At 42.7% G+C, this 144179-nt stretch overlaps 9 protein-coding genes across 11 annotated transcripts in view; 3 read left to right on the plus strand and 6 right to left on the minus strand.

Annotated features, from left to right (window-relative positions):
- Nucleotides 1-6404, minus strand: part of LOC306792909 (uridine-cytidine kinase-like 1) — a 6758-nt gene extending 354 nt beyond the window's left edge. The window contains exons 1-5 of the mRNA XM_079290278.1: nucleotides 6303-6404; nucleotides 3583-3784; nucleotides 2484-2673; nucleotides 2222-2303; nucleotides 1-146 (exon numbers count right to left, since the gene is read on the minus strand). The exon at nucleotides 1-146 is cut by the window's left edge and continues 354 nt beyond it. Coding sequence (XP_079146404.1) covers nucleotides 14-146; nucleotides 2222-2303; nucleotides 2484-2673; nucleotides 3583-3784; nucleotides 6303-6403 — 708 coding nt within the window. The 5' untranslated portion in view covers nucleotide 6404 and the 3' untranslated portion in view covers nucleotides 1-13. The remainder of the gene's footprint in view (nucleotides 147-2221; nucleotides 2304-2483; nucleotides 2674-3582; nucleotides 3785-6302) is intronic.
- Nucleotides 6405-7595: 1191 nt separating this feature from the next.
- On the plus strand, nucleotides 7596-18442 carry slc30a2 (solute carrier family 30 member 2; the record flags this gene model as incomplete). Its single annotated transcript, XM_079290512.1, has 8 exons — nucleotides 7596-7678; nucleotides 13234-13445; nucleotides 15137-15283; nucleotides 15530-15683; nucleotides 16197-16416; nucleotides 16854-16959; nucleotides 17292-17426; nucleotides 18297-18442. The coding sequence occupies 8 exons, from the start codon at nucleotides 7596-7598 to the stop codon at nucleotides 18440-18442; spliced, it is 1203 nt and encodes a 400-aa protein (XP_079146638.1).
- A 3604-nt stretch (nucleotides 18443-22046) lies between these two features.
- gtf3c2 (general transcription factor IIIC, polypeptide 2, beta) lies at nucleotides 22047-37763 on the minus strand. Its single transcript, XM_079290661.1, has 20 exons — nucleotides 37613-37763; nucleotides 36868-36958; nucleotides 35708-36314; nucleotides 35426-35565; nucleotides 34977-35155; nucleotides 34743-34828; nucleotides 34466-34543; nucleotides 34047-34148; nucleotides 33644-33871; nucleotides 33440-33551; nucleotides 33229-33340; nucleotides 28373-28404; nucleotides 28127-28256; nucleotides 27767-27908; nucleotides 27121-27282; nucleotides 26650-26728; nucleotides 26166-26294; nucleotides 25778-26050; nucleotides 25407-25514; nucleotides 22047-24256 (listed from the first exon to the last, which is right to left on the minus strand). The coding sequence occupies exons 2-20, from the start codon at nucleotides 36890-36892 to the stop codon at nucleotides 24080-24082; spliced, it is 2901 nt and encodes a 966-aa protein (XP_079146787.1). The 5' UTR covers nucleotides 36893-36958; nucleotides 37613-37763; the 3' UTR covers nucleotides 22047-24079.
- Nucleotides 37764-42271: 4508 nt separating this feature from the next.
- znf512 (zinc finger protein 512) lies at nucleotides 42272-50248 on the minus strand (the record flags this gene model as incomplete). Its single annotated transcript, XM_079290281.1, has 16 exons — nucleotides 50124-50248; nucleotides 48790-48927; nucleotides 48630-48685; nucleotides 48390-48448; nucleotides 47469-48043; nucleotides 47099-47188; nucleotides 46741-46845; nucleotides 46364-46488; nucleotides 45879-45965; nucleotides 45451-45549; nucleotides 45200-45367; nucleotides 44919-45116; nucleotides 44447-44548; nucleotides 43944-44006; nucleotides 43535-43633; nucleotides 42272-42883 (listed from the first exon to the last, which is right to left on the minus strand). Exons 2-16 carry the CDS (start codon nucleotides 48887-48889, stop codon nucleotides 42272-42274), a joined length of 2538 nt encoding a protein of 845 aa, XP_079146407.1. The 5' UTR covers nucleotides 48890-48927; nucleotides 50124-50248.
- Nucleotides 50249-51982: 1734 nt separating this feature from the next.
- On the plus strand, nucleotides 51983-54790 carry LOC306793666 (uncharacterized protein). Of its 3 annotated transcripts, none has more exons than XM_079291370.1 (6): nucleotides 51983-52095; nucleotides 52338-52363; nucleotides 53331-53522; nucleotides 53672-53874; nucleotides 54030-54048; nucleotides 54549-54790. In XM_079291370.1, exons 2-6 carry the CDS (start codon nucleotides 52342-52344, stop codon nucleotides 54629-54631), a joined length of 519 nt encoding a protein of 172 aa, XP_079147496.1. In that variant the 5' UTR covers nucleotides 51983-52095; nucleotides 52338-52341; the 3' UTR covers nucleotides 54632-54790. The 3 variants fall into 3 exon arrangements, with proteins under 3 accessions (XP_079147496.1, XP_079147495.1, XP_079147494.1); XM_079291369.1 differs by having other exon boundaries at nucleotides 51995-52210; XM_079291368.1 differs by having other exon boundaries at nucleotides 52017-52081.
- Nucleotides 54791-55509: 719 nt separating this feature from the next.
- LOC306792912 (uncharacterized protein) lies at nucleotides 55510-78519 on the plus strand. Its single transcript, XM_079290282.1, has 34 exons — nucleotides 55510-55863; nucleotides 58967-59164; nucleotides 60425-60475; nucleotides 61485-61610; nucleotides 61738-61764; nucleotides 62963-62989; nucleotides 63641-63915; nucleotides 64009-65464; nucleotides 65939-66067; nucleotides 66560-66763; nucleotides 66844-66906; nucleotides 67224-67262; nucleotides 67750-67791; nucleotides 67896-67961; nucleotides 68392-68433; nucleotides 68547-68597; nucleotides 69258-69305; nucleotides 69457-69510; nucleotides 69593-69640; nucleotides 69775-70098; nucleotides 70596-70661; nucleotides 70742-70777; nucleotides 70942-70974; nucleotides 71142-71189; nucleotides 71343-71393; nucleotides 71509-71556; nucleotides 71694-71741; nucleotides 71892-71939; nucleotides 72044-72091; nucleotides 72193-72315; nucleotides 72426-72461; nucleotides 72781-72846; nucleotides 74941-74985; nucleotides 75247-78519. Exons 1-34 carry the CDS (start codon nucleotides 55845-55847, stop codon nucleotides 75399-75401), a joined length of 4140 nt encoding a protein of 1379 aa, XP_079146408.1. The 5' UTR covers nucleotides 55510-55844; the 3' UTR covers nucleotides 75402-78519.
- Nucleotides 78520-84663: 6144 nt separating this feature from the next.
- Nucleotides 84664-100531, minus strand: clvs2 (clavesin 2; the record flags this gene model as incomplete). Its single annotated transcript, XM_079290861.1, has 5 exons — nucleotides 99897-100531; nucleotides 98182-98356; nucleotides 85591-85701; nucleotides 84966-85198; nucleotides 84664-84757 (listed from the first exon to the last, which is right to left on the minus strand). Exons 1-5 carry the CDS (start codon nucleotides 100283-100285, stop codon nucleotides 84664-84666), a joined length of 1002 nt encoding a protein of 333 aa, XP_079146987.1. The 5' UTR covers nucleotides 100286-100531.
- A 12009-nt stretch (nucleotides 100532-112540) lies between these two features.
- On the minus strand, nucleotides 112541-117456 carry smpdl3a (sphingomyelin phosphodiesterase acid like 3A). Its single transcript, XM_079290490.1, has 8 exons — nucleotides 117300-117456; nucleotides 116558-116771; nucleotides 115797-115941; nucleotides 115154-115250; nucleotides 114189-114352; nucleotides 113845-114025; nucleotides 113577-113701; nucleotides 112541-113305 (listed from the first exon to the last, which is right to left on the minus strand). The coding sequence occupies exons 1-8, from the start codon at nucleotides 117391-117393 to the stop codon at nucleotides 112997-112999; spliced, it is 1329 nt and encodes a 442-aa protein (XP_079146616.1). The 5' UTR covers nucleotides 117394-117456; the 3' UTR covers nucleotides 112541-112996.
- A 1390-nt stretch (nucleotides 117457-118846) lies between these two features.
- On the minus strand, nucleotides 118847-120614 carry LOC306793160 (fatty acid-binding protein, brain). The gene is made up of 4 exons (XM_079290640.1): nucleotides 120477-120614; nucleotides 120194-120366; nucleotides 119717-119818; nucleotides 118847-119122 (listed from the first exon to the last, which is right to left on the minus strand). Exons 1-4 carry the CDS (start codon nucleotides 120547-120549, stop codon nucleotides 119072-119074), a joined length of 399 nt encoding a protein of 132 aa, XP_079146766.1. The 5' UTR covers nucleotides 120550-120614; the 3' UTR covers nucleotides 118847-119071.
- Nucleotides 120615-144179: the final 23565 nt, after the last annotated feature.

A 144179-nucleotide genomic window follows, 5' to 3' on the forward strand; every position in this document is an offset into this window, starting at 1 on the left:
CGGTGTCATCTGGTCAAAGAAGCAACAAACTCATTAGCAGCTGAAGAGCGACATTGTTTTTTAATGTAACGACCTGCGGTGTGCTCTCCAACACGCTGAGGGTTTTGGGTAACGGCTGACCCTGGTGAGCCGAGGCCAGAGCCGATCTGTGAACATCAAACAGACGCAGCGTGACCGACGTGATCGGGAAAAGGAAAGCAGCAAACATCATCCTGCTGCATCTCGTCAGAGAAAACGACACACGACGAGGAAGAGGTTTTAGCTTCAGCAACTCTTTAAAGACATCGTGTCCAACCACATCTGTTCAACGAGGGACGGCTGTACTGGAGTCGAATGTGGACAGACGACAAGGCAGAGCGATTAAAGCCCAAGAATACGCGAGTTATATGAACTATTTAGACATCTCGTGGCTTTTCAGGAGCATAAACTGTATACACAAAGTAACCGGAGTAATTCAAATTCTACTTCTTATAGGTCGGTTTTAAAAAGATCCGTTTTAGTGAAAAGTACCGGTATACGTTTTAACATGATATATCTGTATACGGGGACTGGTTCAACGTGCCTCACAGTATCTTTGTGAGACTGGCTCCAGATTGTAGTTTCAGAAGAAACTATTTAAAAGCAAAGTTCAGACGGTTGTCGTGAAACCATCAAGGTGTCGGTACTTCACCTGCAAGAATAATCTATTGTTGAATGTGATTCTTTATGAACAAGGCTTGAGCTGTAGTCTGCAGACGTTTCCTGTTACTGAATGAACATTTTTTGGTGTCAAGACTAACACAGTGAGTGCAATCACCTGAAGCCAACAAAATGCAAAACAAGAAATGAGCAACAACACTTTCAAAACACATGCTGACGATGTTGAACCGAGCTGACGAATGTATTTGTTCAGCTGAAATCAGTTCACTGCATGCTCCGTCCCTCCAGTGAAATAAACAAAGCATGCTTCTGCTTCAACAGCCAGGATTGCGAATGAGTTTAATGCTTTCCTGCAAAAAACATCCTCAGTGCTTCGTGAAAGGCGTCGCGAGAGAACAAACACGTCGGCCTTTGGGTTCATTATGCAGAGTCTGTTTGAACGAAACGACACTAAACGAGGATGCACGAGAAAAAACGATGAGACATAAGAAAAAACAACAACATGACATCAATATGTAACATAAACCTCACAAAATAAAGTCAAACATTTCAATTAAATAAATGATAAAATGAATGATTTCTAACACCAAGAGTCTCAGAGGCTGAGTGTGGATCTAGAATCTAGATGCTAATGTTCAGGTCTTAGTTTAGCATGTTAGCATTTGCTCATTAGCTCTAAACACCAAACACAGCGGAGGCTGATGAATCCGTCATTAGTTGTGCAGGTATTTCAAACTGAAGCATTGGAAAAGTTTGACCTGATGTTGGCGCAAGAGTTAAAAGTCTTCACTTTGTGGATGATTTATTAAAAACAGGAGCGTATGTTGCTGACTTTATATCCGTCACATAGTGCAGGTGTTTATAACACGAGAGAGAGAGCGAGCATCAAAAGTGTCCTCTTTAGTAGTTATTTGAAACGTTTGTTTCGTACGAGTATTGATAGAACATCTTGTCATTAGTAGTTTAAATTATGTATTGTGTGTTTAGAGCTGTTAGGAAGTTAAACACGTCCTAATTCATTCTCAAATATCTATTTTATGTTGCTGTGAAAACATCTTCAAACTGTATTTCTCAAGATCACATTTGAACACATGATAACGTTCAACCAACTCATTGTTACTGAGCAGAGCCTGAAGGCATCATAATAGAACCTAGAAATGAGTCCATGGTTCACGTGAACAGGATCCGTCCGTTGCACCACTGATGTGCGTTCTACTAGTGGAGGTGAATGAATGCGTCGACGGTGGAACAGATCACAGCTTTGTGCAGGTCATGACGCCGGCTGACAGGACGGAGAGGAAAGACGGAGGACAGCTCTCTTCACGGGGTCATTAATCTCGGGTTCCTCCGTCTCACCAGGTTCACTGGAGATAAGGAGACAGGGAGCTCTCGAGGACGACTATCGATGAAATCTCATCATTTTGAAGGATATCCTACAGCTCGTTGTGCTCGATTAAAACCCGAATTGTGAGAACATGGTAAGAACCAAATGGTTGACTCCAGTTTTAAAGCTGCAGGACACAGCAGGAAGTGGTCAGAGACGACATCAGTACACCGAACCCTGCCCGGAGGCTCGTCTCACGTGTCTACTGGCATCGTTACCTTCTCCAGCTGACTGTGGACGTGCTGAACAATCAAATCCAGGGCGACAAAGTTTTCTCCACCTGGAAATAAGTTTAAGACACAAAAAGGACAAGAAGTTACAGATCAGTGGAAGCCTCGGATCGCCGGGATTAATCACCGTGTAAAGTGTAGATGTGATTAAAATGTCTTCACAGAGGGATTGTTGGCATAGACGTATTAAAAAGTAGTTCCGTTACATCTCTAGTGAATAAACCACTGACCTCGGGGCACCACGATGTCAGCCGACTGCACCGTGGGTTCGATGTACTGCTCGAACGCCGGCTTCACGAACTTATTGTACTGTTTGATGATGCCGCTGATGTTCCGCCCGCGCTGTGAAATGTCCCTCTTCAGCCTCCGTATCAGGCGGATGTCAGAATCCGTGTCCACGAACACCTTCATGTCCAGCAGCTGGCAGACAGGAAGGGAAAGGAGGGAAATCAGTCTAATTGATGTGTCTCACACACACACACACACACACACACACACACACACACACACACACACACACACACACACACACACACACACACACACACACACACACACACACACACACACACACACACACACACACACACACACACACACACAGCGCCGTTCGTGAATCACATTTGCAGCAATAATTGACTTAAATTACAAGAATTACATTTAAAAGACAATTAATCAGCGCAGACAACGGCTCTAATTAACTGAGTCAGACGGTAATCAACTACAGCGCCTGGTCTCAGGGGAGGCTGAGAGTGTTATCACCACGGTCCAGCTCCCCCCCCATATATGGGGGGGGAGCTGGACCGCATATATGTTGGATATATGCAGCATATATGTTGGATATTCAGACATTGGCCGTAGTCCGAATGAAGAACCATTTTTATATCCCCAAAATGACACCACTGATCATATCCAGGAGCTGTAAAAACAGAAGCTCTGGCTGTGATAAATAGTGTTTTGGCAGCGCTCTGTGCGTCGTTATTATCGTTAACCATTTAAAATGCTTAGCAGGAATATAGTCCTGTTATATATTCGGTGTACGTAGGCGCGTCATGTTTTTCATCAAGGCTCTAATGAGTTCCACAGTCGCACCGTCGGGTCCTTTTATCGACTCCAGTACAGCCGAGCGTGAAATTGTAACCGGCCACCGCGGCTCATTGACAATAACAGATCACCCACTAAAGACAACGTCCACGTCTCCCTCCACGTATCCCCACTCATGCCGACCTGATGTGTTTAACCATGGACCATCAGCTCTGTGAATGTCAAACAAACACACACACAGTAGAGCAGAAGTAGGTGGCAGTCGGCCGGTTGCTCACCGCTAACGAAGGCCTCTGTGAAGGTGGTCCCGGTGACGTTGTACCAGGGCGGTCTGCCGGCCGTGTAGATGGTCCGTTTGTCCGTCCTCAGCAGCGGAGGCTCGGTCTTGGACTGGCTCGTGGTCCGTTTTCTTGGCGATAAAGACAGTGTCAACGGGCAGCGGGGGACGCGGTCTGAGACGCCATCCAGGGAATCATCTCCACTCCCACTGGAGACAGGCGGGAAGACAACAGTGGCCGAGATCAGACACCAGCACCTCGACTGTATTCTTTCAAAATATAGTTTTCTGTATTTGCCATCAGAACTGCCTTTAAGCTCATAGATGGCCCCGTGCTGCTGCTCCGTATACAGGCAATTAAGTCGTCGTGTGGTACCTGCAGGCTCCACAAAGCTGAGTGTAAGACAGGTCATACATTTAAAAGTAGCCGTTCTTTTCTGACCACACATAGCCAAAGCTACGAGGCTATAAATGAGCCGAAAATTGGCTTCATCAAGACGTAACATTCTAAAATAATCAGCCTCAATTTGATAATTTATTCATATTTGTGGAGCTGCAGATACGCTACTGTCCTGCAGAGAGACGAGAGGGAGACGATGCTCTCTGGTGTCTCTCTCTTTCTCTCTCCACAGTAAGGTCTCTGCTGTCGGTGTGGTTGAGGGGGAGGAAGGGGGAACTCTCCGACTCTCCCCAGGAAATCACACCGCCGCCCTGGACGCAGCGAGGCACAAGGCGAGGCCACCGTTCACATGAGTAAGGCTGTCATCACTTGGCGAGGGACAAGAATATCTCACTAACCTCGCTGTGTATCTGGTGAAAGGACATCTTATAATCTGGAGGTTCACTGTTGCCTTGCTTATCCATAAACATCTTAAAAAGGTGCCAATAAACAGACAGATGTTCACCACTGTATTGACACAGCCAAGTTAGCATCCGGACAGACACCTGATCCCCACAGCGCTACGTGTTATGAGTGTTAGCCACAGTAGCATTAGCTTGAGATGAGCTACACTACATCCAGTTTTCGATTAGAACTATGGAGTGGTCTCGTGTGACGTCACAGTTTAGCTGTCGGCCATGTTGGAGTACATGTTGGAGTACACACAGCCACTGGCATGCACGGCTGAGTCGCAGAACCTATCGATCATGGTGAACTTTTGTGCTGTCTTTGGTTGTGGCAGCAGAGCTGATAGAGACAAGAAATCATTCTTTGGTTTGCCAGCGGTCATTACACATCAAGGAAATGACACGAAGGAGCTATCCAAGCGACGTCGCCAGAAATGGCTGTCGCGCATCTCTCGGGATATAAAGGAATCGAATTTGGGGTACACTCGAGTATGTGCGGATCACTTTATAAGTGGTCAGTGATTTTATTTACAAATTCGTTTGTGAACAGTATTTAATAAAGGAAATATAAATTAAACATGGACATGAGAAGGTTACCGAAGCTTCATCGGCCCGTGACAGCAGTCGGTGCCAGAGATGTGTCGAGCGTGTACAACAGGCGAAACACAGCGATGCAGCCTCAGCATTGCTTGATATGAGTTTAACGTCGTATCATGTATATATATATATGTGTATATATATATATATATATATATATATATATATATATATATATGTGTGGGGGGGGGGATGAAGTTAGGAGTTAGTTGAAAGTGAATTCCTACACACACGCACACAATGACATGCACGTACAATGTAAACAAACACACGTGTCTGTTTGCGCTGAGTAAACATAGAATATTGCTAAATATCTGACCAGATCTGTATATATTTACCCTTCCAATGACGAGATGAGAATTCTCGACGACCGTTGCTTTGACGTCTCGGACCCATCCACTGACAAACTGATTATAAGCGTCGAGCCCTTTGTAGCACTCCAACTCGTCTTTTGTGTAAGGACTGGGGGTGTTCACGAGATACGTGTAGATGTTGGCGTAGTTTACCGATGGAAGATAAGTAGGATCGGCACTGAAACGATCTGCACTCATCGTATAAGGATCCAAGTTACCAATAACCTTCAATTTGGCAAGGTAGCGAACCTTTGATGCACTATCCAGTGATTCAAAGTATGGTATTTTCGCCGCACTTCCTTGTTTACTCGCCGCCATGGAGGATCTGTATGTACTCCAACATGGCCGACCGACCTGGTAACTAAGGAGATCGTGACGTCAGTGAGACCACTCCATTCAGATGTTTTGGTTGATAATAATAATCCCTTTTCATTAGAGCTACATGCACACGAAGCACATTGAATTATTTTACTATATATCGTAAAATAATTTTATTTATTTATCTGTTGATTTTATATATATATATATATATATATAAATAAAAGTTTATATGTTGTCTCCTCCATTTGTTGATTTTACTAATATATATTATTTAATATATATTATTTATTTGTTTCTGTTATTATTGTCTTTTGCTGCTTTGTCTGCTATATAAATAAAGTTATTATTATTATTATCATCATTAGTTATGCCGTATTTAACAGGCCACGTTGCAACGCAGTAAAAAATAATGTCACGCCTATTACAGACGTTTGCCAACAACCTAAAATGCAAATTTCGTTTTTTGTACACAGAAGTCTGGCGTGACGTGGTCCACGCTAGAAGCTAGCTCCGTTAGCATGAAGCTAGCATGAAGCCGCTATCACTGCGCTGTTCTGACTCTTGAGCCCGCAGACATTTAAAAAACTTTATTCGTTTATTTATTTTGTAACCTGTCGGATGTTGACACGGACCTGTCCGCCTCCATCACTCCTCCGCCGGTCTGCTGCTGGTCGTCCGGTTTAACGGTACAGTCGCTGCTTGTTGTCTCCATCGTGTCGTTCTCTTGTGCAGTGCGATCGGCGCGTAAAACCAAAACACGGAGAACGTGATGACATCACGAGAGCGTAAACTGATGCTGTGTTTAAGGTCATCGGAAAAATGCCACTCACGCCTAATTAACGATAGATAGATAGAAATGTAGTATTTTTTATATATAATACTTGTTTACTAAGTTACATAATTATTATAAAATTAAAAGTACTTTAAAAACAAAATCTGCATAATATAATTTTGTTTATTTACATTTATATATTTGTATTACTCCTCCTACATGTAAGAGAGGCAGTTTCTGTCCAATTTAATTGATTTAATTGACATGAATTTAAACCCACTATACCATCACTGTATTGCACCTCTGTATTTAAAAAGAGTAGCCTATAGATTTAAAAAAGTAAACATAGCGTAATCCTCAAAGCAACGGAGGATTTCATGATATTAATTTGAAGATTATTTTAGACTGCCATTCATTTTTTAAAGTTTTTAGACTGAGAAATGTTGAACTTTATTTTTGTCATTTTGCGCAGATATAACCAGTATACTCTTTACAGAATGGCATACATCTACATCACAACCACATATCAGGCTGAGTTTATAATAAATGAATGCAGAGCGAAATGAAGAAAGGTTGATGTAAAAAAAACAAAAAACTGAACATCTGCAACACACCCTCACTGTAAAAATGTGCAGGAGAGTCAAAGATTATAATGTTTATTTACATATAATTTTAAAACATTATTTAAATGATTTAGTCTGTGTTTCTGTGAATGAATTGATGATGCTCGTCCATTAGAGGATGCACCAACCGGAGGTCCTGCATGGAGATCAGTCAGGCTTCACTGTAGGTTTCTGTCCTGCACACTCACAGCTGCAGTGCTCACAGCGCGGCGTGTCTTATTATTACTGCTGCTGCAGCTCCGTGTTCGAGGCTATACAAAAAACTAAAATTAAGAAAAACCTCCGCATGTGGTTTCCTCCTCGTGTCCTGTTGGAATGTATCCGTCTGCTCTGAAGTCTCACTGCTCACTGAAATGCGCTCTGGGATGAACCGGACCTGTCGATTCTCACCGGCAACTCCTGCAGGATCCTCTTAAAAAACAAAAAAAACACTTTGACTTCGATTCTTTATTTTCTTTCTTTATTCTTGAAATCTCACACGGGACACCGGCTGACTGCAGGCTGATTAAATGGATAATATCGCTGCCAATTCGGAGAAATCTCAACTGATACACGAGAAGAGTGCGAACATGTATTCTCTCAAGCTACAAAGGTGGGTTTTGTATTTTATGGTTTTTCAGCTGCATGGAGAATAATGCTGCATTAAGTTACATGCATGAGCCCAATATTAGATGTGGCATGCTCTTAAAAATAATGTTTAAAAAAAAAGAGACAAAATAACAACTATTCAATAATGTCAAGTTTAATGAGAAGGTATGTTTCTCTGTGATGTTTGTGCGGAAAATCAAAAGTGAATATCTGTATGATATTTATTATATATATATACATACACTGTGTAAGGCATGGTGGGAGCAGTCGTTACCGTGGTGCATGTTAAGCAGGCTGCCGCTCTTTGTTTTATGTGAATGAACAAATTCATTTCCATGCTCGGCTTGTTTCTGGACAGCCATGTGACAAATGACCCCCGCGGCCAGCTCACTGAGCAGTGCTAAGAACTCATCATCTGTCATTAGAGGAGGCGAGAGGCATGCGCACTGCACGCGCACTGCACGCGCAGTCTGCAGGAGACAGTAAACACATGTATGTTTATACACCTGCACATGAAGGCGCCACGAATTAACACATGAGCAGATATTGACCTTTTAGAAAAATAAACGTATTGGCCTATAATGCCATAAAACAACATTTTAATCAATACCAATGATTATAACAGTCATGTTCTTATATATATATATATATATATATATATATATATATATATATATATATATATATATATATATATATATATATATATATCAGTATATAAGTGTATATATACTATATACACTTTTTTAAAATAAATTAATTTATGATCCTCTATAGGTTTTTCCTCACCATATATCGCAAATACATTTTTGCAATTTCTTCGTTTGTTCAACGTGAAACCAGCTGCAGCAGAAACACACCCGCGTGGTTTTCTACATCAACACTGACTGATAACATTGGAAATATCGGCCTCCATGAGAAAAATGAAACCCAATGGAGGGAAATTATTTCGTTATTACATATCATCAGTTTGGGCCTCGTGGTGTTCTTCCATCTATTTAAAAACGAGATGAGAATAAACTGTTCTCACTTTTTAGAGACAAAAACAAGATGCGAGGAGAGAATAAAAACATAATTTACATTATTGGTTGTTGTCGCAGACAGTTTAGACCCCTAAAAAGTCCCCATCATCAGGAAAACACATTTCTAGAATTTTTTATTTGTGTTTGGAAAAAGGCGATGTGTAAAGTGGTGTTTTTAACGCGTGCATGTTCGTGCGCGCGCGAGTGAGTGAGGTGAAGAGAGAGAGAGAGAGAGAGAGAGAGAAGTGCATATGGCATCACATTTGGGATTTCATGCACCATTTGCACCGTGTGTGTGTGTGTGTGTGTGTGTGTGTGTGTGTGTGTGTGTGTGTGTGTGTGTGTGTGTGTGTGTGTGTGTGTGCCATCTTCAGCATTTTTTCCAGCTGGCAGCAAAGTGGCTTAAAATAAGTGGCATCACATCCTTGCTCACATTTAGGCCCAACATATTTAAGACATATACTAGTTTTTAAGAATTGAATTAATCAATCTGAACCACTTTCTGACGAGGACTTCTTGATAGGATAATAACACGTATCTAATGCCTTTATTAATGGTTTATACATTGATTATTAACGCTTCATAGATCAGTAATGAGCCATTAATGAGAACAAATCGGGTTGTGGCAGACGAGTCAAATAAAAACTTTAATTGCCATTTGTCTCTTTTTTTAAACATGTTTACAGAAAAAAAAATGTATTAAGTAAGAAAATAATTGGTAGATTAATTGATTATGACGACAGTGGCAGCCACATGATGAATAATGTTATTCATAAATGGAAAGGAGTTAATTATTGTCAAGCATCAGCAGAAGTTTGTAAACCCATAAATGTTCTTATTAATCCACTGAACCTGCTCGTGGGATATCTATGAATTACTGCGCATTATTTCTTCGTTGGTATTGAATGCTGCATGAGACCGCCCTGCTGTATTTAGTCGGATCATTTACTCACTGTTAATTCTGATATTTCTGGCAGCACGTGAAGGCAGCATAACTAGCTGAGGGTCAATGGGAGTCTGGCAGGAGACGCTGCTTCTGTCCCTCATATTAAACCAGTGGAGCCAGTCCGGCCTTTTAATGCACTTTGGTCACCAGCCTGGTCTTCTGGTAGCTCATAAGTTATTTAATTCATATCATTTAGGTTTTAACCTAATATAGTTAAGATAAGTGTAACTTAAAGATCATATTCATCAAAACATCTTCTCAGAATACAAAATCATGATTCAAATATTTTCCAGAGACAATATGTATCAATACAGATATAAAATGTTGAATTTGCATTTTAAATATTTTAAAAGTAATGTGAATATTTTGTATTCTAAATGCTAAATGCATGCTAACATGCTAACAATGACAATGCTAATGATGCTACGTATGCACATAGCATGTTTAGCATCTCAGTTGAATGCGTTAGCATTGTAACATTTGCATTCTCAACACAAAGATGATGGGAATGTCGTTAGTTTTGCAGGAATTGTTATAAACAAAAGTAATAGACAACCTGAACTTTTGACCTGATGATGGCGCCAGATCAAAAAGTCAGAGGATCACCGACATCATTATGATTCATCCTCTGGAAACCATTAATGTCTGTACAAAATGTCACGCAAAACCATCTGATAGCTGTTATTTCAGTCTGGACCACAGTGGATCAAGCTGCTAACGTATTGAATAAAAATAGATAGTGTGGAGAATCTTTAAAGACCAACGTAATTATGATCTTGTATCAACTGACAACCACGTAGACGGTTATGTTTTTGACAAGTCAGGGCTACAGTCACAACAGTTATAATTAGTTGTAATTAAAGGACTCTTCTGTTAAAGCCGCTGGACCACACGTTGTCCTGCGCTGCAGCAGTCCTCCTTTCTCCCAGCAGGCACTGTTTTGTCAGATGCATAAAGTGCAGTGAAATAGAGCTCATACAGCAGACTGCAGCTGTAATAAAAGGCTGGATGGTTATTGTTTCAGTGGACATCTCTTCGGAGGGTCTCTTCATGTCACTTCATTTCACAGATCGTTGAATGTTCCCTCAGCTCTCGGCACACCTGCCCTGCGGCGTTATTGACCAACAGATGAACTCCAATATTTCAGACACCATGTGCACAGTGTCGTCATTTTGCCAACCGAGAACTTAATGCAGCAGTTAATACAATCTTAATGGAACAGGGTGCAGGAAACGTCACACCAATTTCTTTGTTAAGACGTTTGAGATTAAATATGCGTCATAAGGCAATAACAATAACCGTAAAAGCTCTTTATTACCTTTGTATTGCTCATCAAAGAGACGTATGCAGCTGTTGTGTTGTATTCAAACATGAGACGATGCATGATGCACCAAAGGTGAGGCAGAAGTGCTTACTTATAGAGTGTACGGTTAAATAAGGGCGTTCACTCGTTTTGTTGAACATTTTAGACTCAATTTATAATTCAGAAAACACACCTGCGCAGGAGGAACCACGACCACACACAACAAAATGATGTCTGCGCTGTTCTTCCTGTCTGAGTTAAATAATGTCGGACTCAAGGACATTGTTCTGTGCACACAAAACCAACAGATGAACAAAATAAATATGTGAAAATTCATGACGCCGAATGTGAAAAACGATAAAGTTTCTCTGTGTTTCCTGAAATCAAGTCCGGACAGAAAGGAACTAACTTAGCAAAATGCTAACAAGCTCACAAAAAACTGGTCTTTCATGAAAATATCTTTTATAATTAAGGGTGATTTTATTTTACTGTGCAGTACTAAAGTAGATATTCATCTTAAAAATGAATATAATGCGGTAAATACATTTGTTGTACAATAGAAAAGCCTCACGGCCACATTAAGTGTTTGTGGTTGTATTTGGATATTTATTTATTTATTATTTACAAATCTATTTTTTATTTGCATAATAAGAACATGCTCACATATGAACATACAGCTTTAAGGCTTCAGAACAGTGTGTATAAAGGGTGTGTGTGTGTGTGTGTGTGTGTGCGCGCTCTCATGTCTCAGTGGTATAATTGAACAGAATCTGTTTTCCACTTGGCTGATTCTTTTCAGTTTGGACCTACGTATATGTGTGTGTGTGTGTGTGTGTGTGTGTGTGTGTGTGTATGTGTGTGTGTGTGTGTGTGTGCGTGTGTGTGTGTGTGTGTGTAAAATGCAGAAGTCAGTGTTTCGTTCTGTTCCCTGATTACAATCCAAATGAATGTAGTTGTCTGTGGTCAGAGCTGACGGGTAATTCTCAGGTTGAACACAATCACTGTGACCAGATGTTAAAAACATCACCAGTCTGATGATTGGCTGTTTGATTGAGAAGAATCAATGAGTCGTAGTAATAATAGCAGTGTTAGTACTCAACGTATCCTCTTACAATAGAAATAGAAGAAAAGTTTCTCCTCATTTCAAGTCCAGCAAAACGTGACAATTTCCTCTTGTTACATGTATACGGCCTTTTCAAAATAAACCTCTGACATTACAGGAAACTACTTGGTGAGGTTCAGTTCAATATTGAGTTTAGTTTACACTAATTCTCTGAGTATCGAGTAGAGAACCTTTCACTCAGGTACCAGTAAATGTACTGAACTCAGGTCTGAGTTGTTAAAGTTCAGCGAGTCTGTTTTCATCCACACAGCCCCGCTCACTGTCGGCATTCATCGATTTCACCCGTTCCTTCTTCACCAGATGACCCCGTCTCGCCATTCTGCCACTGCAGCGAACATTGATTGTAATCCACTTTGTCAGGAGAATATCTGTTTCCACGCAGCAACGTTTACTCCCAAAATCAATTCCACTCAGTGTCTTATACTGTAGTACGTGAGGCGGTTACAAGGTGAACAACCACCCTGAATGCCAACATGTTGGAGCATTATATCACCTTGCATTAACAGCCATGTTGGCCCAACTCTTATTCTGCCAGTTTCACCAGCAGAACAACGAAACAAAGTCACCTCAGACTCGGCAACGGTGGGAGAAGTTTTTAGATCACTCAAGTAAAAGTACTACCACACTGTGAAAAAGTATCAAAGGTAAAAACCTTCTGGATTAATATGACTGTATGTTGCATGTGAACTCCTTTATATCCTGTTGGCCAGTTTAATCTACATCGATGCATCATATTCTATAAGAGCGTCACGTTTGTAGCGTCGCTACCTCTTGTGTTTTTTTAATCAAAATCCAATTATCTTTTCTTCCTGTAAAACAAAATGAAATCTGCTTTCATAAGTTACTACCGACCAATTTATAGCATTACATCCATCAAGCAACTTTTAGGGAGGAGTGTGTGGAGCGTTTTCATTTCCGTTTCACGAGGACTTTAATTCAGAGCATGTGTCTCAACACGTTCTATAGACGACTACCAGACGAGTGTAAATCCAGTTCAATCCAAAATGAGAGGATCTTTTCCTCTGAGCAGCAACCTTGAAGTCACTGGAGGGAATCCCAAACACAGTCATACTTCTGTGCCCCTTCAAGTGGTCTATGTGCTTTTCTTTTCTTTTCACAGTGCCACTATAAGACCCTCTCACATACCTTCTCTTTGTCCCTGCAGCTCCTTTCCAGATTCCAAAGAGCAATATCCCGACTTCCCCTTCAAGAACGGAGGCGTGGCCGGTGCCATCGAGCTGAAGCGGCCCGTCGGCGCCCACTGCCACGGGGCCAAAGCGCCGGCGCGAGAGGAGAGCGGCGACAGGCTGCTGGCCAAGAAGAAGCTCTACATCGCGTCGGCCGTCTGCCTCGTCTTCATGATTGGCGAGGTCATAGGTAAACGTTTAGAAGCTCAAACCTCAGGGACGAAAGAGAGCCAGAAAATCAGACTGAAGATACAGAATACAGCAGTTTTCTGACGTATAGTTTTGTACATTTTGAAATAAAACAGCTTGATACTACTATACTACTACTACAGTACGATTTGTGCAACTGATAAATGAGGTGTGAAACAAATAGAGACACATTGAAATGACAAACATTTGATGTCAATTTGACGATCAAAAGAGAGCCGATAAACGCTTGTTGAGTGTGTCTGGATTTACACCTTCTGCAAAGCTTACATCAGACACCAGAGAAGCACGTTTAACATTGTACGGAAGCTCATTAGTGTCAAAACTATTGAGCGAGCACATGCAATCATTTCAAGCACTCATCTATAAGTCAGAACGGAGACCACAGGGAGTCATTCATTTGAGCAAAACAACTTTTGAACCGTGAGAATAGCAGATGTTTTTAAGGACACAAGAAGGAATTGACCCTTCGCTAAGTCCCGCCCCTCGGACACCGACTGCCCAATCGGCTCTCGTGCAATTCTTTCAGATTTTCTTGATTTTCAGGCTGGTTTTGTGGATTTGGAGTTCGTCGTGGTTAAACGTTGTGTGATAGTGATACTCGTCACCCGAAGAGGTTTGAAGCAGAAATACGTTTCTACCTTAAAACCTGTGGCACGAACATTAGCAGAGCGGTAGCACTTCTATGCTAAGCTAGTGCTGCAGCGGGAGGCGGGGCTTAGCGGGGGGGTCAATTGTGTTCACAAGATTTGAGCAATATCAGTAAAACACCATGTTGACAAGGCTGACATCATTTTGACTTTAACAACCTGGTTTTGGTGCATTTTTGGAAACAGATTTTGAACAAATGCACACAAAGTGAGCACTTTGCACAGAATCTGTCTCTCGAGTCTTGATCTCCAGATTGCTTAATATTTTTTGTCATAAATAAACGTCCATAGAGGTTCATGTCCGGTTTTACAGCAGTGATCTATTTCCTGGACAATCGCTCGTATTTGCATGGCTTAATAATATTACATTTTTATACCGTATGGCAAACAACTACAGTATAAGATCGATATTCAAGCATAGACTGTAAATAAGAAGTGGACGTAGTCATCGTGGCGTCACCCATTGGTTTGTGGTTTCGAGGCCTTGAGTTCGGCATTTTCACATCGTTGTTTTTGTTTTTTTGCAACCATAAGTGACACAAGACGATGGACTTAAGTACAACCGAAAGCTGAATAAGACATTTTTAGGCGACCAAAATGTTACAATTAACTTTCATAAACTGTAAAAAAAACACACAGTGAGAGGGTTGAAGTTCTGAGACGAAAACATGGACAACTCACAGGCCAAACAATGCTAGGGGAGAGACCTGTCAATCACCGTGTAGCCCCGCCCTAAAGCACAAATGGAGCATAATGTACTAAATGAACATCATGCTGTATTGAAGAAGACTTGAAACTAGAGATTGAGACATAAACTCATGTTTACAATGTTTACTGAGGTAATAAATCAAGAGAGAAGTAGAGTCATTTTCTATAGACTTCTATACAACCAGAGGAGTCGCCCCCTGGTGGACACTAGAGAGAATGCAGCTTTAACACGTGAAGCACTGGCTTCACTTTTAAGACCCTTTGGTCGCCGCCTGTTTTGAAAGCGGTAATACTGTTTTTTGCTGGTTTCCTGCAGGAGGCTACCTGGCCCACAGCCTGGCCATCATGACCGATGCGGCCCACCTCCTCACAGATTTTGGCAGCATGATGGTGAGCCTGTTCTCCCTGTGGATCTCCTCCAGACCGCCCACCAAAACCATGAACTTCGGTTGGTACCGATCAGGTCAGAACGAGAGATCAGACGTTTATGTGTGGGAGTTTTGAATTATGAGCGAATCAGAGTTATCTTGAGCGTGTTGTGTGTCTGACACTCGTGTTTCTGTCGAAGCTCTGCCTCTGAGGAATGTCCTCTTGTTATTTCACTTCATGTCCTCGCGGTGCTCAGATAGACGTGTGTGTAGAGAGTGTGATGAACTGCATTACAATATAAAAGTAATTAAGATTGCCGCCTCTCCTCTCCTCTCCTCAGAGATCCTCGGGGCATTCATCTCCGCCATTTCCATCTGGATCGTTACGGGGGCTCTGGTCTATTTAGCCATCGAGAGGATCGTACGCAACGACTACGAGATTGACGGCCGTGTAATGTTGGTCACCTCCGGCTGTGCCGTCATCGTCAATATAATGTGAGTGGTGCTCAGCAATGATGGCGTTGACATTGTACATTATGGCGCTGTAGTGAAGGCGGAGATTAATAAATGTTTTTTGTTTTCTCAAAGGAGAACAAGGGTTCTTAGAGTAGTGCTACTTTTACTTAAAGTAATAATCTTGAAGCTTTTAATTGAAATAAATGTGTGTTAAGTCACGATCTATCGCCGAATAAAGTTACAGGGGAGTGAGATCCAAAAACATGTATTCAGCTCCACCCTCTTGTGTCACTTCTGGTTGCAAAAAAACAAGATGGCGACGGCAAAAATACTTCAAAAAAGTAGTCCACAAACCGACGGGTGACGTCACGATGACGACATGGACTTCTTATATACAGACTGTGGTTGAACCACTTCATGTCTCTGGTTTTATTTTCCTTTCTTCGCGGGGAAATTCGTGTTTGAAGCTCAAACCTTAATCTTCACAAGTGATTCTCTCCTCGGGAAAGAATAAAAACCACAATAATCAAACTACCTCTTTCTGTTCTGCAGCATGGCCTACATCCTCCATCATTCCACCACCTTCCACGCCCACGGCAGCGGCTACCAGCAGATCGACGAGGGCGGCCAGAGCCCCGTCGCTCACGGCCACTCCCACGCGCTCCTCGGTGGCCACAGCAACACCAGCGTCCGCGCCGCCTTCATCCACGTGGTCGGAGACCTGCTGCAGAGCGTCGGCGTCATGGTGGCAGCGATCATCATCTACTTTCGGGTCAGATATAGATCACGTTCATGTTAGGGTGAGACCGAAATGTCAGTTTGCTGATATTGGCGCTTTAAAAAAAACAACCCTTATGAAGCCCTTTAACTTGAATCGTGCAGAATATTGACTAGTTTATGGTCTAGATACTGTTGCAAGAGCTTTTCTATGAAATGAATGGAAAAACAATGAATTCATTTTGTACTTTACCTGAATATTCTCTGTAAAATGCACCGTTTATACCAAAAAAAACTGCACTATAATGTGTTATTTTAAAAAGCATCAAGGCTATCCAAAGGGTTTACAGTGAAAGGGTTTAATATGTTTAAATTCATGCAAGCTGTTCCCTTTTCTGTTTGCCCTGGGCACTTTGATGGCTACTGACTGTGGAAGAACACCATCTGATGCCCGTTTCTTTACTCTTTAAAAAGCTCTTTTCTCTCTTGCAGCCCGAGTACAAAGTTGCAGATCCCATCTGCACGTTCCTGTTCTCCGTCTTCGTCCTCTGCACCACCGTCACCATCCTCAGAGACGTCTTCAGGATACTCATGGAAGGTACTTCACCTGGAACCTTTTCTTCCTCTACCACTTTAAAAATGTTTCGGTTGGGAGAAGAGAATGCTTAAAATGTTATAAGTTAGGATTAAACAAGATAGTAATTGTTAATTGGTGAGCTCTTCAATGTTCAGGTGATGCTAGCTGTTCATGCAGAACAAAGAACACAGATGGTCACATCCTGGGGACGCTTTTTTTAAATTCCCTTTGCATGTCACTATTACAGGTCACCTAAATAGTACTGAAAATGTGAAAACATGATAACCAGGTTTTTATTGTCTTCATTTCATGGGATTTCATTGCGTATTAATTTGTGTCCTGCTGTTCTTCAGGCTCCCCGAAAGGAATCGAGTTTAACTCGGTGAAGGAGGTGCTGCTGTCCGTGACGGCTGTGAAGTCTCTGCACTCTCTGCACCTCTGGGCTCTGACTCTGGGCCAGGCGCTGGTGTCTGTTCACGTGGCCATAGGTAACGTACCGTAAAGCTCCACGACCGACACACAAGGGAGGATTATGAGGCGATGGGCCCCACCTCCTCTCCTACATAAATAAATAAATAAATTATAAATTATAAATTATAAATTATAAATTATAAATGATAAATAATAAATGATAAATGATAAATAATAAATAATAAATAATAAATGATAAATAATAAATAATAAATGATAAATGATAAATGATAAATAATAAATAATAAATGGTCAATAATAAATAATAAATAATAAATAATAAATAATAAATAATAAATAATAAATGATAAATGATGAATAATAAATGATAAATGATAAATGATAAATAACAAATAACAAATAATAAATAATAAATAATAAATGATAAATAATAAATAATAAATGATAAATGATAAATGATAAATAATAAATAATAAATAAACATAGTTGTTAAGCCTCTTTTAGTTGTTGTTTTGTCTCTTTGTGGACATTTCGCGTCTCTGTTGTAAGTCTTTGTGGTTGTTTTGTGGTAGTTTTAATCATCCATGGCCACACCGACAAGTGAGAAGTGAGAAACTAGACTATAGCAGATAAGAGCAACAGATGTAACTTGTGCATTTGAGGATTGTGAAGTTTGTTAAGTTTGTGAAGATTTGGTGCTATAAGGTAACATGAAAGCAAAAATATAATTTACAATTGCAATGCCACACAAAATGTGCCATTACTGTATATATCATCTATATCAGTGTTCATACATGTTCTCCAGTCTGATTTCATATTTCAACTACAATCACTCAGTTCCTCTCATGAAGAACGTAGAAATGAGAGGAACGTTCGAGTAAAAACAGACTCACGCTTTTGTTTTCTACTTCCTCGCTTCACGTCAGAGGAGGGTGCCGACGCTCAGTCGGTGCTGCAGGAGGCCACCGATCTGCTCCACACCAAGTTTGGTTTCCACAGCATCACCATCCAGGTGGAGCTCTACTCCGAAGACATGAGCCACTGCTCCCACTGCCAGGACCCCAGTGACTGATACCGGACCGGACCGGACCGGATACCCAACAGCAACACCAAACGGCTCAGGCATTATTCCTCCATTGTCTCTGGGTGAGCTGGTGCAGTGACAGCTGTGTTCACAATGCAGCTTCCTGTTTCAGGAGTAGAAACTATTGTTAGTAGGGTTTTTTTTTGTGTGTTTGCCATTTAGTCACGAGACAGCGAAATCATCCATGTGCTGGTAGCAGAGTGCTGACGCTGGAGCTCCATGCTAACATGGAGCTAAGCCTGGCAGTCCTCCAATAAAGTCCCTCTTCAGAGAAAGAAAATAGAGTGCATGCTCTGATCTCTAAGCTTGCATGGAGCTTTTACCAAATACCGAGAATAGAAGAATTCAAACTGCATACTGGAGTGATATGGTGCTGGCTTGTAAAGAAAAGTCGAGTCCTGAAGATGTAACAGAGCCAGAAAAACCTCGAATTCTGAACCTAATCAAAAATTGCACAACAGCACTATTGAGATAGAGGGGGAAAATATTCTATCATAACATAATTTGTTTGCAGGAATAGTTTGCTATCTCACAGCTGGTTTACAGTAGTTGCAAATAAGTTACAGACCTTTTTCCAAACTCAATAACTTCTCCGTGTTTGTCCAGTTCTGGGTGATACGCCGTCAAAACGCTTGCATGGATATGAAGGCGACCGATAGAAGCAGCAGGGGTCCATCCTGAGCACCCTTGTGAAGGACGCTTGTTTTTTATTCCACGTTTGATGTCCAGATCAGTGTTTCACAACTTTTTCTATCACTGAGTAGAGTGGCGACCCCTGACTAAGTGACATTTTAAGGATATTTCATGTTATATTCATTGCATAACAATAACAGTAGAACTGATAAACTGTGCCACAGGAAGTTTGTTTAAAACGAGTGATTTGGATTGTGGTTTGGAGTGTTGGGCAGGTTATTTCCTGTGAATATTGCATCAGAGTTTTCCTGTTATTTTTTCGGAACTTTTAATACAAATATCTGTAATTTTTGATCAATCATACCTCTTTTTTGACATTCTTCTATTAGCTCTTTGGTTGTTTTAACTGCGTATTTTTCAAATTTTTTAATTCACATCTTAATTAATAATCTAAACTTTAAAAAACAAACTGTTTCATGAAGTTTTCTTCACAGAGATGAAAAGGTTGTCTTGGACTCCTTAAAATCAAGAAGGCCTCACTTTTTCTGAAACTGTTAGCATGGAGCACCTGATGTCATGTTCTACCAGAGACACATGGATGACTTTTAATGTTTTACCAAAACTTTACCAAAAGGCCCGTCTACCTCCGGACACACTCACTCTCCAGCTCACTGCCATCTTTGTTCCGTTAATCTGCTTTTCCCACACAAAGTCCGACAGGAATCTGCAACACTAGCCGGTCATGGGTTAACGTTTTTATTTGCAAACTCTTAATAATGTCTTGACATTCTAAAATACAGAAGTACGTGAATTGTGACAAAGCAACAGAGTGCTACAGGAATGAGTCACAAAACCCAGAAATGAGTCAGCGTTTTTGCACTTCAGGTTCCCCGTCTCAAAGTCAATATGTTTTTAATAAGATTGAAGTAAGGTCTGTGGTTTGACACAAGCTGAGGAGATTTTAACGGTTTCTTCTACGATATTAAATACGTCAGTGAACGCACCTCTAATGCAGCTTTTAAGCTTTTACGTGTCTGTTGTGTCTAAATGAAACAACTAAACGTCATCGCTATTTCAGCTCTCCTTCAGCTCAGTGGTGGTGACGTGAAGTCACGTGACCGCGGTGTAGTTAGCCCGTTAGCTCTTTGACTTCTGCCGGTTGCAACCACGCTTCAAAAATCATAAAAGTGGTGTTTATTTGTGAGGATTATCTTGTTGAACTAAACGTGTAAGTATCATAAGTATCACACAGATTATTTTCCGCAATAATCCAAAATCCACTGGAAGAATCCCATCGAATTTTAGTCGAGGGAACCGGAGCGATGCTAACTCCTTTAGAACTCTATCGTCCCATTAGAACTAGGACACTTGAATGACACCTCGCCTTCTTTACTGTGCCCTTTCGCTCAAGCCCTTACACTATAAATCTCCTTTCAACACATGTCATGGTTTATACATATCCCGCCCTCTTTCCATCTTATTCCAACTCTCCATACGTCTCCATCAGACAGCAATGCAGCTTAGCTGCCAGACATTTATCAAGCAATTCCATTCAGCCTCCAGCTTCTCAAGCCATCGCTGCAGCTCAGCATTAGCTTTTCAGCAGAAGTCTCTCGTTAGTTAGGTTGTTGGCAACTGGCCAGAAAAGGTTGTGTGAAAAGAGTTCATCCTCTGGGGAGCGAGATTGTGCCCTTTTAGTTTTCGAATTTCTGGGGACCACGAAAACCAGCCGGTCTGTATTGGCTAACACTTTGAGCAAACAGAATAATTGGGATGATTTTTGCAACCATAAGAAAAGCCAACCAGCCCGTCGACATGCCTGTAATGTTCCGCAGCTCCTACGAAAGTCTTGATGTTGTTCGTTGCTCTCAAAGAAAGGACAATTGTACGTCGTAAACTCCTCGTCGACGCCCATTCTGATCCGAACACGTGCATGGTTGTTAGCCGTTCTTCAATGTCACGTACAGTCATGAAGTTTCCTCGTCCAACTGCCAATCAGAACACGTTGACACGCCGTGCGGAGGATTAATCAAAGAAAAGATTTCTTCTTCAAAATTCTATATTTTCACCAATGTTTGAGGAGATCCCGTATATTTAAAATACATTTTCCCTTTTGAAATGATGCAAAATGAGAATATATATGGACCCAACAGCTAAGACGAAACGAAGTGAATGTAACACAGACCAATGCGTTTTACTGTACTGGTTTTGATGTACGTGCGTTCTGAAGTTCTTCATTTACCTTCGTTCTCGTTTGTTCACTCTGGAAGTCTAATGTTTGAGAATGCTTTGTGCCGTTACCGTCCGTGACAATTGTACTCCGTGTGTGACTGTTGTAAATATGTCAAATATTGTGTTTTCTGTGTATGATTTTGTGTATACGTGTGTAAATATCCCTCTTGTACAATCGGTCCTACTTGTCTGTGTGCTCTGCTGATGTTGCATAATTCCACATCTGTGATGTTTGATATTTCATTTTTACGTGTGGCAAAGAGTTTTTTGTAACGTGAAATAAAAGATTGCAGATGATGGAGAGGCTGGATTACTCTGGAGATGTAGCGAAATAGATGTAAACTATTTTATGTTTATCCTAAAACATCAGACACGTAATTTATTGGCAAAACAATCCAATAGTTCCGATAGCAGCTGTTGTTGTGTTTCGATCGTTTTCCATGATCTTCAGCAGCAGATTGACTTCATATGTACAATTTAAAATGGGTTTTTTTCTTCAGTACTTTAGGAAAACAGCAGTTGACAAAACATTTGAATCTAAATATTTCAACACAAGTGGTGAAAGCCCGTCTGCTGATGAAGATCATGCGCTACGATCGAAAGCGCCACCAGCTGCTCTTTCCAAGGACCTCATTTAATATCTGCGCAAACATTCGTTTTAATGCAAAAACACTTTTATTATCTGTAACATTTTAAAAATGGCAACAGAAGAGAAGCCGCTGTACATTTTGATGCTTTTATGAAGTTAATGATGATGTCGTCATTCATGAGCGGTTATCATAACGGACGACGTTATCGTGACGTTTATTGAACAACATTCTGAAACCGTCTGAAAACGTTTTCAAACCTCTAATGAAACTCAGAGGAAAAGTGCTTCAGACGACTTCTAAACAACAAACAGCTGCTTCTGGATACAATAACATGTCACCATACAGCAGCTGCTCTAATTAAAGAACAAACCAAAACCTTTGAAACACCAGAATAACAACAGCAACAACAATTCACCAACTGGAGAAAAGAACCATGAAGAGAAATGCATAAATTTGTGGTTTATAAACACAGATACACTAAAAGAAAGTCAAGTATTTCCTCCCAGTTAAAAGCCTGAGTTCTTCTTAAAATGACAAAAGACAAATATGACCAATTAGAAAAACACAGCAGCAAAGACGGGCTTAAAGGAACAGTTCACGCAGAAACAATATGACAATTGTAAATCGTGCTTCTGAGAAAATCTGTGCAAACAGACTTCAACGGACGTCCAACGAAAGACAATCAAATAAAAAGGTTATAAAACGGCCAAAGGACAGAAGACCCCTGTCCAGCATCATCCAAGACCTTCTTAATCCAGTCGTAGGCTCGTGCAAATCCACACACAACAGGTTTTGCTGAACCATTGCACAACAAATTCCTTCATGAGAGGTTCGTCCAGAAAATGTCTTTATTCAGCAAAAGTTGAGTGAAATTAGGACACAACACTTGGATGATGCTGCACAGGACCGTTCTGAAACGTTTCCAGATATTTTATAAAGTCTGCTCTCCTCAACGTTCAACAGAGAACCTCTCTGGACCGTAGAGAGTCTGTGATGGTGGGAACTTCATACAATTAGTATTGTTTTGGGTGAACTATTCCTTTACAAGATACATTTTTTCTTGCTGCTGATGTTTTTTTAAAAATGCAGCGCAGTTCACAGTTTAAAACATCAACAGTAAAGTGGGAGGAGACTTTGGGGACAGAATCAGGAAAGTGTATCTTTAACGGTAAAATAAACGAGCAAACACAGAGATCGTTGTGCTCCGGACACTCGACCGGCCGAGCTGAACTACGACGCTGCCGTCCTCGTTGCTGCGCGCTCTTACGAGTAAGACCGAAGACACAAATTTAAAAAAAGCCGCGGTGGAATGTTTTACCGATTAAAAAACGTGAATGTTTACCGAGATTCTCGGTCCTTCCGTTGTGAGAACAGAAACAATCTAAGTTTGACGCAGAGAAGAATTATCAGTCGTGTCTGCTTTGCATTACCCTGAGAGAAGTGGGACAAACAGGACGCATGTTGTTGGAAAATCACCTTTTCAATAAATAAGTCTGTTGCACCGTTGACCACACCCCCCCGGTGATGTCACGGCGCACTGACACACCCTGAAGTACACTTCCACATCACCGTCGACAACTTTAACCACTAGATGTCAGCAGAACGACGACGACGTTGTTGTTGTTGTTGTTAATTTCAATTTAAAAAACGCTGCAGGTATTTATTACTTTTCCTGAGAGTGATTCCAGCTGATACTTTAATTTCTGTTTCCTTGGACTGCTGTCAAGAACGGATTCACCGCCACGTTTGCAACTTGCACGCCCAACGAGAGAAACCGGAGCAACCGAAACCCCGACGTGGACTCAATGAGCATCAGGTGAACGTTCAGCAAGGCACTTCACCTGCCAGCTCAGCAAATCTTCTTGGGAGCAAATAAACCGTCGCTTTCGATAAAAGGTTTGGAGCGGAACGAAAGGTGCGTCTGAGAGACATTAGGTTGGGAAGTAGAATGGTTTGTGGAGGTGGAAACTCTTCCCCGAGGCTCTCCATCTTTCAGGCAGAATTATAAGCACTGGTGTCGCTGGTCTTTAGGACACTTGAACCGAGATTGGGCCCAGTTGAAAAACAGCAGATGTATACTGTACGTGCTGTGGGAACATTCTTTTAATAATTCTTAAAAATACTGTGTTTGTGATCCACCTTCTGGTTCTGGAGTGAAGCTGGACTCCTGCTATAGCTCCTCCTGGTCTTTAGGGGAGTACAATGCATTGAACTGCTGGTGGTTCTCACTGATGATCTTCTTGGCCTGGGAGCTGTTCATAGCCCTCGCACAGTTTATTTTGACCAGCCCCGACTGGCCCCCGGACACCAACCAGGTATGGCAGCTCATGTTCGGGTTGAAACGCACCTGAGGAGAGGAGGAAGAACAAATGAAATCATAAATAACCTTTAAAACTTGGAGGACGCGTGCACGAGCTCATGGTCGAGAGGTTGCCTCACGTAAACATTCATGGCGCGCTAGGAGAGCTAGCAGCGTCGGTTAGCGATGAACTAATCAGCTAATCTACACGGAACTGCTCACAACAAGGTCTGTGGATCCTCTTGAGTAACCGGGTCGGGATTTCTGGAAAGAAACAACTCGGTTGATTGTTTTTTTAAATGCATCTTTTTGCCGCTTTGAGCACCACAAGCAGAGGCGTTCCAGTCCTAATGTATCGTATCACACGGCAACTCTCCCCAAAACACTCTGGTGAACTGTCCCTTTAAGCTCCGTTTATCCACCCAACAATCTTAAATTAAGGAAACTCTACAAATCTGGAATTCATGGCACAAAAAAAGGACAAGGACAGGTGTAACACGGTGCCATCAGCGTAACTAGTGACGTTTGTATTTTGCTCGAATCTCCTTCATCTTGAGTTCTAGAGTTAAATCAACTTGTTTTCAGGTGGTTTCCGTCCTCTGTGAGCTCTCAGCGAGTCGATATCACTGCCAGCTTCTTCCTCTTCTTCACTGACACTCATCTATTCCTCTCTTCATCACCATAACTCCTCCCGCTGTGCCTCCTCTTTTACCCCCCCCTCTATCTCTTCCCGACTCAGTCTCTTCCTCTTTAGAACCCATTTATCCCCTTCAGACAAAAAGAAAAACGGTCCACAAACCCGGCGGCGTTTTTTCCCATGAAGTGCCCGTCCATCATCTCGTGCCAGAGACCACGGAGGCACTCTTAAAATTAAACACATCAAATCCTCAAATGGCTGTTCTTCGTCTCCCCCTCCCTCCCTCCCTCCTACTGACGGTGACATTTTTCTCATTTTACACATCATTACATTCTGCCTGTCTTTATTGCTGCCCATCAGAGGACGAGAGAGAGAGAGAGAGAGAGAGAGAGAGAGAGAGAGAGAGAGAGAGAGAGAGAGAGGCTCTTCTTACATCTCTCACCTGCTTTTCCTTTCCTCACAGTGTTTCCTCCACTTCCCTCCTTTCTAACCTTGTGTTGCAGCACAAGTCTAACGACCGTGTGTGTGTGTGTGTGTGTGTGTGTGTGTGTGTGTAGATACCTTGTGTAGTGCACCTAAGGGCATCTCATCCATGTTCAGCTTCGTCTTCAGCTCCGTGTCTTTCATGCGTTTCCACACAGGTCGCTTCTCGCTCCGTGCGAAGGTCCGCTGGAAGTCGGATTATATGATGTTGTTACACGTGCTTCAATAACTAACGATGATTGTGAATGAAAAGACGGACTGTCAGTGGTGCCGACTTGGCGACTTTCCCGCTAGATTTAGCAACATCAGAGAGAGCGCTGCGAGCGACTTTCATTGTAAAAAGAGTGAGCAGCACTGGGCTGTGTTCTTTAGGTTGGATCCTTGCTCAACATTACCAACCCGAGGTCAGAACCAGAGGGAGGAAGTGGAAGCGGTTTGAATCGACCCACCATGTCGCTGTCGGTGTGCTGGAGCCAGCTTCTCTTCACGGCCTCTTTGTAAGTCTGGCTCTCCAGAGGAGGACGTTCATCCTTTCTCCCTCTTCCTCCATCTCTTCTGTTCTCGCTCCCTCCTGCGGATCCAGCATCCGGTCCTTCGGTCTCTCCTCCGTCCTGCTCTTCGACGGCATCTCCCTCCTCCTCCTCCTCTTCCTCGACTCCTCCCGTCTCTTGATCGTCGTCTTTGGTTGTCTCGTGAGGCACCAGAGACGTGAGGTAGACGGGCTGAAGACACCGGGGGCACGTTAATACAGTCGTGTAGCTCCTCTGAAAATGCTTTGTTGCATGTTTTAGCAGCAATGTAACGTACAATGTACAACAGCAAGAGCGGTAAACTTACAAAGCGTCTCTCCAACGTGCGTTTGATGTATTGAGGGATGATGCCGATCTGAGGTAAGATTGAGAGGATCACCTCCCCAAGGCTGTCCGCCGTCACCACACTGTTCAACCACTCGGTGTATGATACGGACTGCAACCAAGCGGGAAGAACACACAATCATCTGCATTAAGAGCTTTCTTCCCTTGTGAATATCGGGTTTATTTGGCGTTTCCTTCCAGAGATTTATTCAGAATTACAAAACATTTTTCCAACGTCAGAAAGTCCTTTTATGGTCCGGGTCAAACTGACCGACTGGCTAAGATGTTCTGGTACCGGACACATTTAACAACTGCATTTTGTTTAAAAGTGTTCGTTAAGACACCCGTGAGCGTCGCGCCCACATTTAAAGACGTTACTGAAGAGCGAAGCTGGTCTATCGTGCGCTCCGTGGCTGATTTTAAGGAAAGCCAATGACTGAAAAGATGGACGGTGGCGTCACGCTCACCCACAGAGTGGCGGTCCGGGGAATTGCGAAGATGGCGCGCAACTGATGGTCAAAGTAATGCACTCCCTGTGAACCGTACCTGAATAAAGAAAATACAACCAGCAGAGTTAAACAAAGAAAAGGAAAGAAGAGAAACATGGAAATCTCAGTTTGACTCTGTTCCAGAGCACTTAAAGGGGAAGCCCACCAGCCAGGACATCTCACGTTACAGACGTCCTGTGTCCAGCTTTTATACGGACATTAATGGACGTCGTACGTTGGATAACTTTAGTATTTTAGGGCAGACTATGTGAGATTGAAGGCTGAGGTGGCCTCTTGAATTTATACTGGTATTTCTATTGGAATAATCAGAATATCTGCATTTTGAAATCCTACAAGATGCTTGTGCATGCTGTCAATGATAGTTCTTAGAAAGAAAGAAAAATTGCAATCTCTCGTGACGGCGGAGAGGACAAAGAGAAGCCGCCTCACGGTGCGTAGGCGTTCTCCTGGGCCAACAGGACTCCGGGTGCATTCAGGGGCCAGTAGACCTCGTTGGTCAGGTAGCGTTTCTGGACTGTGATTGGATGGTAGAGCCTCCTCAGATCCCACGTCTTCACGTAGCGGTCTTCTCCTGCGGTCACCAACAGGTATCTGAGAGAGACAGAGGAAGAGATGACAAACTGTTCAGGTGGAAGAAAAAAGAAAAGTAGAACAGAGACAGAGAGAGACGTAGTTTCATCTCCTTCAACCGTTTAATTAAAGAGCGGTGATCCAGATGTGTGTCCTCTGGAGGATTCATCTTCTTATTCACGTACCTGGTTCAACTTCAGGTTAATACCTTTGCAGAAGATCAACTCAAATGATGAGAAGTGGACATGATGGATTAGTCCCAGAGATGAACTTCAAAGAGGAAAGTAGCTTCAGATATGCAACTTGAATACGAAACTGTATCTGCGTCACGATTGTTGAGGACGTTATACGTTAGTGCTTCTTCTATTGGTTGCAGCTCTATCCAAAGAGCTGATATCATAAAATATGAGTGTTTTACTACTTTGTAGATTTGTAGATTTCTCCTAAATTCACCCAAAGTTACCATGAGATCATGCCTCGTGTGCATACTGTTAAGGAGTCTGACCTGGAGGCGGGGCAGAAGGCCAGGGCCCGGACGGCGTTGTCGTGAGCCAGGAGGCATCGGTAGGGCAGCAGGCTGAGGGACTCAGACTCTCGCAACCGCAACAGCGGCGACTTTGTGGCCAGATCCCACAGACCTACGACACCTGGAGACAGACAGAGAGAACGTGACGCACTAGACGAAACAAAGGCAGAAAATACCGGCGCAAAGTAACCTGAAAAATACTGCAAAACGTGTGAAAACACTTCATGAAGACAGTGGCTGAAACGAATACAGAGGCAGATGAACCTGAGGGGGTTTAGACTCTTCATCCGTTTGTTCCGTCAAACGCTGAACCAATTAATCAAGAAAATCAATTCACACCGTCATAGAATCCAACGGCCATTATATTGTGAGGTTTCTCCGGCAGCCAATCCATGGACAGCACTTGTCCACTCTTCTCATGGCGAGGGGCTTTGAAGGAGCCCAGCTTCAGCGTCAACACGCCCTCTGCCTGCAGAACACAGGAGCCGTCAAACGTCACGTAAACACCAGCGCTGGATATTATATCGTCATATACTTCATATATATATCTATATATATATAGATAGATATATTGAGTAGGCCTACCTGGTAAATCGGCAGCTGTTTACTGTCTTTTCCTGCAGAGAGAAACATGAACCACACTTTATGTTTTATGATTATTGGTAATGATGACAGAACTAAGCATATGATGCAGTGAGAACAACAATAACAACAACATGGGGACAATGATCTTTAGACAGTCTCTCCTGGACGGTTCTCATAACGCTGCACTCAGTTGTTCACATGAAACATGACAGAATAAAGTTGTTTATGGTATATTATATTGTTATGCATATTCCGTTTATGTTCTCTGTAATATTGTGACGTTTTAATAGTATATAAGTGGAGGCTTCAAATAAGCCCAGCTGGCTTTTTGCCTCTTCCTGCTCTGTGATATTATTGTCTCTGTTATTTTTGTTTATTTTATTGTTTAAATTGTGCAAAATCAATAAATTAAACAAAAACAGAAAGGAGGTAGAAGCTCCACACAGCTGGCTGATCACTGTGTGTGTGTGTGTGTGTGTGTGTGTGTGTGTGTGTGTGTGTGTGTGTGTGTGTGTGTGTGACACGTTTTACAGCAGTCGGTCCAACAGACGGACCGACGCGCCGACTCTGAGCTGCTGGACGTTAAGAACCACTTCAGAGGTGCTTCTGCCCCGACGATCACTGCTGTGGTTAATAGGAGGGAAAATCCAATCACTAAAAAAATAAAAAGGCCGTTCCCCATCATTAGTTTCCTCCTCCCAGAGTCCAGATCAATACGCTGTCCTCACTGTTCAGCACCTTCCATCAACTCGCCTCAGCCTTTAGGAAAACACACACTCACACTTTTACACCGTCTGACGAGCTCAATCAAGTCCTGACCTTTAACCTCGTCCCAGACCAAGGTTCAGACCCGGGTCGACCCAGACTTCACAACCCCGAGCTGAGTCTTAGGTCTGAAACGGCTTTCCACATTTCAAGATGCACCGATCGATCGATCGGATGCCGATCTAGACCGGACATTTACACGCGTGTGTGTTTGTGACACAAACCACTTGTGTCAGTAAGTGAGGAAGACACTTTTTCTGTTAAAGTGTCAATAAATAATCATAAATACATCTGACGTTACCGTCACATAAAGCTCGTCCGGTATTCAACCAGTGAACAGTTTAAACCGTAAGCTCAGCATTCAAAGGCCTCGACTGAAGCCTGACAGCAGATTGGTTCTCGTGGTGAATATTAGTACAACACACGATAAAAAGCACTTCATCTGGGCTTCACTGTGCCCCCCCCCCCCCATGATGATTGACAGAGTCGGGATACAAGAGGTGTCAGCTACTCGACCTCAGATTCATGGCTCCTAACACTGGCTCAGCGATGCATCTTCTTTGTCATTTCAATTATAGATCCTTGTCTGACGGAGAGCGGCGCTGTAAATTATGTGCGTTCACTACGCAGTCTCGCTTTCTCCCTTTTGTCTTTTTCTCACCCCCCCCCCCCCCCCCCTCCTCCTCCTCCTCCTCTTCTGCAGCATTTAACAGCCTCCTCCTCATTCATTCTGGTGACTGGACGGACAAAAGCCATTTATAATTATCTGTCGCAAACAGCACTGCTGGAGAAAAACCAGGACACACACACACACACACACACACACACACACACACACACACACACACACACACACACACACACACACACACACACACACACACACACACACACACACACACACACACACACACACACACACACCTTTAACCCCGTCCAAGCCAATTTCACCTTTAACCCATTCAGTTGAATTCCCACTCGTGCTCATGTAAGATAGCTAATCTGCATTCAATTGGTGCTGCTCGTGTCAGGCTATAAGAAGCTGTGAACACAGCGCTCTGGTCTTTTGTTCACTTGGTTGGAAGCACCCTCACCCTCTCCGTCCCGCCGCCTCCTCTCTGGGGCCGGTCTGCCCTCAAAGGACAAGTTGAGTTGATGAAAAAGGAATTTGTTTTGCTCGCAACATAAACTCCAGGTCAGCAGCTCAAAGTTAAACGTGACAGCAGAGTCGTATGTTGAAAGCCTATAGAAATAAACACCCTACCTGAAAACAATAAATACAGTCTTTGGTTTTAATAATGACTGAACATTGCTTTTTGTTCATGAATTATCCATAATTAAATTCTACTTTAACATGTTAACATTTGTTATTCAGCACTTAACTTACAGCCTGGTTGAGGTCAATCACTCATTTTAAAGGTATTTTGTTCTATATTTTACACTTCGTATTGGCGCTAAATGAAAGGTCAGAGGATCACCAAAGTCTCTGGGATTCATCCTCTGGGGAACATTATTGTTGGCACCAAAGTTTGTGCCGATGCAACTTGTCGATGTAAAGATATTTAACTTGATCAGCGGGTCGCCAATTTGCTGAATTTCTACCGTTGTCTTTTATATCTGCAGTACACCTTTGGGCCACACGAGGGAGTGTAGATGTTTTCAATAACACACAGCAAATGTCATCTATCGAATAAAATATAAAACATTTTAGAGGCTTTTGTTTCATCAGACTCGAGACTTCTTGAAATCGCGGCTGTGACTCGGTTTGAAAGCTCAGCATTAGATCAAGTCGTCTGTGTGTTCAGCAACCGTTCTATCCAATAACGCTGACCTATGGTTGGAAGCAGCGGGCTGATGGAGGAGCTCGACTGAAGCCGGAGCCAATGACCCACGGCTACAAAACAAAATGGAAACCAGACTCCATGAAGCATCGGGGTAAAGAAAAAAAGAAAAGCTTGGAAATGTCAGGTTCTATTTGGCTTTTTATGTCAATATTGCAAAACCAAGCCAAGTGTAATAGAGTCTGTTGTTACCCAATATACTGTGTATGATTTTAATATTAGCGCCTATGATGGTGTCCTTAAATCGAAGTAAACTGTGTGTTTTTGCACATTTATAACTCCCTCTTTTACGTGTCATACAATAAATCAAGGCGAGTGAAGCAGTTTCTTAAAACCTGCATTCTCTCTCATGTCCACCAGGGGGCGACTCCTCTGGTTGTATAGAAGTCTTTGAGAAAATTACTCTACTTCTCTCTTGATTTATGTTGTTTTACAAATATAGGCGCAACGCGGTTGGTTGATGGCTTTAAGTGTGGTGCAAAAAACAAACCCCCCCCCCCCAAAAAAAACATTTGCTTAATATTCACGTTCTGTGTGAGAGTATTCATGACAAAAAAACAAATGTGAAAAAATATATTGATGCAAATAAATTGCCCTCGGTGTGAAACAGTCAATTAATGGAGCTGATGTTCACGTTTGATCAAAAATAAATACAAACTTAACTTAATTTAATTCAGAGGAGATATGTGGTGGTTTAGGACTGTGAGAGTATAATTAAATGTACAATAAAAAGTAAATTCAGCAAGACATACTGGTCGTTCTTCACTGAATAGAATGTCGCTATCGCTCTACAAGCAGCGACATCAGCCAACCGCCGAGCTGCACCAGAGAAGATACGCCGCAGAACACAGCGCTTAGTGGGTGGAGGGGGGGCGGGCGTGTCCGCTGCGATGCAATGAAACGTGTGAGAGGTGGGTTTTATACGAGAAACACGACCATCTTAGACTGGTGCAGTGTTTAACCAGATTAGCCTGCGCACACGCACACACACACACACACACACACACACAGACGCGTGCAGACATAACCGTGGTCCTGTGTTTGATGGATGTGGCGGATAAGATCGCCATTAATCTCATTCATCCAGTCTTCTATCAGCAGAGCTCCGTGAGCTGGACCAGAGGCTCCAGGTCCTCTAATGTCAGCATATACTCACACACTCCTGGAGGGCATTATGTGTGTGTGTGTGTGTGTGTGTGTGTTCAAGTGCTTCAGAGGAGCAGTTAACTGTTCAAGCTGCTTTAAACAGTTTGATGGACCCCCCCCCATTGTCCTTTTATTGAACACGAGATCCGGTCCAGTTACTGTCCGTGTCCGATACGATGGATGATTCTGAGACCGATGAATCAGGTTGTGTAAAAGGCTGTAGCCTGAAACCCTACTGCTCATCAATTCATTCTTATTTTGCCATCAATAAAGCCAAATATTCTTTGGATCAAGCGTCTGTTGTAAGAATTTGATGTTTCTTCTCTGTTTTATATCAGCCTAAACTGAATATATTCAGGTTGTTGTCTTTTGGTCGGATAAAAGAAGCAATTTGAAGACGTCATCCTGGGTTTTAGGAGGTTGTGACGGACATATTTCCCTATTTTCAGACAATTAATGAATAGAGAATAATGAATTAATAATGAATATGATAATCAGTCGAGATGAGGCTGTGTTTTCTACGAATATTTATCGACGTGGTTGTAAACAGACTTCTTCTTCTACCTCTATAATTCCACCGGCCTCAAAATCTTCACTCGTTTAGAAATAAACGACGTGTTGCTCAAATTGGTTAAATTAGATAAGTGGTCTCTGGATTATTGGACTCGTGGTCAGAATATGGATGAGAGCGCTGAGTGAGACTCTTAAGACGAGATGGAAGGATGCAGCAGTGAGCGGATACAGAAACACAACACAGATGGATTTGTCCTTTTTTTTAAAAACCTATATTTTTCATTCGGTCTCTTAGTTTCTTCGTCGTGGTGCGTGTGAAGAAACAGAGTAATGGAGGTGTGCAACACAAATAACAACCAGCCGTTGGGTGGGGTTCAGCGAGATGTGAACGAATCCGTAGTCCAGCTGTTGCCATGATCTGAAAAGCACCGCTGAGACTCTGCTTTACTGCATCCTGACTCCAGGCTGCATCAAAGACACCACTGCCCTCTACTGACCACAGGACGCACTTCATGTCCTGGGTGTCAGGGTTGTGCGTCATTTCTGCTGCTTTAGGAAAACAAACCTGCCGCTTGACATTCCCAGTCTTACCAGTTTCCTTCTTGCTGGAGTGCAGAGCGTCCGGGTGGGGCAGGCTGTAGATGGTGACCACACTGGTGGAGGTGGCGACCGCCAGAAGACCCAGTCTGGGCAAGAACGGAGCCTTTCAGGCGCAGCGGGGGATTTAAAATGTTTTAATGTATTTACATTGTGACATTAGTCTTCAGTATTCTACTCTCATGTTGGTGGAACACCTCCTCACCTTTCTGCCACAGCTGGGGAGCTCCCAGCCTCCTGCAGGACACCACTTCAGAGCCCAGATGAAGCCTTCGCCCTGGGCCAAGCCGTAGGCCAAGGCCGGCTGAGAGTCCGGCCTGCAGGGACGGAAGAGACGCGTCTCATTCAAAACGAAAAGGAGGTGGAAGCCACGCGAAGCAAGGAACGAGCGCGCCCACTTCAGCTCTACCTGCTGTCGTACTCCAGCGTGCCCAGCTCCCACAGCTGGACGAGAGCGGCTCCGCCGTGCGTCTTGTTGACGCAGTGCTGGTCGTCCATCCCTCGATGGCAGGCCAGAGCGACGTACTGGGAAGCCGGAGCACCGTCGGGTGTGGGACACCACTCCATAGCCCACACCGGCCCACCCGCATACAGCAACATGTCCCAGCGATCCGGGTGAGCGGGCACCGCCGTGAACCTGGTCAGAGACATAAACAGATCCGTAAACAGATGCATCATGAAGGAGCCATTACGAGTGGAACAAACTCTTCCCGAGGCGTCTCCAGCCGGTCACACATTCGTCTTGTAAAGTGGTAAATGTGACTTACATTTGTTTTTCTGTCATGATATTTCAAAGCGTGGCTCCTTCTAACCTGCTGAGTCTCTGCAGAGGCGTCTGCTCCTTACCGAGGCCTTCTCGGGACACTCTGAAAGCAGCCGACTGAAGCTCCTGAGGAAGGTACTTCTCCACGTCGCTGACGAACACATGAGACACACAAACCTTCAACCATCACTGCACAGAAAGTAGAGCAGCGTGGGGAACGCTCACGTGCACTATACGTGCACTAAAAGCACGCACGGGCCGGCCCGTCTGCGTCAACAAAGCACACAAAAGCTCTGATGCCAACACACACACAGAGGGAGCGTGACCTCATTCTACACATCACTCCTCTTCATCTTCACGCAGATAACAGTTGTTTGCTGCTACATTAACATCGCATTACATCTCTGTCCTGTAGAAAACGTTATCGTCTCAATGATTACAAACACAAGTTAGAGGTGAACTACCTACCTGGGTGGAACGAGGTTCCAGACACTGGTGGAGGGGACCCACTCTGGGAACACCCAGCTGCTGTAGTGCTCCTCCCGGCTGGAACACACACACACACACACACACACACACACACACACACCCACACACACACACACACTATAATACGTTTCTGGGTTGTTTTGCACACGAGAGTCAGTGAATTTGTGGAATAATATGGCGGCTGAGTTCGTTTATTACGTTATTATTACGCGTGTGGTTTGAGAAGAAGACGACAGTCGTGAGTGAAGCTACTTACAACTTCTTGGTCGTCTTCATGGCGTCCCAAACCGTTTTCATGATGTTGGTCGTGAGCCCGTTGGGGGTTTTGGCATTCGGGACTCTCTGCAGGAAGAGAAGGAGAAGAGTTTATAGTTTTATTTCTTCAGTAACAGTTCTGCAGAGATCTAAAGTTTGTCTTAAAGAACACCGAGCCTCCGTATCTCGATATGCGATCACAGCCAATCAGAACGAAGCAGAAGATTCTACTAACACTCTTGTGGACATGAAAAGAGGCTGGACTTCTTCCATCGGTCCCCGGGTCAGAGTCTGAGTTCTCTGACTCCCCTTCGTCTTCCATCTCCTCAACATCCTCTTCTTCAACACCTGGAACGAAGTCCTCATCTTCGGCAGCATCGCTGTCACAACGTTTCCTCTTTTGGCCTTTACGTCCTGCACGAAGGAAAAGAATTCTCAGTGTTCCTGTCAGTACGTAGTGAGCTTCACTGCTGTTAGTGCTGTTAGTGCAGGGTGACTGTCGGTTCATGTGAGTTTAGAATGCAATATATCGATACGTCATGACACACACACACACACACACTTGTCCGGTGAGCGTATCGTCCTACGATGTGATCTCTATCGATGCTGAGTGGTTGCTGGTGCATTGGGAGAACGAGGCGGCGCTCAGCATCAGTCAGCTGGTGGTGAGAGGTGGAACTGTACCTTTGCTTCCTTTGAGGCTCCTCCGCTCCGTCACCGAGTGTCTGGGGGAGATTTCACTGTCGCACTCTGGCTGGGAGCCGGACTCATCACTGGGATGGTTGAGCACTTCTTTTGCCAAAATGTGGAGGTACTTCAATGCCCTGGAGAAACATTTTAAATACAGAATAACTACATTACCCTGAGATGATGTGGATGCATGGAGAACGTCTGAACTTGCAGCCGCAGTACCTCTACGTTTAACTGACTTTGCGAGTGTAAGCAGGTCGAATGAACGCAGCTTACGCTTTAGCAGCACCTCTCCTGTGGCGCCCACTCGGTGTGGTCTCCTCCTCGGCTTCTATCGGAGGATCCTCTTGAGCCGCCTCACACGGGGGTTCTGCAACCGGTTCCATCGCAGGCTGCTTCCTCACATACTTTCTCTTTGGCTTTGGCGTCCCATTTTCCAGCTGCGCCGCGTCTACAACCCCACCCTCCCCATCGGTGTTGCGAGTTTTCTTGACGGGAGTTTTCTTGACGGGAGTTTTCTTGGCGGGAGTTTTCTTGGCGGGAGTTTTCTTGGCGGGAGTTCTTTTCGCCGGGGTCCTCTTGGCTCTCGTCGCCTTTTTAGGGGTGTCCTCCGAGGGTTCCCCATCGGACTCCCGGGGCGATCCGTCGGTAGCTTCTGGTTCCACGTCTTCGGCCTGTTGTCCGGCGTTCTCAGCTTTGCCACTCTTTGCCGGAGTTCTTTTAGAAGCCGCTCCTCTGTCTCCTCCCGACCTCGTTCTTCGTGTTTTTTCTCGGGCACTTTGCACATCAGACGGATCATCAGTTTCATAATCACAATATTTTGTATTTTTCCTCCGTTGCCGTCCTCTGGAGCTGGGTGTTAAAGCTGACGGCTTCTCTTGCCCTGCGTGGACAGTGACGTTATTACTGCACAGGTATACAAAAATATATCAAAAACACAGTTCAGAGACGATAGCTTCACTGAAAGTGTGCACAACTTTCACCAAATGTTACTCTTACAGATACATATGGAAGGTGAACTGAGCACAAACGTGTAATTCATGCTCCTGAATTAGCAAGTTCTGCAAACGAATGAATCATTTTTGCTCTCAAATGAATCATTGACGCACAAAAATGAATGCATGCGCTTGAATTAATCACCGAACACACAAAACAACAACAATACAACAGCAAAATGAAATAATAGATGCTGCACAAGATGAACACAACGCTGCATCAACTCAAAGCAGCTTCCAAGATTAGAAAAGGAATTCATTTTGAGGAATTAATTCAGAATTCACGCCCACACAGCGGCCGTCCTGCTCCTCCAGAGTCGGCAACAACCTGTAAATCCAGTTTCTACTGCAACAGTATCATAAATGACTCATGTTTTCCCTCCATGACACCTTTGTAATAGATAGGAACCTCATGCGTGTAAATGTTACGCTCTGTATCACCTTGTCCAGAGTCAATGGGATCCATCGGCCCGGTGGTTCTGGTGCTGGTTCAGTCAGAAGCCTCCTCGTGCATGGAGCAGGTGTCTTCTCACTAATACAACACAAATCAAGACATGTTATGAACAACATCTGAGGATGTAGTTGTAGTTCAAACAAACACATGAAGATGCAGTTGTGAACGGTGACGTTATACAGTGATTGTACACATGCACTAATATTTCATCACACTTCAGTGTTTCCTCTTTTTCTGGACTGACTGACTCAAAGTTGTCAGTTGTAAAGACGGTGAATGATGACCTGAGAGGTCTTTATTGTGTTTTTACACCTCGAGAAGTAGTTTAGAAACACTTACTGTGGAAACATCGCGTTATCTGACACCACTGAACCAAACCTCATTGGGTTTTGTGATAGTTTTATGTTTTATTCCGCATTCTTCAGTGTGAATCGGTGATAGACAGATATATGACTATACTTGTCATATGTTAACCACCCATCAATTCGGCATATGTTTCAGATATCACACATGCAAGTACCAAGTTATTCAAGTGGTTTGCAGGCTTGCAGTCCTGCAGCGAGTATGCTATTGAGCTAACACCGCACAGCTAATGCTAAACGTGCTAAAGTGGGCAGTGGAGTGTGAGCGCTTCCTGCACCGGCGTTCAGTAACGTGAACCCTCTTCACATCGGCCGGTAACGTGGAGGACGTTTCGGGTTACACGTCCGCTGGTGGCCATTAAAAGCTTACCCTGCGTGCAGCAGAGGCTCAACTCCTCGGTGGCGAAGGCTGAAACGCGTCGTAACCCGGAGCCGAGACGCCTGCGTTTGGCTCCTCGGGATCGAATCCCAACCTCGGCGGAAGATCTCGCGGAGGATCGAGGGAGCCGCGGACGTTACCGGACGTGTCCAGCCGTTAACGTGTAACTAAAATATGAACATCACACGCGCCGTGTCCACTGATTCCGGTTTGGCTGAAAGTCGTTTTGTGCTCGCATTTCGACCGCCATGTTACTGTACCGGCATGGTGACCCACACCGCCCCTAGCGGCAGAACACAGAACGACACCGGCGCACTGCTGTAGCAGTCGCGAGTTCATCCCTCAGAATAACCAAATATTAGGATTACAAAATTTAAATAAAATAAAAAACACATTAAAGGCCACCGCACAAACATCCTGAGCAAATAACAGCCACAGTCATAATTCAATTAAATACGAAACTATTACAATTTTCCTTTTAAAATCCATATGCAATGTGTTTGCTGGTTCTCTCAACCACAAATAACTCCTGGGTACAGAGTCTCTTCCACACTTGCAAGATTCATTTTATTTTACGATCACCATTCCAAACAAATCAGCATTTAAAAAATATATATATTTGGCAAAACATGAGGTTGCTCCAAGGACGGCTATGAGTGGGTCAGGTTATTAATGCTCCCAAAAGCCTCCCAGAAACAATGAAAGATGATTTCCCAATATCAGTGTGTGCAACCTTTCCCTGGAATAATAGAGTCGGTGTAACGTTTTAGAAAATGTTATTTAAGTAAACATGCCCCCAGTGACTGTTATTTGATATCATTAGATTATTACTCGTGCAATGATGCAACAACTGTTCGTGGTTTTCTTTGGCTTCAGTTGATTTTAATATTTATATTTATGTTATTTAGTTCTTCAAATTATCTTCAGTGCAGAAAAAAGACACACTTCCAATTTCTCAAAGTACTTCAGGTTGTTCAGAGTAAAATTTAAGTCTTTAAAGAAGGTGAAGTTACTGTAAATAAAATTATCTGAACTCTGAAAGAGGTCATTCTGCATAACGAGCACTTTCACTTTTGAAACTTATATTTAAGTACATTTTGCTAAAAACACTTATGAATAAAATTCTGAATGCATTAAAAGTTGTACTTATAGTTTTACGTATCTTTTACTCCGTGGCAAGTAAATAATCCAAATGTTTATTTCACTTCTGCCAAACACAAACACTTCATAACACGTTATTAAACATCATGTAAAAATATATTTGAATGTGTAAAAGCATATGAATATTAATGATCACTCATAAAATAATCATAAAGGCAGTTTTTATCTTCCATACACTGTAATTTCATATTACTAAAACACTTATATTCTATTCCATTGTATTTGTTTTTGTCTGAAACACGAGCTCAGATGTTCTTGTTACTGAAGACACAACATGACCATGAATTACACTTTTAATCATCTGTGTGGTTATAACAATGCTGGTATGAAAAAAACATATTAAATGTACAGATTAGTAACATAAATTCAGCTGAGCTCATAACTAGTTCACCTTGAACATGAACGATGTCGCACACGATGGAAGAAAAAGAAAATGAAGTGTTTATGTGTGTGTTTACAAACGATACACGACTGCTAACTGAACCTTTATTCAGATCGGGTCTAGATTATGTTTACTTTCTGGATGATGATGATGATGATGATGATCATGGGGGCACAAGACATCAGAACTTTATTTTCATTCCTCATTAATTTACTGTACGGTTAATAACACAACTCAGCCCCCAGTATTTGGAAGTATTTGTCACTAGTACTCTATTGTCAAAATAAACGGGTGACCATTGATAAAATCAAATGTAATAATGTAGCCGTTTTGGTTCTATTGCAGACAGTAGACAACAACTCCTGCTGGCACTAAAGCACAGTTCTTTAACAACACAGGCTCTCAGTAACTCTGGATGACAGATCGTCGCTCCTGCATTAAGAAGAAGAAGAAGAACTAAAGTAACAGCAGGAAAGACCACGAGGTGCAACTGAAAACAACAAGTTTCACTTCTTACTGGTATGGTGTTGAGCAACGTTCCGCTCAGAATACCGACGCTCGGGCTTTGAGGAGAACGTCGCTGAAGATTTGGTCACAAGCGTAAGTGCACATGGGAAGTATTTCACCGTTTATGAACTGAGACAATAATTAACAGGAAAACAAAACAGCTTCAAAGATTTCTATTCTTTGCTCGTTTCTGGTTACAGGATGCAGTTTTAGTACCTTTTGTTGATTTGGTTACAACCAATAGACACACGTTACTATGGTTAGACATTGCTTCATTTCAGGAGACCACCACCTACAGTGATAAATAACAGACTTACCTTATCAACATTATTATTAAGTGTTAAAAACTGTAGAGAGGAAAAGACAAAGAGTTTAACACACTTGTGAGGTCATTTTTCCTCACAGTAACTTTAAAGAAAATAAAACAAAAGACGTCTTAAACAGGCGGTTTAACGCGTGGATGCACTGCGCTGCCAGGTGTTCACAAAGGGATCGTTGCATGTTCTCCACCGCTGCCCGACATCCACTCTGAAATATATAGAAATCCTACTTTTGGAAATACTTCCCACGTACAAGGAGGTTTTCTATTTTAAACTCTTCCAAAAGGCATCTGATGGAGGGGAGTGAAGGCTGAAGCACTTTAAACAGAACCAGTCACATACTTTGTTAAAGGGTTCTCGTCTTTGAACGTTTCAAATGATGAATTATGTTTTGTTTTAAGAGCACAACAAAGGGGAAACAAAATACAGTATAAATGCAAAAGAAATTGTAAAAAAAAACAAACATACAGAATAGTGTTAAAACATCACAAATGACTGACGAGCATCCATAACCTTACGTCACTACAGTAGATACATAATGCAGAGTACATAAACATTAGGCTACATGCTATATGTTAAATATTCTGTGATGAAAACATTAAGGTCTTTGCAGAATGAACAGAACGGGTGAAATGCTTTGTGCGGTCACCTGCAGTCCATGAACGAGTGGACCGTCACATGCCTGTGCTTTATCTTACTTTGTTTCCCTGCAGACTAAACTCCTTGTTTGTGGAATGTTTAAAACTGATTTTCTTTTTAAAACCCATCTTGTGGTATTCTTCATCAAGCTCAGGTCAAATGATGACAACAGCTGAGGAAGAGTAAACGATTTCAAGTTTCACAGAAAGCGAGAGAGTGGACGTTGAATGAAATAACAAAACATTTATTACTGCAAAATAAAGATTCTCACATGTTCTTCACACTCCGCCGGAGTCCATTTTAAACTGACTGATGCTGCTTTTTTAAAAGGAATAGTAAAAACATTTTGGGGAAACAAGCAGAACTGGGACAAAGAGCGCGCGGACGAATCATGAAATTGTTAATAATTTAGGGGCCGAGCTAGCTGGAGACGCTCTGCACAGAAGTACCGACTTGCGGTTGTGACTCTGGAAGCAGAGCGTCCGTCCACTCATCAGACAGTTGGTGGTTCGGATCCCCGGCGCCTGCAGTCTACAAGTCAAAGAACAGAAAGGTGCCTCATCAACACAGTCCACTCATTTGCCATCCACCGGGTGGACGAGTGAACCGTTGTTCTGTACAAGTTGATCTTCCTAAAGTTTTAGCCAGTTAGAGTATTTCCCAAGCTGTCGAACGGTTGCTTTGCTGAGATGAATGCGCGTTAACTTGTCGTGCGATCGCTCTTCGTGTGTAATTTGCCTGTTTAAACTCTTGGAACTGCACTGGAAGCACAACTCAGACGTCGCCCACAAGCTGCCAGCAGACTTGGCTCATGGAGGGCAGCTATGAAGCAAAGTCGCATTCACTGTCAAAAAAATAAATCAACATTTAGTCAGAATCTCACTGGTGAAACGTTGTTACAGGAAGGGGCCACGGTGAGATGAAGCCTTTTTCTGTTGAACTCTACCGGAAAAAGTGACACTTCAAACAGAATTGAACCCAGAAAAGGCCAATCAGTTACATAAGAGTGAGCGCGAAGTTATGCAGATCATACTTAAGAGGCACAAAATCTTTTCAGAGAGACGAGTCTAATAAAATACTTCACTGGAGCAGCCTCTCCCAGAGTGAAAGGATTCCCCATTAAAGGGTCAACATAGAAAGACAGGAAGGGTTCATCAAAAGAATGAGACACATTTAAAGAATCTGTTGCAGATAAACACACAGATAAAACGCTACACTACAGTTTACTCAAGGCTATACAATGACAACCACAGAAACAGCCTCTGGACCAGGAGAGTGTGTGTGTGAGTGTGTGTGTGTGTGTGTGTGTGTGTGTGTGGTCTCACATCCACGCCGACTCTGTGAGGTTCTTTTGAAGGTTTCCGTCGTCATCTTCTAATCATTTTTTAAAGCCGTAAATAGCAGCTCAGTCGTCAGCCGCCTCCTCACCGGGTCGTCTTGTGGAGAACCAGTTCTACGTCTCAGCGAGTAAAGCAGGGACGGACACTCCGTGGTGTCTTCGTCTACCTCTGACGCACGACGACGTTTGTATTTGTAAGTGTTCCTTTGTGCCTTCCCAGCCTCGGGGAGGGGCTCCATGATGCCCGGACGTTTCAGATTCCACTGGTCGATCCGTCTCTGCCTGTCCCGCTGCTCCACCTCTCATTCGCCGGACGAGCTGCATGCACCACCACCACCACCACCACCACCACCACCACCGAAAGCAAAGCAATCCTTCCGCTTCCCATCCGCCTTCCCCCTCTCCCCCTTATCTCTCCTTTTCCCCTCCGCCATCCCGCCGGCGTCCTCTCCGGGTTTCTCAACATCCGCCATTTCCAGCTCGATCGGGGCCTGCTCCGGTCCCGGCCCGGCCCCCCCCTGGTCCGTGTCCACCCACATGGGTCCGGGTGGAGGCTCCAAAGGGGTGTAGTGGAGCATCGGCTGCTGGTGCTGGGCGTCCGGCTGCGGAGGGAGGCTCTGGTGCTCCGGGTGGAGGAAGTGGGTTTGGTGCTGGAGGTGATGCAGCGGCTGCAGAGGGTGCTGCATGGGTTGGAGCTGCAGCAGATGCTGCTGGTGGTGGTGGTGATGCTGCTGATGATGATGATGCTGCTGCTGCTGCAGGTGGTGATGATGATGATGATGGTGCTGCTGGTGGTGCTGGTGGTGGTAGTTTTCCACGATCTGCTTGTCCACATTATGGATAATATCCTTGGGCTGGTTTTTGAGGAACTTCTGAAACTTCTTGGAGGCTTTTTTGTTGGTCACAAACCAGTCCTGTTGGAAAGACGAGACGGGGTCAAAGCAAGTCAGCGGGGGGGCTCTTCTGATTCATCCCGATTGTAGAAACAAGGTTCAAGCTACTTGATTCTAGAGACGTCCCGATACCAATTCCTGCTTTATCCTTTCACCTCGTCATGTATAATGGTTATTTGCATAATAACACATAATTCAACAATAATGATGTATCTGCATTCAAGCATTTGCTTTGATTAAACCAAAACAATCTCGTCATTATTAGACATTTTCACTGAATAGAGCTTAACCGCATCATAATGTAACTCAATGCAACCTTCGTCAGCGTTAGCCGTTAGCTCCGTTTATTAGCAAAGCAGGACTGTGCTGCCCACCGGCTGCTAACAGCTAACGCTAACCAGCTCTCCTTTTGCCTATTCCAGCACCGGTTTGTTGTTTTCAGTGCAGCATTAACAGGGAAAACAACGGTGTAACCACAGGTGCGTTGTAGTACTTTGTAAGATGTACGGATCAGGTAGCAATAGACACGTGTTGTTGTTTCTGTGTAGCCTAAATGAGCCGATACATGACATCACGTGATATCAGATGGACCTGCGTTCTCACCGATACCCGATCCAGCATTTTAGATATTGGTATCGGAACAACTCTACCTGTCGTGAACTACGTCGTTACCTGGGAGTGGACGGAGTTGATGTGGTATTTCACTCCACTTTCAGAGTTAAACTCTTTATTGCAGATCAGACATCTGTACTTTCCAGCCTCAAAGTCGCCCTGAAACGAGAGGCAACAAAAGAGCCATGAAACGATGATGAAGCTGCAATACTCTGCACCTGTTATGTTACACCAATCACTGCATCCGTATTGTGATCGCCAAAGCCGACTTCAACCAGGACATTGGATGGTGGTTAGATTTTTACGTTGTAGTACACGGACCAGACTGAAGGTGGCATTTTTGGAAAAACGACACCAAGAACATGACTTTAAATTGTATCGATATGTATCAATATTTACTTCACTATGCATGGTTTCTCTTCCCAAAGCACAGTTATCTTCAGAGAGAGAGAAAAGAAGGCTGACGTACCCTCGAGCAGAGTCCCAGATGAGCCTTCAGTCCAGACACACTGGTGTAGGTGGAGCCACAGCCCTGAGGAAGAAACGACGCGTGTTAAGGGTTGTGCACTTTAAGAAAGACACTTAAAAAAAATATGAAGGTTTTAGTGAAGATGTGTTTGTAAAGTAGTGAGCACACAGCTGAATAAATAGACTTGGATTATATTGCACGAGTTGTGAGTTTGTAAACTGATGTTTCGATATAGTTTTGTAGTTAAACGCGGCTCTTATTTACTGAACTTTTTGATTCTCCGTTCACTGTTGAGACCTGAGAGAAAACTAACCGACTTATACTGAGAACTCAGTTAAATCATATTTTAAAATCGTATTACAGTCGAGACATCCTGTTTCACTAACCAGGATGCACACACATCATAACCACACAGCAAACACACACACACACACACACACACACACACACACACACACACACACACACACACACACAGCAACTGTAACCGTGATGTTTTCTACCTGGTTGGGGCAATGGACTTTCCTCTGCAGCTTCACCTCGTTCTTCCACTTCCTCAGCACCTCTTGGCTGAAGGCCGGCAGGCCCGGTCGGGTGTATTTCAACTGATGAAGGCCAGAACGAAGAAGAGGAGGTCAGTGACGGTATCCTCAGTACACACGTCTGTCTGGCCTTCACAACTCTGTTATCATCACTTGTCTCAGCTCCTCACCCGACCTACATTCCCACTAGTTCGTGGGAATGTTACACAATAAAACATCTTGCAAATCGATCGGTACATCTAAGCAGGGATGTCCCAGATAACATTTTCGGTTCCCATTTTTGGCGACTGACTTTTTATCGATAATAATCACATCAAATAAATGACAGCGACAGCCAATAAAAACAAATTAGCTCTTTTGTAGGCCTTAAATCAATAGACTGTGGGCTATGCCAACATGTAAAATAGGAGTCTGTCTATCGACCTTCTCTCACCTTTTTGTCGTCTGGCACCAGGTCCGACTGGAACTTCCTCTTGGGCCAGTCTTTGGGCAGCTCGTTGTTGGCGATCTCAGCCAGGTGGAAGTTGGCCACCTGGGCCGATGCTCGCTGCACCCGGCCGCTGGCCGTCCTCTCCGGGTTCGCCTCCCTGTGGGCCTTCAGGGCCTCGTCTTCCTCGCTCTTCTGGGGCGTCTGGGTAACCGGAGGAGAGACAATTGGATTAAACGGTTCTGAATCATCTGAATCGGCACACGAAATAAAAACACAGGACTCACGGGAGCATGCTCTGATTTCAGGTGGTACTCCAGACCGGCTTTGGACTTGTAGCTTTTCCCGCAGTGAGAGCAGTTCAGCAGCATCTTCTCCAGCTCGGACTCCTCCTTCCCACACTTCTTCATGTGGTACACGTAGCCCATGATGCTGGTGAAGGCAGCGTTACAGCCCTGACAAGAGAAGAAGAACATTTCACCGTGGATTCATCGCCGTTTTCTTATATTTGAAGAAATCTTCCGTTTTGTAGTTTTACCTCTTTAGAGCATTTTAATTTGCCCAGTCGCTTCAGGATTTTACGCAGTTTGTCTTTGATGGCACGATCGTCCAGGTCCTTGGCATCTTCTGCTGAGGGCTGAAAAAAAAGGAGGCAGCTGGAACATTTTGTAAGATGCAAAGAAACACTTCTACTTTAATGAAAGCTCCGCTCATCCAGGTGGACAATACTTTCATGGAATGGAGAGAATCTGCACAACTCTTCACAATTACTAGAGCTGTCCTCAGTCAACTAACACTCATACCATTTCATCAACGAAGACAAACAAAGAGTCAGATAAAAGCAGCACTTAAAGGTTAGCCAAAGTACTTCACGGAACCCGAGATGTAAACGAGCGGTCCCCCCCTTCGCACACTCCTTGGTTATGAATAGCCAGCAATAGCATGGATTGGACTGATCAGTCTTACCAGGTGGCTGTGGTCAGCCATGATGTGATACTTCATCCCCGTTGAAGACTTCAGCTGTTTCCCACAGTGCTGACAGGTGAAGGGTTGCTGCACACAGCGCATTAAAGTTACGTCACATAAATGTGCCGATTCATACAGAGTATCTGCTTTAAATCAGTACAGACGGAAAGGGATTCATGATTTTAGGTGATATGGTGTTTACCTGATGGTCACAAATGAATGTGTCTGAACAAACATTTGACTGACGTATTATAGGATAATCATTTTAGGAATTATGCATGATTGAATGCTTTTTTAATTAGGATTTTTAAAATGTCTCACATACCTCCTGCAGTACTCCAAAGTACCTCTAGGGGTACCTCTGATATTCAGAGGTCTACTCTACTTCTATACCGTATGAGTGAGGGCTTCATCAGACGGTACACATGTGTGTATAAAACGGATTAGAATTCAGACTAACGTCAGCGTAGAAACAGCGTGCTCACCAGTCTGCAGTTCTCCATGTGCTTCTTCAGCCCCTCCACAGTCTTCCTGCTCACACTTTTACATTTTGGACAGGAGACTCTGCCTTTGGCCACAATCTGGAGCTGCCATCGCTCCTCTTGACTTCCTGGTGGACGTCGACAAATAGAAGATTTGACTTTACACAGTTGAAATGTTTCAGGAGGAGGAGGAGGAGGAGGAGGAGGAGGAGGAGGAGGAGCGAATGACAGCCTTCTGTGTCAGAGCTCTTTTTATTACTGCAGCATGTTAATGGTCATTTTTATTTGAATAAAAACCTTATTGTACAATTCCATATTTTAATCTCTCCCCTGGAAGAACACACGAGACAGTGGGGATGGATTTTTCCTGGTCGTCTCACCTGGAGCATAGGTAGGAGGCTCCTTCTTGGTGGAGAGGACCGGGGGCTTCTGGTCCTCGCTGGGTGGAGCCGTCGAGGCCTCACCGACACTCGCTGCAACGGAAGCTGAAACATTTGCATTGGAGGACACTCTTTTAATGCTCTTTTTGCTCTTTTCTCATTTCATTAAAAAAAAAAATACATTTTCATATCTTCATCCTACAGCAGGGAAACTGCTCCCCCCTCCAATTAGTCTGCAGGGAACGCTGCCAAGAATGTCACAACGGCCAACACGACTTCTTCATTTCTGCACGAAATAATCGGAATAAAAATAATAATGTCTCTCTCTCAGCCCGTTAAATGTGAGCCGGTAACTTACAGGAGTCTCGGCCCTCTGGTGGCTGTGAGAAGTTATGAACAGCTGGGCCTCGCTCCAGCTCCACTCGGAGGACTTTCTTCATGTTCAAGTCTTCAAAAATAAAAACGTAAACAACAAAGTCACATAAAGACCAAAATACTCTACATGTACCAACACATTATAAATGCATGTGAGAACAAAGGAAAAACGCTCATATATTTAGTTTGGGCAGTACAACTACATACTATTGATGGACACACAGACGGGATGAGAACAGGCCACTCAGCCTTCACATTCGCTGGATCCCATAATCTGGTGTTAACTTTATATTATTCACATCCTGAGTTGCAGCTGGTTTTAAGGTGCTGCTGAAACGTGTTCCAGTACGTACCGGGTCTCCAGACGTGCCCTCTGTCTCTGCTGGCGTTGCTCCAGCCCTGGTCTTGGCTTCGGCCAGTTCCCCACGCCTGCTCCGGCCCCGAGGAGGGCCCGTCTCTCCCCGGATCCCTGCCCGCGTTCCACACCTGATCCTGGCCTCGGTCTCTGTCGGCCGCCCACCCTTGCTCGGGGCCCCGGTCCCGGCCCGTCATCCAGGCCTGGTCCGGTCCGCTGTGGGCCCTGTCCCTGCCCGGGATCCACGTCTGTTCTTGACCGGAGTGTCCCGCTCGGTCCCTGCCGGAGTTCCAGACCTGCTCCTGCGGTCGGTCCCGACCCGGGGCCCAGGCGTCGGGGCCCCGGTCCCTGCTGGAGTTCCAGCTGTGGTCCTGAGGCTGGGGCGGCTCCCTGCTGGCCTCGGGGCCTTGAGGCCACACATCCTTTCCCACCAGTCTCGGTGGCAGCCTTGCAGTGGGCGGAGCCATGGACCCGGGGTCCGCCCCATTGGTCAGGCCACCCGATGACATCACTGAGCAGCTGGTGGTTGGGTAATCTACTGTTCCTATGGAAACACTCTGGAGGTCCTCGTACCTGATGAAAAAAAACCAACCCATCAACACTTATTATTTTAGGAATGACAATAAAAAGTTATTTAAAGGGCCAGTGTGTTGCATTTAGGGGGATTTATTGACAGAAATGGAATATAATTATTCATCAAAAGTATGTTTTCTTTAGTGTTTAATTGTGTCTTTGTTACCTTAGAATGAGCCGTTGCATACAAAGCTAAATAATTACCTTTTATTCATCACCACAAGCTTGTTGGATTAAATATTGTCAATAAATATAATAAATAATAATACATGACGTTACACTTGAACGTCAGTATCCGTCATGCAAATCTACAATCTGCAAAGCAACAAGTCGACGTGTCTCTTACCTCTTTCTACCGCAAGTCCTCTTCATCTTTACAGAGTCTTGGGCTTCAGCTTCGTCATTCTGAAACATTCAAGTACAGAAATGTGAAGAAGAGATCCAGCAGTGCACACACAGTTAACACCGTCGGAAGTATTAGCAGATGGAAATGGACGTTTCCTCAGAACATCTGGACGGTTTGCTTAAATCAGACATGATTGCATGTAACAGGGTGCATGCTGGGTACTTATTGCGTCATTCTCACCTTGGGATATCCGACTGAATTTAAGTCACAGGTTCTTTCTGGTAGTCGCTGAACAACTGTTGGGAGGGAACATTTAACTTGATTCAGAAATCAGAGAAACAGACGCAGTGAAAGGTTTTCACAACGATCATCTGTAACCTGCTTTTCTTTCTTTTGTTACCTGGACATGGGACTCCACTTTTGGGTTGTGACTGCACAGACCTTCGTTTTCTGGGCACATACAAAGGCGACATGTCCCCTCCAATGTGTGCCGGGTCCATTCTAGGAGAGAAACCCCCCCCCCTCGTAGAAATCACCACTGAAAACACAGAGAGAACACACATTTCAATTACTGTCATGCTTCCTACATGGTTGCATCAGTCATAATAATTTACATTTCTATATGACAAAAAACAATTAAGTGTTCTGATAAAATAGACGAGGTTAAGGCAGGTTCTAACCTTAGCCATCGGAGGTTAGTGCCTAACCGTAACCATTTAGAAGAAACGCTGAACCTTCACCATCTGGCAGGAGCTTTGATAATTGTGGGGAATCATCTACACAACACTGATGTATTATCACGGTGCAATGACTTATTCTCAGGTGCATCTTCTTCTCAAAGTGCCATGAGATAATGTATACACATCCACACGAACGTCACAGGTGCAGAGGAAAGTTTTTTCAACAGTTCTGTGTTTACATGTTGACCACTTTTGATTAAAAACAAACAAACAAACAGAGGGGTTCCTTTAAAGAGCATGTAATGAGGATTTGCAATATATTAAGTATTTCAAATTATCCCCATTTTTATGAGCTGCATCAATAAAGTCATGAACACATGCATCACTAATCATAGTCCAGTAATATAATATATGCAACTTCTAAATAACATTCTGCATGATGACTACTTTCACTTTTTGATGCTCACACTTTTGGAAGTGTGACTACTTTTACTTCCACCACTGTGTATATTACCGTAAAACATGAATGCAAAATCTGATTTCTCTGCGGCACCATGAAGGTCTTGCAGCAGAAGTAAAGTATTAAAGATGAAGCAGCGTGTCTCGCTGCAGCATCCCGCTGTGTTGCATTTCCATCACGCGTGACATTTGAACGGTGTTATCTTTATTTGTTGGTGCGTGGATGTGTCTCATCATGATAGGCCACTGACCTGCTGCTTGAAAAAATAAAAAACTGCACAGAGGCTTTCAAAGAGCGACACGAAATGTAGTTAAAGTGAACGATATATATATATATATAGAGATTTTTTTTTTTTTTTTAAATGTGTCGGACCACATGTAAAGATCATTATGGTCTATGTGGATTTAAAAAAAATAAAAAATAAAAATAACATTTTAGATTTTGACGACGACGGAGAGGAAAACACGTCCAGCTAGAAAGCAGAACTAGCTCGCTCGCGAGCCGCTGTCCCCAGTGGGAGACACGTCATTAACCTGTCCTCTCGGTCTTTTCATTGTTTCTTAACGAGGAGGAGAAAATGCAACGCGAGCCTACCGTCCTACAGCTCCCACCCTCTGCAGAGACGGAGAGCCTCCATGTCTTCCGAGTCCGCCTGGCCTCCTCCTCCGTCCACCAATGGAGGGCTAACATGGAGGAAGGCCCCGATCCGGGAGTGAAACAAAACTCTTTAGACAAAACAACAACCGACAAACCCACAAAGCGTTGACAGCGTCTCGATATGAAGGACGCACACCGGCAGTATTCGCTACACTGTATCTGGACGTTGTTCGGAGGAACGCCCTCCTGCTGGAGGGAACAAATAAGACCCGCATCTGCTGCTGCGTTCACGGGTTGTCGGAAATACCGGCATTTTCCAAGATCACAATCATCTTCTATGTGTACACAAAACTACACGTTCAAGGAATTTCACTTTAAGGCCTCGTGCATGCCTTTAAAAACACTGTCATGAAGTAATATATTCCTTTATGATAAATATAATATTTAATGTAAACTAATTTATATTTATATTATTTTATATTATGTTTATTATATTATATAAACTGCTATATATTTACATTATCTCATAATATATTTAATACAATATATAAACTGCTTTACATTTGTATTTTTTTATAATATAAACTGCTGGGTCTGTTGTTTTTTTGGGGGGGAAACAAAAGTGGCATGATGTAAACCTGATTTACTAGAATGTGTGATTGTATGCTGTAATGGCTGTGGGATAAAAAGTGTGTTTTCCTACAGACACACATTTGGCATATATGGTGTCGTATAAAATGTAGCTTAAGATACTCAAGTGGCCAACAAATACCTACGTATGTATACAGTACCGACTCAGTATTGAGGTACTTTTACTTGGAGTATTTCCAATTTATGCTGCTCTCATGAACCACGATTACTCAACATTTTATTCCAACACTTAAATACACAGAAGAGAAATAAGCTGCTGTGGTGTTGTTTGAAATAAAAACAAAAACAAGTTTTTCTGCAACCGATGAAGGAAGTTACCAGATTTGGAATGTGAAGGAGTGACGTAGAGACGCCATAAATGGCTCTGGTAGAGGCAGCGACCTGTCAATCACAGTAAGCCCGCCCTAAAGCATCCCCTGCTTTATGGTCTGTGTGACTCTAAATGGACCATAATGTACTAAATGAACATCATGCTGTATTGAAGAAGACTTGAAACTGGAGATTGAGACATAAACTCATGTTTACAATGTTTACTGAGGTAATAAATCAAGAGAGAAGTAGAGTCATTTTCTATAGACTTCTATACAACCAGAGGAGTCGCCCCCTGGTGGACACTAGAGAGAATGCAGCTTTTAAACTTCTGCGTCGGCTTCGCTCTCTGCAGAACGGGAGGTTGCCGCCTGGGTGCAACATAGCGGACTCTGTGAAGAGGACCTGCTCCCTCAATCTTAGTTCAAGGTGATTCTACTCTAATGAAAACATAGGTCTATTATATTTAATTTTTGCAAATATATCTCCCAAAATGCTACACACTGTACCTTTAAAACCCTGCAAGTCGCTCTTTAAAAGAGCTTGAAGGGTTGTGCTTTAGATTGTTCTTTACATGTAATCAAAATGTCATCAATACTTTACTGCTAAGATTATGTAGCTGATTGAAATCTTGAAATAAGCTGCTAAATTTGCATAAATAAAGAGTGAGTGGAAGTTAATTTGCAACAGTTTGAGTAAGTGAACACTTAAAGGCATGTTTACTCCACATACATCCTTAAAGCTGTCTGTAATATCACATGAACAGCGTGCGTGTAACGCACCAGCAGCTCTGCAGTTCCTCCTTCCTCCTCTGTTACTGCTGGACACACTGACGCAGCTGCACGTCTCCTCTCTGCACTCATTCTGTCTGCGCGCGTCTCAGAGAAAGTGAAAGTGTTCCACGACCGTGCACGTTTTCATAGCTGTTGTTATTCCCCTGTCTGGTTTGAGACCGAAATGCCAGAAGTTTTATCAACAAATTACCAGGCTATTTCGTAAGTAACTATACGTAAGTATAGTAAGTATAAAGTATCTTGTAAAAGTTGAATATAGATTCCGTGCGAGGCTGTGAACTGCTGAATCCCAACCATGTATCGGAGCCATCCAGGTTATAGGCCTCTGAGGTAACTTTCGCTGTTCAAGCTTGAGCAGAGCTGCAGTGACACAACAGTTTGTGATACGTAGCCTCGTTTAGCTTTATTTTATTAACTGTGTTGACTTTAAGTTGCTCTTTCTCCATTTCCTCCTCAGAGACATGGACCAGGAGAAGATTACTGGTGGGAAAACAAGTTTGCTTATTTTTATAAATTAAATTACTCAGTGGTGGAATGTAAACAAGTACATTTCCTCAAGTACTGCAACTCAAGGTGATCTTGCATTCGAAGGTTTCAGACAAACTGAAGGATTGAGAGTAAATGCAGCAGTAACAGTGAAACACTGACAGACACCGTTTTGATGCACAATGACTACTTTCACTTTTGATTCTTACAGTACATGTCTGCTGCTAATACTTAAATACCATTATTTACCAGGACCCTTTCTCATTTAATATATATATATAACATATACATATATATATATATATATATATATTCAGTGTGGTATTAGTACTTTTACTTAAAGGAACAGTGTGTAGCATTTAGGGGGGGTTTTAATGTCAGAAATGGAATATAACAACTATGTTTTCTTTAGCGTGTAATCATCTGAATAAAAGAATCGTTGCACATTCGTTGCATTAGAATGAGTCGTTTCTATCGACATACGGAGCGCGTCCTCTTATCGGAGCACCCGCCATGTTGCTACGGAAGCCCACAACGGACAAACCACACACTGGCTCTAGATGGGGCCATTTGTGTTGTTTTCATGTTGAAGCGTGTCGGTCACCGTAGTTCTCCTACACACTTGGCACACGGGTAAAGTTTCAGGTGGTTGCAATCTGCAACCTCTCCACTAGGTGCCGCCAGATCCTACACACTGCACCTTTGGAGTGAAGGATCTGTCTTTGAGTGTAATGATGTTACTTTCCCCAAAAAATTATCATTATGTTGAAAAATCACATACCAATTTAATAAAATATCAGTATCGCCCTTGTTTTACGCCGTTTATGAAAGTGATAAAGTTTGTGAATGTGTAAAAACCTTTTCCAATGTCTGCTGAGTCTATCTAAATGTCTGTTTTTAACTAGATTCTCTCTGAAACGATGTAAAGCTCAATAATGACTCGGACATTCTTCTCTGTCTTTAGTGTCGGGGAAGAAATTCTTTGTCCACCTGGCAGGAAAAACGAACGATGCTCATGGCGACTTTGTTGCAAAGCTTAAAGGCGTTGGCAAAATTGACGTGGCCTCTCCTGAAGACAGTGACTTCCTCGTGGTTTTCTGTCCCATCGTTTCACGAGTCGGACCGGACATCAGCACGGCCCTCAACAACACTCCAGGTAGGAAATGCCTTCGTTCGCCAGTTTCTCATTGGACTTTCGATTCCCATACTTTTAGCTGGCGCTCCCAAGACTCAACACAACCTTTCACATCATGACTTTGGTTTTAAAGACTCTGACTCATTTGTTTGTGCTGTCTTTGCTTACAGTTGGTAAACCAGTAATTCTGGTGGTGATGCATCACACCTTCAATCGTGAATACGTTGTTACTGAAAGCAGGAGACAGGTGTCCGACGGAAACGTCCTGCTCACTGTGGACATCCTGTTCCACCAGCGCAACCTCCTGAGCAGCGACCGCAACGACATAGCGTGGCACGAGGTCGAGAAGCTTCTTGGATTTTCCCGTTCAGTGGTAACGAATATATTTACTGATCGAATACAATCGATGCAGCGTGAGCTGATATTTGTGACAGATAACAGAATCGTTACTGTGGTCCACCTCTGACATGATGCAGTTTCATTGTGACTAATTTATATTTCTTATTTTATTTTGTTTCTTCCTTTCAGTCTCCTACCCGGAAATATAGTAAGTGTTACATTAACCTCATATTTCAGATCAAATGACTTCTCTCTTGATTTATTACCTCAGTAAACATTGTAAACATGAGTTTATGTCTCAATCTCTAGTTTCAAGTCTTCTTCAATACAGCATGATGTTCATTTAGTACATTATGGTCCATTTAGAGTCACACAGACCATAAAGCAGGGGATGCTTTAGGGCGGGGCTACTGTGATTGACAGGTCTCTATCACGACCTCGTCCGGTCTGGGAGTTGTCCGTGTTTCCGTCTTAAAAGCTTTAACCCTTTCACTGTGTGTGTTTTCAGTTCATGCAACTTAATTGTAACATTCTGTTCACACAACAATGTCTTAATCAGCGTTCAGTTGTACTGAACTCTCGTGTCACTTCTGGTTACAAAAAAACAAGATGGCGTCAGACAAAAATGCCGAACTGGAGGCTTCAAAGCCAACGTCCGTATTGAGGTGTAAATGATACCGGATGACTCATTGTTCTTCTTTATTTCAGTACGTTTGGCAGCTGGTTTTGTGGTGATGGCGGCAGTGGTGGTGTTGATCATTGTCATCGTTGAAGTGAAGAAGAAGGTCTGAGAGGGCTGCTGCTAACACGCACGACATGATTTTGTTTCAGTATTGTTTTAATATTCGGATAAAGGCATTGGCAAAAACAACAAAACATTCAGCAAAACAATGCTTGCTGCTGCTTTGTGCAATTAAAGATAACGATTATATGTTGTTCCTTCATAAAGAATGAATAACAATATATCCATCAAAGTGATTCAATCATATTATTGTGGATTGTCTCTGTACGTTTGTCACATCTCTGATATGGATTCTTATCAAAAATGAGGTAACGGTCTTATCATAACAAGTCGATTTAAGTGGTTGGTCATACGACCTCGTTCGCGTGAAGCCTACAGCGACTCTAACTTTGTGTTTGCACTTTCACTGATCTGAGTCCTGTTTACTTGTAGTGTCACGACGATGCTTCAAACGCAACTTTAAGAGCATAATGCCTGCACTTCAGTCGCTCTCTCTCCACTTGATGACAGCTCTGCACTGAGCGGTGGAGTCTGGAGGAGGGGGATTAGTTAACATAGAGGGGGGGGGGGGGGGGGGTGGGGTGTTAAGGTCACGCCTCTGGCCTAAAAAGGCAAAGCAGAATAGCAGCGAGCAGCGAGCCGCTCTAAGAATAACTCTCGGGGCCTGAGGCTCAGAAACATGGCGTGAATGTAACAGCACAATTAGATTCAGACTTCTCTTCAGACCCATCAACAACAAATAAACAATACGATTGATCGTTTAGCAGTGTGAAACAAACGTCCACGCTGTGATCACGTGACCCCAGCAGCAACCCTGGCTGGTGGGATGAAGCCCGTCGCCCGTCTGTCCCCGTGGTCGATCTAATTCTGTCGGTAGAGGGGGGGGGGGAAGCTACAACCGGAGCAGCAACCAGGCAAAGGGCAGAAGACAGTGACCACCTTAACTCTGTCCGTCTCCCCGGCCTCATCCACTGGGACGGAAGCTCTCCGGACCACCAAGGCACCTTTGGACCCACGAGAAGCGTCTGACTTTTGGAAAAACACAGATTTGACAAATGAGAATGGGAGAAGAGGTGTAGCGTTACCAGTTTGGGTTTTCTTTTTTTCCTGCATAACTTCAGCATAAGCAGCCGTTCACGAGACGTTTCTGGGTTGGAATTAAACACGGGGATTAAAAAGCGTGCAGAGGAGTTGAGGATCGACCGTAAATATTTGTCTTCATGGCGACTTAATCTGCAGGAAGGATTTACCGTTCTGTAACTATGGCTGAAGCAGTTGAAGGTAAAGCACATTATTACATTTCAACACCTTATTACATGAAGGCTGCCTGACATAATGTACATATTAAGCTCTTTCACTGTGTTTTGTTTTGTCCTATGTTTTGCTGTCTGGTGTGTCGGGGAATTTCATGATTGGAAGTATCTAAAAATATGGCGCTATCATGTATCTGCTATTTGTAATGCAGCTTTCAGACCCCTGTGCCATCTACAGTCAGTCAGCATCACCGCTGTACTTCTTGTTACATGTCACCATTAACTGAAGCAGTTTTATGTGCATTGGTCGGGGAGACACCTTGTGTTTGAGCGTCAGTATCTAATTTATGGAAGAACTTTATTGAAAGATAAAAAGTAAACAGTTTAGAATAAAGTGAAGCATTTAAAGTGACAGTTTATTTCTTCAGAAACTTTGATTTTAGCACTGGAACAGTTGCTCTCTGTGTGTGTGCGTGAATGTGGACTGAACTTGTGAATGTGCATGTGTGACAGAGGCCCAAGGGTCCGATATCAGTCACAGTCGGGGTCAATGTGGACGGCTGCAGGCTTGGTGGTGCCACGAGCAGCATTCACACAGCTCCCTGTTGTAGCATGTGGCTTTGGAGTTAGCATGAAGATAGTGAAACATGTCCATCACATTAATTATATGCACACACACACACACACACACACACACACACACACACACACACACGATCAGAACTTGTGTACAAGATAAAGAATATCACCTTCTGGATTTTTGGGGCTCCGTGGTTTTCACTAATTCTGGTTTATTATTAAATGTATTCTCATGTAAATGGAGTTTGATGACCTCAGCACTGGTCTGCCCACCTGACCAGAGAGCTGATGAACAAGAATAACACTGTGCGGGTGCTGCAGGCCTCTTAGAATAAGATAAGGAGATGTGGATTATCCTCCAGCGAAGGTTTATTGTGTTCACAACGTTTTCTCAAGATTAAATATGATGACACAAGTTCAAGTTGCTTCTCTGGAATTTAAAACAAACTCCAGTCGCTGATGAAGTCATTTGGTTAAAAAGCTCTAGAAAAAGTTAGTGAGGTGAGAGAATGAGCCAAGAATGAACTTAAAATATACTGTAAAATATGGAATCTCATCTTCCTGTTAGAAATAACAATAATATTGAATCTCAGATTTTTGTGCTTAAAAACACATGAGAACAATTTGGCGTCTTGAGGTAATTAAGTCCAATCAGTTAAGTGAAGATAACAGAACCTGATATTTTGGGACTCATTTTGTATCTCATGATAACAGACAATAAGATTTTACTGGGACATTGCACTTGGCTTATCAAAACGACATCTTGTCGCTTGATTTTGCTGATACTACCATGCACTTCCATTTAAAAGACTTCAAAAAGTTCAAAAGGTATTGAACATATAGTGTAGTTTTTGGCAGCAAGTGTGCTGAAGAGTAATCATGGGAGTTATGAAGTTAGTTTACAAAGTGTCTGCTGTGGAAATACTTGGGGAAGTGAGTTTATGTTTGGGAGGCAAATCCAATGTGTGACTGTAAAATAGAAGAAGTCTCGTGGAAGAATGTGGAAAACTAACATTTTTTCCCAATTCCATCTATTTTATATTTGTGCACATTTTTGTATAGATTACAAATAATGGGCCGAGGCTTTGTGATTCTCTTTCTGTATTGCATCATATCAAGGATGGGATGTCTGCACGTCCTGTAATCCATTGCCTCATTCTCATTGTTGCATCCTATATGCTGCAAACGGACAGTCGGCAGTGTCAACACTAACATTACAGCAAGTGCAAACCGTGGAAAGACGTGGAAACCTGACCTGATTATGAGCAACACCGTACTCAACCAGCCGGATCGTTTCGGTCTCTTCCTGCAGCTCCGTGCACTCGTAAAGGAAATGTTATGACTGCACTCCCCTGAGTTGGGCTTTTCAGTCGTTTATTGCTGAATCATTAGAAGAGGGATCGGAGAGCTTAGTACCAAACATGACAAAACTGAAAACTGAAAATCTGATCAAGATATGTTGTCGTGGACCGAAGTCTTGGATGGGTTGACCAGTCAGCATTCTGAGTCACAAACTGTGGTTTGGTTCTGATGACTGACGCTGATTGACATGAACTTCAGTGCAGAAACCTGAATAGAGAAGTGAGGACTCAGGAAGACTGTACGTGGTCAAATCCATCCGTGGAAGCCTGTGAGAGGATGTGAAACTCTCTCACTCAACAACCACTGAAACGTCCTGCTTGAGCGGTCAGCCTCCACAACAACGAAGCCTCCCATCGGTTGTGACTATTGATGGAAATAAACTTCTTCCTCCTCAAAAGTCGAAAGCAATGGGACTGCAATCTCTATCGGTCGTTGTGCAGTGTGTGTATATTTATGGAGCGTATGAGTTAATATCATGGCCAACGGTACATTGCTGATGGGTAGTGTCAGCTTGATCGTTTGTTAGCATTGGTTAGCTACTTAGCTCGCATGATAACTGTGAGGTTTTGCGTGTCGTCATCACTCGTAGATGAACTGACCTGTTGGGAGTCATGCAGAGTAATGAGGTTAGACAGAGGTGTGTGTGTGTGTGTGTGTGTGCGTGTGTGTGTTTAGAATGCGGCTGAGCTGCTTGAGTCAGCAGTAATGGAGTCGCTGCCAGCAGGGAGCTGAAGAGAGTGGACAGGTGGCCTGAGCGTCACTAACACAACCACACAGTGACAGTCAGGGGCAGAAGGGGGGGGGCTCAGCCCCAAGGGAGCGGTAAAATAGGCCGGACGACGCCCCTGCTGACAGCAGCCACAGTGTGACCGAGTCCAACCGACAAAGCGAACCCATTATCAGCGTTACAGGTTCACTTGTCGTCTCGTACTACAGAAACAAAGCAGATTGCACTGGTTCCCGTTTGGCTGTAATAACAACACGTTACTGTTGCCCAAGTACAAAGTCTGAGTACTTCTAGTACACATGATGGCACACAGCTCTCAGTCTTCATTTGTGTCAATGTAGGCATGTTAATGTGAAGTAGTGTGTTGAGCATGTAGAATATTTAGGCCATAAGAAATAGAAAGTGTTCCATTGATGGTGATATTTCTTGCACTGTATCTGATCACAGTCTCTTGGCTCCTCAGCGCGGTCGTCGACCACCACCATGGTCATCGACAGCAAGAACGTAGACGCTGCGCGAGGGCCCAAGAAGACGTTCACGGACGATCTGCACTCTACCTTCAGCTCCCCACTCGCCTGGATCTTGGTTCTGGCTCTAATCATTACGTGGTCTTGTGTTTTCGTCATCATGTTTGACCTGATGGACTACAAGACCGTTTCAGGTGAGGAGAGGTGTCTGCTGGTCATTTGCACTTCTGGCGATTGTGGACTCTCAGCTCCTCAGTCTCAGAAACAGGTGTGAATTGTTAAAGTATAAACTCCCGGGTCGATCTCATAAACACACATTTTTATACCAGCTTTTACTCAGCCAGCCAAGCCAGTCCGACTCTGGCGCATTCGGCTCTCTTCTGGCCTCACGCGGCCGCCAGATCGCCTCGGTTTTGAGGGTTAGAAGTTTGGTGAACTCGATACGAGACTCCGCTCCAGTTAGCTGCACTCCAACAGGTGTATGGACAGCGTTGCCGCAAAAACAGGCCGTCAAGTTTAGCATCCGGGCTACAGTTTGGTGTAATTTATGAATCTAGAAATATACATGAGAGACGTTTTCTACAGCAAAGTGTAAATTATTGTTTTGTATTGTTCTAAAGGCTTTGGACTGGACTTACAGATCATTAGCTTTGATTTAGTGCTTCAACATTTCCAAGGATTTAGGTTCAGTTGATATGTATGTATGCAATGTAACACATTATTCATAATTGTTTAAAGTTTTTAGCAAAGCTACAAGTGGATTCTATAGAGCATTTAATGACTATCACACCTGCACAGTTGTGCAAGAAAGACTCACTTTCATTCAAAAAAGGAGAAACGTTTTTATGAATTGTTATATTTTGTCTTCTCATAAATGTTCTTTTGTGTCTTTCTCTTTCTTCCTTTTTGTGCTCTCTATCTGTCTTCATGTTTTTCTACAGCACATTGAAGTACCCTGTAGATAAGAACTAATCATTTCACTTCTTCATATGTAACAGCGGCATTACTACGGTGCAAGCGTTGGTTCCATTTCTCCTCACAACATTAAAACTTCATTCATTTCTGTTGTGTTCACCTCCACTCAATCTTCTAACCTCAACATCAACATCGGACTTTATTCCTCCTTTATTTCCTAAATTATGATTCTTACTGGAAACCAGTAGAAAGTCCTGCAAGAATCTTGAATAAAACGTAGACGACAATATTGCAAATAAAATATCATTCATATTCACAACCTTGAAACAAAGGACGACAAATCGGTTGATATCAACAGAAATAACTTCTCTTTTGTTCTTTCTGACAGTATTCATTTAAATTCATGAAACGATGTCACAGTACATCTTTATCATCACCTTCATCATCTTCATCACCACCGCGCCATCATGGAAATCCTCTCTTTGCTTCACTCTGCTCGATGTCTTTGCTTATTGCCGCTGTGTTTCTCATCCAACCAGGTCGGCCACCTCCTGTCGTCAGGAAGGTTTTAAAGGATTCAGGCCGTCGAGGCAAGGCACCTTATCTGCTACTGACCGCCTCCTCAGAGCGGAAGCTTTCTCTAAAGGCGCTGATAACAACTACTAACGATCTCACATCGACTGCTAATATTAGCCATCAATGCTAGAAGCTCCTAAACAGAGCACAGTGCAAGCTTCTGCATCTCTGTCTGACACTGACAGTATTATATTCCAGATGTAGAAAATGTTTTGAACAGTTTGTAGTTTAGTTTGTGAAGAAGAAATATTTATGTGTTCCATTTGCTTCAGGTGAGCTTGATTTACCAAAATATAATAAATCAGTCTCATCCGAAGTCTCTGCCTTTAAAATGCACTTGACTGCTACATTTTCTTTTTCTACATCGTTTATTTTGCCCGATGGCTTCTTGTGTGGATCTGGCTGCAGTCACTTTGAAATATGCAAAACTATTCTCTGTGGGCCGCGAAGTGTAAGTTAATTGATGAACAACGCACTGGAGACAGAGATAATATGAATGACTGAATGTCTTAAGAAGGAGAACAATATTGAGTTTTCTCTGATTGAAAAGGAACCACGTTTGTAAAGTGTTTGCACCGGGAGCGCCGGTCCTCCTTCATCAGTTGATATCTAAGCACTGGGAGACTCCCGGTCTGTTTGAGGCTAAATTAAAAACGTAAACATGATGAGAAGAATCAGATCAGAAGCCATGAGTAATAACTTGATGAAAGAGGGTCAATGTGATTTTTTCAAATGCTTTTTGCACAGCAGTATGTGATGTACAGTATCAGGCCTTTTGCTGTGGTTAAACTGGAAGGTGGGTGATGCCTGTTCCCAACAGAATATTGGTCCCCCCACAGGTTAACCCTTTGCTATAGAGCTGATGTTTTCTGGCATCTCCTCAATGCAGCTGAACGTCTGCGCTGAGGAGATGTTTGAGTAGGAGCACAGAAACTGTGACTGAAACTGGATGCGTTTGGATTTGGTTTGAAAAAACAGCTCCCGTCCAACTAGATGACTGTATTCGTGTCCCTGCTTCACCAGGAGGCCTCAGCAAGATCGGCTCGGACCCCATGAAGGCGGTGAACGATGCCGTGGAGGAATCGACACACGTGATCAGCGTGATGTTAAAATTTGTCACCAACCTGGTTGCTCCTGAAGAAGATGAAGGTACAGTCAACGTACACGTGGTTGAGAAACAAAACAGTGCACGCATCTCATACGGCTCAGAAAAGCACAAAAACATTTTGATCAAATTGTGACTTTGACTTGATTTGACTCCTCTCCTCTTTCCTAGGAAATCTCTACGCGGTCAGAAAAAAAGGTTCGTACTGATGCAACTTCTTGATGCATTTCCTGTTGCAATCATCACGGTGCTGCAGCCTCGCTCGCCGCTGTGAATGTCGTGTACATGCTGCGCTGCGCTACATGTGCTGTTCTTTACATTGTTTTCAAACAAACATCTCACAAAAGGGATTTTGTCGCTTTGATGCAATTCATAACCGCACATGTACTGCAAAATTTGACCTCACTTGAAGGCCTTTACACACCAGGGGGGCATTCTTTTCTTCTCAATATATTTTTGGAAATGTTGTTTTGTCATGACTTTTTTTTGCGCAGCCAAAAAATGACCTCATTTATTTCAAAAAAAGGTTGATTTTTCTGAGCTGTCGCACAGTGAAAATAAAGGCATCAACTAACTGCGTTGTGCAGAAGGACATATTCAAAATGTCCACTATAGTGTGTAGAGCAACAAACCATTGCAGCAAACTTTATTAATCATTTGAACCTTGACAAAAAACAGATCCACTCTTTACATTCTTAACTTTCACAATAAAAGCCCCAGACATATCCTCTGCCTGCACAAATCTATTCGAACCTTCCGTCATAAAAATGCTGCAACACTTGCAAATTTTGCATTTTGGTGTTGTTTATTCGTCATAATCCCGATGTGTAAAGGCCTTAGGGTGGCGAATATTATCTAATCAACTGAAACCAATGGGTGAGAATTAAAGATGGATAATGATGCCACTGCAGGAATCGTCTGCCTTCATAGACTTAGAAATAGAAAACACGTGTGGCTGAGGGACTGGGGGGCATTGTTGTGATGGAGTTTCATGCTGACTTGATGTATGAACGATCTCAAAGATTCAGCATGGTTGGAGGAAGAGGAGGAGGAGGCGGAGGAAGGGGAGGTGAAGATTAAGAAAGCAAAAGGTATTTTATGATTATTATTTTTCCATGAACGTGTGGATACAATCAATCCTGTCCCTCACCCTTGTAGCAGTAATGACGGCAGTGAATCACAACACTAGCAATATTCAAAGGTGTTCATTGTTCTGCTGCCCTCATAACCCGTCTGATAAGAAGTCTGTTTCTCACTAACTGCTTCCACTGAGCTAACACACTTATATTCAAGCTGCATCTGATGTGAATTAGCATCCAAACAGTAACATGCTCGATCCTGTTAAATGTGCAGTTTGGTTTCGTTGCTGATTAACATTTCTCTTTCTGTGTTCTAGGAGAATTTCTACCCTCTCGAAGTAAAGGTATGCCCCTCTGGTTGAGCGTGGTTGTTTACAGACGAGAAGAACAGGGAAACTTCTCAATGTGTTCACCGTGATCGGGTGATCGGATGCTGTTTCCCTTTCAAAGCTATAACTTCACAAGCTAAGTGTTAGCATCTGCAGTAGTGAGTTTTTAAGCTCATTGTTTCGCTGAAAAGAAGCTGTAAAACATTCTGTAAAACGATACTTGCTCAGCAGCAAACAGCAGCCAGACACAGTTCGAGACCAGCCGGGGGACATAGTTGAGCATTTAGCTGCTAAAGTGACAGATATTTCACACCAAAAACAGAGCGAAGAGAATATTGGATTTAAATGCAGCAGGTTGACACAAACATGATTCAAAATCAATGATCGTGTCGCTCCGTAACTTCTGAAAATGTTCCAAATCACTAATGTAATATAAATTTGTTAATATTGCGAAATAAATCAGTTCCTGCAACTTTAAGTTCACTCATTATGTTGTGTGACGAGGCTGTTCGACACACTTTTAGTTAGTTGTTCCACAACTGCTGCATAGTTATTGCTTCAGTGTTATTACTTCACTGCTTACTGAACTACACGTCTTGATGTGTGACATTTAAGTTGCTCACTCATGCCCCTCCTTGCTTCAGGGTAATCTGATGTTTCTTACAGTTGTAGGAATGCAAGTGATTGAAGTTGTGGAGGACGAAGAAGAGGTGGGAGATGACGAAGGAGAAGGAGGGGAGGCTGCAGGGGAGGAAGAGGAGGAGGAGGAAGAGTATGCAGAAGAGGAGGAAGAATTAGAGGAGGATGAGAATGAGGAGGAGGATGAGTATGAAGAGGAGTATGATGAGGAGTATAAAGAATATTATGAGGAAGAAGCTGACGAAGAGGAGGAGGAGGAAGGACTGGAGGAGGAGGAGGAAGAAGAATATGAAGAAGAAGAGGAGGAAGAGGCAGATGAATTTGAAGAGGAGGAGGAGGAGGAGGAGGGAGAAGAAGAAGGGTCAAGAGAGGAAGAGGGAGTTGAAACAGCTGCAGATGAAGAGGAGGATGAGGTGAAGGCAGAAGAGGAGGAGGAGGAGGAGGAGGAGGAAGAAGAGGAGGAAGCCTCAGAAGGAGTTGAAGAGGAGGAGGAGGACGAAGAGGAGTTGGAGGTAGTTGCTGAGGTGGAGAAAGAGGAGGATGAAGATGAGGAAGAAGAGAAGGAACCAGAAGCAGCTGCAGCTGAAATTGATGAAGAAGAAGATGATGATGAAGATGCAGAGGCTGACGCTGACAAAGATGATGATGAGGAAGAGGAAGAGCAAACAGATGCTGCTGATGAGGATGATGTTGAAGAGTCTGAACCTGCAGCCGCTGATGCTGAGGATGATGATGATGATGATGAAGTTTCTCCAGAACCTACCTCCACTTCTGAGGATGAAGAGTCGGCGGTGTCTCCTGATTCCGAGTCTGACGCTCCTGTTGAAGTCAAAGACAGTGACGAAGACGTAGCCCTTCCCGTTGAAGATGACAAAAAAGATGAAGACGAACACGCCGAAGACGATACCAGTGACGATGCGTTCACTGACACCTCAGAAGTCAGCGGATCCGCACTTCTCTCCAGTGAGGAGGACGACGAGAGGGACGAAGTCGACGATGAAGACGATGAAGACGACAAATTAGCTGAGGGTGTCGCAACATCTGATAGCGACGACGTCATGGCAGAAGACAGCGATGACGACCTGGAGCTTGATCTTCCTCCTGTTCTTGCAGCCAGTGAGGATGATGAAGATGATGATCATAAACTAGCTGAAGAAGAAGGTCTTCCTCCTTTACGTGTTGTGGAGGATGATGATGACATTGATGATGATGATGATGATGATGATGAAGACCTGGACAAGGACATCAAAGTTGCCGAAGATGAAGAGGATGATGATGATCTGGACCTATCAGACGTGGACTTCTCCGTCGCCTCCTCTGAGCACTTCGCAGATGATGAAGATGATGAGGAGGACAGTGACCTCAGCGACGAAGCCCTCGACTTCGACCTGAACAAAGACGTCCGCGTTGACCTCGACGATGATGACGACAAACCCGATGATGTCATCGAAGAAGACATCGATGACGGCGACGATGATGATGACAAGGAGGAGGAAGAGGAGGAGGAACTCCCTCCCTTTGAGAGCACAGACAGCGGAGTCTTGGGCGATGAAGATGATGACGACGACGTTGCTCTTCAAACAGATGAAGAGACTGTCTTCAGTGAAGACATCTATGACACAACCGACGATGATGAGGATAAAGATGATGAAGATATCGATACCAGCTCATTTGAGTTCAACTTGGACCAAGAAGACGAAAAAGAAACATCTGTTGATGCTGAAAAAGACGATGACGATGACGATGATGATGAAGTCATATCTGAGTCCTTGGGTCGCGAGGATGAAGAAGACGACGATGATGAAGAGGACAAGGATGATGATGATGATGTTGATGAAGTCTTACTAGCAGGTAGAGTCCAGTACTATTGATTACTTTTTATTTTTTTACTTATTTCATAAGACTTTATAGCCAAAGAAAATCCTTGTTTCTGATTGGCTGGCAGGTGTCCATTCAAATTAACTTTACAGACATCAAACAAAAATATCCTTCCAAGTCGATGATGTATCAATATTAATGACATATCAAAGCAATACTATATTATAGAAAAGGAGAGTAAGTGTGGATGAGTAGTGTATAAGATACATATGTCTTTTTATTCTACTGTTACGGTGCCTTTTTAAATCAAATAAAACATATATATAGAAGTATATATATATTAATTTAAAGCCTATTATATTGATATTGCATCAGGATGAATTATAATGTTATTATGGACACCTTGAAGGGCACTATACCGCTTATAACCTTCCCTATCCCAGCGCGTTGCCCCGCACATCACAATACTGCCTCTGCAGTTAATGACGTCACACTGTGCATCTGCAGCTGCCACTGCAGCAGCGTTCAGTGTCCAGGAGGAGGCAGTGAAGACCGAGGCAGACCAGGACGAGGACGAGGACGCCAAACAGGCTGCGGATGAAGAGGCGGCTGAGGAGGCTGAAGCACAAACAACTGGTGAGAATCACACATCCATGATTACCTGCTATGTTCTAAAGACACCGAAAATAACAATAAAAAAGCTATACAGGAAATAACATTAAAATTCACATTTTTCATTAGCTGGACAGTGGAATATACATTTGTCAAACACATTGCACTGTCATGCATTACACCGTGTTCTATTCTGTTTAGTTCTGTAGCCTTTCTGTATATTAAATATTTAATAAATAAATGCTTTTGAGGTTTCATTCTGCAGCTTTAGTCCAATAAATAAACCCACAATCCTCAAATTGGTGCAAATACAACAATATAAAATGAAATAAAAAACAATATCATTTTGCATACATTTTTATTTATTTTAATTTCATTTAAAGATCAAAACATAGGCACACTTATCTCCATTACACCAAACTTATTACCTGAGTTTATGGTCACAAAAATGGCATGACATCATTTTTCATTGATGTTTTATTTATACTAAACTAACGCTGCTGCCTTCACCCTCAGTCACCGGTCATCCTGCCGCTCACGAGGAGGACGATGACGAGCGGGAGCACGAGGAGCCGACAGCTGAACTGAAGAAAGCTGTGGACGAGCCGGAAGACGAAGAGGAGGAGGATGAAGACGACGACGGCGAGGAGAAGGCCGCGGTGGACGTGATCAAACCCGTGCCGGAGCCGGAGGAGGAAGCACCAAAGACAGAGCCGGCAGGTCAGAGAGCCGAGACAATCGGAGCCTTTACGTCACATTTACCTCCACTGGCACGTCACCTGTGCGCGTTGTGGTTTCAGTGTGTCCCTGTATGAACTCTGCAAAGGCCAAAGAGTCCGCCAGCAAGACCGAGGACAAACAAGGTTTGAGACACTCCTGTAGTGTGCATCTTTGTTTTTAGGCAACAACATTGTTTTTCATGCACTGGTCAATTCAGAGATCCAAAACACATATTTAAGTGTTTGTTTTCCTACTTTTGCATCTGTAAATTTCTCCTAAATTCACCAAAAGTTACCATTAGATCATGTCTCATCTACATATTTAAACACATCTCTTGTAATACAAACAAATAATTATCTTAATGTGCATAATGAACTGAAGTGTCACGGTCTGCCTGTTGCAGAAGCACATCGCTGCAGTTGGTCTTTTTAAGCGTGTGATCTCATGTTTGTGTTTTCAGACGCTCAGAGGAGAGTTTCAGCTCTGAGCAGGAGAAAAGGTATTTATGACTGAAGGGATTCTTATTGAAGCCAACACACAAAACTCCAAAATACGCTGGATTCAGAATTGTATTGTGCAATCAATGTGAGAGGGACTATTACAGGGAATTTGAGTTTGAACTGTGTGAGGCATTGTTTGATTCCTCTGTCATTCAGCATACTGCTTTAATAATCTGATGGGTACTTCTTCTGTAAAATCACAGTTCAATGCTGTAATACTACAGCAACATCCTGCTTTATCAGAGTATTTTGATGCCATAACAGACTGTGATGTCACAGTATATGGATGTCATTTCACTGTAATGTACTGTACCATTTCACAGTAAATTGCTGTGAATGTAATGCAACTCGTCGCCATTACCGCCATTTACCGTAAACCTACAGTCAAAGCTGATGATAACTGTGACGGAGCATTAGTATACAAGTGTAAAGATCCTTTAATTGTCAAAGTATCCGTTTGTAATTCTATTTTTATTTAACTTTAAGATCGTGAAGCTGTGAAGACCGTCGAACAGCCAAAAAGGAAAGGTAACGCCGAACACGTCGTCTTCACACCGCCTTTGTCTCCTCGGTGCAATCCTGGGTCTTACTGTGACGTGATGAATTAATCGTGTGCATGCTGTTGCACACAGCTCTGCCCAGAATTTCAGTTCTGGAACCAATCAGGAGGATCAGGAGACTTCCTCCTCCTTTCAGAGGTACTCTCGCTTACTACGGGTATAACGTGCTCTCATGTGAATCAGGAGGTCAGAACCGAGTTTAAAAGAAAAAGGTCAACATATATTTCAGGCTACAGCCAGAAGACAGATCAAACAGACAAGACACAGCATGCTTACTGAGCTTTGGAGGTGCTGGTCTGGATCTTGTAACCTCCGGACGGAGCCAGGCTAGCTGTTTCCCCCTGTTTCCAGTCTTTATGCTAAGCTAAGCTAACTTCATATTTTATTGTGCAGAAATGAGAGCGGCATCAATCTTCTCATATAAGTCTCTGCCAGAAAGGGCATTCCCCAAAATGTTGAAGTATTCTTTGAAATTGACGTTGAACTCTAAGACACATGCAAATAAGCAACTATTTCTGTCACAATTTAAATTAATGGGATGTTTTCTCTTTTAAATTCCAATAAAAAGCCAAGAGAGTGGAAAAGACTCCGACCAAGACTCCCAAAAAAAGTAAGTGGATGAATTAACCACGATTGAGTCACATTTGCACTCATTCTGTGATAAGAGTCAAAGTATTGTACTGTGGATATAGACTTTGTCAAGACTACTGTTTTATTTTTCAGCCCAATCTCGCAAATCACAAGCCTCAGAGAGTCCTAAGAGCCTCGATCCAGGTAAGAAAAGGGATCCATCGCCCACCGTACACTCATACATACGACTGTTTATTCCAAGATCTCTTTTTAATCAATAAAAATCAAGGATTTCTATGAAAATAACCACTATGGATGACGATAACAATGTAAAAGAATAACATTTATAACGTTTAATGGTTCACACTGACGTCAGAGCGGTTGATTGGGTCGGTGGTGGATGAAGATAGTCCGGAGCCTTTTAGACCAGCTGCTACAACAAAAACAACACAAATGATCCGTATTAACCAATATGGATCATCAATTATCGGCAATCGGTATTGGCAGCAAAAAAAAACGGGAAGATCGGGGCGTTTCTAAAAGTTGTATTTGCTTCCTTTTTTTGTGCCGATCCGATCTGTCACTCAAAACTGTGACACGTTCTGAATCGTGAGTTCTATGATCTATTGCACCTCTAACACACACACACACACACACACACACACACACACACACAGGTCCCTGAGCATGCTGTTATAAATGAGCACGAGAGATATTAGGCTGATGGGTCCAGTATGTGAGATTAGCCGCGGACAGACACTCACGCAAGCGTGCACGCACACAAAAGACCGAACACATAATCTCCTGGTGGAGATAATAATAACGGTTGTTGTTTTCTTCATCTGGTCATCTTTTCCTTCACAGAGACGGAGGCCAAAAAACAAGCAGAGGTCACAGAATCTGGACAAGAAGGTGAAATACATTTGATTTCATTATTCATTTTAAAAAGTTTTTAAAGTTTCAATACAAATGTAAATAAAATGTATGTCATTCGTATTTATACATTTGTTTCCATGTTTTAATCTGGAGGGACCCTACATCTACTTTCTCTGCTCTGTTTCAGTTGGCCCTTGCAGACCGGCACCGGTCTACTGCCCGGCCCCGCCTGGCTGGTACGGTAAGTACAGTTATCACACAGAGGAAGCAAACAGCTGATCTAAAAGCTAAGACCTGCTCCAAAATATACATTTATCTTCCAGTTCATCACATTGTCACAGACAACCCGTACCCTCCTCCGACCATGTCAGGTATTTATTTTGTCATAACTGTAAGTGTATAATATCAGTAAAAGACTCTTTATTTTCATTTGTGTAGACCAGTACGATGTTTCCAGTCTCTTCTTCTGGAAAATAAAAACACATCATACATTCTTTTTTTTCAGCTCCCTCTGCTCCTGTTCTGACCGCTCACCCCGTCCATCCCGGACCACTGCCGCCTCTGTACCAGCAGCAGCCGATGCAGCCGATGCAGCCGATGCAGCCGCTCTACGCGCAGTACCAACCGTATCCGGTGATGCAGCCGGTGATGCAGCCGGTGATGCAGCCGGTGATGCAGCCGGTGATGCAGCCGGTGATGCAGCCTCACGCGGAGCCAGTAGCACCAGTTGAACCGGCACCGCCAGAAGCCACGGAGCAAGACGCTCCCATTCAGCCGCAGATCCAGACTCCAGCTGCTGAAGCTCAGCTGACCGAGGCTCCAGTCCAGGGTGAGAGGAGATGACTCACTTTAATCTTCTTACTCAGTACCTGCAGATTCAAACCTTTCAGTCGAACTATCATCTCGTACACAGTCTTCTGAAAGGTCTGTGTGTGTCACTCAGAGACATATAAAACCTTCATCATTTTATATTTAGTTGTTAAAAAATGGTTCAAGAAATACCTAAGATGCAACCTTTTATCTGATTTGACCAGGTAATGTTGTAGAACGGTGCACAGAAGAACTAGACTGAAAGAAGATTTTATTCCTAAATAAGTTATGCAAAATTAACATTTTTAAGTGTTAAAAATAATGTTTTTATTAATTCAATTCTGACCTTTATTTTGAAAGGGTTTATCTCCTTTTAATTGACACTTTATTTTGAATGCACTCTAGAAACCACTCTGGAAGGAAATCCATCTCTTTTTATGTTCATTTCTCTCAACATAAACAAATCATTATCATCAAATCTTTTTCATTCCCTTTGGTTTCCTGATTACATGTTAGAGTCAGAATATGTTGAAGAACCAGAGGCCGCTGAGGAACAGGTGAAGGCGGCCTCCACCAAGAAAGGTAACTTGTTGTTAAACTCACACACGTGATTCCTTTTAAATTAACGCTGTGAACAATAATCAACACGTAATATTTTCCAGCTGCACAGAAAACCAAGGCTGCCGATTCAGAAAAAGGTAAACGTGTGCGTCTCCAGATCCACTCAGTGTTGAGGATTCTCAGTAAATAACTGCAGCTGCAGCATTAAGCAGTGATGTACAATGACACAATGTGCTGTATGGATGCATTCATGATGGAAAATGAACTCTGCGTGGCCCTTCCCCTCCGATTGTCCCCTCAGAGCCAGCAGCAGCCGGAGAGAAGACAAAGAAAGGTCATTTATGTTTACGGAGCAGTAATCTGCTGTTTTCAAAAAGGCTCGAGTGTCGTTACGAATAATACGGACGGCAGTTTGAGCCGCGCTCTGCAGTAAACACGCAGACACAATCACACATTCCGGTAAATATCAACGTAATGCAAACAAACATTTTCCAAATCTAGATGCGGCCGCTTCGATTGACAAAAGCAAAGCTGCTGCTGCAAAGAAAGGTGATTCCACTTTAAACTGAAACGCTTATCTTGTCATTTTTAACAAATGCAATAAAAGGAGCGGCATGCTCGTGGTTGATTTGTCATTTAAGACCACAAATTGTATCATAATTAGAACACTACACACACTGCACCTTTATATTTATTTTGCAGAGCCAGCAGTAAGAAAAGAGAAAAGCAAACCTGCTGCAGTGGCGAAGAAAGGTAACATGTTAGTAGAACATACAGGTTCTACTTCACATAAACGATGTGAAATCGGCTTTATGATTTTGTGAATTTGTGTTTTATATCTTAAAGTCAGTTGCATTTGTTTCCACAGAGCCGGCTGTCAAAGAGAAAAGCAAAGCTGCTGCAGTGGCTAAGAAAGGTAACGAACATGTTGGTAGAATATAAAGTCTCCAACTCACACAAACAAAATAAAACAAGAGAAAACAAACTCCTTCAAAAGATAGAATATTAGTTTACGAGAAGACTGAGAAATAATCACCATGATGTGAATTACAGAGCCGGCTGTAAAAGAGAAACGCAAACCTGCTGCAGCTGATAAGAAAGGTAAAACATCACTAAGAGGGTGTCACAGAAAGTATGAACAAGCTTAAGTCATGAAAACTGATCCAGCGGCTCCTACATGAAGGTGCAGCTGATATCTCACTAAGAACACAACTCAGGTCACTACTCACAACTCCTTCCTCATTATTTCAGAGCCTGCAGCTGCGCGACAGAAGAGGAAATCCGCCTCTGAGCAGACAGGTGACGACACACTCAGATCTGCACTAATTAGCAGTGAAGTCAATCATCAGTCTCGTCAGCGACAGGAAAGATGATATTGGAAAATTATTGTTTTTGCTTCTCAGAAGCGTCACCCGTCAGGAGCAAAGTCAAGGCTTCTGCAGCAAAGAGAGGTACGACTGTGAACATGCGCCAGTTCACTAACATGACATTACAGATGCTAAACCAGAATTCATGTCAAGCGTACATTTAAATGGAGGTGTTGATTTGTCAGAACCAGATCCAGAACTGCATCCACAGCCAATCAGACTGAGAACGAGACTAGAAGCTGTACGGAGGGATAACGTAACATCTCAGGCAGAGGAGGGGAAACCTGCCCGATCTCCGTCTGAACCAGGTACCACTGCTCACTCTTACTTTCTCCAACACAAACGGTCCTTTGGGGTTTCACTGGCCTGCGGGGAGCAGGACTGTGATTCTGAAACCTGCATTTTGATTTCATTCCAGCCAAAACAAGATCTAAATTATTGGCAGACAAGAAAAGTAAGCAACACCGGACTTTCACCCAGGAGACAACTGTTTGTGTCCCGAGTGAAACCAGAAGTCAACGTTGATTTATTTGCCACGTAACGTCTGTACTTCTGTAACGCCACTTACCACGAACGCCGCCTCGACATCGTTTAAGGACAAATCACACTTTGAAATATAGTCACAGATTATGAAATTAAATGGGCTGCTTTCTGCACGATAAAGTTCCAATTAGGGACACGAGAGGAGAACTATACTACAAGAATATTAAATGTACAGCACAACTCCACGTTCTCTTGGCAGGATGTAATAAGGCCCGTCTCTCCTCTCGCAGGCAAAGCTGAGAAGGCTGAAAATAAACCTGTCAAAGAGGCTGAAGGTGTGGATCCACAACTGGAGAGTGAGTGTAATGCGTGATGTGGATGTTTGATCAGCAGCTAGTGAGTATGAACGTTATTTACACAGAAGTTACGCTTCAGATGGCATCACAAATGTTTTTGGAAAACAAATGCGCATGGACAGTAAAGATCTTTTTTTCAGGATTACGTTTCTCCAAAAAGATGTCAAAGGCCGCCACACTTATGTCGGGTTCAGACTACACTGTCTGTTAAAAAGAATTACCGTGTCAGATTATCGGGTTGTCATAAATGATAAATATAGAAATGAAACTGATGAGCGCTCTGTGCTCCTATTGGTTAGTGTCACAGGACCTGTCACAACCAACAAGAGGAGGCAAAACACGCTCGTCTCTTCATCGTTCACTACACGGAATAAAGCCATCAACAGTAATCTAGTGTGCATCAGTGTGACATTGTGTAGTCTGAACCCGGCATAACAAAGGTGTTTTTAATTAGAACCCAGTCGGGTTAAAGTGTTGCCACAAAACTCAGTGTTCAAGATAAAAGTTCACGTTTACATTCGTCAAAGAACCAAACAAACGTGTTGGAAAAGGGGTCAGGGGTCAGGGGTCAGGGGCCAGGCATGCCGCGCATACGCCAGCGTGTACGTAAACTACACAATCTGACATGGAATGAGTGGAAATGGGCCGGAATTTATGCTGCAAGGCTGATGAGGGAAATGGGAAACAGGTGCGCGGGTGGGCGGGGCAAGATCAGGTGACGGGAAAGGTGTTACTGCAGGGCAGCAGAATCAATACTTGGACAGAAATTCAACTGTGCAATACTTCCATCAGTACTGCATTTATTCTTCTTTTTTATACTTGTGTGATATATTGTATCATTATGCACATAATTTACATTTTTTGTTACATAGTCCTTTATATATATTTATATATTTAATACGTTCAGTTTCAAGTTATTTATCATCAAACAGCAGCAGTCGTAAAAACAGAAGAGAAGCTAAGACATACAATGGTACGGAAAAGTATAAAATACGGATAAAATATATCAGAAATAAATATGGAATAAAGTAATGTAGATTCGTGGTGATTGTAAATGAATCAGCTGAGTGGAAACAATGAGTATATACGTATATAGTTCACCTGCAGACGGTGACTTAAAGGAGCATTTGTTCACATGTTTTACTTTATGCTTGTTGTCATAGAGAATGGAAAAAGAGCTTCCTGTAAAGCTTAAGGTATTCACTTAACTTCCACCATCCTTCCTCTGGTTGACTCAATACGACGTTAACGACGTAAGTGATTAGAGCTGATTGAGACGAGATTAGCGGCCTTTTTGAGCCGCCTGGAGTCATCGGAGGAGATTATGTCCTTTGATGAATACAGCAACAATAATACTTTGTCGGATTGATTAAATCCATGAAGCAAAACCCATTCAATTGGGTTATTAGTGTCCTGTTCTTCTTGAGTCATCCAGTGGAGAATCAACACTCCCCCACAGCCCCGAGTGACTCTTCACCGGCCTGATATTAACGTCTGACACAGTATCTCCTCTTTCTCATCAAAACGCTTTGATTTCTCTGGTTAATGTAAAACTTATAGGTTTCATTTGCTGCTTTCTGGGAGGATTAGGGTTCCATCTTTGAGATGCCACTTTATACACACGAGCAACCAATATTCAAGTTGTCTGTTTTAAAGAAAATGACCAGACGTTTATAGAAAAAGGTCCCATGCAGTGTTTGAAAGAATTTCATTTCACAGTTAAAGTCAAACTGAAATTGCATTTCTCCTCACTGTGACATTTAAATGTGTAACGATATCGCTGTTGTGCTTCCAGCTGGTAAACTCACACATTTATGCCGATGGAGGAATGTCAAAACAGAGATTTAAATGACATTTAAATGTTTATTACTAATATGAAGGATGTGGATTTATAGAAACATTCGATTTTGTTTTCAGCTGGACTTTGACAGGAGCGTGAAAGAGCTCATGGATTCAAAAGAACAGCTTGTTTGAATGAAACCTTTATTCTCTCTTTTCTATTTACATGCACGTCATCCTTTGTCTTCTCTCGCTCACACACTCACACTCGCACACACTGACAATATATAACAGTGTTTATCACATTCCTTACAGAGGAAACCCAGATTGATGACGACACGACGGAAAAGAAGAAACCAAGTAAGAGTTGCTGAGATTTCTTTATTTTTAGAAAGTTTTCCTTGTGTTCCTCTATGTGTTGAGAACGTTCTCCTACTTCTTCAGCCAAATAAACAGGACTTTTTAGAGAGACGTGGTTCTCACAGGATCTTATAGAATATGATGCAAATAACGGGATATAAAGGAGTTACAATGAGCACCAAACGTCACCCCGGTTCTTTACTGACTGTGTTTAAAACCGTCCCGTTACCGATCACCTCCCCGTCCTTCTCGTCTTCACAGGCCAGAGATACTTCCAGTGCATTTACGTCCCTGGTAAAAAGGCACAGTACCCCTTGCGACCTTTCACCCCGGCCATGTCCCCCGCCATGATGACCCCGGCCATCCGGTCCATGTTGGAGCAGCAGCAGAGAGCAGCGAGGGCGTCGGGGCAATAACCGGAAGTCTCTCCTCATATCTGACAAGCGCTGCGTCTCCCAGTCCAGCAGGAGGAGATGCTTTTTAAGATCTGTGGAGTCCTTCAATTCTGAAGCAGAAACCACAGACAGATAAGAGCGGACGGAACTATTTTCTTTATTTATTTATTTATGTATTTATTTCCTCTCCGTGTGGTTGAGCTCATGGGGTTCCTGCTGTTGCTTCCCTGCCATGCCTTGCTCAGATCAAATATTATATCGCCAAAATCCAAACAAGGAAGCATTCATGTGGTAACTCATAAAGTATATTGTACATAATGCTTGTATTTGTACTTTAGGCGTAAGCAAACGTACACACCTTTTACTTCTGCAGCCGGGTTTAACATAAGCTTTCTATTATTCCCTGTATTTGTTTTTATACTTAAAGGCATTTCAGTTATGCACAGCGAGAAACACATAGTAGCAATAAATACAAAACCGATAATGCACGAACAAAGCTAATAATAAAGCGCAAACTGAGATAGAGTTTTGCATCAGATGTTGACGCAAAATAGATCAGGAAACTTTTAAGAAATTAGAGACACACAATAGTTTAGTATTTTTATTTGAATGGGATTAAATATTACTTGAAGGGGCTTCCTGCATATTTCACAATAAGAGCTTCTGTCCTCTGTTATTTCCTGCGTACCGTAACAAGGTGTGTTTTGCTGCATCATGCAAACGTCCGGAGGGTCAAATGATCCCAGGAGCTCCCACATTTTGATCCAAGCGGCCTCCCCGTCTCTGATGGCGAGTCTCATCAACATGGCAAATGTTGTCGAGGGATGCATGGTGATGAGGAATTTTCTTCTTCTACAAGACCTAATATCAGGCAGCAGCGAAGAGGAAGGTGAGCTCATCTCACAGTGTGAACCTGCCGGACACGCCACAGTTTGTAAGACATGCTTTGGTTTTCATTTCCAGACACCGACTCGTTCAGCGGATAAATGTCATGTTAATCGCCGGCTTACTTACAAAGCCGGATACTTTGTCATATTTTCAGTTACCTCACTCGCTCTGGTTTTGCAGCTGAGCAACGACGCTGCCTTGTTGCCGCTGCGAAACTTGTTGCTGAGCATTATCGGAAATTTGCTTTTTTGTCTTACCGAACTTGACTACAAAGAACCAAAAGGGTGTTATCCCCCAGAAAGTCTTACGGTGTGTTCAGACTGAACCCAAAGCTCATTTCAGAGGCGATGCTAATGCATGCAAAGCCAAAGGAAACCGTTCAATCTGTGCAGCGCAAACATCTGAAAATGCTTCCGCTCCAGCGAGAAATTTGCACTCATCCTGCAGCTGCATGACTCAACAACAGAGAACTGGAGCGCTCCTGTTATGCTAACGTCGCTACCATGCTAACAGCAACGGCTAGCCCCCGAGGAGTTGGTCTTTGGGATATTTGTGGTCACACAAGAAAGCGAGAAAACGCGCTTCGTGTTCACTCTGAACGCACCTTTAAAGTCACTGGTGTGTTAGAACCAAAGCAATCCCAATTGGCTGTTGGTGAACTGATTTTGGTGTGTGAACATTTTAACCTGAGGCTTGATCTAAACCCGGGGTTCATGAGTCCAAGTGTGAATAAAGTTAAGATAGGCCACTTCAGGTGCTTTTGTTTGTAGAGGAATTATTATTATGATAAATGAATCCTATTCCATGCAGCAGTAGGTGGCTGCTCTGCTGCCTGGAGGCCCTGAATCATCAGCTGCTCGGCAGCTGCTTGATATTAGCAATGTTAGAGTAATTACACCAAACAGCTGCAGCTGTGTGCTGTAACTGTGTTCTTAAATCGAATATAATCGAATGTAATCTCACTGAACTGTATACAACAAATGTCATAGCATTCATAAATATCTGCGTGAACAAGTTTACTTAACTTTAAAATGAGTACGTTGGGCTCATCCATCCACCCTGACCTCAGACGTCCGAAGACGTTTCCTCGAAACGTTGCTGACGATGCAGTTTTGTTGTACGGGAACGTGACTTTGTGGGAGAACAGGCTGATAGAACACATGAGGTTAAGTTCATGCTTTGTGGAGAGACACTCACTGTGTTTGCTTCATGAACTCACTATATCACGTGTCCACCAGCAAGCAGCGTAAAAACAGAGTGAAACCAGCTCTTGTGTGCTTTGTATCACCGTATGTGACTCGTGTTTACACCGCAGTGATTTGTTGGTTTTCGAGCTTCTTCTGAGGATTTAAAACCAGGTTTCTGAACCCTGGAGGCAAACGAGGAACCTGCTGCAGTACCTGCAGTTCCAGAGTAAATGTTTTAAAACTACTTTTGAATGGACTTTGTGAAGATTTAAAAAAGGTGTCAATGAATGATTGTTTTTGTGAATGAAATAAGGTTTAAAGTGTCAGTCCTGGTTGATTTAGAAGTGTGAGTGAAAACAAAAGTAATCGTTAAGCAGTTTGGCTGCGTCCAAAATGACAAACTAACATGCACCATAGATCCATTTCACCACAGGCTGCAAATGCATACATGTTGCAATACCTTCTGCTTAGGCTCACTCACCATTGTGTTAGATAGATACTGACTTAAAAGACATTTATTGAACTCAAAATCTTCGAGATTGCCACTTTAAAGTCAGTGGGAAATATGATGATTGTGTTGCAACAAGAACAGATGAATTGCTAAAGTGAGAAGAGGGAATTGTATCCAATGAACAAATGTGTTTTGAGGTTGTTTGGTTCTTTTAGCGAGATCACTTATTCTGTGAATGTTTCTGATGTCATTTGAGTGATGGCGTAATTTACAGGAAGCACAGCGACACGTGTTTAAACTTGTAATTCACAGAACAGATGCTGTCTGGAGAATGTCCGGTTCACCTCATTGGCTCTAAGGGACAAAAAGGAAGTCATACACTGGTTTGCTTTTTTTTTCTGTTGTTAAATATCATCAGACTGTAATGTGGGCGATAATTCGAGCTGTTTTTCATAAGGAGACGGTGTGAACTGCCTGTTGCACGTATGATAAAGCGCATCAACATTTTCAAACGGCACTTGAGGGACTCTGAGGACGTCTGCCGTGGTGATATGTAGAATCACCAGAATGCATTTTGTGAGTCAGAATTTCAATAAATATTTGCAGAAACGTGTGAGGCCATCACCGTGTCTTTCTTTGGATTCCTTAACAGCGAGAATTATAGGAGAAATATGTTTGGAGGGCAATGAATTGCTGCCTGGAACACATCTCTGTATCGACATTCATCAACAGTTACTGGCAATGTTTTAATCTAATTTCCTCTGCGTTCAGGAGACAGGTCATCGTCTTGATCGCTGATTCTCTGCAGCTGCCGTTCGTTGCGTCTCAACATCAACGCGCCGCCTCACCGCAGCATCGTTAAAGGACGGCAATAAGTGAAGTGGTGAGACACAAAAGTCCATATTTATTTTGCTCGTTTTACATGATGCATTTCATAAAATTGTCTTTGAGGACATTTATACATTTAACACCTGCTAACTGAACAGTTTGTTTGCTCCTATAATAAACCGGCTTTCCATAATAACTTCACAACTCAGTTTGTAGTTTGGTCTCCTCTACAGCTCCTCCTTTAACTACAATCAAAGAACAGTGATGTGGAAATTAAATATCACCAACTCAAAGGTCTGCATTCATTTCAAGCAAATTATACATGTTAATAAAAAATAAAAAAAAGTAATTCAGTGTCCAAATCCTCAAAGCACACGATAAGAATCAATACATTTGGGTTTTTTAATGGAAGAGGTGGCTTTGGCAGAAATAAATACAACATTACCGGTAGTCAAAGTCAGTGAGAGAATTCATCTTATTAGTCCAAGAAAATACAGAATTATAAAGACACCGATGAAGCGTTTCAGTTTGATTCCATAATGTTGCATTGTTGTAAATACTTTTTTTTTGTCACCTCACTTTGGAACAAAACTCTTCATGTGAACATTTAAAGACGAACTGATCTATACGGTGCATGTACTGTCTGCCATTGGTACCAGTTTTACTTATATATCAACTTTCAAAACAGCAGCTGTGTGAGAAAACAACACAAACAAAATGTAATTTAGTGTCAAATATGAACCAAATGGATGCAAACAAGCAGGTGAACGAGTCTGAACATGTTTCCTGTGAATGATGGAAATGTTCTCTGTGCTACAACCTGCCAAACAGTCGTGATTTGCCTTTTCATCGTGTATCTTCCAAACTGGGATCATACAGTTGGAGAACGCCGTCCCAGTCTGTCTGCTGACCCCATTTGCCATCATCATGGAGGTCGACTGGAGATTTACTGTAGTTGTTTAAAGTAACACCTAAACATTCCAGTGTGACATCAACATTGTGTACTGAATTGTAGGAGCATGCACATCCAAAAACAAAATCACAGGTCGGAGACGCAACGCAAAGTCTTCTCCCTGTTTTTCTCCCGTGCAAAGTGATTCATCTCCAACAGGAAGTGATGTTTTCAGCTCCGGGACAAACTGGAGAGAAGCTGCGAAAGCTTCACGCTTTAAAGCAGCCACAAAGTGTTTCCATCCAAATATTTCAATCCACATTTTCATGTAAAAAACGCTTTGTAGCCACGGACGCCAGACACCACGCCTCCGGTACACTGCGAGTGTAGAGAGATCTTTCCTCGCCGGCAATACGCTTCATCAGCATTGAACTCGTCACCTCGCTTGATTCACAAGGAATATGGATTTTTCTGGCTCCAAACAGCTGAGCGGGGCCCGTTTCACAAAAGCTAATCTGCTTAAAGGTGAACTGTGAATGGTGACAGCATCATCTTTCACAAACGGCAGTTCAATTTGTCCTTCAGGGCTCTCGGGTGCTCATGCATGGCTCCCAAGTATGTTTGACAAAAAAAGCAAACGACGTCATGCTGCACATCTCAGCTTCACGCCGCCTTTATGTTTCTCTGTCGTTGAGAGATCCTATTTTGCACGGGAGAACAACAGTATGTGGGCTCCACATCTTGTTTCATGTAAGCTGGCGTGACAAATCAATGTTTACAAAAAGACAATGTTGTTCAGCTGAATAAACACCATAGTAGCTCGTTATAAGCTGACATCTTAACGGGATTTGTGTTTCCAGTCAAAACCAGCACAGAAATGATTCATTCGGGTTGACTTTTGTTGAGAAAGTTGAGTCAAAGTACTTTAGAAAAATCACTGAGGACCTCCATGGCGGCTTCCTGGTTGGCGTTTGAAAAATGTGAAAGCCATCAACACATCAAGACTTGATTGTATTGAATGTATTCTGCAACACTTTGCTCCACGGTCAGCAGGAAAGACACAACAACACTGAAAGAACATTCGAAATGCTGAATTTCTTCAAAATAAAAACACATTCTAGCATCATAATTCTGGGTAATACAAGTCATAATACAAGTCATACCACAGATACCGATCTGTCACCTGTGTAATAAACAAGGTAGATAGCAATACTGACGAGAAAAAAAACAATTAAAAAATCTTAAATGTGCGGTGAAGCATCACCCGATAAAGTATATTTGTCATAAAATCTTTACCTTTGTGTTTAAGTTCCTCTACAGACAAGTATACGTTTTACAGAACGAAGCAGCCTCTGATACCAACCTCGAACACGTTACAATAACCAGTGAACCTGCAGGACGTCCTGTGTGTAATATATATTCAAGCAGATGTATATTTAATGTAAACTTCATATCCTAACAACTGGAAGCATCTACAGTGGCTGTGTGTGTGTGTGTGTGTGTGTGTGTGTGTGTGTGTGTGTGTTTCTGGTACTGATCTGTGTTTCCGTTCACATTCCCTCAGCTGACTCGTGATTTTTGCCTCTTCTTCTGTTTCTATGTTGTAACTGTGAAAAATATACCTCTACCGCTGCACGGAAATCATTCTAAAACACTCGGGTGAACATTTTCTGGCTCCGCGTTCGACCCACAGTTTATTACAGTCTCTCTGATGTGCACAAAACTGGCAGTTCTACACTTCCCCCCCAAAGTGTCTGAGTAAAAACGCAGTAATGCGATTAATAAGCCGTTTTTTAAACATTTCAAAATGACATATTCTCAACATGAAGAAAGAGTTTGGCTGCTGAAACAACTTGGTTGATAAGGGAAAGATGAAAGTTTTGATTTTTTTTAAAAGTCAGTTTGAGGCGCGATGCAAAACTCAGATGTGCTGCGTTCACCAGATGAGCAACACACTTCACTGTTTATCTGGGTACACGGGAACACTACTCCCTGCACTAAAGTAGTCATTGAATGTCACATCGTCTCTTACATGGTCTTTTAGCACAACGTCATGTATGTAACCATCATGTGCATGTTATTATAGGGTTCTGGTCTTTAAGCGAATCAGCTGGAGCCGTTCAAAAGTTGTCCCGGGCGTTTTTAAAGCTTTAATTACGCTAACTAGCTAACGCTAGCCAATGCTAATGCTAGCTAGCTGCAGCTTATCAGTCGTCAGAAAATCGAAGATCGTCGCCGAGAAATGAGACTTTTGTTTTCTTCTTTGTGAAATGGAAGCGACTCATTTGGGCCTCGTGCAAGAACAACTCGTGCGAACAGATTCTTAACAGGTTCTTAAGTGGCTGGTTTGAATTTTCTCTTAATTATGAGCACACTTTACGTGTTGTTGGTTAATGTAACGACTCCGCACAGGTGACATTCATCACGTTCATCATCAGGTATCTGAAGTTAGGAGCGTTTGCTGAATCTGACGTTGCTCACTCGTACACCGAAAAGTAAGAGAGGGTTGAGTTCAGAACATGAAAATGTTCTTGCATGAAGTCCAACATTTAAAACACAAAAGATACCACACACTTGCTTCAATTATCAATATAAACTGCACATTTGCTGTGTGAGAATAGAAAGGTGTAGCAACTAAGGGGAGCGGGGTTCAGCGAAGGGTCAATTAACAATTCAGACTTAAGAATTCAACATCAGTTCCCCCGACTGACTGGTGTTGAATCAGGATATCGCCTTCACAATGTGGCAGATTGTTATCTCCATCTGATGCGAGGCAGACGGGTCTGCCACCGAGGCCGCAGTCTGCCTCGTCTCAGCCTCGTCTCTGCCTCGTCTCTGCCTCGCAGCTGTTGTGAGCGGGGCTGACATGTCATGCACGCTGGTGTGATAGTTTAACGTTCCGGCTGTCTGCTCTCGTTGCAGCCGGCCACCTCACGCTTCCTGCCTGCCGGCCTTTCTGCGATCAGCCGGTCGGGCTGTCTGCTCGCCAGCCCGACCGGCTTTTCCTCTGCCCGTCGTCTCCCCGCCCGCTTGGCCTGCTGTCTCACATGCTGACTCGTCATTTCTGTTGCACAGCATAAGCGAATTGTCGAATTTGGAAGACACCATCAGCTGGTGCCACGGAGAAGTAGTCAGCATAGCATACAAAACATAAATATACGCTGAGTGGAGCAAACAGGTCCTTTTAAATATCTACATCGCAGCAGCATCTCGTCTAAGTAAAGATTTTAAACAAAATACTGTCATTTGAAAATGTAAAATAATCCTTTTTTATTGAGATAAAACTTGACATAAACCTATTTACTGCAACTCACTTTAAGCACACTTACTGCCAACTTGAATCCGGCCTGAGAGAGACACTTAAGTCTGCAGGTGTGGTCACTCTCATTTACGTTTCGAGCACTCTTGGAACCCATCGACTGTCTGTCCGGGCCAAGACTTCCTCTTCCGTGCGCTGCTCATTGTTTACGGTCCGATTGGAGAGACGACGCGTACGACCGGATTGTTTCACAAGCAGCTGTCTGCTTGAATGTGATTGGTCAATACCACTTGAACTACAAGCGGGAACCAAAATGCTTCCGATGCCAACATCCTTTCCCGCTGCCTACCGACGTACGCTGTCTGTTCGACCCATCCAACCACAACTCCGGAAAATATCTTTCACTCAAAACATAATTTACATGCAGTTTAGTTGGGAACGTCCTTATGTGACAATTATTACTGCAGTCATTTTCTAATCACCTGACAGCACATCGATCTTCAATCAAATCTGTAAATGTAAAGTTGAAGACGTGACACGTGGTTGAAAGCTCAGGCCAAAGTAAATAAGTAGACCTTGAGGTGAGATTATAACGGATATTAATGCTGGTTAAAATACACTTTAGCTGCATTATAAAACACCAATAACGCACTGAAATAATGCCCAAAACAAACAGAACAGTGTGATGTTCAGCAAAACATGCAAAAAATACCAGTGCGTTTTTAAATCTTATAATATAATATGTTGAGAAACAGATACTGTGGTAATGTTTGGCCGTTTCACAAGTAACACTGTTATTGCCAGAAATATAAGAAACAAAGTCAGAGGAGATGGTAATCTGCGTACACTATCTCTGCTTTCATACTAATTAAATGTAGGCATATGTATTTATTCTGGCTAGACATCCTAACTGTCACATTCTCAAAATATGTTTTGGTCATCTTCAGCCAAGAGTTATTGTTTCAAAGTTTCCGAATGGAAGAGGAGATCTGTGACATGTGGGTCAGAAACACAGTATTTACAGAGCCAACTCTTACCGTAAAGGGGGGTTTGCTTTTCCACGAGGTAACTGGAGCGAGGCAGACGGGTCGCGCTTTATTTTCACAGCAAAGACGCGCGGTAAGCTCCCAGTAAACCCAGTGCCTGCCTCTCTGCCAGTTTCGTGTCCGGGAGGTTGAACGAGCTCGTCATTGTCACTTCCTGAGCCGTTCGTGTCTTCTTCAAGCTGCTGTACACAGAAGAATCCTGCAGCCGGGGAACTGTGGCCCCAAGAGCTCTGTGGAGTACGAATCCCAGCCTTCCGAACCGCCCATCTTTATATGGAATGTACGACCTGTCGGAAACACACGTGTGGCGACAACAACTCGTTCTTTCCTTGTGTCTTCCTGCTCCACGCTGCCGGGGGTTGGATTGATCAAAGGTGTTACTTTACAGGTGTTTTTTTGGGTGGAAGGGGGGGGGGGGGGGGGGGGAAGTGGGGATTGGCACTTGACAAATAACTAAATATCTAAATAAATGTACAGAACCAGTAGCTCGTAGGAAGCCCTTCTGTGTGAGGGGACCTCTCGTCTCCGGCTCGTTTTCCTGCTTCCCATCAGCTCTTTTCCTATTTTTTATTTTCTTCGAGTTCAAGAGAAACAGGAATCCAACAGCGGCTGCATTCTCTGGAGGAAGGTGTTTTGCAGGGCGTTTGGGTGCACAGGTAGGTCAGTGTGTTTGTGTGTGTGTGTGTAAATGCTGACTATGCCTTTTTGAAGCTGTTGTTGAACGTGTGCGGGTTAGTCCAGCGAGAGCAGCGGCTGCATGTTGTCTTCGTCGCTCTTGGCTTTGTCCGGTCGTTTCAGGACGCCGGGTTCCACCACCGACTGAGACCTGCAGGGAAGCACGATACCAATGTCAGAGAATATCAATCTTTTATTTGTAAATGTATTTATTTATCTACGATTGCCCCACGATAAGCACTCGTTGGTTCATATTGGGAATATTTTAAGTCACACATTTCCTTCCACAAAAATAAAACACAAAACCAGTCCAACAACAACTACTGCAGACGAGGAGACGTTAAAGGGGTTGAGCTGACCTCTTCATGGTTTTCGGGGACAGGTTCTTCTCCAGGTCCCTCTCCAGGTCTTGCACCGACAGGGTGTAGGACTCCGGACAGTAGTCGGTCTCCTCGTCGTAGGCGTGGTCCAGCAGCGCCCGAGCCCACGTGCCCATATCGTACGGCGGCATCATCCCGCCGAGCTCCGACGGCAAGATCTCAGGGTGGATCAGCAGGTGGAGGCTGTTCAGGTTGTTGCCGTGCATGAAGATCTACAAAGGTACAGACAGAAGGACAGCTTCGATTGGGGACTTCGAATCGCTTAAAGACATGACTTATGTGGATCCATCGTACATTTGAAAAGTTTGTTCTGACGAGACAAAAGTGACAAACGGCTTACTTTAATATGAATGTTCCCTAATCAAACTAAATATTGTTATAATACCAATTTAAAGGTAATATATTAGCCATATTGGCACAGGAAGCTCAATTGTATTGCTACACACAAATGTTGTTTACATTTTGAGAGAAGAATCGAATCAAATTACTTTTGCATTTAAAGAAAGAAATCTGAATAATATCAGCTTATTTCAAAAACTGTTCAACTCAAGAGCAATTCACCACAATGCAGAAAAGTAGAAATATTGATCGTATGGAGCCTCACCCTCTTCCTGGTCTTGTCTTTGAGGAAGGGCCGTATCACGGTGTAGAGAGCGTGGATGTACCAGGGCTGGTTCACAAAGTGGATTCCTCCAAATCTGGCAGGAAAACTGTCCTGTTGGAGAAAGACACAAAGCAACATAATCCCATTATAACCAGACCATTCAGAGACGTAATGACAGCCGCAATCCTTGAGACGAATGAAACCAAGACTCATAATCTCCCTGTGTTTGATCACAAATCACAGAACGCCGGTTTCAATAAGGAGCGTTTATTTTTCCCGTCTTCTTTGAGTTCCAGCAACTGAAAAATGACCTCTGTGAGTTTCCTGCCCCCCCCTTTCATTGGATTAGTTCTGTAAATGGGCTCTAATCTCATAGTCAATAGGAAATGGACCGGTCTTATTTGGAGCCACCTCGTCAACAACACCGGAGGGAAATGAGTCCTTGTTCCTACAGGTTGGTGTGTGGAGTCTCTCCTCCAACGCTGGACACAATTATGATGATTACGCTCCACTGCGTGTGTGTATGTGTGTGTGTGTGTGTGTGTGTGTGAGTCATTCTTGGCTGTGGTCCAGCAGTGTGGTGAAATTACAGAACAAGATACTGTTTCTGGACATCCACGGCCATGCAGCTAACAAACAAATGCATCTAACAAAAAACACATTTCAAAAACACAAAGGTGCAAAATTCCGGCTCATTTCTGGGTTTTAGGACTCATTCACGCGGCGCTCTATAGTTTGTGTGTAACTAAAGTTACATAAAAACATAAAAATATTAAAATATGGCTGGTTTGCAGTGACAATTGTGAATTTGTTTCCCAAAAGGCTGCAACCCAACAGATACTGACGACTACTTTCCTTCGTCGAATGAATTAGTTCAATATTCTACACAACATATTTAAAATATTATTATCATATTATTATCATGTTATTTTTGGATTTTTTAAGAGTTTTAATGACGAACATGTTGGAAATATTTTTAAAGGAGCTTTTTTTTCCAACAATTTCACAGTTTAATGAAATTGAAGTGTTTATTTTTTCAAAATAAAAGCTTTTTCAACCATTATGACACATAAATTGTTCATGCAACCCAATAATCCAGTTATTCATACAGGATATTGGTGCAACATGTCCGACATCCCCCCCCCTCAGATCCCTCTGACTCCGAACCTCTGGCCTGACAGACATTTTCACTTTGATGAAGGGACCTGCTGCATTATACATGAAAGATTGAAAATGGAATATGAGCTGCAGAGCCTGTGCTGCACCGCAGGGACTGAAAGAGGAGGAGGAGGAGGAGGAGGAGGAGGAGGAGGAGGAGGAGGAGGAGGAGGAGGAGGAGGAGGAGGAATGAAACAGGAGCTAAGGGAAGAGAGAAAGTGTTTAAAGATGGAGACTTGCGTTAGAGAGAATAATACAACGTGAAAGAGATCAAAGATGGATGAAAGATGTTGAGAAGCAGATCTAAAAAGAGCAGTTTCTCAGCGTGGCAGCCGGTAAAGAGGACTGAAGGAAGTTAGGAGACGATTAATACTAAACACACCTGGTTTTCCTCCCACAAACTCAGACGTTTGGAACGTGTGAACAAGGACAAAAGCAAGCTTCATCTTTTTGTGGGCAATATTTTCAGACGGTGTCCAAAAAACGTGTCCAAAAAATCTATATTTATATTCTCCCCCAACAACTCAATGCCTGTGTCTGAAAGTGATACAAAACATCCAATACGATACGGAAACAAAGAAATGAATTGATGACGATCTTGGGAATCAGACATTTAACGAATCAAACTAATCTTGGCTGATTTATACACACATATATATATATACTGTGTATATACTGTGTATATATAAAATTGCCATGTGGATTCAAATCGTTGCTGCAGAAACTATCTTCCGTCAATATTTGTGTGTATTTTAGAATCTTGATGTCTCATTAAATTGTCGTTTCAGATTTGTCTTATTTATTTGTCATGGTTTTATTTGCTCCCGGGCTGTTTCAAGGTGCTTTTTATGTTATTTCAGGATGAAATATTATTATTTTTATCGTATTTTGTGTCATCTGTCTGGTGTTATTGAACTCACTGCTGTTGCCGTCTATTGAAGGCCAGCGCACACAAACCAGTCATTTTACCAGAGGATGATTTTGACGTCTGTATTTCTGACAGGGTTGACATAAGGGGGAGTCATTTGTATGTTAAATAGCTCAAACATTCAGTAAATATAAATTGTCAATTCCAGAAAGCAGCCACTCACCAGTACCTCAGCATTTTCTCTCATGTTTGTCTACAGGAGGAAAATGTCGATGGTAAATAAATGAGCGACTGCTGGGATTTGTTCTCGGCCTCTCGCTGCAGGTCGCTGTGTTCTGTTACAGCGAGAGGTTAAAGGTGACAGAAGAGAAGTCCGTCAACACCAACAGGACGACGTCTAGAACCGAGGAGTCGTTCTTTAAAAACACAACCAGGGTCGTAGACATTTCTTATTTTCCTCTAAATCTCCCATGAACATGAACCGCTCTGCGGATGAGGAGTCATCAACGTTTGAGTACCAACAGTTTCACTTCTCCTCATGCGTTTCTGCCACGCTGTTTATAAGAGGTGACCGTAGTCCTCGTGACCTGTTTTTCTGTTTTTCTGGCAAAGACACATTCAGTAAACAAACCGAATGCGGATGTTGAATATTGGCAGAATATCAGCAGTTGGCAGCTTCTTTTTTAAACCATCTTCAAAACCTCCTATCAGTGAAAACCTCGTGTGATCTGTTCTATTGAAGCGGGAGAACATTCGGAATGGACAGCTGCTGCCGCCGTCGTCTTCCAGCTGCAGTCGGAAGATAAAAGCAGCGTCGCGTGAAGACAAACTGTTTAATCACAACAAAACAGCTCCATTTCCTGTTTACAGACTCCAATGTATAGGTTCGGATCCCCGTGATTGATGGAAGAATCCAAAGCAATAAACACACTTATTTCACTTCAACCCATTTCCTGTTATTTTCGAATTTAAAGTATAAAATGAAGCTGCTATCTTAATTCTACTGCTTGAGATTAAATTATAGGGTGTTCAGAAACGTTTTATCATTTATTATACATGATGATGATGATGATGAGAAAGAGGAGGATCATCAGATTTGAATTAATGCTGCAAGATATCAGACAAGTGATGCTTTCCAAACGCTTCCCTCTAAAGAAGTGTTTTTTACCCAGAAGCTGCCGGATGAGTCGGTCAAACTCTGTCTCCTGTCTCTTCTCGCAGACGTTGTTGGCGCACTTTTCTCAGGAGTCCCAGTTATTGTGGAGGAGTCCGTGTTACATAACGACGCTAATGCGGAGTAAATCCACGGAGAGTTCGCTGACTGGTGCTGTACACTGTGAGTGTTCATGTGCTCCACATATCTGCAGATATTCGGGCTCTGTAACATGCACTCCTGTCGTAAAGGAGAATGAATAATTAATGTGTGAGTCATTTAGAAATCAGTGTCGTCAGAAATCAGCCAGGAGGAATTCACCAAACTACATTTACTAAACTGATTTGCTACAGCTACAAGTAATGGTTTCTTTAATTCTTTAATTCATTTGATTAGATGATTATTAATTTAGAATATTAAACGTCACTCAGCTGTGAAGGATAACTAAGGAGACAGAGCTGCTTTTGACAATATGGCACAATACATTATTTAAATAATTAATATATAATCACAAACTGTTGATTCATTTTGTGATTAATTAATTGATTAATCAACCACTTAAGATTTTCCACTTATTCACTGATCAAAAGCTGAAAGCATGACTGTAACTACATGATTATCCCAAATGAACTTTAAGAGGTAACTTAATTAATCTGCATGAGTAAACACACATTTATGTTTTCAACAAAAAGAGGTTAAAAACAGAACAAGATTAAAACCAAGGTTACCTTTGACGTTAGCTAAATGCTAACATGCTCACAATGACGATGCTAACTTGCTGATTGGTCAGCAGGTATATGCTTCGCAAAGTTTACCATCTTAGTTTAGTGTGTTGGCATGCTAACATTAGCTAGTTAGCATTAGATTTAGGGTTACAAAGTGCACACAAAGTACAGTGGATGCTGATGAGAACGTCATTACTTTTGTAGGTATTTGCCCACAGCATCCCTGGTATTCCAATTGAGATCACTGTTAATGTGAATTAGGGATGCACCTTGCTAGAAAAGCTGGCTAGCTAGCGATAGCTGCTAATGGTAGCTGGCACTGTTGGGCCTTGCTCTTCTGAATCCAAAAAAACAAGATGTCGACGGTCAAAATGCCAAACTCGGGGCTTCAAAACTGCAGTTTGGGTGATGTGACTACTTCCGCTTCTTATACAATATGGTATTTGGTTGTAATCCAAATTATTACAATTTTAAAGTTCGGCCTGATGATGGCGCTAGAGGAAAAGCCGTGAGTTGGATTCATCCTCTGGAAACTATGAATATCTGTACAAAGAATTCTGACAATCATGGATAAAGGACAAATTTGACTTTCTGGCGGCGTTAGAAGAACAGTCACCAAAGTAATTACAATTCATCCTTAAATCCATCCCATCGTTGGCAAAACATTTAACTCAAAATGAAAAAATGTCAACCTCTCAAGATGAAGATGCACGAAAGATAAAACGGTGAAAGGAACTGTTTCTCTCCTCTGTGTGTGTATTTATACCGTGTACACAGTGACCAGCGCTACACCATTAATTATACATCACACACATCATACATTTACAGTCATTTGTGGCGCACTCGCCGACCGACCGAGCAGCTGTCTGTGAGCGCCTTTTGAGGAAAAAGAGACGGAGAAATGTGTCTTCATGTCTCCGGCACAACAAAAGGAAACCCGTCTGGAGGAGAGAGGGCCGAGCCCACGGCGTGGCAGGCCGACATGTTGCCGTGGCAACGCGGCGATGGTGGGATGTAGCAGGAGGGAGGGAAGGGGGGGGGAGGAAGAAGAGGAGGGGCGGGGGTTCGATATCGTGCATCTGGCTGCTGATGAAGAAGAAGATGATGCTTCTTTTAGGTTCAACATGTAGAAAAAAATTTGAAAAATGTAACAGCAGTGTTGGATGATTTCTGTCACTATTTCTTTTGAATTTGGACAATATTGTGTTTCTATAGAAATAACTGTTATCGAGTTCATTTTTATACTCGAGGATGAAGCACAAGACGGCGTTTCTTTTTACAGAAACTGACATTTATCTGCAATGATGGAGTGACTGAATTGAGAGAGGAGAGGAGAGATGAGGGGAAGGGGAGGATGTTGGTTAAGAGTGAGAGGGGGGGAGGGTAAGGAAAACAAAAGTAAAAGGGATGGAGAGGCCAGAGGGGACGGAGGAGGAGGAGGAGGAGGAGGAGGGACAAGGTGACATTTTCTTTCTTGAACCAGTGAGTCCAGGTCCTTTCTCTTTACTCTCCTTTCTAACACTTGGATGGCGAAGGGGAAAAGGAGGTTTGACAAAAAAAAAAGGTCAAGATGTCCGATGAAAGGGCATGACTAAATATAACAGGAAAGGTTGAAGAATAATCTTTCACACTCACAGGGAGCGTGAACGTCTGTGACAAACGTCATCGTGGCGATCCATCCAATGACGGTGGAGATATTTGTATACACGTCACGAAACATCAGATAAAGTTTTCCCAATTGTTGCTAAAAGCTACGGATGCGCTGATCCCATTCGTCAAATCCTTTTTAGCGGATCCGCATTGCAGACAGTTTCTTTGTCGATGTCGTTACTGGATAAAACCAAACACATTTCATTACAACCTCACCTCAAAAAACGATGTCTTCAATAATGCAACAGAGCTGACAAAACACACTCATCTGCAGCAAAAACAACAGATCCCAACCACACTCAATTAGATTTCATTTCATTTGGACCCGGCTCGACACTTGTGTAACTGTGATGGCATCAGCTTTTCACATCACAGTGATGACTGACTCGAAGCAGCTACTTGATTTGGCTTTAATTATCTAATTAAGCTTGAGCCTCGTTATCGTCATGTCTGCAAAAAGCACGAGGAGACGGCTTCTATTATCCGCCAACGCGTTCTCTCTCCCAACTCCCCACATACGGACTCTTGGTCAGGACCCCCTGGTGTCACTTTCTAACGCACTGAGGTCATTTATTAACATGCGGGGGGGTCGAAGACGCTTCAATGCGTGGATAACATTGGGAAATTCAGACAGAACTACTTGGTTAGAAGGACAATATAATGGTTTGGGTTAAAATAAGTATGTTTTGCGTAACTTAACTTGTGTGCGTTCGTTAAGAATGCTGCGTATCTTAAGTGCATTTCGTGAGTACTGCTTTTGGTTCACACGGGACATGTACAGCGGTCTCCTGGGTCAAAGTCCTGTGTTGGACTTTCCCACAAGCTCATGAATGCAGCATTAAGCGGTTTGGCCACAAACAGAAACTGTCTTCTGAACAACATCCCAGATGCAGAGCAGCACCAACACCTGAGCTAGTGTGTGGAGAAGTGTAAGAATGGTCTTTATTCAGACATTAAGAGCTTTAAATGCAGGTGACTCACATGCAGCTTCAGTGTTGGGTCTGCTGGTTGTCAGAGATTCATTACTGAGTGGCAGGTTGCTGGTCTGAGGTCAGATGGTGTCAAGCTGTGACAGATCACCTTAACGAGGCAATTGACGTCTCTGACCTCAGACACAGGACGTCTATACGCCGTGTACACTGCGCTGGGATCGTCACAGTAACTAAAACCCCGCAAACATAATCAATACCTTTAAAAAAAAGAAGTAAATAAGTATGTTTTTAAATGTTACCTTTGATTTGTTTTGCGTATGAAATGTTCTGGACAATAAAACTTACAACCTGCTTCATGTTGTGCAAAGTTTGAGGGTCAACTGTGACATCCAATCAAACGACATGTAAAATGATGTTTCCTTCATTTTATTCTGTCAAAATGTATTTATTGTCAAATGTTCATGTTGTGTTTATTATCTCCGCCATGATAATCTATAAGTGAGGTTGTTTTTTGAACTCCTGAACAGTTGACATTCTGGAGAAATGGTAAAAGCTGCAATATTAAAAATGGCAACAACATTTTCTTCAACATGACCTTGATGTTTTTTTTTGAGAAGAACAACCCAAAAGAAGGTTTTGCAGACTTGTAACTGTAATCCTTCTGTAACATTGTAATCCTGGAGGATTATGACTGGATGGGTTTGAATCCCGTACCGCTCACCGGCTCACCTCCTGTGTTGCCACCGACTCCTTCATATAATCTCTTGTGTGCCGGCATGAAGACATTTCATTGGAGCATGTGCTGCTCACACAACTGGGGAAACGGAGGACGTGCTGTGTGTACCGTATCTGAGAAGAACGAGCACACGAAGCCCAGACAGGAGTCTCAGACAGCACATCCAGAGGAGCAAGGCCACAGAGAGGTCAACGGACGGACACATCGTCCCTCGTTGACCATTAGTATTTATTATATATTATGTATTTACATAGTATAAAGGCCTCAACACTAACAATTTACCAAGAACATTCAAACTCCCCAGAGGATGAACCGTTACCGTTTCCAAGAGCTTTCCTCACTCGCACTGAAATCTCATTTATTGTGCAGAACATATAATACTATCTACCGGCCATGTTGATGAGCTATCGGGCCGATAATCCCTCTAACAGCTCTTGCAATGTTCCCGACAAACGGAACAATTGGAGCATCATTATGGTTGAGAACAGAGTTGATGGCATGTTGCAGATACTGGCGCGTGTGGTAAGAGATTAACTAAAGTTTGAATTTAAACACGTGAGCGATGACGGCCCTTTGTTGCATGTTTTTCCTACATCTCCATCTCCCACATCTCCATCTCTCACATCTCCATCTCCCACATCTCCATCTCCCACATCTCCCTCTCCCACATCTCCCTCTCCCACATCTCCCTCTCACATCTCCCTCTCCCACATCTCCCTCTCAGATCTCCCTCTCCCACATCTCCATCTCCCACATCTCCCTCTCACATCTCCCTCTCCCACATCTTGCTCTCCCACATCTCCCTCTCCCACATCTCCATCTCCCACATCTCCCAGCCTGCCTCTTGACGAGTGTCACAAAAATAGGAAAACAAACAATTAAAAGATCTGTTGTGCATTTTGGGGGTGTAACAACCAGCAGGGATCCAGACTACTGTATCCGTCTTGCATCTGCAGTATACTGTGCAACACATTTTGGATCCCCTGGCATGTGGCCTACATGCTTTTTTGCATTTGCTCGACACTAACACCGTCAGGGTTGCCATGACAAAGAGTAAATCACAAGTGAGGCAGATGTAGCAGCAACGACACGGAGGACGAGACAAAAGAGAGGCAAGCAGATGACTCAACACGGGCAGAACGGGAGGAGAAATATTTTTGATTTCTTACATTGTAAAAAAAAAGGGCGATTCAAGAATGTCATCATATCTAATTTTAGGATGTTGAAGTCTGTTTTTCACTTCTCGACCACACACTCGCTACTCTTAGAACATCTGCATCAAACTGTGTCAACACCCGACAAACAAACGATTGAAACACACGTACGGGAAAAAATAAAGTTATAGGGAAGAAAACTGGAGCAAGAAATTGCGATATTTTCTCAAACGAAAATTTAAAAAAGATTCTGGGCAGATCAAGACAGATAGATAGATAGACATGAACTTTACTTATCCCCAGGGGGACATTTGTATGTTCAACACCCGTGTATGTGTTAAGGAAGTTAATCAGATGATTGATGGCGGAGGCAAAGGCGTTACCAGCGGAAATGAGCCCACGAGCAACGGCTGATGGGGAAACTCCAACTAGGCCGACCGATGGCGGCCACTTTGCAGACAAAAAAGTGTGTTTTATTCTCCTGTTAATCGTCACATTGCTGTCGGTTCATACAGACATCAGATAATCCAAACGAGGGCAGCAGCAGATATGAAGTTGCTGACGCGCACAGATGTTCACTGAGCGATGTGTTCAGCGTAAATCGGCCATCAGACTACATCAAAGCCTCACGCAGAAGAATCGCCGTCAGCTGCTTCTCAACACTTCCTGGTCTTTCAGATTCGTAACCCGACCTGCTGAGACTGACGCGACTCACTGTGGCTGTTTAACAGCGTTTAGATCTCAGTGTGTGTGTGTGTGTGTGTGTGTGTGTGTGTGTGCATATGGCTGAGCTCTACTAATCCCACAAACTGTAAATGTTGATTGTGTTTATTGATTTATATGTTAATGTATTTTACAGGGATGAAACAGATAAACATTGTTACATAGGGAGAAATAATGCAACAGATGTTTGTATTTGATATACTGTATGTTAATATGTTTGTGGTTGTAACTGCTCCTGGTGTCAGATGTTTGATGTTGTGGCCACAGTTCTACATGTCCTATATTTTAAATCTGTGCTCACACATCTTTATGTGTTTGAATCTTATAATGTAAAATGACGAGACCTCTATTTTTATATAGATTTCCAACAAATCCCATGAAAAGCCCAATGGATCCCATTGAAGGCTGTAAAGATAAAAAAAAAGATGTAGTTCAAGTCGAAAAAAATGGTCAATCATTTCCTGTAGTTTTTAGCAAGCTTTACTCAAACAAGAGAAAATAATGCATTTGTCGGGGACTATTTTCAGTGGCGGATGAATCCACATTTGGTGCTCTAGTGAGTGTTTGAGGCAGCAGGATTTGTTTTGTTGACAGTAAAGAAAATACATTGAATTACAACCTTTAAATTAGTTTTCACGTCCAGATGAAAATAACTTTGAATTTATTGCCACGTCCTTGATGATTTTTGTAATGTGTTTTGCGCATTTCATTTGTCCAATATATTCAAATGAGATTACGCTTCTTCCTCCGTTTTCTGCATCAAATGATGAGCAGCCATTTGTGTGAGCAGTTGCACGGTTGGGAATGACTCAGGGCTCAGCTAATAGCCGCCATTAATAATTCAGGCTCTAATCTGCGTCTGGAGAGCCGTCAGAAGTGTGTTATATGTGGACTCCTCACGCTGATGCACCTGCTTGCGTCTACAGTTTGTTCCCTCTGTCCGGAAAAATAAAAAGGTGGAACATTTTTCCCAACATACCACCTTAACTGCCGACACTGCAGATAACTAGTGGAGGAGGAGGGGAAAAGTATCACTGGTTATGTAGAAATATCATATTTATTTACATCTTACTGGAACATAAGTATAAACAAATAAGAAGAAAGTATATGACACTGATTTACATTAAGCACACCCTGCTTTATGGTCTGTGTGACTCTAAATGGACCATAATGTACTAAATGAACATCATGCTGTATTGAAGAAGACTTGAAACTAGAGATTGAGACATAAACTCATGTTTACAATGTTTACTGAGGGAATAAATCAAGAGAGAAGTAGAGTCATTTTCTATAGACTTCTATACAACCAGAGGAGTCGCCCCCTGGTGGACACTAGAGAGAATGCAGCTTTAACACATGAAGCATCGGCTTTAATCGGCAGAACCAGAGGTTGCCGCCTGGTGCTAATGGAAGAAATTTGAAATGTTAAGAGTGACAAGTTATCATTATGAAGCAGGGATGTTAATAATGAATCGTTCCACCGTCAACCAACAATGAGATTTTGTTGTTGTTGTTCAGTCAGTCTGGCAGACACACAGCTGACAATCTTGTAGCTAAACTCATTGGTGAGGCCGACTGGGAAAGTGGCTGCATGTTTCCACGACAATGCCTGTTTTGCTCAAACACTGCAGCTGGCGATAAATGATGCATTTAACCAGTTTGTGGATCCTTTGTAGTTGACTTGTTAGCACTTCAACCACTGCAGCCCTGCATGCAAAGCAGTAATGTTGCCGGTGAACGGTTAATGATCGGTTAATGAGGGTCAGCTAGCATGAAAAGCACATCAAGCAAAGGTTGATCGCACAATGGCTGTAGAACAATACAACCTCTGAGTTTTGCAATGGGAATGAATTACAATAGAATATATTTGTTATTTCTTTCTTTTTCCCTGATGGGGAAATCAGGAAATGTATCGAGAGTATTCGACGATCAGAAAGCGTTCCAGTTGTCTTTGCGACGTCAACAATAATGCCGCTTGGAAACTCTACGTTGCAACTTTAAAGATAAAATAAACAAAACAGCTTCTGAATCATAATCACCATCTTTTACCCTCGGGGTTGCCATTTCCTGCTCTTATTTTGTCAGCTTTAACACAGAAATAGAGGATGGAACTTTGAAATGCGACTTTGCCAATTTGGCATCATTCACAAGCACATCAGACCACGCTGCGCCTCACTCAATACTCCCCCCGAGAAACACTTCCCCTTAGATTTCACGCTGACGAATGGAGCCCAGCACTAATTGGCAGATGATTCACAAAATGTTGAAAAAGCGATACACACACGCACAAACCAGGAAAGATATTTCCTCCCGGGTTTGGCTGGTTACCAGAGGACAGCTGTACACTTCTCTCCTGTAACTCATTTCAATAATGACGTTAGAGAGGACTCATGCCTTTTCACGCCATGAAAAATCCCCAAAACACACAACGAGCACTGTCACATCTCATGGATCTGTTCTCTATATGCCACATGAGAGAAACTGGACTCTCATTAGAGAATGCGAGAGCTGAAGAAACCCAAAGTGACAACCACGACATCATCACCTGCCAAACGAACCTTGAGAAACACCAGCCAGCAGCAGTCGTGTGTAATCGAAATGGAAATGTCGTTATTCCTCTCAACCAGCTCGTGGCTTTAACGCGGTGCTTGACTTGTTCTTAAGTGGAACATTTTGACTGCAGAGTAGACGCTGAAGGTTTGTTCTGCCAACGTCGGAAAAGGAAAACTTTAATGTCAAGAAAGGCCGAAGAGTTCCCTCTTCCCCCTCGGCTCTGACAGGAAACGCAGACTGGCTTTGTTGAGGGACAAGACTGCGGATTTTTGGATTTTAAACTAACTCCGATGTCGACCCACCCGCGTCATTATTGGAAGCGCAGAGCAACGGACGCTGTATGAAGAGCAAATGGACTTTGAATGCATTTCTGGATGGGTGGGTCAAACCAACAGGACTTTCACCCAGGAGACCGCTGTTCTCAACGTTAACCGAGGGCTGGGAGGCGGGGTTAAAGGAAACGCTCGTGTGCTCGCTCTACCGGCCAATGGTTGCAGAAGATCCATGTGATTTTACACTGAGCGACACTTCAATAGGAATGAACGGGGCGCTGCAGCCACCCAACGTCCTGTGAAGACGGATGTTTATTTTGAAAAGACACGACGCATGTGACGAGCGGAAAAACCGACACGTCCAGAACTGACGCTAGACGGGTACGTAGAGCATCGGTTTAAAGCTTAGGAGCGCTGACCAAGTGAGACTGTTGCATGAGGGTGGTGGTACTCTTTAATAGTAAGGTTAAGTCAATAAGACCTAAATGACAAGATAGGTCATTTTACTAAAACTACTTGGAAAATCTCATGGTGATGGTTAAATATATATGTTTGGGGTGCAAACTACAGTCTCCAGTATTAAAGTCCATCACTTCGCACACCCAACCACTAAACCAATCACAACAACACCAACACCACCAAAGCTTCAGACGGCTGAGCGTCTTACCTGCAGCCCCTCGATGGCCAGCCGCAGCATACTGGGAGTCAGTTTGGACGCCTGCTTGAAGGTGAAGTTACTCCAGTCGATGATGAGGATGAAGCCGTTGACCTGCAGCTCCGGATCTTCAATCATAGATTCCAACGACAGCAGGATCGCCCTCAGTATGTCCACAAACGTGTACCTGAGAAAAACACGACAGTTTTTATTTGCCAGAGAAGTGGAGAGATTATTAAGGCACTTAAGTTGATCGTCAAAAGAACTCAATTCAGAAACAGCGTTCAAGCTGTTCCCGTACACTGTACAGCTACATACTCAGGACAAGTCATGCACTATAATTCGTATATAACCCACGTGATCTATTTGCATGTAACCTTCTAAAATGTGAGCCTCGACGGGTCATTTACAAGTCCTCGATGGGAGGAGGTTGGGGACTTTCACCCAGCAGACCGCTGTTCGTGTCCTGTGTAAAACCAGAAGTCAGCTTTTATTCATTTGCTATGTCATTTTCGTACTTCAGTAACGCCACTTCACCCCGAATGTTGACTTATTTGTTGCGTAACATTTGTTTTAAAAAAAAATACTTCACCCACAAAATGACAATTTGTATGTTAATTACTCTCCTGAGTCGACAATTACGACCCCAAATATTACCCCATGTTGTCTTGCATTCTTGCATGCTTGAATTTCAGGCATGCCTCCACCGAGAATGAAAAACACGAAAATGATGTTGTTGTTTTGTTGCCTCAACCTAACTGTCGATGCCTAAACGTTACTGTTTTGTTGCCTAACTAAACCTACTTGTTAGTGGTTTTGTTGCTAAAACTTAACTGTTGGTTTTGTTGCCTAAACCTAACTGTACATAGTTATTTTAAGGCCAACTATGACGTTTTTCCAAGTGTTTTTTGTTGCCTTAACCTAACTTTCGTTTTTTAAGTAATGTCATCCTGAAAAAAACAGTTGTGCCAAGGGACACGAAAAAAGCAGACGTTTCCCGTCCCTGTACACAAAACAAATATTGCATTTCACAAACTGCCGTGAGACTGTTGGTTATTTTTGGCATATTGACCACCTCTAGTTACCGGTACCGCAGACATTTCCACCAGACTAACCACTTCCCTCATCACTCACTTCCTGTCGGCTCTTTTTCACACCTGTAACGGGTGTTTTAGGATCATTTCTTTATCTGAATCGGATAATAGGTGTCGTATGTCGGTTTGATTTCATTACACCCTTTGAAGCTAATTTTCTCATTTGGGATTTCCGGGTTGGAGAAATGAGACTTGCCTTGGCTTTTCCCAGTTTGGTGTGGAAGGACTTGACTGTCCTGCACAGAGCCCTGACCTCAACCCCCATTCAACAGCTTGAGGATGAACTAGAACCAGACCTGATGGCCCCACATCAGTGTTGGACCTCACTAATGCTCTGCAGCAGGTCCTACAAATCTGGTGGGAAAACTGAAATGTGTTTGGTGTCCATACTTTTGGGCTTTTCATGAATGTGCTGATGAGAGAAGAAAAGACAAGTTTGTTTCCTGTTGTTTCCTCATAAACGATCATTTTGTGGTGCTGAATGGACAGCTCCATAGACCAGACTCCACTTAATTATAGTGGATTTTAAAACACTGACTCTTTTCTATCCTTTATGGATTTCTCTTTATGCGTCTGATCAGATAACACAGACGTTACAGCCCCATCACCACCAGCACTCTGCCTCTTTATTACCTGCTCTGGTCCCAGTTGGCTGCGAACAGGACCAGTATTTTCCTGCCGTATCTGTCCAGATTGGACAGCACGCCGGGGAAGCCGTCCTTCAGGGCCTGCTTGATGCCCGGGTCCGTCGCTTTCAGGTTCTTGAACATGTCCAGGTTCTGCTGCCGGTACTCGAAATACTGTGCCAGCAGCCGAAACGCCTCGAAGTGGTTGAACTTCCTCGCCCGGAGAAATCTGAGGATGAACGCGTCTTCTGTCCTGAGGAAACCGATGTCCGGCCGGGTGATGATCATGTCCCGGACCTCCTGGATGTCCTGGTGCAAAGTCTCTGGGTTTTCTTTCAGCTCCACCTTGGCCTTCTCCAGGGTCTCTGGAGAGAGGCCAGCCTGCAAGTGAGTCATCTTTAGCAACAGCTGTGCCTCCACGGGGGACCACAGCTCACCAGCTTCCAGTGAACAGAATAAATTGTTACCTCCAGCAACAGGGTGGTGATTTTCTTTATGGTTCAGAAGCTGCCCTCAGATGGAGGCCTGCGGCTCTGTAGACGTAATCAACCCTGAACTGGCACAGACGCTGCTGCTATGATGCTCCTATGAAGCATTATCAACATATGGGCCGTTCACTTTTACGCACGGAAACAATTTCAATTCCACCGTGAAGAATTCAACTTTATTGTGATTACCTCACCACCATGCGTATACTGACTTCGGTCCTCCGGGCTTCAGGCGGCACATACAACCTGCTGATCCGGGCGGCCCGAGCTCACAGCCGACACACAGCCGCGTCCCTCCATGTCAAAGCCGCTCCTCTCTTTCTCTGGCTCTCTGTGACACGATGACGACGACAGGCGGCGTCGCTCGCGGCGGCCAGGCAATGCGACACGAGCCTGTAGCACCTGCTATATCATCAGCATCATCATCAGCATTCCTCCGCCTTCACAACGCATCTCCATCCGCCGACCGACGGATGCTGCTGCTGCTGCTGTTGGTGGTGGTGCCGAGCGCTCCGTCACCGTCAATCGAGGCAGATTTGGCCGCTCGTTTCCGCGTCTGCATCCCCGTCTTAATCACCACTGCTTCTCATCAGCATCATCCACAATGTGGCTGTCAATTTAGATGTTAACATTTCTTAAAGACCCCCCAAAAATGGTATCCAGTAGCACAGGTGTCCCGCGAGGTTCTGCCACCGGTTTCAGTTTTTTTTTTTTGGAAAGGGGTGGGGTGGACCTGGGTTGGGGGGGGGGGGGGGGGGATTACCGTCCCCGCTCCTCCTGCTGCTGCTGTTGCTGCCGCCGTCTGTTCGCCGGGAAAGTGACTGACAACAAGAGAGTCTGTGCTCCGGTCGGTGTATGGACGCCACCGGCGAGGGGGAAGGGAGGAGGGAGGGAAGAGGCGGTGGGAGGAGGGGGTGGAGTGTTTGGATGAAAAGGCAACAGATATGAGAAGAGATGCAGAGAGAAAGAGAGGGCAAGGTGGCAGAAAGATGGAGAATATAGCTGTGGAGGCCAAAAAATAAATAAATGAAAGTGGTGATGGATCAGGGATGGAGAAAGGACACTGAAGGAAGGATGAACAGAGATGAAGGCTGGAGGGATGAAGATGGGGGTGGACTCTGATGGGCTCTGGAGGCCTGAGGCAAAACTAGGGGCCTCAATTTCACTCTTCCTTCATTATTTTTACTTAAAGGACCATATGTTGAAAGATTTTTAACCTCTAAATTACGTATACTTTGATTTTGGGTGCATTTATTGCTACCTACTCCAAGTAAAGAAATACAGACGAATTTAAAATGTCATAATTAAAGCATCTTTCACTTGAGTCCACAAAGGGTATATCTGTAATTGACTATAGATGCAAACGTTTATGTGTCCTGTAAACATTGATACATTACGTTGTTACGATACGTTGTTAAGTTACATTTTGTTACGTTACGTTTTGTTACGTTACGTTGTGTTACGTTTTGTCACATTACGTTGTCACGTTGTCATGTTGTTACGTTGTTACGTTGTCACGTTACGTTGTCACGTTACATTGTCACGTTACGTTGTCACGTTACATTGTCACGTTACGTTGTCACGTTACATTGTCACGTTACGTTACGTTGTCACGTTACGTTGTCACTTTAAGTTGTTACGTTACGTTGTTACGTTACGTTGTTACGTTACGTTGTTACGTTACGTTGTTACGTTACGCTGTCACGTTACGCTGTCACGTTACGCTGTCACGTTACGCTGTCACGTTACGTTGTCACGTTACGTTGTCACGTTGTTACGTTACGTTGTTACGTTACGTTGTTACGTTACGTTGTTACGTTGTCACGTTACGTTGTTACGTTGTCAGGTTACGCTGTCACGTTACACTGTTATTTTGTCGCGTTACGTTGTCGCGTTACATTGTCGCGTTACGTTGTCGCGTTACGTTGTCACGTTACGTTGTCACATTATGTTGTCACGTTACGTTGTTACGTTTTGTTACGTTGTCACGTTACTTTGGGAAATTACATACATTTTTGAATTTGTACTTTATGTTCTTACAATGTAAACGTGACATTGTTACGTTGATACATTAACATTAACCAAGTACTTTTGTTGCCTGAACCCAAAAGTTTCACAACAATAATCACGGGGAATTGTGCGTTTCTGCAAGTGTATGTGCTGATATGAAGCATATTTATGAAACGTCAACATATCCATGGTTAGTAGAAACATACAATGACAACATTGTTTTGTTGAACACAGATAATTAAATTATTGCTTACTGTGTTATTTCAATGACATGAAATATCACAAGTGAGAACGGAGTTATCGATGCTAACATTACTATAAAGTGGCAGCATGAATGCTGAGATGTTGATGAGTTTGCGTCCCCCTTCCTGATCTCGTTTTCTTCCCGTCTCTGCCTTCTTAGACAATACATGTGTTGAATTTTTGTTGCAGAATCTTTTATAAAGATGTCTAACATCAACTGCCTCATTTTTCTTCCTTGAAGTGTCTCTTGCAGGTGCACATTAAGCTTTTTTTATTTTAGGATATACTCTTGGGGGTCCATGTCTGTCTCTGGGCCCCGAGCAGGTGTCGTTTTTGCCTGATAGTAAAGTCTTCCTCTGGAGAGGGATGGAGGGATAAAGTGACAAAAGAACCTGATCTTTTGTCACTATCACGATGAGGGATTAAGTGAGAGGGGAGGGTCAAGTGTTGGTTGCAGCCTCAGATGGATAGCTGGAAGGACGAACCATCACCACCACCCTGGTTTCGCTCAGTGAGATCATAATGCATACAGTAAAAGAGGGTTTATTACAGCTGGTCAAATGAAACGCAGCTACATGGGTGGATGGATGGATGGGTGGGTGGATGGATGGATGGATGGATGGGTGGATGGATGGATGGATGGATGGATGGATGGGTGGATGGATGGATGGATGGATGGAGGCGGGTGGGGGTGGCACCTGCTCAGTGGTGACCAGACAGCTGCACTTAAACATGCTGAATTAATGTCTATTGTATCCGCCTACTTATCTCTCATGGCTGAGTGGAGAGCTCTCATGCAGCTCGGTTACCTCCACTGCTGTCTGCCAAAACGAGACCGTCAAACTTAAACAAATTAAACGAGTGGAAGAAATACAAAAACAACAAGCAGAGCTTATCTTCTTTCCTAAATTGTTAGTACTCACTTCTTTCTCTTCCTGCTATATTTTGTTACTGCTGATAACCAAGAAAAGGTCAGCTTTGTTTAGAAAGTTGTGACTTTATTATTTCTTAAAATTGTATTTAAGAATATAAACGAACAAGAGTTTTTTAGTCGATTGTTGATTTTGTCTCTTTGGTCGCATGTTTTATGATGAAGGATGTTTTATGACTTTTTGTTCTGTAGATTCTTTTCTTTGTAAAATCACCATCACAGAGAAAGTGAAACGCAGACAAAGAAACATTAGAAAACCTTTATTTCACTTTGAGAAAAGACTTGTTTTAGAAATCAAAAACTTGAAACATGACAAAGTTGAGATTTATCAAGTTGTCTGTGTTGTTATAAATAATCCATTATTTGTCACACAGTGCGTACATTTGTATAATAAATGAGTAATCAAACAGCAAAGGTAAATAAATAAGTAAACATTAAAAAACAACCGGACTGAATTAAAAACATACACCCCATTATTTCTCTCTGAACACATTCGAGCAGGTTATGATGTTATCATATAAATGATGAATGTTGTCATGTTGCACATACACTGTGTCTGTGGGTAAAGACAGGGTTTGTATAATATGCTGTCAGTGGGGGAGGGGCCGGGGGCCAATTACCTCCGGCACAGCTGTCGTTCTCTGGAGTGCTTCTTGATTCGTCTCTTCGTCTCTGAGGGCTGAACGGCTGATTAACAAACAACGACTGGACTTCAAGTTCACACGAGGACGTCAGGATCCAGAAGGTCTGAGGAGCTGCAGCTGAACATTTAACTGTCCTGGTTTTTGTCCCCAGAAAAACATTTGATTTGGTCCTTTATTGTCTGCAACGTGCAGGGAAAAGGCCTGTCACCCATCAGCACTACACAATATGAACAGTGTAGCTCATACACTGGGAACTGGTGTTTCTCCTTTCATTCTTTCTCACTGTTGAAGTAAATAAAATGTGTAATTAACACTCAAAACATGACTGAAAACAAACAAACATAAAAAATACAGAAATCAGGAGCTTCAACTTTTCTAATGTGGAGCCTTTACCAGCACGAGATGGACCAAAGGATGAGAGGACGCACGTGCACCTCCTGCTCTTTAAAAAGTAATCTAGATTCAATCACACATCACCTGACTGTGGATGAAGCAAAGACAACAGTTCGAACATAAACCAAAAAACTGAGCCTTTCTTCAGTGAGGCACCACGACGCCCTCTACTGGTCAATGTGACAGAAACTAGTAGATATCACCAAGAAACCTCCCCAGTTGATTACTAACAATAAAACAATTTTTTTTTTATTCCAGGTTTTCTAAAATAAAAGTTTTAAATGTGCAAATGATGCATTATCTTATCAGACATGTGCTAATGTTCATACATCTCCAGAACATAAATCTGAACATTGGATAAAATCAGGTTCAACATTATTGTTTCATTTCTTGACATATTAGAGGGAAAGGTTTTTAGAGGGATTTTAGATATCTCTGCTTATGAACTCATCAATCAGGAAATACAGCCATAAATAACTATTTCTCATGAACTTAAACTCATAGATATCACCATGCAACCTCACCAGTTCATTCAGACAACATTTGTATTCCATGTTTTCTTAAATGTGATGTTTAAATATGTAAATGAGGCATCATCGAATAGCTTTCAGTGAATTTAAGAAAAAAAAAGTCTACAGATGCAAATAAACAAAGTAGTAAAATGAACACCTTCATGTGTATTCTGGATGTTTGAAAGAAGACTTTAGTGGATGCAAAATAACTCAACATTTAGTCTCGTCAACAATCTCTATAGAAACAGCAGCACAAAGATCTTTTGGCGATCCTGAATCTGTTTGCTGCCTTGTTTCCACTGCGCAGATAATCATTTCATTGTAAGTTATTAGAAAACAATATTACAGTCACATAATGGTGACTGTAATGGTTGACTGACAGTAATACCCCAGAACTGGCAGCAAGTATATAGTTTAAACATTTTAAAATAAATTCATTTTATTGTCAATATAAGCACATAATGTTCATGTGTGTAGAATAATACAACAGCTTTAACTCTGTCCTCATAGGAATATTATGTCTGGTAATAATTTAAATCATTCCTGTTCAGCTTTATCATCGGTCTCCTCTCAGTCAGCTCTCACAGCACTGAACGCATCGTCCACTGCTAAAGGCAACGCGAGCCGCACAACAGCAGGTGGCAGCAGTGATGCAGTTACTGAACCAGAAGCTCTCCTGTGATCCCTTCCTCATGACAACAGAGCTTCAAACACCTTTCTCACCCTTTACATACATCGTCCAAAGCTTTGAAATAAAAAAAATAAAAGCTCTTATTTTGATTTTCTTTCTTTCATTGTTTTTTTAAATCTCTTTTCTCTCTCTCAGGTCACAACAACAACAACAACACATTTCATTTAAATAAGGAGTTTAATAAAGCTGATGTTTCATAACATCTGTACGCGGCTTAGGTTGCAGCTGAACAACAAACACGCGTTCAAATAATCTGAAATAAAATGAAACCATTTCAACAGGGAATTGACATGAACGGAGGAATAGACGAGTGAGGAACAGTCGGGAAGACAAAGAGTTCCTGCGAAATAAAAAGCCTTCCCCGTGCACCTCTGCTGAGCCCCATGCAGTGGTCTCTCCACTGGGGGTCGGACCACGAGGTCAGCACAGTGCTGATCAGGTGGAATAAAAGGGGTTGTAACCCCCCCCCCCCCCCCCCCCCCCAGAGGGATCAAAGACACTGGTCGACATGCCACACCCCTCTACCCCTCTCTTCCTGTACAAACCTCTCTGAGTGCAAACTCACTGACCCTTCAAACCGAGCAAGGGGGGGGGGGGGGGGGGTCGAACAGAGAGATTGAGCTTTAACAGTCAGTTTAACCTCCTGGATCCCCCAGAGATTTATTACTTGTTGCATCTCTTTGCAATACGGCCGGGTAGCAGGACGATAGATTTGGGGGTTCATTGCTTCCTCTTATCACTTTCTAATGTCCATCGTGGCTCTAAACCAAGCAAATTAAACTGTTGAAATATTAAAGATAATTGTTTAACGGGATTCATACGGAAACTGTCTCTGAGATAAATACACTTTTTTATCTCATGATAGATTTGTCCAGGAAGCCCACGCCAAGATACACGTGTACTTTCAAGCTCAAAAGACAGTGTGTTAAAGCTGCATTCTCTCTAGTGTCCACCAGGGGGCGACTCCTCTGGTTGTATAGAAGTCTATAGAAAATGACTCTACTTCTCTCTTGATTTATTCCCTCAGTAAACATTGTAAACATGAGTTTATGTCTCAATCTCTAGTTTCAAGTCTTCTTCAATACAGCATGATGTTCATTTAGTACATTATGGTCCATTTAGAGTCACACAGACCATAAAGCAGGGGATGCTTTAGGGCGGGGCTTACTGTGATTGACACTGGTTGCAAGAAAACAGAACGGCAGCAGACAAAATGCCAAACAGTACACTACGCCGTCATTCAATGAATGCACAAAAGAAACACAAAGATGTTTCAATGGCCGCCATCTTTTGTGCCCATTCATAAATGTGAGCACCTCCACAATAATCACAGCTTTGTGTTCTTGGACAATAGCTTTTACTCCAGCGGGAAACGTACCAACTCTCGCTTCCGGGGGAAATTTTAATTGGAAGACTCGACCGTGCAGCCGGGACGTCAATAGCTGGCCTCCGTCCAACTCGCTCACACTGACAGCACACACACACACACACACACTGACAGCACACACACACACACACACACACACACACACACACACACACACACACACACACACACACACACACACACACACACGTTTTTTAAAAACTCTTGAAGAAAGCAGCTCTCTGAAGAGGTTGTTAATGTTGAACATCACCTCAATCAGGTAGTTCAGTCCTGTTTTTATCAACTTTGAATGGTTTCAGAAATAAGATCATTTCCATCATTCTCTGACTGGGAGAAAGCTGTTCATGCATTTATTCTGTTCAAGAATTTCACTATTTTTGACAATATTGAACAATAAAGCACATTCACACCATCAAGTTATACAAAATGCTGCAGCTGGACTGTTGTGATCAAACTAAAGTATTATTTGGAAGCCCTTCGTAAGCCTGCTTTGGAAGGTGCTGTATGAATACAAGTTATTATACTATTATATTACACTTATAATAATATGTAATGATTATTTTTGTTATTATTATTGTATTATTATATCAATAACAACAAAAACAACTACTCTTTGCAGTTGTATGGTGTCTCCTTATGGTCATTCTAACTCTTCATAGTTGTTTTGCATCTTTTTGTCATTGTTTTGTGTCTTTGTGGTTATTTTGCGTCTCTTTGTAGTTGCTTTGTGTGTCTTTGTGGTTATTTTGCTGCTTTTCATCGTCGTTGTGAGTCTGTGTAGCACCTTTGTGTCTCTTTGCAGTCATGTTGAGTCGTTGAGGTCCAGTAGGTCCGTTCAGTAACGCTCCTGGAGCCCTCAAAATGGAAAAGGTTCATTCTTTAGAAGCCGGGACATCTGCGCCCAAGACTATTCGACGCCTGACACAAAGTATTGTCTTTATATATATATATATATATATATGTATTTATTATTTTAGATATTCTTCATACTGTTAAACTGATGCAAGTGAGAGAAAACCTGAACATCTTTACGTCGTAGAAGCTGCAACCTACAAATATTTCACATTAGAATAATGTTTTCTTCTTGAAAGTGTTTTTTCATTTGGGTGGTGATTCTTTATTTATATTATCTGGTTTTATATTATTTTTGAAAGGCTAAACATTTAATTTAGAGTTTGTTTTTGAAGTTCAAAAGTGAACTTTTTTATTCACGGAATCTTTTTCTTCTCTTCGTCCTGCTTCTCCTGCTCGCTTCAAATAAAACAACTTTTTTTTTTTAGGGGGGCGGACGCTCGACACAGCCGCCATCACAGAGTGAAGTAATGGGCTCTGTGGAGTGTGATTGGCTCTGTGGGGAACAGCCTATGGTGGGCCCATACAAAGGACAGATCTGGGCTCCAAGAAGCTTCGAGCAAACTTCAATCTGAGGCCGGACCCCCACTAGTGTACACACACACACACACACACACACACAGCTCGTTGCTGTCTCCACTCGCTGATGAAGGAGCCCATTCATGGCCGCTGACAAATTACTACTGAAGCATGAGACTAAAGACACCCCCCACCCCTCTGTCTCCGTCTGTCTCTCCCTCCCCATTATGGACCGTGTGAGACTTGGGTGTGAGAGAATATCACACGGGACACCAGAGTTATGAAAGGAGCATTATGCATCAACAGGACAATGTCTGTCTTTTTAAAATTAAATCTATTAGTTGTGTGTACAATTACACAAATTATACTTTTGCTTTGTGTCCCTCTGCACAGGTTTTTTTCCGGGATGACAATATGTTAAAAAGGAAAGTTAGGTTGAGACAACAAACCAAATCATTTCGTACAGGAAATCTGTCACGAACAGTTTGGAAAACCACAACCTTGTGTCCAACACCGGCCTCCTGGTTGCGAGTCCTGTTTGTTGGACCCATCCACCTCCACTGCCCGCCAAAAAGTGTGTTTTTTGACATGATGAAGTACATCACTTGCTCTGACTGTTGCTGAGTCACGTGGTCGCATCTCCTCCGTGTCTCCACCATAAATAAAGCTCCTCGTTGACTTTCCATTGGTGTCATTTTTGTCCCTGTACACACATTTTGTGACTATTTCACAAACTGCCATGATACTGAAATGTTGCGTCTTGAGTTCTTCGCAAAATGTTTGCAAAAGATAAGTTTCAGCTTCAACAGCAGAAACAAACAAAAAAAGTGTAAACAGAATTAAAGATATCAGCCTCGGACCGATGAATGCTTTTCTTTGCCTCACTTACGTCTGTTAATGAGATCAGCTGCACAGCGATGAGCTCACACGTGACGCAGAGAGGTGTGACTGAGATGCAAGACGGAAACAGTTCAAAGCAAGAAAAACAAATATATATTCTATTATCTCAATAACTTCACCTGCAAGTCAAGTTGAAAATGCTGCATGTTGGCAGACCTACGGTAACTAATAACGGCGACTCAGCAACAAACAGCGCTAATCACAGCGCTAATCACTTTTAGTCCAATCCCGACCAGACCAGGCCTGCTCTACACAGAAGGATTAGCCAGAGTCCAGAAGGAGGAGGTCACCTGCGGTCACAGGCCACTGCTGGCTTTGCATGTGAGGTGAACAGACGCTCAGAAACCCCTCAAAGGCCTTGTGTGCATGGTGACTGTCAGGACGTCCAAGGGAAGGTTCCAGGTGACGGGTCAGATATGCACGAGCTGCATGTGGGCCCCTTGCAGAATAACAGAATAAAAGAAGAATGGAGACTTCTGATGACGGATGTGCATGCTGCAAATATACCGATTTCAATATTAGTATTCAATGGGTTTTATTCCTATGTTATGCATTTCATCTTATATTCATTCATTTTGGCATTCCATGCATGTTCCATACATGTTTACCACCAATTAATGCTCACTGGGTCTAAAGTAGAAGAAGAAAAAGAAGTGACGACGCTCCATCTGACCAGTAGTAGCTCAGTGGGATCACTGGGCTGTAAAAAGGCTTCAAGAGAATCAACTTCAAACGCAACGTTTACTCAGGATCAAGACATTCTCACTTCTTTAATAAAGTCAAGAGACATTTACAGAATGTGATGCATATTATATCTCTCCCTCCCTTCCTCTACCGTGTGAAGTCATTGGGTGTCATCAGCAGCCGAGTACAACTCTGAACATTAGATATGAGACCAGGAGATATTACAGAGAGGGACAGTGTTTGAAGGGACGAGCTGGAAGTCTGAGGGGTAACGGTGCACACGCACACACACGCACACACACACACACACACACACACACACACACACACACACACACACACACACACACACCAGCCCCCCAGTTGGACGGCTATACTGTCCTGACAGTAATCCTCAGATTAACTGGTGGTGCCCCACAAGCAGTCAGCCAGACAGCCGGTCGGCCGACTGGAACAAAAGCAGAAATGTATGCAAACCTGAAGACGTGGGTCGGCCAGACAAACAGACGGACATTTAGGAAGTCTCCCAGTCTATCGTGATGCTTGTCTTCGTCTCCTGAGATAAACCTGCAGCAGGTTTCAGGAACATGAGAAATGATTCAACATCCTGACGTTGGATGTATTTTTTGACTCCATATATCTTGGAAAAATTCAGAAGCAGAACATTTGGTGCGTCCGTCCCTTCAGTCTTAAGTGATATAAGTACATTAGAACTTGTAAAAGTATTCTGAATATCAGCATCATCACGGTACTTAAAACAAACCATGATACAAAGCGCATAAAAAGCTTCTTTTATACACTTTTAACCAAAAACTGACTCACCAACAGTTGACTCGTCCAGATGACGTGTATTCAAAGCTCAATGGACTGAAAGCCCTCGACTCCACACAGCTGATGTCCATTCAGCTGATCAGTCAACCCTGTGAAACTCCGACGCATCACACATTTACTGTGTGATCCATCGAGAGCACGCTGCAGATGCTTTCACTTCCACATGAAGGCGGATTCTTCTGTTCATCAGTCAAAAAAAGATACAAAGTCTACTTCTATTCAAAACTGTAAATTATAAAACATAAGCGCTGTGAAGGAAGAAGCTCTCTGATCTTTTACTGAAGTAAAAGTAACAATACCACAGTGTAGAAGTACTTGGTTCCTAGTAAAAGTCCTGCGTTCAAAGTTATTGCTTGTGAATATTTATCGTATACTAGTTTTATAACTGATGTGCTGATTACATTTTGTTATCAGTGTGAATCTGCAAAGTACCGTAACAAAAAGTTACCAAATAAATGTAGCAATGAAGTAAAAAGTACAATATTTGCCTCAGAAAATGGAAATATTTTAGCAAAGTACAAGTACCTCAGAATGAACTTGAGTACAGTTCTTGAGTAAATATACTTAGCAGCTTTCTCCTGCTTTGTTTTTGTCGCCAGTAAAATCATATAAATGTAGATATGTTTAAAATAAAGAACAATGGAACCTGCGCTCTCTCCCATTACTGCAACATTCGGTGTTTTGACTGTAGTTTGGTTGAAGGCTCGTCGTTGGTTGAGCAGCAGCAGATTTAACGCCGTTACCGTGGCGACGCAGTCCTCCCCATCGTCACGCTCAGCACCGACTCCGTCTCCACGGTGACGTTCCGTCAGGCGCTGAGTTTGAGGGAGTCGGGAATAATAAGCATCGGGGCCACAAGAGGGGAAAGGGTTCAGCACACAGACTCTCTTTCTCTCTGAAGTTTGGAATACTACAAACAGTTTGTGATGGAAGTACAGTCACACTTCTGGGAATCCAGATATAAAGCTTTCATGTCATGCAAAGGCTAATGTAGCTTAGCATAAAGCTTTTCTTGTCCCCGGCACATGTTGCATTCATGTTTGGGTTGTGACCACTTTCACCAAAAAGTAACTCTTCCCTCCATGTCCGGTGAACTTAAGGCGTCTGAAGAGATAAACTGATGTAGTAACGCACAACAAGTGCAGTGAAGAGGAGTCTAAAAGGAACTGTTCTTCGTCCTACGTGGCTCCCTGCCTCCTTTGCCACAAGCTTATACTGGTGCGACTCCATCTTTTGGCTCTTTTCTACTGCAGCAAAGCTTTGGGAGGTTCTGGTCGGTGCAGTTTGACACAAAAAAAGCTGCCAGCGGAGCTTTAAAGAGGTGCGATCAACAGTTCAGGGAGGGAGGCGAAGGGACAAAAGAGCCGGGGGGTGGAGGGGGGGGAGGGGAGAGGAGGGCGAATGCTTGAGGTGGCGGCTGAGAAACGAGAGCAGAAGAATGAAAAGAGACCCGGGGGGGGGGGGGGGGGGGGGGGGGGTCAGATGAGGTTAGTCGCTGTTCCCTGCAGAGACAAACTGCTCAAGTTGTTCCTGTGGATTCCAAGTTAAGCCTCCGAAACAGACCAGCGCGTTTAAACTTCTTTATTGAGTAGAAAAATACACGCAGCATTAAAATCAACACACTTTCTTATGCTGTGGTCACACTCCTGCATTAGCGCTGAGCGTCTGTCTGGACAGTTCAGATGGAACAGAACAGTGTGATTGGTCGAGGCTTCAGCGCGTTTCTTGCCGTTTGGCTCGTAGTGTGAACACGGCGACATGTTTATTGTCTCAGTTCATGCTTCATCTTCATGTCACTCGTAACGGGTCACACATTTAGTTCGTAACAGGTCAAAGTTCATTCTTACACATTTCACCATCTGGGTCCCGTTGGACGTTCATATTGAACAAACGTGATTCACTGTCGGTGTATGTAACGTACAGTATGCAGCGGCGGCTGGTTGCTATTTGTAGTCTGGATTGCATCTCATTTCCCTTTTCATTCACGATATCAGCGTATTTTCTTTAAATTGAACGACTAACTTACAGCCGTCGTCCCTTTGCGATGCATTTGGAGTAGGACAGCTGGTCCAGGCAGAGCACAGCGCACACCTGGCTGAGCTTACAGTCGCCCTCGCAGACGATGCTGCTGTCGTAACCGACCGTGTAGTGGCTGAAGTACACGTCGAAGGCTTTGGTCTGCGGCAGCCTGAAGCTCAGGCCCAGCTGGAGGAGGCTCTGTGGCCGCAGGTCAGCCAGTCCAAACGCCTCAGTCATGATGTATTCAAGCCTCCAGTCAGCTCTTTGTTTCTCGTTGGCTTCCGTCAGATTCAGATAGTACTGCCAGATATCCTTCAGGAGGAGAGGACAACAACAACACAAGGGGAGAGAGGGAGAAAAGGGCTTTGAGTCGTTTTGAAAGCCAGAAACAGTGTTTGTGTGCTGATTGACAGCGCGATTAATCATCAGGACGGTTCTTCTTCTGTCTTCAAATAGCAGTCAGTGCAGGACACTTTTAGTTCGACCGCAGTTTTGTAAACATCTTGTCAAACTTTGTATTTCATTTCCTCTGCGGCCTCATCGTGTTCTTTTACTGTTGAAGCTGCTGCTCGAGGCTCCTCACCAGGAGAGCGTAGTCCTTGGTGTTGTACACGTACGCGCGGAGAGCCGGGTTGTTGGAGTACGGCTCCAGAACATGTTTGATCGGCGTGACAGCCGGTGACACGAAAAGAGAATTCACCGGTTTACCTGCAGAACGAGAAAACACGGACACCCCATGAGCCAGTGTCTGCGTTCCCTTTCGGAACAAGCTTATCTCAAAAGGTCTGTCAGCAGACGACTTATCGATGGAAGTGACGATGAGGGAGACAGTCACAGAGCAACACGTTTACCTCGTTGGTCCAGCAGCACCATGATGCTGTCGCGGTGGGTGTGGCCGTAGAACTGTCCCGCTATGACATCGCTGTACTGCCTGAAGATGGCGAGCAGCCGCTCGTTGTGGCTCTCTCTGACAGCGGGGGTGTTCCTGACGAAGGGCAGGTAGCCCACTGGTACGTGAGCTATGATGTACACCTGCAGCAAAGGGAGTGACACGCGTCTCAATCTCAGCTCTTCGGTGCAGAACGGAAGTGAAGGTGTCAAAAAACACCCACATGAAGCTTTTACTGTTTCTTTCATTGTACACACGACTCAAAGGGTCAGAGCGTCGTATCCAGTTCGTATTACACATTCTTGCCTTCTCCAGACTCTGAGCGGCTTTCTCCAGAGTCCTCTGCAGCCACTCGAACTGTCCCGCCGGGTCCGTCATGTTCTCGGTGACTCTGTTGGGGCCGTAGTAGAGGATGGTGTTGAGACTGAGCACCCGCAAACCAGGCTTCACCAGCTGGGAGTAGAAACCGCCTGCAGCAACAGCAAAGCACAACACGCAACACGGTACAGACGACAAAGACGCTGGAGTCACTGGGACACAAATACCGAACATCATCGGGTTCCAGCTGCTCAAATGTGAGGATTTGCTGCTTTTCCCTGTTGTTGTTGACATTTAAATATCTCTTTGATTTAGACTGTTGGTTTGACAAAACAAGCCAAGAAATCGTTACGGTTGTCGTTTCACCGTTTTATAAACTAAGCGATTAATCCAACAACTAACCGAGGGATTCATTAAAACAATCGTTCGTCGCGGCTCTGTTATGTGAATGAACCACAATCACAATACTGACATGTACACATGTGCATCAACGTATTACATCATGTATGAGCCATCATTTAAAACCATGAGCCACATATTGACTGTGGTTCTCTCACTTCCTCATGTTTTGAATGCAGCAACTTCACAGTTTGCAGAAGTTTGTGTCGATATTTGTCCCGGCTTTCACAATATTAAAATGACTGTCACATCTTTGAAATCGTCTGATTAGAGAACAGTAGATTCATAGTAGAACTGAGTGAAGATATAGCAAATACAACATGTATGTTTTAGGTATGAAAACACACTATTTCCATATGCAAACGGTAAAAATAACATTCGTGTACTTACTTATTCAATCTAAATACCAACGTCCGAGTGAATCGTATAAAAGTTTAATGAAACAAAAGCTGTAATTTTTGGATATTAAAAACTTGCATGATAGCTGAACCCAACAGCCACATTCTGTCGGTCCGGGAGGCCGAAATAAGCAATCGTGTGACAGAAGACGTTACCTTGCGAGAGTGTGAGCAGAGCTTCAGCCTGCAGCCAGCGCTTCCACAGCTGGGCAGCAGCTTTGTAGACGGCGTTAGTGGAGGTCGACATCTGGTCCTGAAGACAGCAGGAACACCAACGGTTACGCAGCAGCAGGTCAATACAAACAGCTCACATACAAGGCAGGTACCATAAGAAACACTCCTCCACTTAAATGCAATATTTAAACTATCGAATATCTTCTTGTTTTTTTGCAACCAATGAACAGAAGTGACCATATCTGGACTGAGGAGTGACGCCGTGCTAGAGACGCCGTTCAGGGCTCCGTTAGCAAACTGTCAATCAGCGTGTAGCCCCGCCCTAAAGCATCCCCTGCTTTATGGTCTGTGTGACTCTAAATGGACCATAATGTACTAAATGAACATCATGCTGTATTGAAGAAGACTTGAAACTAGAGATTGAGACATAAACTCATGTTTACAATGTTTACTGAGGTAATAAATCAAGAGAGAAGTAGAGTCATTTTCTCATAGACTTCTATACAACCAGAGGAGTCGCCCCCTGGTGGACACTAGAGAGAATGCAGCTGTAGAGGTTGCCGCCTGGCTGCATCCTCCAACCTTTTCTCAGTGTTTGCCATCGATGAGCTCATAATACAGTTACCTGTGGCCAGTAGTCATGGTTTCCCAGGGCAGGATAGACTGCGAGGTTGGGGAAGTGTTGTGTGATGGTCTGGGTCATATTGCTGATCACCTGGATCACTGTGTCCGTAGAGAGCTCGTCTACAGGGACATGAGGCGGACTGTCACTGGTGGAGAGGGAGCAGAACATCCACTGTCATTCTAATGAGGCACAGAACAGGAACGGGGTTTGTTGCTCTCTCGGGTTTCCTGAGCTGCTGGCAAAGAGAATGACTTTAAATGTGAAGAAGCGAGGAGGCAGAGGAACCGGTTTCAGCCACAGATTATCTGTCATGATACAGTGAGCAAATATGACAACAAGTTATACAACTGTAGCTTTAAAAAGGTATTACAATGCATCCTGTGAGGAACGTGAATGTGTGAACATCATAAAAATGGCCGCCATCTTGGCTAAACAACAAACCATGAAAAAAGCACTCCTTAGAGGAAGTGAGAGCAATCCAGAGAGGCTTCACTTCACAAAGGCTTCCTCAATCTTCAAGTCTAAAACCTCAGAGTAGTTTCCCATGAAAGTACAGAACACACACACACACACACGCACACACACACACACACACACACACAGTAGTGAGAGAACAGGATATGAAACTGCTGTAGAGCCACAGATAGTTTCTATGAGCTGGTTAGTCACATTGCCGATCATTTTCATGCAAGAAGAAGAAGAAGAAGAAGAAGAAGAAGAACAGAGCAGTAGAATCACTCTCCCTCCATGAGGGTACCGACCCGGTCCATATGATGAAGTCCTGTGGCTGAGTGAGCGGCGCCATGTGAGCGAAGGCGGACTGGATGAGAGCGTAGGGAGAGTCACACAGGAAGTCCCCGTACAGGCCGGCGTGGGTGGCGGGCGCTCCTTTGGAGGAGTAGCACACCTTGGTGGGGTCCGGGCTCAGGTGGTAGGAGGGGTCCAGGTGGAGGTCAGTGATGTGCCAGAACCTGCCTGGATAGATGGCCGAGAACAAGAAGAAGTTTTTAGAAAGGACAACACCTGCGGTAAATAATACGAGGTGTGCGCGGGTTCTTTTTTGTCGGGTTTAAAAATGTGTCACAACAATGTATCTCACTGATTGCATTTAGTTTATTTTAGGCGTCTTTTTGCATGCTTGCACTGGATAACAGGCTTTTTAAAGTCCTATTTCATTATTATTTTCTATCTTAAAGCACTCTTTATGAGTATTTAAGTCTTATTTCATGCAAAGGGTTACAAAACAAACTCCAAACCTGTTTTTGCACTTTAAAAAACAAACATCAGTGTAAACAACATTTAATGTATATCTGAAGAGCTTCCGACCAAACTCCGTTTATAAATCTGTCCATGATTAACGTGACGTTCACAGCAACATTAACCGTCCAACATCAATCCGCAATGTCTCAGGGTGAACTCGGCGAGCAGGACGTCTACCGAGCAGCCCTACATTTAGGAAAACATCGAGTTTTGCAGTTGAATTGGCAGACTCGCCGCACTCACCTGTGCCCGGCAGGTGAGTGCTCCCTGCGGGGGCCGCCGCAAGAGGAGCCGCACCGCACAGCAGCAGCAAACACAGCAGCTCAACCGCGTTCATTGTGTTACAAAACGGTAATAAAGTGTGTTACAGTCATCACATGTAAACGAAAGTACTCCACCACTCTCCTCTGTAACAAACAGGAAGTAGCCTCCAGTGGTCACGTGATTGTTTGGAGCTCAGGGGGAGGGACTTATGGAGAAGAATCACAGGTGGCATGTAACTAAGTAGTTACTCAAATACTGTAATTATGCATACTATTAATGTACTTAAACTTGACTTACTTCGTCATTTTTGACACTTATAGGTTACAAATTAAGAATTTACATACAAAATATGTGATAATCTTGTAAAATAGCCTTCATTATTATAGATTAACTGTTCAAATTAGCTCCACTTTGACCAACTACACCAGTAAAATGGTGCTTGCACATTATATATTATCTAGAGCAGTCACTGGTGCTTGATGCTTTCAATATCTGCAGATTATGTACTTTGACTTAATTAATACTTAATTAACATTTACATTGCAGGGCTTTTACTTGTAACGGTATTTCTACAGTCTGATATACTTTTACTGAAGTAAACCTGAAAACTACCACATTTAAATTTAAATGGTACTCTTTGTGACCCAACCTTTTTGGCTCACGACCCCTTGATATGTCTACATGTCTCATCAAAGATTAATGCAGTGTGTTCCTTATTCGATTGTTTGATTTTAAGGATTTAAAGAGGAGCCAAAGAGGTCAAACTACAACTAAGTATTTCACAACAGAAAAACAGCAAGAACTATAAATGTTTATGTAGACTGCAAAATATACGATTCACTCTTTTAAAAGAAAGTAGTGAGTAAGGAGTCAGCAGGCAGTCGCTGGCAGCATAAAACAGGCAATAAAAAGGTTGTTTTGAGAAAGTGTGAGTCACTTTAACCACGAGAGGTCCTTGACCATGCAGCCGTAAGTGGCCACCCAAAATATAACGCAGGTGGCTGCAGCAGAATGCGAGATTAGCCGTGGACAGACACAAAGGTGCACAATCACTCACACACACACACACACACACACACACACACACACACACACACACACACACACACACACACACACACACACACACACACACACACACACACACACACTCAAGCAATCGCTTGTTTCTCCTGGTAGAGATAAAAAAAAAAGAGAAGAAAACACACACACAAAACAATTTGTGCAACATGAATCTTCTTCTCTTTCCTCTCAATTTATTTATTGTGACGCCTCAATATGTTGGGATTAAAGGGTCAGTTCACGAGCCAAGCGGGTAGTTTCCTCTTTAGAAATTGGTCTCTAAGACACAGTGAAGGTGAACATACTTTCATTTGTGGTTGTCAGAGCTGTAACATCAGCCCCTCTTACAGACATTGCTTCCAACAGACTTCAGGTTAAATCTAATGAGGAGTGTTTATTCTCCCGTCGGCCATATTGAACGATGGAACCATCACAACATCAATGAACAAGAGAAGAGACAAACGTTTACTCTCTGTGTTTTGTTTTAATTTCATGCTTCACAGGGTTGCAAAGACGATCCATTCAGAGTGACAGAAATGTTTTCATATTAAAAAAAGAAAAATTACAAAACATGCGCAGCCTGCAGGCCGTGTACATGTAGAGGAGGATGAAGTGCAAAGAGAAGCATACGGTCAATAATAATTATGAAATCAACACTTCTTGGCCGGGTTGGGATGCTGTCGCAGCGCTCACGCCTTCTCGTAGCTGCGCACCGCATGGATGTCGTCAAAGGTCAGATTCTGCAGGGGAGAGAAGACGGTTACCATGACGGAGAGGTGAAAGTTCACAAACCCACCATTATACAACAGAGGAGAGCTGAGACTGAGCGGAGGATCGAGAGAGGCAGCTCCTGGCAGCTGTAGTGATGTACTTTGTTCAGTGGAAACAAGCTCATTTGACTATGAATGTGTACAAAAGCACATTCAGTCATCACATCGAAACAAAACTAAAGTGTTTTGCTGCATTTTTGGAGCTTCAGAAAGACAAAACTGTCTAAAAAAAAGTGTGTTTTGTGGCTTTTTATTACTTATTTGTTTGCAGCATTTATGAGACGGACTCGATCATATTTGTTGTTGTTGTTTTGCGTCTTTTTGTAGCTGCTACACGTCTTTTGTATTGTGTATTGGTGGTCATTTTGTCTTATTCTGTCGTCATGTTGTGTTGCTCAACAATATAAACTTCTGGATTCACCATAAGTTTGAAATGTTATTTTCATTGGAGAACACACAGAAAGAGACTCATGTTTTATTATCAGTGCTTCCAGTGATTTCCCAGATGATGAGTAAAGCGGGACAGGACATGAATGTGTGTGTTCAGGGTTGTGTTCGTCTTACCATGACCAACTTGCCATCCTTGATTTCCCGGACGAACTTGGTCTCTTTGCCGTCCCACTTCTGGACGTGGACCAACTTGTCTCCATCCATGGTCACCGTGGACTGAAAGACAAAAGAGGAGAATGCTTTCAGCGAGCGGAGCGGGAAATCAGCGCGTACAGATGCTGCCGAATGTTGTTCCTCACGTCTGAAGATGTCCCGTCGTCTCAGTGACCCACAAATAGAGGAACAAAGGAACCGCCCCGACTCCGAGTTTGATCAGAAGTACAACCTTTTTAACTTAACATCTTCTCCACACATGAACGTGGTGAGAGAGAGATCTCGGATTAAATAAGAGTTGTGACTTTTATATTGAGGATTATTTGAATTAAAACCCAGTTAAACTACTTCTACTATTGCAGGGCACTTCTTAGAAACCATCCAAGCACTGCTGGCGTCTGAAAGTTAGTGGATCTCAATCTTTTTATGAAGACTTACTTTGCAGTTCCTGTCATCAGCGGTGGTTTCGTCAAACTCCTCTCCCAGCTTGAAGGAGATCTCTGTGTTTTTGAAGGTGCTCTGGGTGCGAACCACCACCATGTCACCGTCCTGGCTGATGATTACGGTCGGCTTGGTCACATTACCAACCTGCCGGGTGGCAAAGCCCACACCTGACCAGGGCAGAGGGGTGAAATGTGGCCGTTAACATCCTCTGAATCTGTTGCCAGTGTGAGTGAAATCAAACAGAGCATAAAGTAAAGAATAAAAACTGTTAACTCACCGAGCGCTTTCATGTACTCATCAAAATTGTCACTGTCGACCAGTTTCCAAGTGGCACAGAAGGCGTCGACCATGGTGAAGGTTTTTCGGGGAGGCAAAGTAATCTCCAAAAACACACTGAGGCAAGCTGCGGCTTCTGCAAGAGTCCCCCCGTGTGCTATTATTCCACTACTTATTATTATGCATGAAGGTGGGTGGCGCCAAGCGTCCCATTGGCTCAGGAGATTTTCTCCCGGTTGTGATTGGGTGTTTAAAGTGGGTCATGGTCTAACGGACCCTTAGAATAAAAGAAAGAGAAAAAACCTCCTAAATCAGCCCATTTGTATGCAGAATGATGTAATTATTCTCATTTGTGGGCGGGGCTGCAGAGATAAAGTGTGGTGCTTGCCATATCTCAGCCTAACAAAAATCCACATTTAATCCACATAAAGAATTTATTTGCATTTCACCAAAATAAAAGTTTTGATTTAACTGACTAAAGTTCCCTCAAAACTTAAAGCTTGTTTTCTGAAACTTGCTTGAGAGAGTTGGCGGTAAACCACACATTTAGAGATCTTCACTAATATATATATATATATATATTTATGTTGTAATTAATTTCCTCATCCTAATCCCCTCGTCTTCAGAGACAGGCCTTCATGTGTCTGGAATGTGCCATGTACTACTGTAGGGGAGCGCCAGTGAAGCAGAATCCGTTTGTTTGACAGCCCTTTGTCCTAATCTGCGTTAACAACCCCCCCCCCCCCAAACTGCAATTTCTTCATGCTCAACACACACACTAATTACTGTCTATAAACGTGTATGTGTGTTTGAGAAAGAGAGCTACAGTGTGTGTGTGTGTGTGTGTGTGTGTGTGTGTGTGTGTAGGTTCTGCTTTCTCACACAAAGTAAATGTACATTCGAGTCTAATCTGCTTCAACGTTTGTATCGATGGAGTTTGGAGGGAAGGAAACTGTGACTTTTATTAGACGAGTTACATCTGTCAACAAACTCATCTTTTATTGGTGATTTATTGACATTCACTCCTCCCTCAAAGCCTTATGATAAATACATATCTGATGTGATGTCATGCACTGGTCAATCTTGCTTCCGTGTCTATGTCCGTAGATTTCTCCTAAATTCACCAAAAGTCACGTTAGATAATCTCCACTTCAGCAGCTCTTACACACCAAACGTTACAGATTCGTTCCTCTCTGTGTTCTGAAGGTTGACACCGAGCGGTTTGTTCACACATCACTCAGAGACTCATTCATGCATCGTTTTAGTGACGACAAATAAAAACATGGTGACACTTTTTTATGTCTGTTGAAAGTATTTTCTGAGTCAGGGAGACATGCTGTACTCCCTTTGACTCTAATGTGTCAACAAAGTGAAACAGGATTTTTGAGCCTGTCTTCATTCAATGTTATGATTTCTGTTCTGGAGAATGTATGCACATTAGCACACATTTGCAAACAAACTGCCTCATTTGCATATTTAAACATGACATTTTCAGAAAACTTGTAATAAAAAATACAATTGTCTTAATGTAAGTAATCAACTGGGGACGTTTAATAGTGATATAGTAGATATATATTTATTTTTTTAATTTAATTTGCAGATATACATATATAATATCACTCCATCCGTCTCTCCCTTTGTTCTTCTGTATCTTTACAGTACATCTATTTTATTTTTCACTTTTTTTTTTTTACTATTCTCTTCTTCAGCTGATCTGAAAACAGGAAAAAGATCTCACACATGAACAGTCAGTTTGCAGACCTATTCATGCCATTGTTCCCTTTTTACTTTCATGAAATCAAGATTGAGCTTCTTGGAAAGTACATCGTCCAGTAGATGCAACACTGAGCAGTTTCAGCAGCGCACAGAATTACACTCATGGATTTTAGAATGAAGACGCTGAACACATGAGTGTGTTTGTGTGTTTGTGCTGTGAAGTGCATCGAGCTTGTCGTGAAGGATCTCTGGTGCCACTCTCTGGTGAGAAACATAAATGATTTAGGTTGTTGTGTTTGAAAAATAAGAAAGATGAGCAAGAAAACTTTTGTGAGTTTTTATTTGAAAGTAAAAATGCAAAACACAGAATAAACCGTCTTACTCAAAAGGTGTTAAAACCACACGAGGAAATACATTTGTGTTCTTGTAACCTGAAAACTTTACTCAGTAAAACACAACACAGTCAAATCTACTGAACTAAAGAAGCAACATTCACTTGAATGGTAACAAAATAAAAGCAAAGACTTCGTTGTGTCCATGCAGGGACGCAGTATGAAGAACACACATTTATCCAACATGTCTGCCTCATCAACCCTCTCAATGCCGACATGTCTTCACAGATCAACTATCAGGATCAATCGATTCAAATATGCTCAAATATGAATCAATACTTTGTGTGATCATCCACAAGAGATTTTAAACAGCTCATCATATTCTCATCTGAGGACTGACGAGGGCTGAAGGTGAACTGATGCACTTCTCCAGTGGAACGATCAGTCACTTCACATTTCAATGGAGACTTTGACTTCTGATCAAGGTGAGATTTTTTAATTCTCAACCCGGCTGAACAGGTATCTATTGATGTCTCCACATCATCCTGGTTCCCCTCATTCAGCCACTTCACTCTGTGTTTACACCCTCTATATGTTGACATAGAGCAGCGCAACATCACCTCATCATTGTTCTTCTGTTCAGTCACTGTTGGTGAAGATGGAGACGACGTGAGAGACAACAAGAGAAAAATCACCTTCTTGAAATCACTGTCATCATAATTATAATGTTTCAGTTTATTGTTCAAACAAGACAGTTTGAAAACATCATGATGTAAATACTCACTGGTGACAACATGCAGAAGAACCACAGCATCTTCACCTTCTTGTTCTCCTGATCTGAACTGTCTGCAGACATATTGACCAACATCTTCATCTGTGACATTCTTTATAACCAGAGAACATTTCTCTGAAACACTCAGTCTGTCTGATTTATCTTTGGCTGCTTCATCAATCTGTCCATCTCTAACCAGCAACACTGCTGGTCTGCTTGAATCACTGAAGATCCACGTAGTAGAGTCACAGTCCTCATGATCATCTATCACACTGTCACAAGGCAAAGTGACTTCATCTCCATCTCTCACAGTGACGGAGGGGACAAGTTGTCCTGTTGCTGCTGCTGAGAAGAAGAGAGAGAAATAAAATGAACAAAGAGAAATAAAAACATGACTTTTAATGTCAGTGTGAAGATCGTTTTAGATCCAACAACAGTTTACAAATGTGCCTCATCGTTGGTTTCTAAGAGTTCATTAAACTCACTATTCACCTCGATGGAAAACAAACACACGACTTCTCTGTCTTCTTTCAATGACGGTTAGGTTATAAAATAACAATGATCTTAATAAATAAGCTTTTTAATGTTTCTGTAGTCATATACACATTATATGTATTCTTACCTGTAAACTGAAGCACCAGAATCAGAGATAAAGAGGTTTTAATCCATCTGAATTCAGACATGGTTCTTCTCCGTCTCTTGTCTCTCTGCTTCTTCTACTCGTCTCTGAACTTGTTCTGTCTTAAAGACAAACTTAGAAATCACTTCCTGTAATTAGTAAATTCAGTTCTGTTGGGTCTGCGAGACCTTCGCGGAAAGGTATAGCAGACAGGGTGAAAAATGCCTGCTGAGTGTTTAAGCTTGAACAGAGCAGCAAGTTGGGGACAGCAAGAACTGGAGAGTTGCACAAGACAGCTTTTACAACTGTTTTTTGTAAATTCACAAAGCTTCAGGGTCAGGGGGGCCTTTGCAAAGCGCTAGAAAACAGTCAGGAGTGTTGACGTGACTCTCCCAGTCAGGTACAACGTAATCTATGCATGCCTCACAGTTAGCCACGCCAGATAACCACATGAGTCTCTGAAAGGTGGCAGGGGCAATACACATGCAAAATGCCATCACAGTGTACTGAAGGAAATTGTCAGGGGTGACAACGGCAGAGATGACAGATGGTCACGAAACAAGCTGCTCCCACCCTATCAATGCCGGAAGAGGAAAAGAGTTGGGCTTAGTTCCATTGTTAACTCTCCGATTAAGTCTGTGCAGAACCTCGGAGTCAAGTCAACTTATGGAACCAGTAAACAGGGTGAACTCCAAGAGCTGGTGCTGGGAACTGCAAGACCATCGGTTATCAAGTACTCAACCTCTTTTTGCATTAATTCTCGCTTTACAGGGTTCACACACTAAGGTCGCTGCTTAATAAGAGCATTATCACCTACATCAGTGTTGTTGGGACTTCACCATGTGGTTGGAACAAAGGGAGTTGGGCCTGCATGGGCCTATGGTAGTCAACCGCCTGAATTTGGGTTAAAGTCACTCAACACTGGGGTCTCATTGGAAGAAACTGCTGTTGTATTACATGCTGTTGTAATAGTGTTGTGTTAGATCAGTCACCGCAAGTGAGGTTGGTTCTGTTACTTTATCAGTTAAAAGACCAGAACCGTGGCTGGCCAAATCTAAGTTCGCCAGTCGGGTGAAACAGTTTTCGTATTTTACTGCGTCGGTGAGGATCTGCCTTGCTTTTGAGGGTTCTTTTGTTTTTCTCTTTGTTACTTTGCCTTTTTGTTTGACTAATCCACACACACACACACACTCACACACAGACAGGTTTTGCAGTTTTTTGTAGTCTTGCGTGGCCACGAACGAGACGACATCCGCCATTGTTTGGGTAGTTTCTTGCTTCCCCAAAAGGAAGGTGATTCCCCACAATGTGACCGTGTAAACAGATTAAGGTCCCCACAACGTCAACAAAACACACATACGCGCACGCACACTCACACACACACATCCATGTACTTCTATCTCTGTGAAGACCCTCATTGCATTCCCTTGCCCCTTAACATGATCTCAACAAACTTAAGCCTCAGTCTGACCTCAACCTTAAAACTAAGTCTGAACCCTCAAGCAGGCCTTTGAAGAAGTGAGGACTGGCCAAAATGTCCTCACTTTCCAAACATGTCCTCACACTGATAGTAAAAAACGTTTCACGGTCCTCACTGTGTAGCAAGTACAAGAAAACACACACACACACTCATTCACACAAATACTGGCTCTGTTCTTCTCACTGTAGTCAGATGTTGGCATACTATTTTTATAGCTCACAATACAAGCAAAGAGAACAAGGTAGTTCTGTTTTTCAGCGCCCCCTGGCTGCCTGGAGGAATCCACGCAGAAAATAAACGTCCTTCCAAACACCATTTACGTCACGGTCACGTCAAATGACGCTGCTGGATGGAGGAATAACAACAGATTTTGCAGCGTTTAATTCAGCTTTTTTTTGTCAATATGGCACACACTGAGGAACCTGTTGATTCAATCAAATACATTAACTATCAACACTGATTTTACATCTGCATAAAAGGTGCAGAATTTCTTCCGTTTTTAAACATCTCATCATAGTTTTACCTGTTTTCTCACCTGAGGACTGAGGTGGGCTGAAGCCAAACAGTTGCGCTTCTCCAGGGTCATCATCAGTCACTTTACACTTCAGCAACTTTTGGTTGTTCAAAGTGTTAACAAAATGAGAAGTCGGAAATGTCACATCAGCGGAGCAATTCGACTGTGATGTCTTCATCCCTACGTTGTCTTTGCCCACATCTTGACCCTGATTCAGCCACGTCACTGTGTCTACATCCTTCATGTCAACACAGAGCAGTTTAACGTCACGTCATCATTGTCCTCGTGTTGAGTCACTGGAGAAAATGGATTATTAAGATTAAGATGGAATATTTTGTGATTTATACTCTGAACTTGTTCTGTCTTAAAGACGAATGTTGAATCTACTTCCTGTAATTCGTAAAGTGTTACCTCCTCATCCCTCTTTCTTTCTTTCCTCAAAGTTACAGTTGCAACAATTTTAGACCTGTAATTTCCCTTCTGCAGAACGACAGATGCCACTTCTCCTTTATATTTTTTAGAGCCTCAGCCTTAGAGAGCCTGTTTCAATTCCCGTTTTAGAAAGTGTAATTTAACGTTGACTCAACTAACTTAACTTCAAATCAAATATAAAGTTACTGTGTCTGTCAGACAAAAATCCCATTAATGAATCCACAATGTGTCAGTTTCAACCAAATCGATTCTGTTTGTCTTGAACTATAAACATGATGTACTTTCATTTGGTTCGTCGGCTCGTCACTTTGGTCCAGACTGAAGTATCTCAACTATCTGATTCAATTTAGTGATCCCTTAGTTTTTCATCATGTTAAATTTTTATTTGTCCTATATTATGGTTATTGACCAAATACCTGCAAACCCAATGATGTCTAAATCGGCCTCAGATGTACTTTGTGTTTAGTTTTGTGCTGGAGGGTCTAAGAGTGACAGATAGATAGATAGAGAGAGAGACAGAGAGAGAGAGAGAGAGAGAGAGAGAGAGAGAGAGAGAGAGAGAGAGAGAGAGAGAGAGAGAGATAGATAGATAGATAGATAGATAGATAGATAGATAGATAGATAGATAGATAGATAGATAGATAGATAGATAGATAGATAGATAGATAGATAGATAGATAGATAGATAGATAGATAGATAGATAGATAGATAGATAGATAGATACTTTATTCATCCCCAGGCGGAAATTTGTTAAGTAGAATTTTGTTCGTAAAACACGTTGACGGGGAGACAAGTGAGGAGTCACAGAGAAAAGGACAGGCATTTGGGCGACATTTGCTGTTAGTTGAACACTTCAATTAAACACTGAGCTTTCATTTGCAGGTGTTTTGTGATCTGTTTTAGCCTCTTCTGCATTTTCAGAGTGTAGTGTGGAATATTCATTGCAATATGAAACATCACTCTCACCGTTTGGTGAGATGGAAATCTGATGATTATGACCGTTTTTACAGTTTCAGGCTACGACAAACGGTTTAGTTTTAGCGTTCGTTGAATGAAAACATAATTTTCTATCTTGCTGGATACAACTCACCTCACTACACTGTAGAGCAATACAAGGAGAGGAAATGTGAACAACTAAACCAAGAAGAACCTCCTTTAATTGCATTTACATTCTCAGGTCACTTTGGGAGCATTTCTGCACATTTGAGTGTTCGACTGAGAACAGAGCCGTTCAACCAAACAGAGGGAAGGTTCACTAGAAGTGGACCAGAGGAGGGAGGTTGTATACTAGTAGAGGCAGGACATTCAATCACCATCATGAAACTGTTACATGGAGGAAGCACAGAACTCAGTGTAGAATAAAACTACCTTTATTTGCAGATTGTATTGTGATCAGATGTTATAAAGAGAAGAGAGTTACTGACTCCATTAAGACTGAAAACACATGGAAACACAAACACATCCCAACAAACATGTTGATGTCAAATGAAAGTGGATTAAAATGAGTTCTTCTGTACACAGACGCATGAAACTGAGCTCAAGCTGCTGTAGCTTCAGAAATAAAACAGTAAATGTTAAGATCAGCTCTGAAATGTTCAGCTGGGAGACAAATAAAGGAAGTGAACAAAAGTTAAATGTTGTTTCCTGTTAAATGAAGTTAAAATCCAGCTGCTGTGTTCTGAACGGGCTGCAGATGAGACACATTTTTACAACTGATGCAGGAAAAGACACCGGACTCAAACAAAACAATAAAAGACGTTTCACAATAAGCACGAATTTATCAGAACGATATTCACAGAAATGTACCAAAGCAGATTTTGTGGGTTCTTATGATGCTTCATCACCACTGTGGAACATATTCTGACGGACCTCGAAGTCAGATGATGTCCACCTGTTGAAATATGCTTGACCAATGAAAACCTTTGTTCCTAGAGATGCCATACCACCAGCTCCATGCAGCTTGCTGCCATAATAGGGAATGTTTTATCAATTTGGTTTCTCATCACCCAACATTGTACCAGAAACACAGCGACCACCGCAACAGCCCAATAAAGGACAAAAGATGGCTCGAGATCAGCAGCAGCTGGGACACGATGAAGATGGTGATGGAGCTGATCTGCACTTGAAACATTATATGTTGGTCACACAACGTGGCTAACCACAACAGCTAGCGTTAGCATCACATTTGGGGTCTGATTAGGTCACGTATTGTGTAGTTATGACAATTTTCTTTTTCCTATTTCCAATCTCTACCCACTCATGTAAATCATGACGAGTAGGTCAGCGGAGTCTGACGGAGGCAGACGTGTTGGTCAAACTCCATCAGGAGGGCTGATGTTTTCATAGGTCACTGAATCATCTTCTCCATCATAACGCACCTGTGAGGAACAACACAACACAATCAAACCCACACTTTCCAATCCCACTTCTGTGATCTGTAGGCGTCCACTGCTCCACACTTATCACAAGGAAAGAAGAACTAAAGTAAAGACACACAGTTCAGTAAAGTACACTTTGGTTTCAGCTCCCAATAGTCTCCCTAAGCCCCCACATTTTCAACTCGTGTTTCAGTGAGAAAATACTGAATAAAAGAATGTAATGAAGAGAAACAACTGTAAAAACAAAACATTTCATTATTGGGTTGTAAAAAACTCACAGCGATTTGATCCATCTGTGTTTTCTTCTCTGAAGAGACAAAAGAAAGAGTCGACTTTAGTTTCAACAGTAAAAATCCTCTTTTATAACATTTAATATGTGGATGTTCTTCACCTTTAATTCTTGCCCGTATGTTGACGGCCACAACTATTATGATGAGTGCTGCTAATCCAACAGACACAAAGATGAACCTCCACCAGCCTGGAACCAGAATGACACATGCACAAATATTTAGTTACAGCTTTTAGACTTCAAATGAACTTTATTCACATTTAATTACATAACAATTATGAAATGTTCCTTTAAATCAGTATAAAAATGTTCTCTGAAAACAGATTTAATTCATCAACATTAGAGAACTTAGTTTCAACCCGTCCATGTCTTTATACAGAGAGAAAAATAGTTTCTCCTTTTCTACCTCAAAAAAACAACCTGAACAGCAACAAATAAATCACTGAAAAAGAATATAATAAATTTGTTAAATGCGAGGAGAGACAAAGACGTGGTGTCAGCTGCTTTAGTGTCGTCTTCAGTTGTTCCTGTTATTGTGTCGTCACCTGAACACATTAACACAACTCAACAAAGAAAGAACTTACAATACGTGAAGAAAAGCATATGTCAGTTTCTTTAAAATTTTCTCACCTGTTTTCTCACCTGAGGGAGAATTTCTGAAAGAAAACTGCTGCACTTTGTCTCCTCTGGTCACTTCACACTGAAATGAATTAAACCTCGATGTGTAAATGAAATGAGAAGTCAGAAACGTCAGAGAGGCGGCGCAGACAGACTGTGATGTCTTCACGTCTCTGTTGTCTTCTTCCACATGTTGACCCTGAAGCAGCCACTTCACTGTGTGATAACATGGTCCAAATGTCGACACAGAGCATCTTAACGTCACCTCATCACCGTCCTCGTGTTCAGTCACTGGAGAAGATGGAGACATTGTGAGAGAAAGAAGAGTAACTTCATCACTATAATCATGATTATTATCATGTTTTAGTATGTTGTTCTGACAAGACAGTTTGAAAACATCATGATGTAAATACTCACTGGTAACAACAGAGAGAAGAACCTGAGCACGTGGACCTTGTTGTTGTCCTGATCTGAGCTGTATGCAGTCATAAAGACTACCATCTTCATCTGTGACATTCTTTATAACCAGAGAACATTTCTCTGAAACACTCAGTCTGTCTGATTTATCTTTGGCTGCTTCAACAATCTGTCCATTTATAACCAGACCTACTACTGCTACTGGTTGTCTGCTTCTTGGAGCATCGAAGATCCACGCAGTAGAGTCACAGTTCTTACTGCCATACTTCACACTGTCACAAGGCAAAGTGGCTTCATCTCCATCTCTCACAGTGACGAAGAGGAAACGTTGTCCTGTTGCTGCTGCTGAGAAGAAGAGAGAGAAATAAAAAGAACAAAGAGAAATAAAAACATGACTTTTAATGTCAGTGTGAAGATCGTTTTAGATCCAACAACAGTTTACAAATGTGCCTCATCGTTGGTTTCTAAGAGTTCATTAAACTCACTATTCACCTCGATGGAAAACAAACACACGACTTCTCTGTCTTCTTTCAATGAAGGTTAGGTTATAAAATAACAATGATCTTAATAAATAAGCTTTTTAATGTTTCTGTAGTCATATACACATTATATGTATTCTTACCTGTAAACTGAAGCACCAGAATCAGAGATAAAGAGGTTTTAATCCATCTGAATTCAGACATGGTTCTTCTTCTTCTATCTCTGCTGTTCTGATGCTCTAAACTGTCCAAGTCTCTAAACTGGTGCTTGCTACAGAGGAAAGCAGTTTATATTGTCTGTGGTTAAGAGGGACTCACTTCCTCATAGTGTGCATCATTTCTTCTCATGTAGGTGGAGCATATAAACTCTTTTGTCTGTGAATTTCTAAACAACAGTGACGTACATTGAATGCATCTGTAGCTAAATGATCTGCATACACAACACGGATATGAGGATGTTGTAGAGGTGTGAGACCTGTTGGTTTGGTTTAAAGCCTCAAAAGGATGAAATGTTGCCATGTCAGTGGTTAGTGTGAGCCGTCAGTCCCTTATGTTGAAAGTTGCACAGAAAGTTGCAACAATTTTTGACCTGTAATTTCCCTTCTGCAGAAAGACAGATGCCACTTCTCCTTTGTATTTTTTAGAGCTATGTCTCAAATTCCCGTCTCAGAAAGTGAGCTTCAACGTTGACTCAACGAACTAAACTTCAAATCAAATATAAAGTTACTGTGTCTGTCAGACAAAAATCACATTCACGAATCCAAAATGTGTCCGTTTCAACCAAATCTCTTCCGTTTGTCTTGAACTATAAACTATATACTTTCAGTTGGTTCATCGTCTCGTCACTTTGGTCCAGACTGAAGTATCTCAACGATCTGATGAAACTCAGTGATTAGCTTTTCCTCCGTCTTTAACCACACCTCTCAGCCGCTCATCATTCACATGGAGGAAAGAAAATAACTCTGGCTCCGGCAGTTCATGCCCTTTACAACTTTTAGGACCTGATGATTGAAATAAAGAATATTCAAGTGTTCGTACTGGGCAGCTGGTTTAAAACAAAAAGATTCACAAACATCTCTTTCCCCAATGTACGTCTGAGGGGAAAAGGTTTTATTTGGGGCCCTCTGTCATCACGTGACCGACTCAGAAGCTGTAATCATACGTGTCGGCCACTAGGACAATATGCTTCCTGGTATTGCTGCCTGCAGCATTGTTGGGAGCGGCTTGTTCGGCCCTCAGAAGTGCTGCTTTCAGCGTCTTCGAGGAATGCTCATCACTCCTGGACTCCAGGGAAGTGAAGAAGATGTTGGTTGTAGTGGTCGTATGTCCAGCATCCAGCAGCAGAAGTGAACTGCAGTCAAAGAGCGGCGGCCTCAGAAAGCCTGCTGTGGACCACATCTGTCCGCAGAGGCCTGAAGCTCCGCCCCTGCTGCTGCACAGAGCGCCGTCGCTTGTTTATTCAACAATGAACGTGTTCAATTCAACACGACACTCCTCAGCAACACACCCAGCAAGTGTGAAGTAGATCGGATGCTTCTCGAGACATGGACGGACACACACACACACACACACACACACACAAACATGCACACACACACACACACACACACCCACACACACAAACACACACATACACACACACACACACACAAACACACACCCCCACACACACGCACACCCACACACACACGCACACACACACACACACACACAAACATGCACACACACACACACACACGTATGTGTTATGTCAATCGAGGTATGCACGTTTGCATGTAAACAATGTTCTTAGTGGAATATTGATTTTCATCAGCCATGGAAACAGATAAATAGGATTGCTGTCTTTTCGGGAAAATTGGCAAAAAGCAGCGTATTTAGTGCTTGTAACCAAAGTCACTGAGGTGTTTGACCTCCTGAAAAGAAGAAGGCGACGACCGAGCAAGTCGAGGTGTGAAGATTGTTGCTCAAGATAAATGTTTGCAGCAAAAGCAGCTTGTTTTCTTCAGATGGTGTTTATCAGACAACAGTCCCCACAACCCTGAATGCTTGTAGTAGCAGGTCAGTTCATGCTGTTTTCAAACGCTTTGTAGTAAGAAAGCTGACGTTTTATCCATGTGTGTGTGTGTGTGTGTGTGTGACATCACCACTTCAGTGTTTGTGAAGCACTTTGTAACGGTAGTTTTTAAAGATGCTACATTAATAGTTATTCATTCATTCAATTGATTCATGCGATGCACACCGACGAGCTCGTTGGTCCTTTAACGATGTGTGAGAATAACATGGAGTCATCTAACAGCTGCAGCAAAGAGGTCATGAGCATCCACAGTGAACCTCTGAACGCAGCCTGAGCTCACATCACTTGAGATGCATTCACATGTTATTCAGAGTAAAGTTAGAGCCGTGTGCAAAGGGAGGCGTTCACCTGAACAGAGGGACTTTTTACTGCGAGAGCTGAGCAGAAGCAAGTCTGGAGTGTGGTCTGTGACATCAGATCCATCAGTGGAGGTGGTTCATTGCATGTTTTCTTGATTTTCTGGTTGTTTTAAATGTGAATCTTTGAGTTCATCAGGAATCGAGACAACAGAGAAAAGTGCAACAGCTGTTCAATCAGAGAGCTCATCACCTCGTTAGCAGCTCGTTGACCCTCTAAGTATCTGGTGACTCACCTGCAGGGAGACGGTCCGATACGTTTTACGATACTTTAACTTACAGTCAGTTGTTAGGGCTGGCTCCACACCGAACATAATAATGGACACAAAGTTCTACTGCATGTTAGTTTATTAAAACCAGACATGGTTCTTCTCCGTCTCTTGTCTCTCTGCTTCTTCTACTCGTCTCTGAACTTGTTCTGTCTTAAAGACAAACTTAGAAATCACTTCCTGTAATTAGTAAATTCAGTTCTGTTGGGTCTGCGAGACCTTCGTGGAAAGGTATAGCAGACAGGGTGAAAAATGCCTGCTGAGTGTTTAAGCTTGAACAGAGCAGCAAGAACTGGAGAGTTGCACAAGACAGCTTTCACAACTTGTACTTGGAAATCCAGCAACTACTGAGCAGAGCAGGCAAGGTCTGAAAGGGGCGAATCAACAAACAAAAGTTGTGACGAAAGACCTATAGTAACCTGCTAGTCCTGGGTAACGCCGCAGCTGAGGTTTAGTGGCGGGAGCTTGGCTGCAATGGTCTGCAATGAAGTGAACCTGTCCCTGACCTACTTCCTTGCCAAGATAAGTGATGGTGTTTTTTGCAAATTCACAAAGCTTCAGGGTCAGGGGGGCCTTTGCAAAGCGCTAGAAAACAGTCAGGAGAGTGTTGACGTGACTCTCCCAGTCAGGTACAACGTAATCTATGCATGCCTCACAGTTAGCCACGCCAGATAACCACACGAGTCTCTGAAAGGTGGCAGGGGCAATACACATGCAAAATGCCATCACAGTGTACTGAAGGAAATTGTCAGGGGTGACAACGGCAGAGATGACAGATGGTCACGAAACAAGCTGCTCCCACCCTATCAATGCCGGAAGAGGAAAAGAGTTGGGCTTAGTTCCATTGTTAACTCTCCGATTAAGTCTGTGCAGAACCTCGGAGTCAAGTCAACTTATGGAACCAGTAAACAGGGTGAACTCCAAGAGCTGGTGCTGGGAACTGCAAGACCATCGGTTATCAAGTACTCAACCTCTTTTTGCATTAATTCTCGCTTTACAGGGTTCACACACTAAGGTCGCTGCTTAATAAGAGCATTATCACCTACATCAGTGTTGTTGGGACTTCACCATGTGGTTGGAACAAAGGGAGTTGGGCCTGCATGGGCCTATGGTAGTCAACCGCCTGAATTTGGGTTAAAGTCACTCAACACTGGGGTCTCATTGGAAGAAACTGCTGTTGTATTACATGCTGTTGTAATAGTGTTGTGTTAGATCAGTCACCGCAAGTGAGGTTGGTTCTGTTACTTTATCAGTTAAAAGACCAGAACCGTGGCTGGCCAAATCTAAGTTCGCCAGTCGGGTGAAACAGTTTTCGTATTTTACTGCGTCGGTGAGGATCTGCCTTGCTTTTGAGGGTTCTTTTGTTTTTCTCTTTGTTACTTTGCCTTTTTGTTTGACTAATCCACACACACACACACACACTCACACACACTGACAGGTTTTGCAGTTTTTTGTAGTCTTGCGTGGCCACGAACGAGACGACATCCGCCATTGTTTGGGTAGTTTCTTGCTTCCCCAAAAGGAAGGTGATTCCCCACAATGTGACCATGTAAACAGATTAAGGTCCCCACAACGTCAACAAACACACATACGCGCACGCACACACACACACACACACACATCCATGTACTTCTATCTCTGTGAAGACCCTCATTGCATTCCCTTGCCCCTTAACATGATCTCAACAAACTTAAGCCTCAGTCTGACCTCAACCTTAAAACTAAGTCTGAACCCTCAAGCAGGCCTTTGAAGAAGTGAGGACTGGCCAAAATGTCCTCACTTTCCAAACATGTCCTCACACTGATAGTAAAAAACGTTTCACGGTCCTCACTGTGTAGCAAGTACAAGAAAGCACACACACACACACACTCATTCACACAAATACTGGCTCTGTTCTTCTCACTGTAGTCAGATTTTGGCATACTATTTTTATAGCTCACAATACAAGCAAAGAGAACAAGGTAGTTCTGTTTTTCAGCGCCCCCTGGCTGCCTGGAGGAATCCACGCAGAAAATAAACGTCCTTCCAAACACCATTTACGTCACGGTCACGTCAAATGACGCTGCTGGATGGAGGAATAACAACAGATTTTGCAGCGTTTAATTCAGCTTTTTTTAGTCAATATAGCACACACTGAGGAACCTGTTGATTCAATCAAATACATTAAATATCAACACTGATTTTACATCTGCATAAAAGGTGCAGAATTGTTTCCGTTTTTAAACATCTCATCATAGTTTTACCTGTTTTCTCACCTGAGGACTGAGGTGGGCTGAAGCCAAACAGTTGCGCTTCTCCAGGGTCATCATCAGTCACTTTACACTTCAGCAACTTTTGGTTGTTCAAAGTGTTAACAAAATGAGAAGTCGGAAATGTCACATCAGCGGAGCAATTCGACTGTGATGTCTTCATCCCTACGTTGTCTTTGCCCACATCTTGACCCTGATTCAGCCACGTCACTGTGTCTACATCCTTCATGTCAACACAGAGCAGTTTAACGTCACGTCATCATTGTCCTCGTGTTGAGTCACTGGAGAAAATGGATTATTAAGATTAAGATGGAATATTTTGTGATTTATACTCTGAACTTGTTCTGTCTTAAAGACGAATGTTGAATCTACTTCCTGTAATTCGTAAAGTGTTACTTCCTCATCCCTCTTTTGTTTCTTTGCTCAAAGTTACAGTTGCAACAATTTTAGACCTGTAATTTCCCTTCTGCAGAACGACAGATGCCACTTCTCCTTTATATTTTTTAGAGCCTCAGCCTTAGAGAGCCTGTTTCAATTCCCGTTTTAGAAAGTGTAATTTAACGTTGACTCAACTAACTTAACTTCAAATCAAATATAAAGTTACTGTGTCTGTCAGACAAAAATCCCATTAATGAATCCACAATGTGTCAGTTTCAACCAAATCGATTCTGTTTGTCTTGAACTATAAACATGATGTACTTTCATTTGGTTCGTCGGCTCGTCACTTTGGTCCAGACTGAAGTATCTCAACTATCTGATTCAATTTAGTGATCCCTTAGTTTTTCATCATGTTAAAATTTTTATTTGTCCTATATTATGGTTATTGACCAAATACCTGCAAACCCAATGATGTCGTCATCGGCCTCAGATGTACTTTGTGTTTAGTTTTGTGCTGGAGGGTCTAAGAGTGACAGATAGATAGATAGAGAGAGAGACAGAGAGAGAGAGAGAGAGAGAGAGAGAGAGAGAGAGAGAGAGAGAGAGAGAGAGAGAGAGAGCGAGAGAGAGAGAGAGATAGATAGATAGATAGATAGATAGATAGATAGATAGATAGATAGATAGATACTTTATTCATCCCCAGGCGGAAATTTGTTAAGTAGAATTTTGTTCGTAAAACACGTTGACGGGGAGACAAGTGAGGAGTCACAGAGAAAAGGACAGGCATTTGGGCGACATTTGCTGTTAGTTGAACACTTCAATTAAACACTGAGCTTTCATTTGCAGGTGTTTTGTGATCTGTTTTAGCCTCTTCTGCATTTTCAGAGTGTAGTGTGGAATATTCATTGCAATATGAAACATCACTCTCACCGTTTGGTGAGATGGAAATCTGATGATTATGACAGTTTTTACAGTTTCAGGCTACGACAAACGGTTTAGTTTTAGCGTTCGTTGAATGAAAACATAATTTTCTATCTTGCTGGATACAACTCACCTCACTACACTGTAGAGCAATACAAGGAGAGGAAATGTGAACAACTAAACCAAGAAGAACCTCCTTTAATTGCATTTACATTCTCAGGTCACTTTGGGAGCATTTCTGCACATTTGAGTGTTCGACTGAGAACAGAGCCGTTCAACCAAACAGAGGGAAGGTTCACTAGAAGTGGACCAGAGGAGGGAGGTTGTATACTAGTAGAGGCAGGACATTCAATCACCATCATGAAACTGTTACATGGAGGAAGCACAGAACTCAGTGTAGAATAAAACTACCTTTATTTGCAGATTGTATTGTGATCAGATGTTATAAAGAGAAGAGAGTTACTGACTCCATTAAGACTGAAAACACATGGAAACACAAACACATCCCAACAAACATGTTGATGTTAAATGAAAGTGGATTAAAATGAGTTCTTCTGTACACAGACACATGAAACTGAGCTCAAGCTGCTGTAGCTTCAGAAATAAAACAGTAAATGTTAAGATCAGCTCTGAAATGTTCAGCTGGGAGACAAATAAAGGAAGTGAACAAAAGTTAAATGTTGTTTCCTGTTAAATGAAGTTAAAATCCAGCTGCTGTGTTCTGAACGGGCTGCAGATGAGACACATTTTTACAACTGATGCAGGAAAAGACACCGGACTAAAACAAAACAATAAAAGACGTTTCACAATAAGCACGAATTTATCAGAACGATATTCACAGAAATGTACCAAAGCAGATTTTGTGGGTTCTTATGATGCTTCATCACCACTGTGGAACATATTCTGACGGACCTCGAAGTCAGATGATGTCCACCTGTTGAAATATGTTTGACCAATGAAAACCTTTGTTCCTAGAGATGCCATACCACCAGCTCCATGCAGCTTGCTGCCATAATAGGGAATGTTTTATCAATTTGGTTTCTCATCACCCAACATTGTACCAGAAACACAGCGACCACCGCAACAGCCCAATAAAGGACAATATATGGCTCGAGATCAGCAGCAGCTGGGACACGATGAAGATGGTGATGGAGCTGATCTGCACTTGAAACATTATATGTTGGTCACACAACGTGGCTAACCACAACAGCTAGCGTTAGCATCACATTTGGGGTCTGATTAGGTCACGTATTGTGTAGTTATGACAATTTTCTTTTTCCTATTTCCAATCTCTACCCACTCATGTAAATCATGACGAGTAGGTCAGCGGAGTCTGACGGAGGCAGACGTGTTGGTCAAACTCCATCAGGAGGGCTGATGTTTTCATAGGTCACTGAATCATCTTCTCCATCATAACGCACCTGTGAGGAACAACACAACACAATCAAAGCCACACTTTCCAATCCCACTTCTGTGATCTGTAGGCGTCCACTGCTCCACACTTATCACAAGGAAAGAAGAACTAAAGTAAAGACACACAGTTCAGTAAAGTACACTTTGGTTTCAGCTCCCAATAGTCTCCCTAAGCCCCCACATTTTCAACTCGTGTTTCAGTGAGAAAATACTGAATAAAAGAATGTAATGAAGAGAAACAACTGTAAAAACAAAACATTTCATTATTGGGTTGTAAAAAACTCACAGCGATTTGATCCATCTGTGTTTTCTTCTCTGAAGAGACAAAAGAAAGAGTCGACTTTAGTTTCAACAGTAAAAATCCTCTTTTATAACATTTAATATGTGGATGTTCTTCACCTTTAATTCTTGCCCGTATGTTGACGGCCACAACTATTATGATGAGTGCTGCTAATCCAACAGACACAAAGATGAACCTCCACCAGCCTGGAACCAGAATGACACATGCACAAATATTTAGTTACAGCTTTTAGACTTCAAATGAACTTTATTCACATTTAATTACATAACAATTATGAAATGTTCCTTTAAATCAGTATAAAAATGTTCTCTGAAAACAGATTTAATTCATCAACATTAGAGAACTTAGTTTCAACCCGTCCATGTCTTTATACAGAGAGAAAAATAGTTTCTCCTTTTTGATGTCAGAAATAGAAAAAAAACTGAACAACAACAAATAAATCACTGAAAAAGAATATAATAAATTTGTTAAATGCGAGGAGAGACAAAGACGTGGTGTTACCTGCTTTAGTGTCGTCTTCAGTTGTTCCTGTTATTGTGTCGTCACCTGAACACATTAACACAACTCAACAAAGAAAGAACTTACAATATGTGAAGAAAAGCATATGTCAGTTTCTTTAAAATGTTCTCACCTGTTTTATCACCGGAGGGAGAATTTCTGAAAGAAAACTGCTGCACTTTGTCTCCTCTGGTCACTTCACACTGAAATGAATTAAACCTCGATGTGTAAATGAAATGAGAAGTCAGAAACGTCAGAGAGGCGGAGCAGACAGACTGTGATGTGTTCAAGTCTCTGTTGTCTTCTTCCACATGTTGACCCTGAAGCAGCCACTTCACTGTGTGTCTACATGGTTCATATCTCGACACAGAGCATCTTAACGTCACCTCATCACCGTCCTCGTGTTCAGTCACTGGAGAAGATGGAGACATTGTGAGAGAAAGAAGAGTAACTTCATCACTATAATCATGATTATTATAATGTTTCAGTATGTTGTTCTGACAAGACAGTTTGAAAACATCATGATGTAAATACTCACTGGTAACAACAGACAGAAGAACCCCAGCATCATGTTGTTGTCCTGATATGTACTGTATGCAGTAATAATGACCAACATCTTCATCTGTGACATTCTTTATAACCAGAGAACATTTCTCTGAAACACTCAGTCTGTCTGATTTATCTCTGGCTGCTTCAACAATCTGTTCATTTCTAACCAGATATACTGGTTGTCTGCTTCTTGCATCGAAGATCCACTCAGTAGAGTTACAGTTCTTACTGCCAAACATCACAATGTCACAAGGCAAAGTGGCTTCATCTCCATCTCTCACAGTGACGAAGGGGTCAAGTTGTCCTGTTGCTGCTGCTGAGAAGATGAGAGAGAAATAAAAAGAACAAAGAGAAATAAAAACATGACTTTTAATGTCAGTGTGAAGATCGTTTTAGATCCAACAACAGTTTACAAATGTGCCTCATCGTTGGTTTCTAAGAGTTCATTAAACTCACTATTCACCTCGATGGAAAACAAACACACGACTTCTCTGTCTTCTTTCAATGAAGGTTAGGTTGTAAAATAACAATGATCTTAATAAATAAGCTTTTTAATGTTTCTGTAGTCATATACACATTATATGTATTCTTACCTGTAAACTGAAGCACCAGAATCAGAGATAAAGAGGTTTTAATCCATCTGAATTCAGACATGGTTCTTCTTCTTCTATCTCTGCTGTTCTGATGCTCTAAACTGTCCAAGTCTCTAAACTGGTGCTTGCTACAGAGGAAAGCAGTTTATATTGTCTGTGGTTAAGAGGGACTCACTTCCTCATAGTGTGCATCATTTCTTCTCATGTAGGTGGAGCATATAAACTCTTTTGTCTGTGAATTTCTAAACAACAGTGACGTACATTGAATGCATCTGTAGCTAAATGATCTGCATACACAACACGGATATGAGGATGTTGTAGAGGTGTGAGACCTGTTGGTTTGGTTTAAAGCCTCAAAAGGATGAAATGTTGCAATGTCAGAGGTTAGTGTGAGCCGTCAGTCCCTTATGTTGAAAGTTGCACAGAAAGTTGCAACAATTTTTGACCTGTAATTTCCCTTCTGCAGAAAGACAGATGCCACTTCTCCTTTGTATTTTTTAGAGCTATGTCTCAAATTCCCGTCTCAGAAAGTGAGCTTCAACGTTGACTCAACGAACTAAACTTCAAATCAAATATAAAGTTACTGTGTCTGTCAGACAAAAATCACATTCACGAATCCAAAATGTGTCCGTTTCAACCAAATCTCTTCTGTTTGTCTTGAACTATAAACTCTATACTTTCAGTTGGTTCATCGGCTCGTCACTTTGGTCCAGACTGAAGTATCTCAACTATCTGATGAAACTCAGTGATTAGCTTTTCCTCCGTCTTTAACCACACCTCTCAGCAGCTCATCATTCACATGGAGGAAAGAAAATAACTCTGGCTCCGGCAGTTCATGCCCTTTACAACTTTTAGGACCTGATGATTTAAATAAAGAATATTCAAGTGTTCGTACTGGGCAGCTGGTTTAAAACAAAAAGATTCACAAACATCTCTTTCCCCAATGTACGTCTAAGGGGAAAAGGTTTTATTTGGGGCCCTCTGTCATCACGTGACCGACTCAGAAGCTGTAATCATATTGTCGGCCACTAGGACAATATGCTTCCTGGTATTGCTGCCTGCAGCATTGTTGGGGGGGTATTGTTGGGAGCGGCTTGTTCGGCCCTCAGAAGTGCTGCTTTCAGCGTCTTCGAGGAATGCTCATCACTCCTGGACTCCAGGGAAGTGAAGAAGATGTTGGTTGTAGTGGTCGTATGTCCAGCATCCAGCAGCAGAAGTGAACTGCAGTCAAAGAGCGGCGGCCTCAGAAAGCCTGCTGTGGACCACATCCATTAGTTTAATGGCCCTGGTGAATACAGAGACGTTTCCTCTAGTCAAGCAAACGTACAAATACTAATTCTTTACACAACGGATCTTACGTAAAAGTTATTTTGTTGTTTTTCTTGTGTTTTCCTACGAATGTCCAACAAAACCCGTTTGGGATCGAGGTTTTTGGGTTGAAATAACTACGATAGTGGCATCACTTAAGTATGGAAGTAACATAACGGTGACGTTAACGTTGAATTTTAGTTTCACACCGGACACAAACAGCGGTCTCCTGGGTGAAAGTTCCACCCTGACCTCCTCCGTACACGGACTTTAACGCCAATTCATATGAAATCACCTGTTGTGGCTCACGATATGCGGATTATATACAAACTACAGTGCATTACTTTTCATACGCGTATGTATGTACAAACTGTGTTGGTGCGTTTCCCTAAGAATGTGCAGCAACTCGTGTCAAATGTCTGCTCATTACATGCATACGGCCTTTTCAAAATAAAGTGACGTCTTCATAGGAAACAAGTTGGTTAGGTTTAGGAAACTAAACTACTTAGCTAGGTTTCGGAAATGATCGTGGTTTGGGTTAAAATAACTACGTAGTTTAGTAGTTTATATGCAGTGACGCAAGTACAAAAATGACGCCACAAATGAATCAACGTTAACGTCCTGTTTCACGTGGGGAACGAACAGCAGGCTCCCGGGTGAATCACCAGGTTTTTGTTGTTTTTGTCCACATCAGTGCATTGATTTTCTGGCGAGCTGGTGCTTCTGCCTTTTTCTCACTGGTGGAGTGCTGGTGGAGTGCCGATCTCCATCTACTGTAGCTAATACACTGACTAACAACAAGGACCTCATACAACCCAACTTCAAAACACCCGAACTATCCCTTTAAAGACAAACTACAGTGTGTGTGTTCATGGTGATGAAGGAACATGTCCCCCAGTGCAACAGTGTGACTGATTGACAGCAATGGAGCTCTATGGCGCAGAGGAATAAGATGCATCCGGCTTTGGATACAGTTTGTCTGGGTGTGAAAAAACACAATCTTTTATGCAGATATGAGACAGAAGCAGTTTGGGTTAGACCTCCTACACCCCAGACATCCAGTCACTGTGGACGTCTGGGCCAAAACTAAATAGAGACACAATCTGGATGTTTATTTTAAGATGAGTGCATTCCCAGGCCCCAGATGGCTCAGGCCCAAGGGCACGATGGAAAAATAACCGCCACTGTTTCCATCTTTGCTGGATCTGTTTATGTGTGTTTATCGCGTTTAAACATACAGCGTGCAGTCGTCGGACGATAGAAGACGTCAAAGAAAGGCAAGTCTTACTGGCACAAATCCACTGCTCAACACCCGCATCTCAGTGTCTTCTTCTCAAGTTTGTACCGTCCATCTTGTTTTGTATTCTTTTTGCGGGTGAACTTGGAGGGACTATACCCTTTTACGGTGTGCAAACAATGATGCAATTACAAGCATACGAGTCAGTGATAGAACGCTGTTATTTGTGTTTATGTACAGAATGTCCAACATCATGACAGACGGACTCAGAGGTTTGACTTTTGACTTTTAAAATGGGCGCTTCAAACAGTCCAATGGAAGTCATTACCACCAGCATTCGGTTGAAAGTCACCAATTAACACGGCCTCTTGTTGAACTGAAACCAACGCCTGTTGCTCTGAATTCTGTTTGAGTTCTGCACAAACTTGAGTCCGCTGTTGGAACATCGATTCTGACAACCGAACATATTCGCTTACGTATGCACACAGGAGTATTCGTGGAATATAAATGTTCACCAGCCATGTAAACAGACATGTAGGAGGAGAGATGAATGCAAAATACTCGCCTGTGAATATTATATGTCATGGGCTTTTATTGTGAAAGGTAAAAATGGAAGGAGTGGATCTGGTCTACGTGGCGTTTGCTGCGGTTGAAAGAAATGTTGCTGCTTTTTTTTAAAACTGCAGTTTGAAAAATCACATTGACGTGCAAACAAATGAATGCCTTGTTAGAAAAAAAACCAATGTTCAGTTGAGTTGACTATTTGGGGGCAAATATAGTGATATGTAGCATTTCTTTGCTCATTTGGTCCAAAAACTGCAGGTATAATGAGACAACATTGCAATTTCTGTTCATTTTTTGCCCTCAGAAAGAAAAGAAAAAACAATATTTCAATTGTAATGTATTGTTTTTTCTTAACTCCACACAAAAGGCCTCCTTCTTGTATCTCGGTGCCAAGAATGTGCAGAGCAGCTCTCCTGGGAGCTGCGGAGCATCACTTAACATTTCCTGTGGAGAGCTGTGCTGTCCGGCAGCGTAACCTAACAACCACACGGAGGACACAAACAGAGCTGATGACACTGATGAATGCACGGGAGCAAACATTAATCACGTTTACAGAAATAGAGACACCTGCGACGGACGACGCACATCCGCAGAGATATCATCACTCAAGTGGGAAGTGTGAAATCCAGGAAGTCCATATTAGGATAAATGACCTCATAAAAGTCAATTCTTGGATGTGTTGTTGGTCGATTTCATTCTAATCTATATGCACCAGATGTTTCCTTTTCATTTAATTTGTTTGGGACAGTTAAAAGGAAAGTGAGTATTTGACTTACATTCATTATGAGGCCTCAAACACCAGAATGTAATTCTGTAAAATGCCTTTATTCTCATACACATTTCATATTAATAACTAATTATGCAATTAACTTGTAAGCAGTATTTTAATGTCTATTTTACTTCCATAACATGTCTTTTATTCAGACAAGAAAGAAAACATCCAGAAT

Source organism: Melanostigma gelatinosum (genome assembly GCF_949748355.1).
Source record: "Melanostigma gelatinosum genome assembly, chromosome: 19".
Lineage (NCBI taxonomy): Eukaryota > Metazoa > Chordata > Actinopteri > Perciformes > Zoarcidae > Melanostigma > Melanostigma gelatinosum.

Coding starts and splice junctions, on each gene's coding strand:
- smpdl3a (XM_079290490.1), bottom strand. CDS start 117,393: ATGAACGCGGTTGAGCTGCTGTGTTTGCTGCTGCTGTGCGGTGCGGCT. Junction 116,772..117,299: donor CACTCACCTGCCGGGCACAG/GTGAGTGCGGCG, acceptor CCATCTATCCAG/GCAGGTTCTGGCACATCACT. Junction 115,251..115,796: donor ACCATGACTACTGGCCACAG/GTAACTGTATTA, acceptor TGCTGTCTTCAG/GACCAGATGTCGACCTCCAC.
- LOC306793160 (XM_079290640.1), bottom strand. CDS start 120,549: ATGGTCGACGCCTTCTGTGCCACTTGGAAACTGGTCGACAGTGACAAT. Junction 119,819..120,193: donor CTGATGACAGGAACTGCAAA/GTAAGTCTTCAT, acceptor TTTGTCTTTCAG/TCCACGGTGACCATGGATGG. Junction 119,123..119,716: donor AGGATGGCAAGTTGGTCATG/GTAAGACGAACA, acceptor TCTCCCCTGCAG/AATCTGACCTTTGACGACAT.
- LOC306793666 (XM_079291368.1), top strand. CDS start 52,044: ATGCCAGAAGTTTTATCAACAAATTACCAGGCTATTTC. Junction 52,364..53,330: donor GGACCAGGAGAAGATTACTG/GTGGGAAAACAA, acceptor CTCTGTCTTTAG/TGTCGGGGAAGAAATTCTTT. Junction 53,523..53,671: donor GGCCCTCAACAACACTCCAG/GTAGGAAATGCC, acceptor CTTTGCTTACAG/TTGGTAAACCAGTAATTCTG.
- LOC306792912 (XM_079290282.1), top strand. Junction 69,306..69,456: donor CACAGAATCTGGACAAGAAG/GTGAAATACATT, acceptor GCTCTGTTTCAG/TTGGCCCTTGCAGACCGGCA. Junction 70,975..71,141: donor CGGAGAGAAGACAAAGAAAG/GTCATTTATGTT, acceptor TTCCAAATCTAG/ATGCGGCCGCTTCGATTGAC.
- gtf3c2 (XM_079290661.1), bottom strand. CDS start 36,892: ATGGATCCCATTGACTCTGGACAAG. Junction 36,315..36,867: donor TCCCATTGACTCTGGACAAG/GTGATACAGAGC, acceptor CTGTCCACGCAG/GGCAAGAGAAGCCGTCAGCT. Junction 35,156..35,425: donor GAGCCTCAAAGGAAGCAAAG/GTACAGTTCCAC, acceptor TCCTTCGTGCAG/GACGTAAAGGCCAAAAGAGG.